At 46.3% G+C, this 144,179-nt stretch overlaps 1 protein-coding gene and 2 long non-coding RNA genes across 4 annotated transcripts; 1 reads left to right on the top strand and 2 right to left on the bottom strand.

Annotated features, from left to right (window-relative positions):
• Positions 1 to 3,201: 3,201 nt before the first annotated feature.
• luzp2 (leucine zipper protein 2) lies at positions 3,202 to 114,364 on the top strand. 2 transcript variants are annotated; one of them, XM_030377869.1, is made up of 12 exons: positions 3,204 to 3,516; positions 52,935 to 53,052; positions 59,923 to 59,993; positions 62,394 to 62,475; positions 65,581 to 65,643; positions 84,429 to 84,491; positions 91,282 to 91,344; positions 97,099 to 97,173; positions 97,877 to 98,047; positions 103,483 to 103,587; positions 107,975 to 108,049; positions 113,461 to 114,364. In XM_030377869.1, exons 1-12 carry the CDS (start codon positions 3,452 to 3,454, stop codon positions 113,557 to 113,559), a joined length of 1,050 nt encoding a protein of 349 aa, XP_030233729.1. In that variant the 5' UTR covers positions 3,204 to 3,451; the 3' UTR covers positions 113,560 to 114,364. The 2 variants fall into 2 exon arrangements, with proteins under 2 accessions (XP_030233730.1, XP_030233729.1); XM_030377870.1 differs by lacking the exon at positions 107,975 to 108,049 and having other exon boundaries at positions 3,202 to 3,516.
• A 5,449-nt stretch (positions 114,365 to 119,813) lies between these two features.
• On the bottom strand, positions 119,814 to 121,037 carry LOC115559094 (uncharacterized). The gene is made up of 3 exons (XR_003979418.1): positions 120,959 to 121,037; positions 120,423 to 120,518; positions 119,814 to 120,190 (listed from the first exon to the last, which is right to left on the bottom strand). It is a non-coding gene; the product is annotated as an uncharacterized LOC115559094 (long non-coding RNA).
• Positions 121,038 to 121,456: 419 nt separating this feature from the next.
• Positions 121,457 to 126,149, bottom strand: LOC115558933 (uncharacterized). Its single transcript, XR_003979386.1, has 3 exons — positions 125,989 to 126,149; positions 125,442 to 125,511; positions 121,457 to 122,339 (listed from the first exon to the last, which is right to left on the bottom strand). It is a non-coding gene; the product is annotated as an uncharacterized LOC115558933 (long non-coding RNA).
• Positions 126,150 to 144,179: the final 18,030 nt, after the last annotated feature.

A 144,179-nucleotide genomic window follows, 5' to 3' on the forward strand; every position in this document is an offset into this window, starting at 1 on the left:
ACACACACACACACACACACACACACACGCACACGCACACGCACACACGGGCCAAGCCCTCCTCATGGCCACGCCATCCTGCTGCTGCTATAGGCCACGCCCTCATCATGGCCACGCCCTCCTTCTCCTGAAGATCATCCATTCACCTCCGTTCCATTCATGCTCACCGTTCAGCTGCCTGTTGAATCTTTTTACGATAATAACGTTTATGTTGTTTCTACAGTTACTCTGTGTTACGCTATGGTCAAATCATTAGGCACATGAAATACCATTTAATACCATTAAATACCATTTATATTAAAAGTAAGATGTGTTCAAAATCCAGGTGTGCAGTTGTTGAGGTGTTTACCGAAGCCCCGTCCCCTCTACCTCCTTCTAAGATTGATTGATTGATTGATTTATTGATTGATTGAATGATTAATACTTTAATAATCCCACGAACTCCAGATATACATACACAAATATTAAGAATAAAATATACTATAAAATATAAAATATAATATATATTATTATTATATATATATAAAATATAAATATATATAAAAGATAAAAGATACAAACCTAAGAAATACAAATATACAAACAACATAAATTTAAGGACAATTTAAATATATCTACATATATATAACACTATATACATATATATATATACACACACACACATATATATAGGACACGCAGGGCGAGTTCCAATTGATACACGCAATGAAGAATTTCATTATGAAGCGCTTTGTCAGGTTATATAGATGCCAGGCGTTCATTTATACGCACTGGCTTTTTTCCTGTGTATCTGCATAATTTATATGTATTTTACATACCACATTCAGAATGGTGTTCTGCCTTTGCTTTCATTTATATGCATTTGCTGAATGGTATGAAAATGTGATTGCATGCCACTACTGCATGTCATCATCCCCAGCAGTGGGGGTGTTTCTCTGAACACTTCCAGTTCGTCCTCCTGATGCATAAAGTGTGTGGAGAAAGTGGGGCTTTAGAGCCTTAGAGAAGCAGGTTGTTCGCTATAAAGGTTTACAGATCCCTCTCTGAGACTGGATCGGCTCCTGCTTTACTACAGCAAGACTTTAAATAAATGTATGTAAGGTACTGTAATAACCTTCCTGCTTAAGAAACCTTATGCTGATGAAGGCGCCTCAGTGTTTACATTCGGTCTGTTAAGATTTTAATTCTTAATTCTAGAATATGAAGATAGACTGAGGCGGACGTGGTTTTGCTCTCTGCAGAGACGGCTGAACTACTGAGGAGCATCCAGGAAACAAACAGGCAGCATTTTAATCCTAATTAACTGGTGTTTGACAGAGCCTTCTCACAGATCGCTCTCTGGGCCAACAACTTACTCACAAAAATGTTATTTTTAAACACACACACACACACAAACATACATACATACATACATACATACATACATACATACATACATACATACATACATACATACATACATACATATATATATATATATATATATATATATATATATATATATATATATATATATTAGATGTATAAATTAGGTAGTGAGCTAAGAGTGTAAAATGAAAGGGATGTGTTGAATGCGAAGTGGATGTGAAGAGGTTGGCAGATTAGCAGCAGCAGCCTGCCATCAGAGATAATACCTGAGAGCTAACACAACATGAACAACACTCTCTGCTCCCAGCTGAGTTCACCTGATCCGCAGTCCCTGAAGAGACGCTTTCTCCTACAGATACTGAGATATCCAGTGGACCCAAGTGTTCATTCATTGATAACATGGAAGATAACCTAACTGAATTGAAGCCATTTTCTGTGTACACTGATGTGAGGTCTGTCATTATTGATAGCACAACATTATAGAAACAAATTTTAGTTAAATCAATGATGTGATCAGATCCTACCAAATCCACATGTATGTGAATAAAAGGTGCAGGCCGGTATCTACTAAGACAGCGTTGTGCTCAGTGATGAACACAGGGTCTAGTCGCCTATTCATCAGGAACAAGTGCTTTCTGATTTGGAGCATCTTTAAACGGAGAACGTGTCCAGAAAACAGAGGTCGGAAGGAGCCAAAGCAACGCGGCAGTGATCAAACCCTGGAGCCAGAGGGGCCAGGGGGTCCCGGCAGTGATCAAACCCTGGAGCCAGAGGGGCGTGGGGGGCTGGGGCGACCCGGCAGTGATCAAACCCTGGAGCCAGAGGGGCCAGGGGGCTGGGGCGACCCGGCAGTGATCAGGCCCTGAAGCCAGAGGGGCCAGGGGGGCTGGGGCGTCCCGGCAGTGATCAGGCCCTGGAGCCAGAGGGGCCAGGGGGTGGGGCGACCCGGCAGTGATCAGGCCCTGGAGCCAGAGGGGTGTTGGTGGGCTGGGGCGACCCGGCAGTGATCAGGCCCTGGAGCCAGAGGGGCCAGGGGGTGGGGCGACCCGGCTGTCGGCAGCCTGCTGGTGGACTGATGATTCTTTAACCTGTGGCCCACTGCCAGCCATCATGAAGATGAGGGGGAATGTGATGGAGGCCGCTGGGATTAATGGGGATTAGAGCAGGCTCTGTCCTCAGGACGCGGTCCGGGGGACAGACGGGCCGACTCATTACCCACGGGTCGGCAGCCACCATGTGACTGGACTGGCTGAATCCCGAATGAATCCAGCGTTCAGTGGCAACAACATTATCCGTACAATAATACTGTACTATTACAGATGAGCTTTGAATGTATACCCATACAATCTGCGTCTCAAGCCCCCAGACAGACCATTCAAAATAATTCCACACAAACCTGAAATAACAACGCATTTTATAGGTGGAAGTCGACTTGTCTCCTTCAGCCTCTCTGCGGCCCTCGGATCAGACTCCATACGTCCTGTTTGGGTTTCAGGGGCTGAAGCCGAACTGTTATCAATAACACAGAAGGTTAGTAAGGCATCATGTTTCAGCCTCTACTGCGCTATAATGGACGACCCGGGAGGCTCCCTCCCCGCCTCTAGTCGAGGCTGTGTTCCCCGCCTCTAGTCGAGGCTGTGTTCCCCGCCTCGAGACTTCCTCCCTGCCTCCTGAGTCCTGACCCGCCCCTCCGGATCTCACCCCCCCTCTTTGGACCCGCCCCTCTCCTCCGGACCCGCCCCACCCATCCGGACCCGACCCTCCAGACCCTCCGGCCCCGCCCCTCCCTCTCCTCAGCATCAGCGAGTCGCGCGCGTTCCTGTTATTTAAAGCCGAGCTCCACCCGCTCGCGCCTCCACTCAGGGCTGCGTCTGTCTGCACGAGGACCTAGCGCGGGAGCGAGGACACTAAAACAGAGCTAGAAGACAGCAAGGGAGCGAGAGAGAGAGAGAGCGAGAGAGAGAGAGAGAGAGAGAGAGAGAGAGAGAGAGTGAGAGAGAGAGAGAGAGAGAGGGGAGGAAAAGGAAGGCGCGCGCGGAGGAAGCAGCCAGTGCCACGGGAGGAGGACCGCGAGAGGACCGATATGAGATTCATCATCCAGGCGATCTCCCTGCTGCTCCTCTGTCCGGGTCCGAGCTCCAGCGCGAGGTGAGTCCGTCACTCAGCGGGAGGCTATCCGTCACTCGGGGAGAGTCGGTCTGAACCGGCCGGTGCGGAGGGAGGAGGTTCAATGCGGTCATTGATCTGAACCACTTCTCTCTATCCGGTGAATGAAAGGTCCTGATTTGTGTTCTAGAGATAGAGAGTGTGTTTGGGGTTGGCGGCAGACTGAGGAGACCTTTATGTGGAGGTCCTGAGTTACGAGAGAGCTGAGGAACGGGTCCTCTGTGAGGAGGCTGGTGGACCGCAGCGTCCTGACGCACGGAGGGCTCGTCCGTAGAGTTTGGTGTCTGAGAGGAACAAGTTGAAGAGAGGGAGAAGAGAGAAGGCTGAGGTGACATGTCGTGATAAAGAAGCAGAAGTGGTGAAGATCTCCGGTGAGACAGACAGATGGACAGAGGAGGGACGGACGGCTGGACGGGAGTAGAGGAGGTTCTGACGGCTCGGTATTGATTCGGTTATCCGGCTGCGTCTGCTCCCCTCGCTGCGTTTGCGCCATAGTCTTCATCTCAGTCTGAGGAAGATGTACGGACACTTGGACCCGGTATGAGCGGGCGGTGTGCACTCGTTCAGTGACAGCTCTGCGTCCTGAGTCCTAGTCCATGCCCAGGTCCTAGTCCAGGTCCTGGTCCTGGTCCAGGTCCCTGTTCTAGTCCTCCTGCTGTCTGGCGGGTGAACCACCTCTCCTCACGACGCAAAGCTTCATTTAGAAACAATGCATCATAGGCTGAGGATATAAAGTAGTTTCTGTGGATGCCAACAGAAGCACACAACATGCTGTAGTGCCGTAGCCTACATAGAACAGACGTGTGCACTGTTGCAGTATGGATGAATCTGTCTCTGTTGTTGTTTACTTCTGACCCCTCTTCCAGATGACATTGTAGTATGCATCATGCCATTAGGGGCACCTTGATGTGCTAACCACAGTTGTCTTCTCCCTCCTAGCCTACAGGCCTACCGTCGTAATCAAGTCTCTCTGAGGTTATTGTTCTATTAATAAGCCATTAATATGTCTGTGCATAGATAATGAACTGTGTGATGTAAATGTCTCAGTGATCATTCGTTATTTGATCTCTTGGTTGAGGTTCAATTCGCTCCATCCTTGGCACACTTTCTGCGTGACCTTTTGGAAGCTAATGAGGGAGAGTAAAGTTATGTGTTATCTGGGAACTCAGAAGATATTGTGTGTGGAGTTACGAAATGGTGTGACATGTATTTCTGATGACAATATAGACTATTTATATAGACTACTAATTACTCAATCCTTAAAGATGACATACTTTAAAAGCCCTAAACTAGATAATATTAACAGAACAGTGTTTTATTTACTGTGCTTAGCGGCACATTTACACTCACATCTATTCCATAAATACATTAGCATGGATAGCCTTACTAGTATCGGTATCTTTTCATCACGCCATATTGCACAAAGTACATAACATACTATTATTAGTGTATTATGTATTGGATAAGTATTTTATTGGAAAAGCTTTGATGAGTTTACTCTTAACATATTAGTAACAACTCATTAGAACCTGATTAAAGGAGAATCTCAGGAACCAAATTGTACAAGAAAGATATGTCATTAATTGATTAGCAGATTCCAGGCTGCGTGCAGCCATGGCTGGCCCCTTCTCTGCCAGATCAATTGGTACTTGGCTGGAACAAAAGTGATCATTGACAAGCATCCCTTGGGAGAGGAGGTTCGCTAATGGCCGAGAGCTATGCTGGTGAGACTCTCTCCTGAGTGGGCCTAAATATTCACAACCCAAACTGCTCCTTCTTCCCTCAGCTCTCAGAAATTCCCTTTAAGTGAATTTCTTGAAATTTCATTCCTGACACGTACTTTGATGTTTTGTTTTTTTCTCCCCGGTAGACTCCTGTAAGAACAGGGGAGTCTTGTGGGTTCTCAGCCACATTAAATATTAAGGTGTGAGTTGGATGGCAATTAAACCCTACAGAGACGTGGGGATGATGCTGCTGGTACCAGGAGCGGCCAGAGGCAGCTGAACTGTAATGCTGAACCTCTGCTGTGTGGATTAGCACCTCGCAGCTTAAGGACACTCTCTGCTTGGTGACACTGAGGAAGGTATTTCATCAGACGCACTAATTAACAGCAGAGCTGCTGTGCGGTCATTAGAACAGAAACAGCATATTATTAGCCAAGTGTGATGGGTATCTCACTGAGCTTTTGTTAAAAAAAATGCCTATGAACAGTGTACGATTCCTTTGTTTTCATACGAGGAGATAACTTGTGCAGATAAGAACAAAGTGTTTTATAACCATGATGAAACCTCCCTGTCCTCTGGTGGCTGCTCTGTAAACACGCCTTCCATAATTATTTACATCCAATCAATATTCTCTTACACCAGGCGATCCGTTAATTCAGTTGAGATGCACATCTCTAGGGAACTGTTGTACTCCAACACACAGTACTAACTTAAGATAGATGTGTGCAGACCTCATGCCAAAGCCTGCACTGTATAGTCGATGAATGGACGTTCAGATGTCTTTAAAGAACGTTGAGGGCATAGATTACAGTGGGGGAGGGTGAGTGGCGCCCCGCGGCCCGGTAGGGGGGGCCTTTATGTATTGATAGAGGGAGGGGGAGCCGGGGTGGGGGGGGGGGGGGGGGTCTATCGACTACATGAAAGCAATCTGCCTCTTTTGGTAGATTTGTTTGGATAGCCATTTTAAGAAGTATTGCTTACCTAAGTACATTTGAAGTTTACTGCTTGCTTGGATTCCGTTTTTTTTCTTCTTCTGGAAGGTAGAGAGTGGAAGGCTGCCAGAGAGCCTTGCCCCCCCTGGCCTATTGACGGAGGGGCTCTCATTGTCTCGTGAAGCCATCATTTAGATGGGAAGCGTTGCAGCAGTGTGGCATCATGCTGCCATCGCTGATCTGACTGGAAGGATGGAGATGATTTGAATCATTTTGAAGCATTGGACTGTCGTGGCTCACCTTACCCAACCCCCCCCCCCCCACCAGAGGGCATTTATTTAAAGACGATGGCCTTCTGCACATCACCATGCCGCCCATCAACACCCCCTGCAGAGATAGTATCAGAGACCCCAATGGGAGGCGGGGCTTGTGCCCTGTTTGAGAGAAAATGTCAATCATGCTTCTGGCGGCTGTCCTCCGAGCGAACCAGACGGTGGACTTTAATTGGACGGCAGAGGACTCGTGTAATGGGCGTGCCCCTGGCCGCAGCAGGCAGGGTGACAGTAATAGAGTGGGCTCCACCAACACGACCTCAGCCCCAGCACAAGTAATTAAGAGGAAGCCCCCCTCTGCGCCAACCGAACGGGGGGGCGGTCCGAGGCCGCGTGTGGAGGGGCCGTGTTCAACACCCAGAGTCTCCTCGTCAGAGAGATAGCCATGGCCTGGTCCCAGCCACCTCCGGGCGTACCGATATTCATTAATGCTATGATATCCAGGTGTTATATCTGTGTGGGATTAAACGCCGTAAAGCTTGTTCCTAGAAAGACTACCAGGAATACCATATATATACATATATATATATATATATATATATATATATATATATATATATATATATATATATATTTCCCTTTACCCTCCTTCCTCAGCCGGCACTGTGTTCCTCCTCTATGAACACGGCTACCAACTGCCAAGCTTTAAAAGCACGCCATTATGTCATTGGTGTTAAAAATACTAACCACTTCAGGTACTATAGCATCTGTGTGGGATTACACACCTAAAAGCTTGTTCTTAGCAACAAAGAGAACACCAAGTCGTTATGTCTTCTGCAACATCCAATTATACATACCGGTATGTATAAAAATATTTGTATGTATATGTGTATGTTCCTCACAGTGCCAGGTGAGGAAGGAGACACCAGTGAACTGGTGTGAAGGGCAAAGGGGAGGAGAGACGAGCCATTGTGAAAATAGAGGAAGGCTGATTGAGTGCTGAGAACTGGCCTCCACTGAGGCTGTTTGGGGAGCGTCCTCCAGCTCTCTGTGGTCACTGAGGCTGTTTGGGGAGCGTCCTCCAGCTCTCTGTAGTCACTGAGGCTGTTTGGTGAGCGTCCTCCAGCTCTCTGTGGTCACTGAGGCTGTTTGGTGAGCGTCCTCTACCCTCCAGCTCTCTGTAGTCACTGAGGCTGTTTGGGGAGCGTCCTCCAGCTCTCTGTGGTCACTGAGGCTGTTTGGGGAGCGTCCTCCAGCTCTCTGTAGTCACTGAGGCTGTTTGGGGAGCGTCCTCCAGCTCTCTGTGGTCACTGAGGCTGTTTGGGGAGCGTCCTCTACCCTCCAGCTCTCTGTAGTCACTGAGGCTGTTTGGGGAGCGTCCTCCAGCTCTCTGTAGTCACTGAGGCTGTTTGGGGAGCGTCCTCCAGCTCTCTGTAGTCACTGAGGCTGTTTGGGGAGCGTCCTCCAGCTCTCTGTAGTCACTGAGGCTGTTTGGGGAGCGTCCTCCAGCTCTCTGTGGTCACTGAGGCTGTTTGGGGAGCGTCCTCCAGCTCTCTGTGGTCACTGAGGCTGTTTGGGGAGCGTCCTCTACCCTCCAGCTCTCTGTAGTCACTGAGGCTGTTTGGGGAGCGTCCTCCAGCTCTCTGTGGTCACTGAGGCTGTTTGGGGAGCGTCCTCCAGCTCTCTGTGGTCACTGAGGCTGTTTGGGGAGCGTCCTCTACCCTCCAGCTCTCTGTAGTCACTGCATGCAGCGGGCCACTGAACACACTGGACCAGCCTTCCTGGGGGGGGGGGGGGGGGAGTGGGTGTGAAGCGAGATAACGGGCTTTGCAAGGTAACTTTAGGTCTGCCCGGGGCTCAGAGGGCCACGGAGATGTCTGCTGACATCGCCGTAGCGACGGGTTAAAGCTGAGCTGCTGCAGGTAACGTTGAGTCTAACATATTAACACATCTCATTTTACTGAACATAGCCCCATCAATAAACCTTCTTGGAAAACACACTGCGGTTTGGTGTGTGTGTGTTTGTGTGTGCATGCATGCTTGCCCGTGTGTGTGTTGGGTGATATCGTCTTGTGTTTATAACTCATAGATCCAGGGCATAACTAGAGCCCAATTATTAGACTGACTGAAAAAATTAAAGACTGCTGCAAGGAATGTAAAAAATAAAATAAAGTTGTTCATATCAGGTATAGAACTCATAAAAATAGAGAAATGGAAATCCAAGTGGGATGTGCCTTTTTTATGATGAGATTCTACATCACAGAAAGGTCACAGAGCCAGCTGTAAGAGACAAATCGCTGCGTTTTGTTATCATTAATATCGCTAACCCTTTCTCCCCTTTGTTGAATTATGGAAACTATATATTAGCTTTTTTCTCAGAAATAAATACATTTTGTGCACTTGCATATACCAGGGTAAATAGCGTATTGTTGCAAAGTAACGTTTTCTCACATAATTAATCCAAATATCAAACATAGGGAAACGTTTAAACACTTTTTGTTTGTCGTCTCCTGACTCCTTAATTTCTCTGCGGTACCAATCAAACTATTTAACAAACCACGCTCAAAGTGGAATTCAACTTTTCTTCCTGGGACTATTGTCAGTATCAGACCAATAAATATAATTTAGCAGTTTAGCAGTAGGCTCCTATAAATCCTGAAGCAAATATATTGCGTCAAAATATTATTGTAAATTACTATTGACTATTGGATTGTTAGACTTTCTGTCGATTTCTGTCGTGTTCCCTATCGACCAAAAGTTCCTCTATTGATCATAACCGCGTCGTGCTATCAAGGGTTTTCTGACACGCAGCCTTCATGACTACAAGACATATTAGGAGTTTCCTCTGCACAGTCTTTTAGTTTTTCTTTGAAGTACAATCTGATCATTAGAGGGTAAATCTGAACGCCATCCTCATTCTAAGAGTGAAATTACATCAAACCTCTGGTGTTGTTACAGCTAGAATATAACACAGAGAAGTCTAACTTGCTTTGTACAATTAAAACCTTTTCTTTTCAAAGTTTTTCCACCAAATTCTGCAATTATGCAGACAGGGCTGGCGGGCGAAGGCTCACAGCACCGTGATCGAGACGCAAAGGCTGCTTTAGCAGCACATGTTGTTACCGTGGCAACATGGCAGTGCAGCGCCGGGTCCTTCAGCCCCCACTGGCAGGTCTGGGCGCTGAGGACACAGAGCTCGTGTGGAACACAAACATGCAATCATTGGAATCAGATTATAAAATATGTCTCAATACAATTTATACGTATGTATATTTCTACAACAATTTAAACGCTACCAATTATGGCGGCATATGAATTTACTTTTTTTACCGTGTAAAAAATAGAATGGATGTAGGCCTACCTGTTGTTCACACATGTAGACAAGCGGTTCCATGTGTGATTCTCCCTCCAAGAGTCCTCTTTGTGTTGTGGGGACCTAGCCGTTAGCATAGCATGTAGCACGTAGCGTGTGTTAACGGAACATGCTTACGTCACGCAGTTTGATGCTACTGTTGCACCTGCACTTTCACTAATAGATACTAATACTGTATGTCCATCCATGGGTGGTACAATGAGCAGGGCTGGGTAGCACGGGAACTCTTCATGTTCATAGATCGCCACCAAATAAGATATCCAAACCCCAGTACCTTTTTTTGTAATTCTTCCCAACGGCTCATTGATTAGGTTGAATAGTAACTGCCTTGCTCAAAGGTTTTTCCCCAGCAGTCATGAACAGAAGTGACTCCATGTTTGTTCGCTGGTCTCAGCATCTCCAGCGATACTTACTTCTCCTCTATCGGTCGACCACGCTCCCTTCATCTGCTCTTTGTTTGGTCCTCTTTCTGTTAATAATCCATAATTAGACAACTATGGATTGTATCAAAGTGCTCTGGGGCATTATTCCCGAATTATTCCAGAGATCAGACACTGTGGAGGTATCGGTTTAGACATGTAAGAAGAGGATTATCATTAATAATACAAGACGAACCGCTCAGATGAAATAAGTAAGAGGAAAAGGAGATTGAAGATCATCAGGTTAGCTGTCAATCCACTCTGCACCCTCCCTGTGGAAACGGCACTTTGAACAGCCTCATCAACCCCCGGTTGGTTTGGGAGTTATTGACGTTCTTAGTGTTAACACTTCGACCAGGTTGGTTTGGGAGTTATTGACGTTCTTAGTGGTTAACACTTTGACCAGGTTGGTCAGTCCTCAGAGACTGAAGCAGCAGCCAGTGGCCTCATCTGGAAACATCTGAATGAATGATCACCAACACAACGCTTTATCAACTACTTTATTGTAGTTTAACGACTTCCATAATAAGAGTTATATCTATTGTTGGCTGGATGTATAATGCTGACTTGTTTACTAGTCAAACACAGTATTGGTGATGGCCTTTTTTTATTACTTAAAAATACCAAAGACATAAAATAGTACTCTGTAAAACACAGCCCATATAGTAAATGAGTTGTGGGCTGCATCCTTATCTTACTAATTCAACTTTATTGGTTCCTTTGTTTCATATGAACTGGGTTTGAATCTAGTTTGTCAAGTTCTATTCTTCCCATTACGTTGGAATGTGGGAGTTGTTGACAGTGCGTGTTTGAGGGATACAGTAAGAGGGGTCTTGCCATTTCTAACAACACCATTGTAGCACAGAGATGTACAATTCATTTATATTCAAGATGTTAACATTAGATTTGTAAATGTCAAACTCTGAATTGTGGCAATAAGAAACGTGCATACAAAACAACCAGCATTGGTTTCATGAAAGAGACGGAATATGAAAAATGTGAAATTGGGGTCAAAAGATCTTGAAAAGATATGAAAAACTGATTTCCTTTGCAACATTAACGCCGCCGTTGTTTCTCCACCGTTCCGCTCAGTATGCCCTACATCACACACAAACCTCTGCTGTTTCATTCCTCAAGAAACATAATATCTCCGTCTTTTTCCGAAGGCTACATAAATCTGAATCCTTTATCAGCCGCCAGCACACCTTGTTGGAGACACCCAGCCTGCTTCTGTTATTTTTATCTAATCATTTCCTGAGCAGATTCAGCTGTCAGGAACCATCTCGGCTGACAAGAGCTGGTTCCACCTGAGTGGCTCAGCGTGGCCATGTTGGCGTGTTTAGCCATGACACCTGACTGATAAGTGTGTGGCTCCGTGTGTACGGACGAGGAAATGAAGAATGTTCCCGCTGACATGAACGATATGATGTAAATGTACCATTCAATGCATCGCATCCAGGCTCGTGTTGTGAATGGGCTGAACCTGGCGATGAACCCAGAGATGAAACGTTGAGGTCTGGATCCAACCCGAGGATACAGAACATTGAACCGCCGTGGATTCTGAGGAGGCACACATGCTGTTTGCAACATAATGGGTTACGTTGACTTTGTTACACACCCGACCATGATATCTGCCATTATTGATCCCTAACCAGATCTTTAGCTATACCGATAGATAATTACCATTAGCAGCTTAGTTATTTGGCTATAATTCATCTTGGTCGTTTCTTTTCCATTTCAGCCCTTAAAAATTGGAATCGTCATTCTCAGATTTATCCGCTTCCTGCAGCAAAGACAAAATGAACGGAGGAAATAATTTCTACAGGACATCTCCCCCTTTTACTGTGTGTGGGTGGGTCTGTGTGCACGTGTGGGGCGTGCATGTGGGCAGTGAACCCAGAGCTGGCCGTGGAGCGAGGGTGTTATGTTGCTGAAGTCCACCTCTCCGTTCGCCTGTCTGTCCGACGTCTTGCTTGGCTGAGCTCCACACGGGGACGGTGTTGACAAAGTGACAGGAGGGAGCACACTCCAGTGAATGTCAATTTGGCTGCCGGGGCGCTGCCTCCCGGAGCCAGACACTCCGCATGCTAAACCAGGAGCCGAGCTGGGGGGGAGAAGACAATGCAGGCAATCCACAGCATCGCACGCGCACACACGAACACACACTCACACACACACACACACATGTGCAGCTCCTGACACATTCTGCAGGTAAACAGTGACGTAAACGGCAGATGGTCACATATGCACTAAATACATTACATACACAAACACATAAACACACACACCATACACAGTCAACAGCACAAAACGGTACACACCAGCAGAATGGAAACAGCCTTCCAGTGCCGTCCCCCTATCGCAGGATGACACAGTGTTTACTCCTGGGGCTCGGCCTGCTACCCTCGGCCGACCGTCCTGCGTTGACTCGTGGATCACGGATGCTTTTTAACGTTCCTCTCCTCGTTGAATCGCACAAACGAGGATATCACGTTAGTAATGACGTGATGAACCCATCTCTCTGATCCTCAGATGATAATACTGGAGGATAAATGTATACCAAAAATACAAACAGTAGAAGTGATACAGGAGTTTGTATATGTGTAAGACGTCAGGTTGTTTTATTTAAAGTCACATTTTAAGACAAATGATGTAATTTATCACGCCCTTTGAACCCTTTCATTGTGAGTTTTAATGAAATTCCTAAACCTAATAGTCGACACCTAACAGTCATTTTTCGTACTCATGGTATGACCAGTAATAAAGTTTAGTGAACAACCGAACACAAACATAGACCAGCCGATGCTCACGCTGCGGTACTGAGTCGCGTTTCCCGGCGGCAGGCTCCCAATAGGTCCTCATTCCCTGGCTCAGGAGGAAAGACCTGGATGTGTTTGGAGAGCGACAGCATGCTTGGAGCAGTCAATAAGCAACACATTTATGAAAAGCAGCGCCGTTCTGCGTCTCCGATGGAGCTGCTCTGCGTGTGACCTTGTCAATGCCTCTTTCTCCGCCGACAAAGGCTCTCGGGTGTGTCCGGCACCATGGGGGTACCTTACAGCACCATGGGGTACCTTACAGCACCATGGGGTACCTTACAGCACCATGGGGGTACCTTACAGCACCATCGGAGTCCTTACAGAACCATGGGGGTACCTTACAGCACCATCGGGGTACTGTACACTCCATGGGGTACTTCACAATTTCATGAAAGACTTTCCGATGCCTTTGAAGACATCATGAAAAGGGCTGTGCCGATTTATTTAATAAATTAGATATTTTACGAAAACAGATACTAACCGAGTCTGACTGATTACTATATGTAAAAGTAGGATGTCTTTCTCCCAGTCTAGAGCAAGCCATCTGAATTAATTTTACACATTTATGGAGGAAATTAATCTATAAGATTAAACGATAAAATTATTCTAAAAATAATTGAATAAAGAATCATTATAATAAAGTTAATCAATCAAAAAAATATCCTCAGTGGCAGCCGTAGTTTTAAGTTGCTGCAGCAGCGCTATCACCGATAGCGCGCCAATCGCTTAAAGCTCACGATGCTAATATGAACTCCTCCATCGTTATGGCTAACGTTCTTCAGGTGTTGTTCTTATCCTACGGCTCCAAGCCGCCTGCCGCGGTGATCGGCTCAGCACACTGCAGCCCAGTGAACTCCAAGTGTCAAACAATCATGGATGGCTTCCAATGGAAACCCAACCTGTAAAGGTAGTTAGAGCTTTCTCTACACGTCTTTCCACACGGCTTCCCTCCCTCTTCCTGTCCAACACATGTTCAGTAGCTTCTGATTTCCACATGTCTCTGAGAAGGACCAGGGTTCAGAGGTGAAGGTTCTTCCTACATGAGCGTCTGGGATCGGTCAGGATGGTACGTGTTGGAGATGTTGGGTCTTGTTCTGTGTTTAACTGAACGGGAGGCTTGGAACAGGAGGTGTGGAGCCGTGCTGGAGGTCAGAGCACCGTGCGCGGGTTAATCACGGTCTCCACATGCGTCCGTCTGAGACCCCCTTAACACGCTAACGCTCTCTGCAGATCTTTAAGTCTCTCCTCAATGTTTCTCAACAAGTTAAAATGTATGTCCAAGTCACGCATTTCTCACAGGAAAAACAAATTGAGTCCTTTGCTTCCAATCATGGCGTTTATTCTAGCTGTATTAGTCATCTTGGGTCTAATCCGTGGCTCAACATAGATGTTTCTGCTGTAGATCAAAGCTCTAATGAACTGCTGTTGTGTGACCTGTACTCAGCAATCAGCCACGGCACAGACCTCTTCCAGACACAATAATTGTTTTTAATTAGCTGAACATTTCCGAGGTTAGAATGCAATTTTTGTTACTGAGACTCCATTGATTGAAATTTAATTTTGTGCAATCATTTCCTTCTGTGTTTTCTTGTATTCAGTGAGCTTGATTGTTTGTTTACTTGGACTGTGGCCCACGAACACCAACCAGACATCTTCCCTTTCAGCTGATTGACAGCCAGACCTCTTGGCCTTGTGTACGCAGGATCCTCGTTTGACTTTGCAGTGTCTCAAGTTTTCACGTTCAGTCGATCTTTGAGTTTCAATCAATCAACTTGATTAGTTGATTTGAATATCTGTCAGGCACGGTGTACAAAAGGCATTAGTCTCGCTGAGAGGATATGCATTGTAGCGTATTACAGCATCTATCTCATTTCCATACACAGTCCCACTGTTTAGTAATGATGGAAGCACTCTCAAGTGCTGCTCTGTTACTGCCAAGTTAAATTCCTTTGTGCCAAGTCTAGCACCTCACACTTTTGGTCTTGGAAGTGTTACTTTCTTCACTGGAGAACTCTCCTTTTAGACGCAGGACTCTGCGTTACACCCTCACAGGCAGCAGCAACAGTGAGCCTGGTCACTTGTGCCACTGAGGACAAAGATATCGTTGGTTCTCGGATGAACAATCATAAATAAATGTCATTTATTGAATCCATTTTTATTTGTGTGATTGTGTCGTATCAACATCTTTCTACCCCCTTGTGTATGCTACTGGAGTGACCTACACATTCACCCATTCAACTCTCCACTTACTCTAGCTAGAGGCAGACCTCATGATCTCTTCTGCGCTCATGGAGATAATTTCTGCTTCCACGACATCCCCTGCAGGACAATTTAAATTTTAAGTTCAACTGATATCTTTTTGTGAATAAACCGAGACTGGAAGACCATCGACTTATGGTGGCTGCTTATTCTATGCTATCAAAATACCAGACCCGTCGTATCTGTAATGTGCTCACAACGGTGTTATTCATTTATCCTGGCAAAGCCATTTTATCTGCCTTTATCTAATAGACCATTCTTCTCACTAGGTTTCTGGTTCCACCCGGTACTAGAAGAACCGTGGTTCCCTTTAAATAACGCAGAGACATTGGGAGCTCCGCGCCTGATGATTCATTCCCCTTTCTCGCCTTCCTCTCTTGATTTCAGAGATTTTGAGATTGTGCATAGTTTTCTATTTTGGTGATGCATCCTCCATAAAGCTCCAAACATGTCCCTTTCCTCTGCATCTGTAATACTGGCTCTAGCAAACTCATTTGCTGCATTATTTTGACTTGTATTGAAAATGCAATAATTTTCATCTCTCAGATAGACAGTGTGACATACTGCTAATTTATCACGATTTCAGGTTTTGTTGTCATGGAAAATTTGGTATGCTGGGAGTTCAGGGTTTTCTCAAAACTAAAGCGCCTGTACCACTTATATATATTCTCATGATATTATTTTATACCCATACTACTACTAAATATAATATACCTTACCTGATACATTCTTGACTTTATTCACAAGATATCACGAGATTCCAAAATGTTTTGGTCTTTCAGCGAATCTCTATTCTATCTGATCATTCTCAATGCCATTCATTTCCAATACTGCGTTTTAATGGTCCCTTTTCACGGATTCCGATGCTTTAATCCAATCGAGTTAAACATTCCTCTGAGGCACTTTATTGTTCTGGGAGTAATACATAAATTATACGTTCAAATGGGCACTAAGGAGCTACGTCTAGAGTTTATTGTGTCTGAGATAAAGTGTACATAATGGAGTTATGAATATGGTGACAATCTATTTTTTGTATATTGGCGTTCTTCATATGGCCTTTAGAATGAGTTATCAAAATAAATATAACAAATTACATTCTAGGATTTTTCAATATATAAACAATCATAAACAATTTAATACTAAACGATGATTTTTTTTCTCTGCAGTCTATTCAATTACTCTCCTTGATGAAAATGGTACAGAGTGTTCTGCAAAAATTGTGCAGCAAAAGGAATTATGCATAATATATATAATGTGTTTTAGTACTTTCATTAAATCCGCCATCTCTTACTCTGGGCTGACAACAGATCATGAATATAGTGCATGGCTGCATTGCAAGCAGAATCCCATTACCTAAATGGAAAGTACTAATAATAAAACATTGCTTCGGACCTAAACGGATTAACAATGATCCGGGACTCTGGGGACTTTCTACATAAATGCTTTATATGTACAAAGCCTTTAAGTGAGTTTGTTTCACTTCTGCTTCATTGTGCCCACAGAGGGAAGGTTGTTCATACATGGCCGACAAGCAAGGTGAATCCACATTACGGCCCTTAAACGTCTTTCAACGTAATGTTTTATCCTAAATCACTGGGGGTGAATTATTACCCACTGCTTGTGGCACCCTGGGAACTCCTACATAATGACATCTTGAAAAGGAAACAGGTTTGATGCAGGTGACGTTATATATAGAGATATGAGGTTTGATAATCCTGCCGTACATGAATGTAAATGCATATGAGGATTTATATATGAGGTTTTATTCTACCCAGGCCATCAATATTGAGAGAGAGGCACATTGTCACATCTGTAGCTGGTTTTCCATGTGGAAGTTAGGGATTTCTGGATATGGCTCTGTGAAACTGCTCAAGAAGCTGTTTTGGCCCACATCTCTGAAAGATATGGTTAGAGACCAGAACTAGTTGGAGACCTGCAAAGTATTGATTCTATGTGTGTAAAACCCACTCATGATTAACCACACAGAGTCAACCCATCATACTCCCATGCCATATGAGTACTGCGACCACATTACTTACTTCTCCCAGTGTAATTTTAAATTGGTTGGGTGTATTGTTTTGTTAATGTAATACCATTCATCATCTGCTGAGCACGCTGCTTTCCCCCAAGCCGCCCAGTCAGCTTTCCCATCAGGCTTTGTTGTTTCGGATGAAGTGTGGGAACTTTGCTACAGAAGGCTTTAAGGCTGAATTGATGGCTGAGTTTGCAGCGGGTGCATTTCCCTGCAGTCAGAGTGCGCCCTGCCTTAGTGACCGTATGGAGGGGGGGTGGTGAGAAGCCCTGATCTACAGTAAAGCCTTTGTTGGTGTCATGGGTCTAATTCAATATTGCCACATCTATCAGCCAAAGTGGCCACTTGATGACCCGTGTGATAGGAAAGGCCCGCCGAACAACGGCTCTGCCTGGAGAGCGAAGGCTGTCCTCGCATGTTTGACACCTGCTGAACGGCTCTGTTACAGCCGACCCTTTAAGAGGGAGGGAACAGCTCTGTTACAGCAGACCCTTTAAGAGGGAGGGAACAGCTCTGTTACAGAGACCCTTAAAGAGGGAGGGAACAGCTCTGTTACAGCAGACCCTTTAAGAGGGAGGAACAGCTCTGTTACAGCAGACCCTTTAAGAGGGAGGAACAGCTCTGTTACAGCAGACCCTTAAAGAGGGAGGAACAGCTCTGTTACAGAGACCCTTTAAGAGGGAGGAACAGCTCTGTTACAGAGACCCTTTAAGAGGGAGGAACAGCTCTGTTACAGCAGACCCTTAAAGAGGGAGGAACAGCTCTGTTACAGCAGACCCTTTAAGAGGGAGGAACAGCTCTGTTACAGCAGACCCTTTAAGAGGGAGGAACAGCTCTGTTACAGAGACCCTTTAAGAGGGAGGAACAGCTCTGTTACAGCAGACCCTTTAAGAGGGAGGAACAGCTCTGTTACAGCAGACCCTTTAAGAGGGAGGAACAGCTCTGTTACAGAGACCCTTTAAGAGGGAGGAACAGCTCTGTTACAGCAGACCCTTTAAGAGGGAGGAACAGCTCTGTTACAGAGACCCTTTAAGAGGGAGGAACAGCTCTGTTACAGCAGACCCTTTAAGAGGGAGGAACAGCTCTGTTACAGAGACCCTTTAAGAGGGAGGAACAGCTCTGTTACAGCAGACCCTTTAAGAGGGAGGAACAGCTCTGTTACAGCAGACCCTTTAGGAGGGAGGAACAGCTCTGTTACAGAGACCCTTTAAGAGGGTGGAACAGCTCTGTTACAGCAGACCCTTTAAGAGGGAGGAACAGCTCTGTTACAGCAGACCCTTTAAGAGGGAGGAACAGCTCTGTTACAGCAGACCCTTTAAGAGGGAGGAACAGCTCTGTTACAGCAGACCCTTTAAGAGGGAGGAACAGCTCTGTTACAGAGACCCTTTAAGAGGGAGGAACAGCTCTGTTACAGCAGACCCTTTAAGAGGGAGGAACAGCTCTGTTACAGAGACCCTTTAAGAGGGAGGAACAGCTCTGTTACAGCAGACCCTTTAAGAGGGAGGAACAGCTCTGTTACAGCAGACCCTTTAAGAGGGAGGAACAGCTCTGTTACAGCAGACCCTTTAAGTGGGAGGAACAGCTCTGTTACAGAGACCCTTTAAGAGGGAGGAACAGCTCTGTTACAGCAGACCCTTTAAGAGGGAGGAACAGCTCTGTTACAGCAGAGATCCTTTTTGGAGGGAGGATGGTTGCTCATCTCCTCCATCGAAAGATTTAATTTAAGCTAATTTCGACCTCGATTTTTCTGCTGTCTTTTTTCTGCTGTTACCTGTACATGTTTACCCCCAAGCATCCATAAAGTGATTTTGGTGTTGAATAGATGCCTGGAGATCTAGTATGGACGTTTTAAGATGATCTATGTGTAAATAACTTGAAGTGAATTCATTTCCACCGTCATTATTGACGTAACCTCGTCCTTCAGACTGTGAGGCAGGAAGGCGTTTCCCAGGCCTCACTGCCCCCGCACCTCTCTGCTCTGTTGACTCTGCTCGGAGAACTGTGGATTCTGTTCGGAACAGAAGAAGCGATTAGCTAACCGCTTTACCAATATCCTTAGTGATCACATATATGTCTCATATTACCTATTAGGAACAAAAGTGTTTCCAGTATAGATGGGACACTATATATAGTCTATGGGCCCTATCTTGCATCCAGCGCAATTGACTTTCTACACTGACGCATGTGTCGTTGTTAGTAGCGGAGCGTTCTTTTCCCTTCACCGCCACGCGTCGGTTAATAAGGGAATGATCCTGCGCCTCAAGGGGCAGGTCGGCGAAAGGAGGAGGCTTGTTCTGGCGCAAACGTTCCCTGGTGCTATTTTGCAATTTCAGAAAACAATTCTGCCGCAAACCAGGAAATGGCTGGTTTAAAGTCAGTGGCGCGTTGTTCAGATGCTATTTTAAGGGCGCATGCATAATGTTGCTTGTGCACCTCGGGCATACACTTTGCTTCTCTCATCTACCTAGCCACACATTCTTGGTAAATTATAAAGAACAGCTGATACAGCGGTAATAAGTTGTACTTTTAAATCAATGTATCTGCAAACACTGTACAGCAAACACATATTTTCTTGACGCAGACATCGTGTACAAGCCCATAACTTTAGGATTGATGAGTATTTGATTGTGAGAAAACATTGTTTTACCGCGAGTGAGTGTTAAAAAAAAAAGAATGAATGTGGGCGCTTAAAATAATTAATGAATGCGGGCGCACATGTGTGCGTCCATCTGTTTAAATAGACGCAAATTAAACACGTGACGCGTAATACAGTCCATGGCAATGCATTACCGGGGGGGCACATGCAAATTAGGAAAAAGTCAATAACGATAATGCATACAATACTGGTAAGAAACTATGTTTGTTAATGTATTGCGTATATCATTAAATAGAACAACAGTTACCGCATATCATATGTGTTAAGTTTTCTTTGCCGAAATTTAATTGAGGACTCAGTATTTCTGAAGTTGTGGAAGGAAACGCTGTTCAATGTGTGAATTATGTCATATTATTTGGCCATAAACTGAGCCATTTGAAGTTTGAAATTCAAGTGGTCATGCATCTGTCTCATCGGAGACTGCAAACGCGCTGTCAAAACATCAACTCGTCAGATTCAAATGCGCTCATGGCTCTTAAAGGGGATGGGAGATGGCACTTTCATTGGTTTATTGCACATTATGCCCAAAACACACCTACGGGTAATTAGGTTACTTCAGACCAACCCTTTTTAGATTTTCGCCGGGCGCAAGAGTCATTTAACCGTAAAATAGCAACATCGCAATAGAACCGCCAGAAATCTACTTGCGTTTGGCGCTTCTCACTTGCATTTCACACTGTTAAAATAGGGCCTTATATATCACACTTCTCATTGTTCTTTACACTCACACACAACAGCCTGTGGCTTGAAGCATGTCTACTGCTGTGAATGATTTGTACTGATTAGTAAAACGCTGGTCAAGAACTGTGCTCCAAAGTTTATAGGCATGCTGGCCGAATAAGGCATAATAATAATGACTCTCTTGGGCAGTAGACTGCTGGGTGTTTACCGTTTGAACAGTCTGTGTGAACAACAGCTGGTCCATCACGGTGCAGTGGTTTGGATCGTCCAACGCTTTATTGATCTGATCCAGCAGATGCTTAGTGTGACGCCAGAACGAGAGCTCTGTTCAAACCTAGGCCTCGTTTTCTTACCATCTAACCTAAAATGAAGAGCGCTTGCTCACCTCCTGAGACCATCCTGACCATCCTCAAGTTGTGTTTCTCCCTGGAGAACGCCTTGGCACTCGGCCCCGTTTCCTCAAACCCTCGAACCCCAGAGCCCTCGTTCATCACGAGCTCCAACAGAAAGTTGTTAATCCTGTCGTACGCTTGCGTTTATAATGTTGGTCATGTGAAAAAATGGGGCTTAATCAAGCGTTCTTATGCTTACGAGCATGATTAATGGTTGTTCTAAATCATAATGCTCCCCATAACTCATTACCATACATTTACCATGTTCTACATTCATACATTTACATTTCAATTATTTAAAAAATGACCCGTTAAATGCCACGGGTAAAGTGTGACTGAATTGGATGTAAGTGTAATGAAAGTAGAGGCAGTCCTCTGTTTACTCTGCCTTGTTCTCCTCTGAACTAAAGGATGTAGCGTAGGAGTGTGAGCGGTTTGGTGTCCCTGTACACCACACTGTGGGCCCTACCCCTCACAGTATGCTCTCTTATGCTCCATCAAGAATGAATAGTGACGCACATGTATTGGAGTTACCTGTTTGACGTCACTGGCCCTTTAAGGGGAACAGAGTCTCCTTCTCTGCTGATTGTACGGTCCATCTATGGCGGGTTGTTGACTTCTACGTTACTTTCAGGCGGGTAAGTTGTACAGATGTTTACAGATGTAAGCATTATGTAGGTTTGTGTTTGCTTCTGCTACCTACCCTGGTGACCGTTTATGTGAATCCGTTCCAGTCATTGTTTCTCTGCTAGTGAGATTTGTTAAATATGACGCTATGTTCACGTATTAAAAAAAAACCGAATAGTGCTACATAACCAACTTTAGTCTGTTAATCTGTTTTTATTTGAATGGGAAAAAGTTTAACTTTCCCAATTAAAAAATGTGGTTTTGACCCTTGTGTATAATTGGTTTTTCTGACCCTCCCTAATCAGAGGTCATGAGTATCTTGACCTCAAACCAACGCTTTAAATGAGCCCACATTAGCCTGACCCTGGGGGGGCTGAGTCCTCAGAGATGTGCATCGCCAGCACATCGGCGCGTGGATCCCCTTTCTGTTCAGGGGAGTGGCTTTATCGTGGGATGGCGATTGCAGGCTGCCACTCAGCTTTATCTCCTAACTCACGGAATGTGGCAGTAGCCTTTAGCCTGAGGGTGGAGAGGGCTGGACGGCGGCAGAAGGTTTAGAAGCGCTCTGGAAGCACGCCCCCTCCTTCTTATTCAGCCCACACAGCCCCCCCTAACGAGGCTGAGTCTAATTAACACGCACCCCCCTTGTGAGGCGTCTGCATAAAACCGGTGGGAGCCGGACCTCGTTCTCCAGCGAGTGGGGCCCGGGTTCGGGGCGACGATGAGGCGGACGCTGGTCGTTTCCTCCCAGACCTTTGTCTGCGTCGTGTGGTCGTTAATATCAGCCTCCTCAGTTCTTCCTGTCTGCTATTTCTTGTATTCCATCCTAATTATTTTTTCAATTTCAGCATTGCAAATAATTCAATTCCATTTATATCCTGCGTGATTCTTTTCGGCTTCTTGTTTTTATCCTTGTTAGATATACTACTTTATTTACATTACATGCACATTGTGTTCTCATAAATTCAGGAATCATATGTATATTTTGTTATAGCCTGGGTCTACTTCTATTGAATTTGTTATACATGTTGACATACAATTGCCTCTTTATTTTGCCGTTGTAATATTTAAGAGATCTATCTTTTCTGTTCAATAATGTTTTGCCTATATAAGGACAGCCTCTTTTTGCTGTAAATTCATGCATTGACTGCATCTTGTCGTTGGGTTCACGTTCAAATGCATTCCCTATAAGAGGCTGCACTCACACACTGAAGAGATTGGCAACAAGTCAGGAAAATTCTTACTCAGAGTATATCAAATCTTGTCCTTCATATAAAACCAAATAATTCATAATAAAGCAGTTCTTCTCAGCAGCACAAAGAGTGGTGCACAATAAGAAATGGGCACGGAGTAAAAGCATGTTGGAACCAGACGTAAGTGTAACGTTCTTCTGTTTACAGACGGCAGTTTAAGGGCGGAGGAAATACCTTGACCTCTTTCCCTCTACTATCTTGTTATTGAAGTATATCAACTAAAGGCAGGCCAATGGATAGAGATAATGTTTAATTTTAAGGCTACTTTTCGTGGCACCTAGAGATGGGTTGTATTTTGAAACTAACTGAATAACCCCCCCATCTCATCCTTTCAACCACGAAGAAGAAGCTACGATGTCATTTCAAAAAAAAGACTGACTACAACAGCATCGATTAGTGTTTAGTGAGGTTTCTTGTAAATTATTTAGTTATTGAGTCGGCAAAATTATATGTCATAGCTTAGAGATAAAATAGCAAATAAATATTAATATATTATTAAATAAAAACGGTAAAATATTATAGCAGAAGAACCCTGTGGAATTCCCAATCAGCTGCTTTATAATTCAAAAATAATTGCTCCTGTTAGAGACGTCATTAGAGCCGCCCTTCGGGGTTCTTGATGCTGCATATACATTATATATATATAGATAGATAGATATGTAGAATATACAGTATATCTCAAAAGCTTTCAATCTCACCTTTAGTATTGGATGTGATGGCTGATCGGCCATACTAGTCCTGTGTTCTGGTGAACAGAGGCAGGAGAACACAGAGGCAACGCAGCAGAGCGGGCCGATGGTAATGAGACGTTGTGGAGCCGGGACGCAATTAAATCATAAAGGAAACCCACAGACCTCAAAGAGGATCCTCAAACCACACCTGGTGTTGCTTCATTACAGTGACCAGGTGACCCCCCACTGGGTATCATCCACGCACACAGACGAAGCACCTGGCCTTCATCTGCACCCAGACTGGCTTTGGAGTGCGCCCCAGGCTCACTCCTGCTCGCTCTGCTCACTCCTGCTCGCTCTTCTCTGCTCACTCATATTAATCTCCATCGGGGCATGTAGACCTCGTGGTGGATTAAGCTTATTTGGGTTCATCGAACAATGTGGCATTAAATGAAAGACCTTGACATTGCCACTAATTTAATTTTAAACGGTTTACATGAAGCCAGAGCAGCCTGAGCTTCACAAAGAACAGAACCGTGCAGAACTTGGTGCTGAGATGCTTCGTTAACAGGAAGGGCGTCTGTAATTAATGCATCTCTACAAGGCTTCCCCCGCCGCGCTCCACAGGACGGCTCACGCCCGCATCACAGGCTCAAGGCGTTAAACCAAAATTAGATTTCACCTTAATATTGATGGTGGAGCTGAAAGCAAGACACGGATCTGGCATTATGACGTTTGTACTTTAGATTTACAATTATAGAGTTATGTTAGCAATGGAAGAGGAATCAGAGCGTTTTATCATCCTGTTGCATAGATGCTAATAACCACAGCTGAACCGACAACTAGAAGGTGTCGTTGTTAAAGAACGCAGCAGTAGCTTGAGCATTAGCCACGCAGCGCACTGACGCAGGACTGGGGCCGCAGGCGCCAGGCGACCCGGCGGACCAGGCAGACATACGCTCCCCCAGGGAGGCGCCAGCCCTTCCCTTCGGAGCCAGGTTCCTCGCCACCAGAGTCCAACCCCTCCAGAGTGTCTCAGAGCTGCAGGACGGAGCGGCCTGCCAGCTGGAGAAGGAGTAGCGCTGAACCCAGCATCCCGCGGCCCGGTCTGATGAGCACGCTGCTGCAGGGGGCCGCTCCTTCCTTCCGCTGTGTCTCGGCGGGCCCATATGGCGCCGTGGTGCCGGCCTGCTCGGCGCTGCACGCCATCGTTTCATTGGCCGCTGCTCTGAGGCACTTGTTCTAGGGGCACAGGGCCAACCCCCCCCGCCCCCCCCCTCACTGGGCGGGGCCTTTGTTTAACGGACGCCCCGCCCCGCCCCGCCCCGCCCCGCCCCGCCCCGCCCCGTGAGACGCTGGGCCCCCTGCAGCCGACCAGCTCGCTCCCTGATCAACGGCTAAGGAACCGCGTTCTCTAAGGAACCGCGTTCTCTAAAGAACCGCGCTCTCTAAGGAACCGCGCTCTCTAAGGAACCGCGTTCTCTAAGGAACCGCGTTCTCTAAGGAACCGCGTTCTCTAAAGAACCGCGTTCTCTAAAGAACCGCGCTCTCTAAGGAACCGCGTTCTCTAAGGAACCGCGTTCTCTAAGGAACCGCGTTCTCTAAAGAACCGTGCTCTCTAAGGAACCGCGTTCTCTAAGGAACCGCGTTCTCTAAAGAACCGCGCTCTCTAAGGAACCGCGTTCTCTAAGGAACCGCGTTCTCTAAGGAACCGCGTTCCCTGATCAGCGGCTAAGGGACCGTGCAAAATGGGATTCTTCAGTTGTTAACGGCTCGTTTGGGGCTCAGTAGTGTAGGTTAATGTATTGTATTTCGTACGGGGGATGTTTTCTATTGGCTCGTCGTTTTCTATTGGCTGCTTATCCTGGCTGTAGAGAGTGGGACGTGTGTTTGGAACATTCTGATCAAAGTCACTGAAAGGCAGCAGGTCCTTCTTAACGGCGTGGTCTCATCTTTAAGGTGACCCTGTTCTGCAGACCGATCTAGACCAATGCTCGCCGTGGCACCTCCTCCTCGTAGATGGAAGGAGGAGCGTCGGGGTCGACTTCCCCCCCCCCTTAATTCCGTCCCCCTCAATGGGCGTCGCCCCCCCCTCGGTCCCTCCCCTCAGTGGGGGTCGCCCCCCCTCGGTCCATCCCCCTCGGCTCCTCCCCTCAGTGGGCGTCGCCCCCCCTCGGTCCCTCCCCTCAGTGGGCGTCGCCCCCCCTCGGTCCCTCCCCTCAGTGGGGGTCGCCCCCCCTCGGTCCATCCCCCTCGGCTCCTCCCCTCAGTGGGCGTCGCCCCCCCTCGGTCCCTCCCCTCAGTGGGCTTCACCCCCCTTAAGTCCATCCCCCTCGGCCCCTCCCCTCAGTGGGCTTCACCCCCCCTAAGTCCATCCCCTCAGTGGGCGTCGCCCACTCACGGGGGGACAGAGAGACAGTCTCCACGGGGGGACAGACAGAGAGACAGTCTCCACGGGACAGACAGACAGAGAGACAGTCTCCACGGGGGGACAGACAGAGAGACAGTCTCCACGGGGGGGACAGACAGAGAGACAGTCTCCACGGGGGGACAGACAGAGAGACAGTCTCCACGGGGGGGACAGACAGAGAGACAGTCTCCACGGGGGGGACAGACAGAGAGACAGTCTCCACGGGACAGACAGACAGAGAGACAGTCTCCACGGGGGGACAGAGAGACAGTCTCCACGGGGGGGACAGAAAGAGAGACAGTCTCCACGGGGGGACAGACAGAGAGACAGTCTCCACGGGGGGGGGGGACAGAGGGACAGTCTCCACGGGGGGACAGACAGACAGACAGACAGTCTCCACGGGGGGGGGGGACAGACAGACGGGGACGACGGCAGCATCACCTTCATCATCAGAAGAATGAATAATATATTTACTTTGTATCTCACTATTGTAGCAGCTCTGAGGGCCCCCCATGGTGATGAAATGACCCCCGCAATCAATTATATTAGCATAATGAGATCTCCAATGTCAAACCCTCGTCAAAGACAGCAGCTCCAGGATCACCTTCAGCAGGCCTGGATCGTAGTCCTGCTGCTGCATCGTTTCACTGCGAGCCAACGTCCGTCCCCGTGGGTTAATTGGTTTTCTTTGTAGTTCGGTGTTCTTAACCACGGACATTCTGTTCAAATTTGGATTGCTTTTAGTAGATCAAATCACGTATCTCTGGCCATTTAGTGCCAGATATCACACATTAATTTATGCACATCCCCTTTACCAACATACATTCTTTGATTGATCCATTATGCATCACAGTAGTGGATAAAGCCACAGAACCTGAAGCGAACATTTATTCTGTTGGCCCAATGTAGAGCAGTTCATTCTATTCATATTTTTGTAACAAACAAAGTGAATACAGATGAATTCAACCTTCCCGCTGATCTACTAATGTATGCTCAAAACGGTGACGTTAACAATTATTTTTGCCGCCAGCTAATTGTCCCGGTGACATTTGGCAGTACTGTACGACGGCGTGGCTCACGACGTGACCTTTAGAGCTTCCTTTAGCTCAGCGCTTCAGGGGGGAAAGGTCACGGCTCGGACTGATGTGAGATCAGGACGCACCATCCACGCTTCAGCTGATACGCCGTAAAAATGATTGTCGAAAGAAAAATGGTTGGCCAAACAAGCAAAGGAAAAAAACACTGTGGCTGTAAAATCCAAAGCAGGAATTAATATTTTGTCCTTGTAAGTAGGCAAATTATTGAAATTTGCGGATAATCCATTTGTTGGCGTGGTAAATAAAGCTGCCACTAAAACCGCTTGGAATGTCGTGGTGAAGCATACCGGATATAAAAGGTAACACCATGTACGATGAATTACTTTATACACACACACACACACACGCACACACACACACACACACACACACACACACACACACACACACACACACACACACACACACACACACACACACACACACAGCGGAGGGGTTGTAGCGGGCGTCTGTACCAGCAGGCTGACGGCTACGGCCGCTGGGTGCGGGGAACATCCGGCCTCTTTAACCCCGACACTCTGGGAGAGCGGGAGGGCAGAGCGAAGCGCGTCTGTGGTTTCATCATGTCTGTTTGTGGGGCTCGGAAGGAGATGAAGAGGCCTTTTGATGGTTCTGCAGTGTGGGTTTAATGTATGCGCCATTGTGTTCGTATGGTAGGATGAGTGAAGTGGGCGCCAACACAAGTTGACTTAGATTCTACTGAGATGACTGAACGTGTTCTTGGTTTCGTGGGTGATGTTGGTATATGGTAGTCTGGGAGAGTGGGATAGATAATCACCTCTTTCTAGTATCACATGGGTAATTCAACGTGGATAATACACAGTTTTGGCGCTTTCTGTTAGCAGAACAATGTGGAAGGATGCTGTGGTTGAAGTACAGTGATACATAATTATTAATTATGCACATCAATGAACAGGCTCTATGCCTGTATGTTGCAGCATTTCTTTCTACAAATGGACGAGGTTAGGGTATATTTGGATCTGGTTTGTTGATGATCTGCTAATTGTTGTACTTCCCCAGATGGCTTCTCCAAGGCCTCGTCCTAATCAAACATTCAACGTTGTTTAGGCCCATTTTGTTACGATTCAGTTGCTTAAAATAAGCAGAAGGCTGATAGTCAAATATTGACCCAGATCCTGGGTGTGTTTGATGGGTTATCATGCTGTGTTCTCCAGTGATGTCTAGTTCGTACCCTGTTGATATCTGCAGGCGTGTACGGACTGAAGCATCGTCTAATTCATCTCATTATATTTGTACAAAAAAAACACGCCTAAACATGTTTCATGTTTTTGTCCGTTCTAGGACATAAACATAAAAACACATATTTCAGAAGTGTTGTGGTTATTGACTACTTGGTCTACCCTTCAAAATCCAGGAATGTTTTCTATTTGCTACTAGGTGTGCATCGAACAGCTTTTTAATGTTTGTGAAATGTATTGACAATTGCTTTCCGTTTGCCGTGGACGACCCCTAGTCAACTTTCACACATTCACGTTAACATGAATGTATATACAATCTGTGTATCAACTAGCATATATATAAGCATATATTGTCAATAATCTCGTACAATTTGTTTATGTTGGCACAACAATACAATGATTCCTTTCAGCAGTGGTTTACTAGCTTCCTAACAGAAAACAGTTTAAAATCCTCCTGAAAGACGTGCTAAAGTGAGACTAAGAGGAGGTTGTGTGCGGGACCGGCCCGTAGTCTCTCCACGAGGTCCAGATGGACCGCAGGGTGTTGGTTGGTGGCGTGAGCCGCCAGTCTTAAACCTGTTTCAGTGCATTGTGTAAAGGTTCTGTTATATAAAAACAATCACAGATGGGGCTGGCCTAGTCTGAATGGCTGTTTGGTCTTTGTAGGTTTTGGAGGCAGAATGTAAGAATAGCATTACATAAGAGGCAGATCATTAATTAAAACGACTCACTGATCTATGGATATTGTAACCATGAAAACATGAACTGTGCAAATTGTCTGTAATGTATCTACATAACTGCTGCAGGGTGTGCAACATAAACAGCGGTGAAATACACAGTATTCACAAAGAACAGCGGAGAACAGATTTTAAAATGTACATTCATTACCAGAACCATTTCCCCATGCAAGATGTTTTGTCAGTTGAATGCATGTTTAGCACAAGGGCTTCAGCTCTGTCAGCTGCGTCAGAGTTGAGCCTTAGATCATCCTCATTATATTTATTCTATTCTCTCTTTGCATGTGCCCATGATAGGAATGCCTGCTGTGGTTGTGGAGAATGATTTTCTGCAATAGGGGGGCACGCTTTGATGGATTCAAATACACATGTCTACGTAAAGGTCCTGATTGGTAGATTTACGATTCTTTAAATCCTTTAATAGGCCACATGGAGAGGTATACAGACATTGAAACCAAACCAGTGATTTGATTTGAAAACGTATCACTGTTAGGAAGCACGCAGACGCCTTTCAATCAGAGGTGCTGATGAAGATGTGTGTACTGTGTCCCGGCTGGGGGCAGGGGAGATTGTTCAGTGCTGCGTTCAATTCTTTAAGTCTGGATGAAAAAAAGGGACTTCAAGTGATGGAAGGTGTGAATCCTCTGGGTAATGCAGGGATGTCCACGAGTCACCATCTCACCCTCTCACCTGGTACCATAGGTCCTCCTGGCGTCCCTCACCCTCAGCTGTCCGTGAGTCACGCTCTCACCCTCTCACCTGGTACCATAGGGCCTCCTGGCGTCTCTCACCCTCAGAGGTCCATCGTCCCCTGAGCCATAGGGAGGGAGCTGCAGCAGACTCTACGGTATAACACGCTCTTATTTTGAAGTGCGAGGGGTTAAGTGAGAACAACACAGCCGGAGTGAGACCACACTCCCTTCAAAGTGCGGCACACTTTAATCTATGAAATGTGCCAACGCACACACGCACACTTACTGCCAGCAGGACATTTTGGCTCTTAAACTGATGACACTTTTAATTGGCGGGATAACGCTGATTATCAAGGTTTTAAGGCCGGCTTTTCTTTCACACCCTTTTATTTTCAATGTTTGATGGTCGACTCAGAACTTCCAGAAAATTCCATGAGCACATGAGCATGACTCCAAGGTCGCTTTTTAAATAAAGGAGTGAGTGAACAGTGGCACACAGTGGAGGGCCTGTTTCTATTGGTCCCTGACATTGACGTGTGTGTGTGTGTGTGTGTGCGTGTGCGTGTGTGCGTGTGCGTGCGTGCGTGCGTGCGTGCGTGCGTGCGTGCGTGCGTGCGTGCGTGCGTGCGTGCGTGCGTGCGCGCGCGCGCGTCAACACGACGGTCGGCTCTTTGGACAATGATGAGCTGATGAACGCTGCACAGAGTTCAGTGTGGCAGCTGGCAGGAGAGTTTGGGAAGAGTTTCCATGCCAACCGGTGTCTGAGCACATCATTTGATTTGGATTTTACATTGACAAAGGCTCGAGCCAAAACCCCTACACACACACACACACACACACAAACACACACACACACACACACACACACACACACACACACACACACACACACACACACACACACACACACACACACACACACACACACACACAGAGCTTTGGCCATGGCCGCATGCTATGATTAATGGATGTAAAAGCAGAAATCGATTTTCACCCCAAAAAAAATACCGGGAAAAGGAAAAAGGCAGCAGTAATAATTCTGGGCGGAGTCTCCTGCTGAGCCTATCAGAGGCAGCGTGTGACTGAGGCTGGGCCTATCAGAGGCAGCGTGTGACTGAGGCTGGGCCTATCAGAGGCAGCGTGTGACTGAGGCTGGGCCTATCAGAGGCCCCGTGTGATTGAGGCTGGGCCTATCAGAGGCAGCGTGTGACTGAGGCTGGGCCAATCAGAGGCCCCGTGTGACTGAGGCTGGCCGCTCTGGGCTCTGGAGGCTGGTAAAGTGACAGGCTGTCACCTGACCCAGGCCGCGGGCTGTTAGGGCGACGGAGCGGGCCTTGAGCGGCCGCTGAGGTATCGACTTCCCATCGGCCCTTGGCAGGACTCGGCCCTCAGCGGCGGGGCTGGCTGCTGATTGGCCGAGTCTTAGTGGTAGTGCTCGCTGACAGGACGCGTCGACGCCATCGGACGGTTTGTTTCCACGGGTCTGAGGCGACTCACCACTCTTAATGACATTATGGGATGTGTTTTATGAACAGAGCGCCTCGCCCCCTGAGTGGGCGGGCTGAAACCAGACATTAAAGTGAGAAGTATTCATTAAATGTTTTACAGAAATAGGCTGTAAACAATAGGCTGTAAACAATTTTTACATTATTTTTGGTTTGAATATGTTCTATTTGAACATATTGTGTAATTTATAGACAGAAATGTCCAATATCCCAGTTACAAAGTGTTTTTTGGAGAGAAATGCGGAATAAATGCATCATGTTTTCATACTCCAAAATAAGCATTTGAATAATCGTGATTTCAAAACTGACAAATAATTGTGATTATACTTTTATCCATAATCGAGCAGCCCTATCCCAGCCTGTCATTGGTTGGTTGGTGTCAGTCTGCAGTTTCCCAGCCTGTCATTGGTTGTTTGGTGTCAGTGTGCAGTATCCAGGCCTGTCATTGGTTGTTGGTGTCTGTAAAGGTCTCCCTGTTATGCAGCCTCCTCTCCCCCACCCCCACCGACTCTAATGCCGGGATATTTATCCTGTCCCGGGTGTAATCTCAGGGGGAGGGCTTTGTCCTAATTGGAAAGCAGAGTTAATTATCCCCTCGCCTGTACTTGGCACATCACCCGGCCCTCCCCAGAGACGCCGTTCCACCAGCCCTGTAATCCTGGACCCAGAGCAGAAGGCCGCTCTGAGGGGCTCACTGCAGCTGAATGGTAATTCATCGGGTTAGTCGCATGTGGCTCTTGAAGAAACCGCTCGCTTTGTTTATTTTATTGAGTCTATTTTTTTTATCTCATGGTTAAAACTGCGTATTAACTCCAATTGTAGACGGTATTTGTGTTGGTCAGTTTAACCGGTGTAGCAATGAGAGGTCTCAGACGATGAGAGGCTGGACTAATGAACGCCGTTCACTGAGGGGTCGTCAAAGGACAGCCAGGCGTCCTCATCCCCTCATCATGGCGGGCTGTCTTCTCCCAGGGCCGGGGCTGGTCCTGTCTACCCTGGTTCCCTCTACTATGTGCCTTGGTACCTAAGAGTAGCAGAGTCATGCTAAGGGCTGTCCTGTGTTGGTCCCTTGATGAATCCATGATAAGAGCCTGTAAGAGCCCTGCCTCTATAAGCCTGTATCTGTCCACCTGTATCTGTCAGCCTGTATCTGTCAGCCTGTATCTGACAGCCTGTATCTGTGAGCCTGTATCTGTGAGCCTGTATCTGACAGCCTGTATCTGTGAGCGTGTATCTGACAGCCTGTAACTGACAGCCTGTATCTGTGAGCGTGTATCTGTGAGCCTGTATCTGACAGCCTGTATCTGAGGGCCTGTATCTGCTGTGTGAGAAGCCTGATGAAACTGCGTCAGACATGACACGGAACCAAATCTTAATCTCAAGCCAATTCCAATCTGCTTTATCTTTGAACGACTGTTTTTGTTATTCAACCAACCCCAGTTTTCTCTCAGCAACAAAATACGTTTAAATTGTACAAAAGTCAAAATGGTTAAGGAAGATCCAACGTTCTTCAATCTCTGTGGAATGAGCCATACGCTTTGTGGTACGATGTGATTGTGTTATTGTTGCTGGGTTTGTGTTACGATGTGATTGTGTTTTCGTGGCTGGGTTTGTTACGATGTGATTGTGTAATAGTGGCTGGGTTTGTGTTACGACGTGATTGTGTTATCCTGTCTGGGTTTATTACGATGTGATTGTGTTGTCGTGGCTGGGTTTGTTACGATGTGATTGTGTTGTCGTGGCTGGGTTTGTGTAACGACTCGTGTTGCTTTGTAAAGATCTGTGAGATCTTCGGCTTTGTGGACCGTCCAATATGAACGACCAAACCTTATTTGTTGTAAACCTCCCCCCTCATTTGTGACAGAGAACACAGCATGAAACACCAGCTAGATGTTTCTAAAGATCAATGGTGCATTGTGTACATATTCCATTATTCTACTGGCGATGTACAGTAAGTGCCTTTTTAAACCAGGAACAGCCGTTAACCACAGGAGGAAGCACAACCAGAAACTCCCAGTGTGGGGGATTTAATTGAAATCTAAATCTCTGGCTGTAGGCTAAAGATGGCCAACTCGATTCTGGGCTACTATTACGGATAACCTCTGAACACGCAGTCCGATTGACCAGTTCTTCAGTGAGAACACTTTGCCCACTGATTCACCCTGGACTCAGAGACTCCAGGCCCATTCTGTGTGGGGATGGTCTAAAAGGCCTTAATAGAGCGATAGCCTTAAGAAAGTGAGCAGATCAGCACTCTGAATGCAGTCCAGGCACTAAGTCAAGCCCCCCCCCCGGTCTTTTATCATCAGCCAAAGATCTGGCGTTAGAGCCGCATGGACCAGGTGGTTCTTCCTCCTGCCTGCTATCAGCACACATCACATGTCAGTTAAAGCACCAGAGAAACGACCTCAGGGCCGAGGTGGAAGGCGCTCACCACATGTGGATCAACACCTCTTATCCACGGGTCCGCTGGCGGCAGAGTGCAGGGGAGAGGTGGAGGTGAGGAACAGGGAGCCCTGGTTGATCCCAGTGGTGGAAGACTTTGTTCATCTCGGTTGTCTTTGCAGTGATCATCGCTCAAACCAGAGATCACCAGATGACATGCGTAAAGGTGACCACAAAACAGATCATGGCACCATTTCATCTTTGTGCAAATGGTTTGTGCTATCTGCTAAATAGTGTTTATTAAATCAAGAAACTAATTGAACAACACCGAGATTGAACAACACCGAACCATTCACTATGTTGGCATGAAACTGTCCTTATTTTCCCGATAATGAAGGGCGTTCTATACATTATCCCTTACCTATATGTATCGCATATAGAAGTTCAACACACATGTATTGTATAGACCTATATGTGTACCGCACATAGAAGCTCAAAACACAAGTATTATAAAGACCTATATGTGTCACGCCTAGAAGCTCAACACACGGGTATTGTATAGACCTATATAGGTGTATACTGTGAGAGGGGTATGTTAGCGCCTAGCATTTTACAGTTAATGGTCACTTCATTATTTGGTCATTATTCATAATTTTATTCATAAGTGTTCACGGATGACTGGAAGTGGCGAGCTGCATACGTTCAGGCTACGTGTCCGCAGTTTGTGACAGAATTTAGGTGATGGTTGGTAGCCTAGCCTAGCCTAGCCTTAGCTATATTGCAACCTATAATTCAATGCCCAGAATCTGTGGGAATAACTGTTAAAATGATATTCTGTAGTACATTTGTTTAATTCGGTTAGGTTTGACTGTAAAGGAAAGGGGCTGGGCAGCACGTGAACTATGACCTGAGTCGCAGAGTAACTCGGTGTCGTTGAATCACCTGCTGCCGCTCTCAGACCTGGAGGACGGCAGCCAGGGACGAGTTGTTCCTGAATTGATCGTTCCTCATCATTAGTGACTCCCAACGTCCGAGGGGCCCGGTGTTGGCCTAATGCAGATGCATAGCACAAACACTTTGTGCCGCACAATTAATCAAATCAAACTCTGAACTCGTTCTACAGTTCCACCGTGATTTCCCCGCTGCTGCCTTCTGACATCATTTGGTTGTGCGGCCTGGTTGACATCGTCTGATTAGATTATTCCATTGATTCTGCCCGGGCCTTGAAGGTCACACTATTCATAGGACTTGGCTCAGTGGCTGACCTTCAGAAATACTCAGACTCTGCCAGCCATTTGAGGCTGTGCTTTTGTTTGGATATAACTTTTGAAAGGTGTGTTAAGGTGTCACACTGTGTTTAACGTCTGCTGAGATTTGAACACATCCTGCTACAGAAGTGATAGAGATCTGGTTGCTATGCAATACGATAATGTTACATCTAGATTTATCTCCTTCCCAACGTGTCTGATTAAGATATCGATTATTGAGCCTCAACAGTTAATGCAATAATGAAAGTCCTATCAACCTTAATTAATACCACATGTTTTAATTACGTTAGTGGCCAACATTATAATTGATTTGCCTCTTTTTGTTTTCTTTCTTCATTATCGTGACGTCCATCGACCCTGGCCTCTCGCTCCTGGTATAATGCAGAATACACTAAATTTAGGGGATTATTTGGTTAATCAACAAAATATGTTTTGCAACTAAATGAATGACCTACGGTTTGGCGCAAAATAAGTCAGTTGTACTAATTGTCTTAGTAAGCAGCCTGTTATAATTGACCTTTAATTGTCAATTGAATGGATTAATGTAAATGTCGATATATGTTATTAAATCATTCACAGGTTTGAGAAGTGAATAAAATAGATGATTGTAACACGACTGGCAACATGGTATTTCAGTTAAATGTTAGACTTCTGCATCAAGTTCTCCTCATCGAGCTGAAATATGGGCTTGAATATCGGAATCACTTGAGCAGTTTCATTTCTGTGTGGATGTGTTTGGAGAACAAAGTACCTGAGAGCAATAATCCATTTGCCTCAAACTATTAATCCATTATCTTAGACAGAGACATTGATGTTTCAGTTTCAAGAGTTCAAACAACAACACTTAACTCGATGTATTCTGCCTCACACTACTGTGAGCGCAGCACAGTGAGCCAGTCATGACTCAAGGTTAATGGCATCCCATAATGAGGGCTGGGGCGGGCGAGGGGACGGCAGACAATGTCATCCTGGTTCTTCAGGAAGATTACTGTCAGGAGACAACAAGCAATCATGCCGTGCTGCAGAACGCTGCTCCGGCCTGAGGTGATCTTCCACCCTCTAGCACTTATTAAAGGTTTGAATCACGTCAAAGCGGAAGGTGGAGGGAGCTGGGTAACACATCCCCATACAGCATCATATATACATCACACCATGATGATAGAGAAGCGCTGCACTCCTCTTCTAGTATCTTGTTGTGTAACGTCACAGGAGGAGGTGTGTTGTGGTCCACACTGCCCTCAGCACACAGAGCTGTGGCTGGTGCAATATGTGTGTCCTTGGATCAAAAGATCGATTGTTCTTTGAACGTTTTGAACAGAGACACAGTTGTGGCTTTGCGATTACCAGCCTCATGCATTAATTAAACGGGAATAATGAGTAACAATGGCTAAATTAAGATCATCTAACAGATTCACCTGGCATCATTTCAACTTCATTTTAGCCCCAGGTTTAGACGGCCATGACATCATGTTCCTCTGCTCCTGCTATGCCTGCAAGGCAGGAGACACACACACACACACACACACACACACACACACACACACACACACACACACACACACACACACACACACACACACACACACACACACACACACACACACACACACACACACACACTGGGTTTAGAACCCCAGTGAGGTCCTTTTTATAAACCATTCCTTGTAATCCTGTTGGTGATTGTTTGCACAAAGCGTTCTGGGAACAGGGAATAGCAGGCAGGTTTAACATTGGGTTGTGTTTCTTTTCTCTTTTCTTTATTGAGAATAGATATTCAAGCTAGGTACTATGGAGGGATCAAGCTAGGTACTATGGAGGGATCAAGCTAGGTACTATGGAGGGATCAAGCTAGGTACTATGGAGGGATCAAGCTAGGTACTATGGAGGGATCAAGCTAGGTACTATGGAGGGATCAAGCTAGGTACTATGGAGGGATCAAGCTAGGTACTATGGAGGGATCAAGCTAGGTACTATGGAGGGATCAAGCTAGGTACTATGGAGGGATCAAGCTAGGTACTATGGAGGGATCAAGCTAGGTACTATGGAGGGATCAAGCTAGGTGCTATGGAGGGATCAAGCTTCAATTCTAGGCACAATTTTTTTCATTAATTAGAAAACTATTTGGGGTTCCGGATTAAAAAAAGCCAACTATGAAAACATAGCCTGCTCAACTGTATCGCACCAAGCACCAATATGCTCCTTTATGGAAATCTAGAGAAATATTGCACATAACCTACATGCTATAATCAACCTGCAATACACCTGATCAATACCACAAGGTGTGTGTGTGTGTGTGTGTGTGTGTGTGTGTGTGTGTGTGTGTGTGTGTGTGTGTGTGTGTGTGTGTGTGTGTGTGTGTGTGTGTGTGTGTGTGTGTGTGTGTGTGTGTGTGTGTCACCACGTAAAACAACCTTTTTAAGAATAGTTCTGTTTCCTATCCTCTGAACATGTGTGAGTGCTGACAGCCGCTACGGTCCACATCCTCAAGGTCAAAGGTTGATTTGAATCCTCAGCGTCCTGTGTGCCCTGAAGAGTTTCCCTGGTGAAGCCATATGCTCTGTGAGGAACTCACCGAGATGCGGAGAACACCTCAAGCGAACAGAAAATACAAATCAAATATTTAAATGAAAAAATAAAAATGTGGGCCATCTGTAGCATCTTCACACACATATCTACACACACACATCTGCACACATCTTCACACATCCACAGCGGCAGAGAGGGTCTTCAGCAGCTGAGGAGGACAGAGTGTCCTGTTCTACATGCAGTGTGTTTGTCACTGGAGCCACTGGAGGGACACTGGAGCCATTAGACGGTCACTGGAGGCACTAGAGGGTCACTGGACCCACTGGAGGGACACTGGAGCCACTGGAGGGACACTGGATCAACTGGGGCACGCGGTGACAGCCTGCCCGTCTCCCGGCGGTTGTGTTGAGAGTTTCTCCCCTGTGCCAGAGTGAATTAGAAAAGCCAGAAAAAAGGTTCTGCAGTAGGACGTGCGTCATGGCCGTTCAGAAGGTTAAAAATGTCTGTTAGATAAAATCCCAGAAGCATGGCCCATTTCTGGTAGGCCATGAATTATGGAAGGTGTCGCGCCTCCACATGCTGCAGCGGCCGCTGTATCCCTCAGAGTCTGAGCATTGTGCTCCTCGCTCCCAGGAACTCTGTCTGTCCCCTCCTCTCATCCTCCTCTCCTCTCCTCTCCCCTCCCTCCTCCTCTCCTCTCACCTCCCTCCTCCTCTCCTCTCCTCTCATCCTCCTCTCCTCTCCTCTCCTCTCATCCTCTCCTCTCCCCTCCCTCCTCCTCTCCTCTCCTCTCCTCTCATCCTCTCCTCTCCCCTCCCTCCTCCTCTCCTCTCCTCTCCTCTCATCCTCTCCCCTCCCTCCCTCCTCCTCTCCTCTCCTCTCCTCTCCTCTCCTCTCCTCTCATCCTCTCCTCTCCTCTCCTCTCATCCTCTCCTCTCCCCTCCCTCCTCCTCTCCTCTCCTCTCCTCTCCTCTCATCCTCTCCTCTCCCCTCCCTCCTCCTCTCCTCTCCTCTCCTCTCCTCTCCTCTCCTCTCCTCTCCTCTCCTCTCCTCTCATCCTCCTCTCCTCTCATCCTCTCATCCTCTCCTCTCCCCTCCCTCCTCCTCTCCTCCCCTCTCCTCTCATCTCCTCTCCTCTCATCTCCCCTCCTCTCATCCTCCTCCTCCTCTCCTCTCCTCTCCTCTCCTCTCCTCTCCTCTCCCCTCCTCCCCTTATCCCCTCTTCTCCTCTCCTCTCCTCTCCCCTCCTCTCCTCTCCTCTCCTCTCCTCTCCTCTCCTCTCCTCTCCTCTCCTCTCCTCCCCAGACTCAGATTCTCTCCCTGCCCTCACCAGGACTGCATCCTGAATAGTCTCGTCGGTACATTGCGTTTGATGTGAAAACAAACCCATTGTGAGATTTATTCTCCAGCGGGTGTTTGTTCAAATCATTGTTACTGAATAACTGGAAGGGTGACATTTATTTGAGAATGAAGCAGAACTATTTGGCTTTTACTGTCAAAAATACAAATGGCTTCAGTTCTTAATGTTTATTGTTAAGCCCTAAATATCATGATTTAGTGCAGCTCAATTATGGCTCAATAAGAGGCAGGTTCACAATGACAGGTCAGACGTTTGGTCGTCCTGCTAACACAAGTGTAGGCTGTTGTACGGATGGGAAAAGCGTCCACCAAACAGACCAAACATCCCGTCTCTCTGCTGCTGCTCCTGCTGTATGACTCACCAACGTCTGGTAAGCTTCGCTGTTATAAAGGTTAATTAGTTAACATTACAGCTTCTATTCTATAGCGTGGAACCATGGCGGGCCAAGACGAGATTCAGTGCCTTCCTCGAGGATTGTTCTGCGGCCCCCCCTCGCCCCCCCCTTCCTTCATCATCACCAGCAGTATTTGATGGACAAGCGGGCTGTGAGTGACAGTGTGGGCCCGGGAACGGGAGGTCCTCTGTTTGATTCATTCAGAGCTTGAAGGGTGGGCTGGGGCTCTGTGGCTATAGCTGAGAGAGACGTCACGCGTGATGTGTGATGGCCTGAGAACGTGGAGCGTGCAGCTCGCTGCCGCCGGGATATTCCCCCGAAATGAATGGTCGGCCTCGCAGGGCTCTGTGTGTTAACTCCCATTTCAGACTCACTTCGGCTCAGAACCGAGAAGGTCCAAATGACGCCCAGAAGCGTGTCAACAATGCGATGGGGTTCTCTTGCCAGGTCGAAGAAATTATAACACGATTGCCAGCAGTCATCCTATGAGATTAGCTGTGGAATGAATTGGTTTAGAGTTTCCCCTCGGTGATCACCAAACGACTGCTGGGGACTAGAGGCCCTGAACTGATAACGGCAGCAATGCAGAGAGTCCACATTGTTGTTGTAGTAAATGGATCATGAGAAACGTCTCATCTACATAGTGCCCTCCTGAGAACGTTTCTGCACGGTCTGTCCCTCACTGCAGGCCATCGTATGTAAAACACACACATATATTACACACACACACACACACGCCAATTACTATCCAGTAGATATCATTCTGCCTCAACCAGGCACTGAAGTATAACTCCATCATATAGATTAATATTCCAGTATGGGGGATAAGGCGTGATTCTTCCCCAAGAGTCACATGACTCTTCTGTTCCAGAGAATTGAAACGCGGGTGTCAGTGTTCATTAAGATTCAGCCCCTGAGTCTTCTACATTGTCGCCCTCTTACTGCCTTTAGCTATTAAATCCACCCGCCGACATATTTAAATATGATTCCGTAGCAAATTTAAGACTGAAGATTAACAGCTCCAGCCGCCCTGCACCTAACCGTCTCTCATTACGATCTTTTTCAATCTTTCACAATGCTTCAGAAGCATTACACCTAATCCTCTTCTCCTCTCATATCGGATGATAAGCACATTTCACCAAATGGCATTCCAGAAACGCTCGGAATAAAAGGCCATTTAGTCCCGTGATCTAGAGAGGATATACAGGCTAATGCTAGTGTGTGTGTGTGTGTGTGTGTGTGTGTGTGTGTGTGTGTGTGTGTGTGTGTGTGTGTGTGTGTGTGTGTGTGTGTGTGTGTGTGTGTGTGTGTGTGCCCGTGTCCTAGACCTAGTCACTGGCCGTCACCCCTTCTCTCAGAGCTCTGGGGCCCCCGGCCCTTCTGCTCTGCCCCCCAGAGCCAGAGTCCTTCTGGGGCCAGCTTGAAGCGTCAAGCCTCTGGAGGGTGGAGACCTCTCCCTGGTGTCCTCCTGACCGATGGGGGGGGGTTCCCCCTGGCCTCCTCTAGACCAATGGGGGGGTGGGGGGGGTTCTCCCTGGGGGGGGGGTTCTCCCTGGCCTCCTCTAGACCGATGGGGGGGGGGGGGTTCTCCCTGGGGGGGGTTCCCCCTGGCCTCCTCTAGACCAATGGGGGGGGGGGGGGGGTTCTCCCTGGGGGGGGGTTCTCCCTGGCCTCCTCTAGACCGATCGAAGAGGGTTCTCCAGTAGTAGAGCTGCCCCCCCCCCCCCCCCCCCCCCCCCCCTGCAGGAGGTGGAGGAGTGTTAGGCGTCTCTCAGACAGCTGTTGACGGCTGGGCCCAGGCCGGTCAGACGGTGAGCGCGGTCGCTTTCCTCCGTGATGTATTATTCGATGGACCGCCGCTCGGTGGCTCTTCCGGCTGAGCGCGTTAATTACCGTCTGCGTATTACACTTGGTAAGCACAGTTCAGACCAGCAAAACGATGTTTGTGTGTTCATACGCACGTGTCTAAAAGCGTTTGTGTTAAATGTATGTGTTAATGAGTCTGAGTAATTAGTTACTGGCACCTTAAATGGGGCTTTTGAGCTCGGGGTTGTTAATTATTTATTTGTGATCCGACTTGATGCTATTAATAATCGTGAGCTTTAGTTTGTTTTGCGTTCGCCTTTTTCGAAGCCTGCATTCAACATCACATTATGTGCTGTATTTTTCTTTAATGACACTTGCCTTAGAAGTTGTTTACAACGACAAACAAACAATGCATAATTAAATCCCAGAGGTTAAAGTTTTAGTTTAGTTGCTTTATGACTTTTCCTTTCTTTCCTTACTTTTCTAACCTTAATTGACTTCCTTCATTTCTCTTCATTTCTTCATAATGACTTCCTTTACTTCAGTAATTAACTTATTATTTATTATGTTTAAATGACATGGGGAGCCTTTGTTATCTGAAGCTTTTTTGGTGCCAATATTTGTCATCAGCAATCCAACCAGTTTGAAACTATTACAAATACACACTCAACGGGTTTCAAACAAAGATACTCAATATGAAGTGAATTGCAAAGCAGATTGAGACTCAATTTAATTGATTTCTTAAATTCTCAGAGAAAAAAAGAAATATGTGTCGATAGACATATTCTATTGCTGTGTGCTTCACTGTTATCTGTTTTATACTTCTAATAGATCTGCTAATATGGCGCTATTGCTGGGCACAAAGGCATGCATAAAATCAGCATAACATCGGCAATAGAAGCCGAAGAAGCAGATGAGGCAGAAAAAGGCCTTATCTGGAGAATGAGAGGAAGACATCATCATAATGAAGACACTGCTGGGATCAGCTGTCATGTGACCAACTCAAGAAGAGAAGGCGCTTCATTATAGATGCTCTCATCAAGATTATGCCCTCTTCCAAGAACATTTAACAAATTGCATTAGCACATATTATAGGATAGTTAGCATTTATGAATAGGGTGGCGGAGTATAAAACGTGATTATTATGTATTTTTCACTTTTATTTTAATAATAACCAATAATTCTCTAAGACTCTGATGGAGCAGGCCTGGGCCTCCTTCGTCTTCCTAAACAGATGTGGATTTGGTTTGTGTGAGTCTCGTCTTCCTCCAGGCCTCTTCGTCCTGTTCTTAAGTCTTTCTGCACCCTTTCCTAGTACTGCACGCCTACGTTCCTACAACAGATTCATGTGCACACCGACGTGGTCGCTGTGGTCGTTGTTTCACATCCCGCCCACCGTCGCAGAGCTCCTCCAAGACCAATAAAGAAAACACAAGCCCAGCGCAGGGGCAGGGGCAGGGGCAGGGGCAGGGGCAGGGGCAGGGGCAGGGGCAGGGGCAGGGGCAGGGGCAGGGGCAGGGGCAGGGGCAGGGGCAGGGGCAGGGGCAGGGCAGGGGTGCAGCGTGGCCCGTGGGTGGTGTAAAGGTCAGGAGGCGATGGGGACGCGGGCTCCAAGGGGAAAGGAGGAGGAGGAAGGCGCGGGCCGCGCTCCAGCTTTGATGGCTACATCAACAGACAGTGGAGGAGGTTGTGATGTGGACTTCGAGAGGAAAAAGCCTCTTCGTATCGCCTTGGTTACCAGCTGCAAGGATGAGAAGCTACAGTGAACACAGCGTCACCCTGAGTGAAATGGATCATATATATTACAGAGAAATAGCTGTACATATATTAGAGAAGGATGAACAAGGCGTAATGCACTGACATTGGGCCAGGGTACCACAGCAGAAGCTATCCACGTCTATACGGCGGCCATGTTTAATGTTCAGACCTGACCCACCGGGGGGCAGGGGGGGGGCTAGTCCTGAACCCCTGGGGAGGGGGGCGGCTGGGCAGCCACTACTGTAGCGGTAGCTCTAAATGGTTCATGACTGCATAATAGTGGCCAGACCACAACAACCTGAGCTCCCCATCTGGCAGCCCGTCTCTGAGGCCCCCAGCTGCATGTAAGAATCTGCATCACCCACATTACCATAATGTTTATTGAATTCAGGTAATTAGAATAAATATTTCAGTAATGACCAGATAATTAAAACTGGGGCGGTGGGCGGGGGTCAGAAGAGGACGTTTGCCATATTTTCTTGCATTCTTTATTTATTTCGGACAGCCTGGTCGTGGGGCTATTTTTGGTCTGGACTCAAATTAAAATATGCAGATGAGGTGACATTTATGAGTGGTGCAATTGTGGCCAACTTGCAGTTTGTCCTTCAGCTGTTCAATTTAGGAAGAGGAATCGGGCTCATCAAGCATATGTCAGGTGGATTACTACAGAGAGGGGCACTGTAGCGTCCCAGACTCCCAGTAGACGTGTAACAGCCCATTACCGTGACTGGTGCCGCTGGTTGGTATTGGGGATGCGACGTGCTGACTGGCCAGGGGCACTGGTGGAGTCACTGGTATTGATCAGGGAGATCCCTCCTCAGCCTCCTCCTAGGGCCGCGGTGATGGGCTGATCGACCGAAAACAATGTTTAATAATGTTCCATTAATATGAAGAAAACATTTCTGTAGATACAAATCTATTGTCTATCCTACAATGTATGATGTCATGATTTTGTACAGTATCAATTAATTAAATGCTTATCAATATACTTAATTTGATCAATGACATCAATGAGACTTTTACCTGGTTAAATAACGGCTTAATAAATTGCTGGCAGGCACAGGAACAAACGTTTTGCTCCTCTGTGATACCGCCCTATAACCTTTTATCTGAACAACTCAATGCAGACTTACAATGAGCCCTGTGCAAAGACAACGACAACATCAATTCAAATGGCAAGATTCACTTCAAAACAAGTACAGTCTACAGTAGGTAGGTGATTTGGTTAGATTTTGAATCCCAAAGGAATCAACTTGTCAGTTGGATTATAATGGTTCATCCACACCTCTGTGATTATACAGTGTAATGTCCTTAATGTCCGTACTAAGCTACTGGTCTGATGGGCAAGGTGGTGGATTAGGTGAATGAATGAATGTTTCTACAGAGACAGTAGCTGGACCAGCCTCTAGAAGCTGTTCTGCAGTCTGGTGTCTTCATGGCGCCCATACGGTGGCTCCAGCCTCGTTGGTATTCAGAGACCAACTGGACTTGATACACAGTGCCGCCGTTACCATGGCATTACACTCAAAAGGCTCGTCTGCAAAAACTGTCCAAGGGGGCGACGGTCAGTGGGGTGGTGGTACCAGGTTCACCCACTTTATTCATAGCGGCTCGTAGTACTGAAGAAATGACCCTATATAAAACCTTGTACATTTACACTCTTAACAGAAAGTCACCAATGAAACCTTCAGATCTGTGAGCGTAACACTTTGGTTTGAGATGGTTGGGATAGTAGTAGCATCTTGTTATTGATACTGGGCTCTGCCGCTGCCCTCCTAACTCCTAGCTCCTCCCTCCTAGCTGCTCCTCCTAGCTCCTCCCTCCTAGCTCCTCCCTCCTAGCTCCTATCATGGCCCCTATGGTGCAGAGCCTTTTCTCGTTTCCGTTCAGTCAGGATCACTCCACCTTCCATGGCTCGTGTTCTCTGCATATGTTTCTTCTTTACATTAAGTGTCTCCAGAACGGCACCTCTCAGTGACGCCCCGATGCGCTGATAAAGGATGATACGTGCTGTTACACGCTGTAACACGCTGTTACACGCTGATACGTGCTGATACACGCTGATACAGGCTGATACATGCTGTAACACGCTGTAACACGCTGTTACACGCTGATGCCTGCTGATACACGCTGATACGTGCTGATCCATCGCTGATGAGTGATACACACTGCATGCAGTGTGTATGCTGTATGTAAGGTCACTGATACACACTGACCTGACTCTGTGTGTGAGGTCACTGATACACACTGCATGCAGTGTGTATCAGTGACCTCACACACAGCGTCAGGTCAGTGTGTATCAGTGACTTCACACACAGCGTCAGGTCAGTGTGTATCAGTGACCTCACACACAGCGTCAGGTCAGTGTGTATCAGCGACCTGACGCTGTGTGTGAGGGCCTGAGGCCATGATACTTGAACATGGCTTATTGAGTGTTGTGAGGAACAATTCAGATATACAACGTTTGTCGAGTAAGAAATGGATAACAAAAAAGTGTTTTCTTTTATGATTGGAGACACATCCTGGAGAGACGCAGTGTGTTATCAAAAATGGTATGGCACTTTGAAAGCAGTTTGGAAAGTGTTTTTAAAATGTGTTGTGATGATGGATCAGATCAAAAAGACATCCACTTGAGTACATCACCATTAGAGTAGATAGGAAAAGGAGGGCGATTTGCTCTTGATTTTAGTTCAAGGTTTGAAAAACAGAATCTTGAATACTTCCCTTTGAGTGCGTTTCAGATGCAGTTCATATATATAATTTACACTTATGGACCGGACCCAGACAAACGCTTATTGAAATGAATATTGCAGGTACGATGTGAGAACAAGTTTTTGCAGGGTCATGATAGTGCAATAGGAAATTATAGTCCATGAGTGACACTTTGACTCAACAAATGCAGTCCAAACTAGAGGAAATAGAAACTACAGCTAGATATACAGTTTAATGCTAGTGTGTGTGTGTGTGTGTGTGTGTGTGTGTGTGTGTGTGTGTGTGTGTGTGTGTGTGTGTGACTTTGTAACAGCTAGAAATGCACAAAAACAGATTTATTTCAATTTCTCACGGTGCTCTCAGTCCTTACAGGAATAAATATAGATTTAGAATAAAATGCCTGTTCGGCTACAATTTTAAATTATTTTAGATCATTAATATTCACCAATAACTAGTCTATGTGGAATGAATGCATGATGAGCTGACATCGAATCGTCCTCCAAGAGCTGAAGCAGAAGTTCATCGAATGAACGTTTTTGCATTTTAGATCACTGGGCAATTTCAAAGAGTTTTAAAGCGGATGTGAGCGTTGCGTTGGTGGGGAGGCTGCAGCATGCAGCCCTGACTGAAGTCTTCTGATTCAGAGGAGCGTTCTCTACGCTGTCATAGCTGGACTACTCAGACAGGGCAACGTGGTTGATGAAGAATCGCTATTCCATCCTTAGATATGGACATTGATCTATATTGAACTGTAATGTAATGAAATATGTGTTAGGGTTAGAACAGGAAATCATTTGAATACAGTTTGTGTTTGGTATGGTAACAGTCAATATGTAGAGCGTTCTGAGAGATCAAGGAGCAGGTGAAGAGGCAGATCGGGATCGGTAAACACACGACAAGCGACCCCTGGCCCCGGTCCAGGCACTGGGCCCCAACTGTCCTCTCGACTGGTCTGGAACCATAGGTCTAAACAGGCTCTGGCCAGCTCCAAATTGACAATCTGGCTGCCAGTGGTTTATTCGGTGAAATGCGAGTGGTACACCAGCAGCGAGCCTAGTTCCCATCCGTCATCCTATCAGAAACGCTCCCCCTCGCTCCCTTCACCCCCCCCCCCCCCCCCCCCCCCCGCCCGGCCCCAGTGCTGGTCCTGCCCTCAGGGCCGCTCAACACTGGTCAGCTGAGCAGGCCTGATGTGGACGGCGCCGTCTACCTGCTTATTGCCAATTTCAGACCTCTTAGTTAGCAGTGAAGGGCTGGGGGGCGGGGCCTGACCCCCGGAGAGAGGACCCCCAGCGGAGAGGGGGGCTACACGCCTCAGCCCTGTGCTACAGACTCTTCATAGTACAGAGGGCATTCAATAAGAGCATCAAAGCTCTCTCTCTACCTCCTTCTCCTCTTCCACTGAAAACAAATGGAGAAGTTATTACCATTCTGCGTCTACCTATGACTATGAACCTGTAGTCGTGGAAAAGTAGAAAACATTCTTTCTCTTTGAATGATAGAATGTTTGATATGCTGGTGTTTATCCCGTCCTACTAGCGAGCCACATGACGTCAGAGTGCATGCCCCCCCCCCCCTCACCATCCCGTCCTCTCTGCAGTGAATGGATGCTCCAAACACACATCATCTTTTATTTCGCCACCTCAAATTGAAATTGTCTTTTTTGATGTGTCCTTGGCCGCTCCATGTTGTCTTTCATCACCGCAATCTCCTCTTTTTATATAGGTCCGCGTATAGCAGGCCCACTATCCAGGCTGTATACTGTTCTCACGCTGCTAGCCTGTTCTGAGTCCACCACACTGCAATAACAAACCGCAGGACAAACCAGCGCTCCTATAAAAGCAGAGGATTTATGGCTGCGCTGGTTTGTTTTGCAACGTGACATCGGTGGCGAAAGTGGATGAGATGTCGCCAGGAAAAGCTTTCAGCGGCGGGGATGAGCATCTGGAGCACAGAGAGCGGCTCTGTGCTGCGTACAAACGTCCGTCGGCCTGAGCAGCGTGGGCTCTTTGAAAGGAAAGAGACAAAAAGAGGCCAATGATTTACCCGCACAGCCCTCTGCAGCTCTGACAGCAGAGATGGGCGGAATGGCATTAGATCCTCACTTCATCCCGGGCCTAATTGGATCTGGCAGCGGCAGCAGATTCCCCAGATGGGTTCTTTAAGGCAGAATCTGTGTGATATACGTCCGCATATTAAGATAAACAGAATAGAGGAGTCACTGGGCGCCACGGGAGACACAAAGGCTTCCCTAGAAAGATGGTTTGTTTGATTGTTTCCATTGTCAGTGATGTTTTCAGACGATATAGGGAAAAGAAAGTATGTATGAAAATAAACACAGGAAATAGGAAAGACTCTTTAAATAAATGATTTGTGCCTTGGGCTTTCTTCATGAGTCAAATGTTGTTCACAACCATGACCCCAGCACTTTAAAATATCTATATACCTATCTTATATCTATCTATCGCTCTATATATGTGTTTCCATCTGCTTATCCATCTACATTTATCTTTTTATCCGTTAAAGAAGGAAGAAATATATTCACAGAATCTATCTGAAATCGGGAAGGAGCGTAGAATGTTGAGTGAAAATAATTCACAAACTACTTATGCATGAAAAAGCCTTTAAGTTTGTATTGAATAATTCATCTAATATGCTAAGTATTTCTATTTCAATGCCTTAAACATCCTTGGTGGGGAATTACATAATTTAAGCGATGAGTAAATTACAGGGGCTCAGTGAGCACGGCGTGTGAAAGCGGGAGGATTGTGATTTCATAGAATCTATCACTAAGACGGACCAATTATGAGTTTAGTCGCGACGCAAGGAAACTATTCATCTTCCTCTACCTTCATCGTCTGTTTATTGCACCAATCCATGATTCCTCTTTTTCCTATATCTAAATATGTGTTTTTATATCAATGAATGAACCTAATACATATAATGTTTATATTTGATGTCACAATCGACTGAACATGCACCTTGTAAATACTTCCTAACACGTATAACAGCATCGTTTGAAGGAGTATCAGCATGGGAATGTTCTGGAGTTCTGGACGTCCCCTAGCTGGGGGACATGCATGCCTTCATGACCTGCGTCTGACGAACGAGCCGACTCATGGCCCTCTCTCTCATCAGGCCCCCCTCAGAACCATCAAGGGGATCTGGGGTCACTTATCAGATTGACACGCGGGCAATTATTTTTCCTGGGGCGTCTGATGTTTGTACAAGACAGCACTTTGTAAACATGACGGATTGATTTTCATAGCAGGTGTCCGTGGTGGTCATGCTCTGTGAGAGGAATATATTAATTTCTGACAAGCCTTGGGCCTTCCGCCTTATTAAAACAATTTGAACCCTCCTAATGGCATAATTAATTAACCCTGAAATTGGAAATGCCACATAAACCAATATCTGATCGTAATATATACAATGGCTGATACACACGTTTTCACGCTTCAGTCTGCTGGTAGGGTATGCACAAATGACTTCATTTTTGTTTAATAATATCCAGTGATAAAGGCCCACCTACAGTCAGGAACATGATAACTTTATGACCAGTAGGGATGCGAGAAATCCTAAAAGAGTATAATCAAACACACTTTATTATCATCTGTATTATCTATTCTAGTGTCATGTGTGTTGCACCACTCTGCAGCCTTCCACCTGCTCTTTACTGCTGCACCAGCAGGGGATGCTTCTTAACACAGATTCTAATGTTACATCATGGGAACATGACTTATTCTGTTGAATTACATCTGAGCGAGGCTGTTGTTTAGTGCAGGACAGGGTGCTTTGTTGTTCGCCGATTGTGTATAAGTATTGACAAAATGATGGCTCTTTAGAGAGGAGTGAAAAGAGATTCACACTGCATAAGCTGCACATTACCATGTTTTTGTTGGAAAATGTTGTTTTTACAAACAAGTACAAACTAATTGTTCAGCCTTTCTGCCAAATGCTGATTCTATAACGGAGAATGTCTCGGTATTTACTGTGTTGTTGCAGCCTTGGGATTGTACAAAGGTTATCACTTAGTTTCCACTTACTCGTGTCGTGTTGTAGCAAAAAACTGTTGGAGGGAAGTAAAAATAAAAACACTTAATGACGTAAATGTTCATTCTCTACATTGCTTTAGATACTGGGTCTAATAAATGATCCAACTGATAAATGTCCTGACCTCCCACATGGAGGGAAGTGACCGCACATTACCTGCCATTCTTACACCACCAGTCCCACTGGTTCTGGTGGTGAGGTCGCCATCACCAGACTATCTGCATCAGTCCCACTGGTTCTTGTGGGTAGGTAGTTAACACCAGACGATCTGCACCAGTTCTAGTTCAGTTCACCACTCCACTTCCTCCAGAACAGCCCTTCCAACAGTGAATCAGAGGTTCTGGCAGCTCTCGACGAGAAGAGAGGCAGAGTGCCATAGCCTCACCTTCGCTTACATTTCTTAGTGGATGGCTTTGATGCTCCCCAACCTCCCCAGCCCCACCAGCCCCACCACCACCTCCACCCTCTACTACTTTGCCTCAGCTCTTCTCTATTACTCTGTGGTCTGTTTTATAGAGCTCAGAGGGCCAATATAACTCCAAGGCCAGAGGCGTGTTTGTCCCCAGGATTCAGATCCATAAATGACGTCTTGCTCCGGGGCTAAAGAGGCACAGAGGCCTTTCTATTAATAACTAATAAACGCCCGCTGACACCTCCCATTATCTGATCACTGCTGGTTACGGTCTGTGTGTTTGTGGTGGTGGTGGAGCTGGGACCACTTCAACAGAGACATGCTTCAAAGAGCCAGCGAGACCATAACATCTATACCAAGGTTTTACTGTAGCTAAAATAAAACCCTCAGTTGGAAAACAACTGATGTCAAATGTTTTCCCTCCGCCCAATCCTTCTGGGAACCTTCTCCTCCGCTCCGAACTATGACTGGTGGAACCCTGGATGTGTGTCCCCCTCCTTCCTAGAACACTCATCCCAGTTCATTCTTTTTAGTTTAGTTTTAGTTGAAATTCAAGCTGAAACACAAGATTCACTTTTAAGTACAAACCAAACCATCTTTATGTGTCCAAGTCCCTTGATGAAGCTGTTTTCGTGTCAGTGGGCCATGAATTCTAAAGCTAATTCAGGCCCGCCTAGAGAAAGGTCTGTAACGTTGACTAATGCATGAACCCACGGAGTACGCCGTACCTCCCTCGGCCTCCATGTGTGATCCTCCATGTCTCTCCAGCGCCATATGGCCTGTGTCCTCAATATGCTGTTTTATGTGTTATTCATTCAATCCCTAGTGCTGGTTTTTGGTGCTGATTTATTTGTTGCAGTGCTGATCCGTGCCGCGATGTGCAGACTGTGAAGGATGCAGAGTCCAGGTTGTGGCTCACAGATTTACAATCTATGGAAAGAGAACATTTGTTTGTTTGACAGAGAGAATCAGGCAGGCTGAACCCAACATAGCGAAGGCTCTTCCTCACTCAATTTCCTTCTGATTTGAATTGTAGCAGAGGACGTACTTTAGGGCAAATTCTGGATCAAATTAATAGCTTGACCCAAAAAAAGAAATATGATCACATTGATTATGAGGAGCAAAGCACAGCAGGGGGATTCCTTCAACTCTTCTGATAGGACGAGTCTATTTTGGAAACCAGAATGCAAGATAATTTAGTGTCGGCCCTGACGCAGACGGGGGCTTTGGGCTGAGGTTGGATGCAGAAAGTGAGTCTGATATCAAAATTGAGTGACTGATTTTGTTTTGGGATTATTTTCAATGAAACTATTCCTAATTAGCTGTGGGGAAACAAAGTCTGTTTTGGTTTTTAACAAGCCCCCCCACCGAGCACAGAGGCTTATTCATTGTTATCATTTCCTCATCCATACTTTTTTTAAGATGTATTTCTGCCTTCGATTGCCTCTTGATCATTACTGGCATGTTTACTCCGCAGCATCAAAGCCAGGTGCATCCTGGGAGCCACATGGCTCCCGCCGCACGCGTCTCAGAGCTTCAAGTGGAACGCGAGACGGAGAGGTGCCTTTGTTTGGGATGTGATTTGAGTCATAGTGGGAATGCTGGAACCAGATTCATTCTTCCTGTTGGAATCTAATGGGGTCCCTTGGAAGTTGATCTCAGAGAGAGCATCATATAGGGAACAGTGCAGGGATAATGAACCGGGTCGGGCCTCACTGTCTCTTTCTTAGGAGATAAATCTGACACAGTGATAGTGTGGGACGCTCCAGCGCTCTATAAGGTCAGTCATTCCCTGTCGGCCGTGCAGAGCTCTGGCTCTGTGTTAATAATTATGCGTTAACCACAGGTTTCTGAACCTCGTTTCCTGGTGTTCTCTCTCACAACGGAACAACCGGAACAGTGTTCTGCAAATGAGCGTTACTGGAGGAGAGAGGCTGAGAGTTAGAGTAGAGGAAATACTATAGGGAACCACTCTTTTGGCTCATGTCGAATCTGGTTGTAAGGGAAGCAAACACATATTCTCTTAGAAAAGCTTTCTTTGCAGATCTCTGTAATCTTTCTACGCAGTTATTCAGTCTATTTAGAAGATGACTACAGTGCTACACGATGGTGCTGCCATCGCTTGTTTTAATAAGACGACGATGCTCCTGGTTCGTCATGAACCTACACCCCAGCCCGCACTGATCGGATCGCTGCAGAGAGAAGGGAAATGTGAACTGGTGAGATGGTTTGAGGAGAGGTGGAGCTAGTGGCCATCAGAGCAGCTACAGCATCTTACACACACACACACACACACACACAACTCAAAACTCACCTGTTCAAACTCGCACACAACGTCTAACGTGATTGTTTGTTTGTTTTGTTTTGTCTTGTTTTTGTTTTATTTATTTTTATTTTTTATTTATCATGTTTATTTATTTATTTATTTTTTTCCACAATTTCTTGTTTTTTTTTAAGTGATGTATGATGACTATATACTCTGTAAGGTGACCTTGGGTGTCTTGAAAGGCGCCTCTAAATTAAATGTATTATTATTATTATTATTATTATCTTCAGAAGAACATTGGAAATACTCCAACTAAAGCTTTCAAATAAAAATACTAGAGCGTAATATATTCTCACCTTCTATTGACGGGTCAAAATGCAATAATGGCATAATTGAGTGGTATGAATATTCAAGTGAAAGGGTCGCAGCAGTCCTTGGTTCCAGAGTACCTCATCTCTGCAGCCTTTTGATTGGCCCATTTAAGGGCGATGCAGGTGTTTAATCTTTCAACTCAAGGACTGTGTTTAGCAGATATTCATTTTCCTCCATCCTCGTCCCTCGAGCCCCCACAACTCCACCTTTTAATCCATTTTAACAAACCTCATTCTGCCAAGGTGCCAATAAAGAGTGATTTCTCTCCTGGACACTGGGCTGACGTTGGATTGGTCTCTAAATCTCCCGTAACTCTCCCCCCCTGTCTCTGTTCCCAGACAAGGCTATGAGGGGCTGCAGAAGAAGCTGAAGGAGGTGTTCAGTGAACGGAGCGGCATCCTGCAGCAGCTCTCGAAGACATCAAAGGAGCTCGACAGCATAAAAGGCAACCTGCAGGTCGGTGACTCTTTACTTTACTTTCTTTTTCCTTTTTCTTTTTCTCAAACACTCCAACCAGGCTCAAAAGAAGGAACAGCCAGTGGGCTGAGGGCAGATCCTTTACACCAGAGAATCCCCAGAAGTTCATCCCATCATTGTTGTCTACATTTCTGTCTTGCTCTACACCTCACCTGCAGCACTTCAGATCCTCATTATAACTCATGAATATGCAGAGGCCCGCTGGCAGCCCCTCCCCGTATCAGAGATGTGAGGGTGCATCGAGGGGTGGACGGACCCCAGGGAGAGGAGGCATCACCGTGACAACAGACCAACCCCAGCTCGGCCCTTGTTTAAAACCGCATCAGTCGTTACAGCTCCGATCACATGCAGAATAACTCAAATGGATTCCATCTTGGTTAGCAGGCACTCTGGGAGCCAGGTTGGGGTACACACTCAGGCACTCTGAGTCTGAGGGGAATGCAGAGCAGTGGAGCAGGGCCGCTCTGTAAGCCCTTCTCCTGCTCTTTGCTCCTCTGGCTTCAGCTCAATGCATCACATCTGAGAGATCTGGAAGAACAAAAAGCCCTGTCTGTTACAATAACATACACATTGTGTTTAGCGCAACTGTGAAATAAATAAATATATGAGTAAAGAAAGGCATCTCTGTCCTTCACAAGATGCCTTTTATTAAACAAAGTATAGGCCGATATTCAATCTACTCAGTTTTTGATTGTGTTATGCTCTCTATGCTCTGAATGTTTTCTACTGGATTATAAAGAAGTCTATTTAAATTTAACGACAACAGGGTTTCCCGCGGAAAATATATTGGTTTGTCATCAGACGGGGGGGGGGGGGGGGGGGGGGGGGGTGGACCATTTCTGCTTCTCTTCATGCAGGCTGTCATACGGTTGTCCTGGAGCCTGATCTATACACAGAGAGCATAAAGTTTAGGCTATTTTAAAGCTGATGGGTGCTACTTGCACCCATCAGCAAGCAGCACCCTCTTCCCCTCCTCCCCTCCCCCCTCCTCCCCCCTCCTCCCCCCCCCTCCCTCTCCATCTCCTCCCAGGCTGTCTTTGTAGTCTCTCCCCTCCAGGGCTCCATGCCCCCCCCCCCCCCCCCCCTCCAGGCTTTGTGTGTTCCACCTGTGTTTGTTCCACCTGTGTGTATGTGTTCCACGTGTGTGTCTTCCACGTGTTTGTGTTCTACGCTTGTTGTTCTACGAGTGTGTACTCTATGTGTGTGTGTGTTCCACGTGTGTGTTCCACGCGTGTGTTCTTTACGTGTGTGTGTGTTCCACGTGTGTGTGCTGTACGTGTGTGTGTTCTACGTGTGTGTGTGTGTGTGTTCTATGTGTGTGTGTGTTCTACCTGTGTGTGTGTTCTACGTGTGTGCGTTCTATGTGTGTGTGTGTTCTACACCCTTCTAGATGCCCAATCCGTTTTCTTTCCAGGGGTGCAACATCTTTGTTATAACAAATCAACATTGATGCGCTACATCAATATAGGGGAAAAAAACAGATATGCAGATATAGAAAAATTCTGGATAATGTTAAGATGGAGTCTGTGAGGGACGGGTGGGTGAGGTGAGCTGCTCTCTCTGCAGTTAGGAGGCCATATGCTGAAGCCCTTATCCTGCCGAGTCACATTCTGTTTGTGGTCGGTGGTCGGGGAACAGCTATGTTTTGGCTTTGCATCTCAGGGTTGTTTTGCATCTATTCTGAGCTGCTATAAAAGTGCATTGTGTGAAATGTAGTCTCTTGGGATGGTAGTGTGAGGAACAACAATACTCCAACTGTACTGAGATAACCCCCCCCACCCCCTCCTCTCTTTCTTCCACATCAGCATTTCCCTTACAGTTAGTTTATACCCTTCGGCCATAAAACATTTCACTCCGTACATAGTTGAATAGCACGGGGGCGACCGAGTACTGAAATATAAATCACATACACTTAAAGTGCACTGCGGATTCATACATCAAAAACCTCTATGTACAATAGGATACACTGCCGTTACTTTGTGTGAGCGGTTGTAGTAGTGATTGAATCTATAAACGCGTGGCATTAGATGATTTTTTCTAGTCACTATATATGACCTCCGCCGGGAAAGTTGGGCCAGTCAGCGACCGTGGAACGCGTCCTGTTATGTGACCAAGGTTTAATATTGAAAAAACATTTCTACATAACAAACCGTTTTCTGATCACTAAAAACGTACAATCTGTTTGCAACATGAGATGATTTTAGTATGTTGTCGAGTGGTTTAGGGCACAGTGTGATGGATGAGCAACGTTGGCTACACTGACTACTGCTCAGGTTCTGCTATGGTGACCCCGTTCTAAATGAGTAAGCTACAGGAGAGTAAGACTTCAATGTCCACATGGTACAGTTTGGACTTAAGATGGTCAGATATGAACCATTTGTCAAAAATACAGACAGAAAAACAAGAAAAGATTTTCAGGGATTTCACTGTCCTTCCGTTGTCAACCGGTTCAACCAACCAGCCAGTTCCCAGTTGGTTCAATAAGCCTGCTGGTGTGAAGGACCTCCAATAGAAAAGTAAAACAGGGTCCTCAAAAGGATTTCCTATAAAATATAAAATTGTGCTTTATCATTCAAGAGTGCATATCTATAGATGGAGGCCATTGAGCCAATTAAACAACTCTATTGTGTCCATTATTCTCATACACTAGCTTTTGACCAATATAACTTCATTATGATTATGATTGTGATACTTGAAGTCAATCTATCATGAATCATTCACCTCCTGAATCATTTTTCCGTCCTTCGGAGGAGACGTAAAACCGAGGTCCTGACTCACTGAGGTCATAAAAGATCCCAGGGCACTTATCGCAAAGAGTAGGGGTTCCCCCGGTGTCCTGGCCCAACCAGGCTCATTCAATCTGGCCCCCTAATCATCCCCCTGTATAATTGTATAATTGGCTGACTCCTTAATTCCCTCACCCTCCACCTCGAGCTGGTGTGTGGTGAGCGTTCTGGCGCAGATTGGCTGCCGTGCATCACCCCTAGTGGGTGCTACACACTGGTGGTGGTGAGTGAGGTCCCCCCCTTCAATGTAAAAGCGTCTTTGAGTGTCTAGGAAAAAGCGCTATATAAATTCAATGCATTACCTCACTCAAGTCTCCATGACTGTGAAGATGTGAATGGAATCTTCACAGAGTAAATCCATGTTTTAAAAGATGCACATATGCCTGTCTGGCTGTTAGCCGTAGTAGTCTGCAGCTGTGGCTCATAGGCTAATTGAGCCACACTCATTCTGGTGCTCCTTAAGAGGTGAAGAATTCTAGACTGGAGGGAGGCTTGAGTGGTGCAATTGACTCGACGGTTGGGCCGTTTTTTTTTTTATTGTTTGTTTTAAGTAAAAATATGCTTTTTACCAAAAACATTGTGCGTCAAGGAAACTCTTTTTCACAATGACCATGTCTTTGAGTTGCTCTATTTGGCTTATCCGACAGCAGGCCAGGTGGCGACAGTGGTGAGTTGGATAAATATAGGAGTCATTCAATATTGTCAAGTGACACTAAGACCAAAGTAGGTAAATTGAGAAAAATATGACAACAGTAATATTGAGTTGGATTTTATTGAAAACAGCAATGGGACAACCTAATGCGCCATTTGTCATCAGGTTCTAGCAAACAAAGCCGTGAGCCAGCCAAGCCATAGTGGCATCTGATTACAAAGGACCCGTGATGTAAAGGCAACACTCACTTATTGAAAGAGAGAGGAATACGCCCGCCAGAAAACACTGAAGGTGAACCTCGCCACAACTCCAGAGAAAGGAAAGAAGATTGTTTTTTGGTGTCTCAAAGGCACATTAAACTAAAACGCCATGCTCTATTGCACAATAAGTCATGTTTCTAGACAGAGGGAGCTACTAAAGTGAAAGCAGGACCATTCTCAAGCGGCAGCGTGATGAGGAAAGGCTCAGGTGATTGTTTTGGTTCGCTCTCCGTGGGAGGGGACCTTTTGGAGGACTTTCTGTTCTGATGGAGGCAGCTGACAGGACAGAGGGTTAGGAAATATCAGACTGCTGGATTCTTTCCTGACGAATGCCGGAATGAACTGGGAGAGATGTGTGGTCCTTGACACGAATGACCCGCGGTGATGACGGGCCGAGGGCAGGGGGTTATGGACGGGTACCGGGGTCAACCCAAAGGGAACGGCTCGTACCGCATGCTGCATCGGCAGGTGCTCACGTCCAAAGGCAAGGTCCCTGCCCTCTGTTTCAGCACAGCTGGGGTCGCAGTTCATTCTGTAAAGTCAAGGGCACTGCCGTCGTTTGTTGGGACTATTTTGTCGGGAGAGGAAGGCTAGGCGTGACACGCTGCTATATCACACTGAAGTGGGATGGCTCTCTCGTGGTCACGTTCTGCAGCGGCTGTTTGAGCCACGCAGTGAGATGTCAGATCTGATCTGAGAAGACATTTTTCCAACCGAGTGTGTAGCCAAATAAGCAGATCTTGCAGACGTATTCAACCGCCTAAACAACCTCAACAGCCTCTAACCAAGGACGATGCAGCCATCCTGAAAGTCAGCGACAAATACACTGCCTCCAGGAAGAAAACAGAGCTATGGAGAAGGACACAATGCAGAGTCATGGACATGCTCCCCCAGCTCAGATCCTCGTCAAACAGTGGCTGTGGGTTCCTTGCCCCAGTTGCAGCAAGTGGCCTGAATGGTGAGGCAGAGAGGACCTGTGAGAGGACTTTGAAGGGCCTTCAGCCGGGTTAGGGGCGGTTAGGGACTTCAGGCACCACCTCTCACGTGAGTTTTCTGAACCTAACTGCAGAGGCCATTCCAACATGGTTTCCCTTTCATACCACTGACCCCTGTGAGTCTTCATTCTCCACCGCAATAAGGACTAAGAGCAGGGCTCGGTCGCATTTGGAGAAGGATCTTAGAGTATGCTCATCATCCATCACTCCATGGAGTGAAGGAAGGATGGATGGAGTTACAACAAAGTGGACTTTGTAATAAGAGACACACACATCCTATTCAGGGTGAGCGCATCAAGTAATGTATTGTGAATTTTGTGAACAAATGTTACTACTGCTGATGATAAAATGCTGTCAAGTTATGTCCAATAAAATATTAAATCTTTTAAATAGTGTACATAGGTGGTATTAACATGATTGAAAAACAATCCAGTTAATATTTATGGCTGTTTAATGGGTTTAATTTAAGTAAGTATTTAGGTCTAAATTATGTATCCCGCGTCTATAGGACATCATATAGCCGCTGGTATCAAGGGAGTCCTATGGACTATTCAGGAATGGATTTTAATAATCTGATAAATTTTCTTCATCAGAATTGTTGACTGATTTTGATGCCTAGGTCAATCTCAAAGAACGTCGACCTCTGTACCCTGACATCTCCTTTTGGCTACGCAAAAATGATTTGGGTGGCAAATCATCCAATTATCTTTTGGATCAAAATGTTGATCTCCAAAAGGCATAAGTGGGACAGTGGCTGGTATTGGGACCATGGACAGGGGGTCTCTGAAGCCTGACCTAATGCTCCATCCAGCCCCCAACATCAAAACAGTTTGGAATTGGTAACGTTGGAGAAACTGCAATTGCAAACCAAAGGTTGTCACCCATATCCCATAACTGCTGATAACCGCTGTTTGTATTTGAAACCAAAACAAGTTGCACTACACAGTTGAGCTGCCGACAGAGAGAGACGATGCAGGTCAAACTGTGATCAAGATGTGATGTCCGGTAAAATCCAATTCCCAAACTGGGGATGGGTTCCACAGTGGGATATGTCAAGAGCCCTTATTATGAGCGATATAGGGACTGACAGAGCCTGTCTTATTTTATTATAGGACTTTTCTAGGTCACTGCATGATAAAGAAGCATTAATTTAAAGGAACTTACTAATTGTTTGTGAACATGTAGAGGAAGTTCCCCAAGAGACCTTTGCATATTCAGCACAGATGGATTAAAAGAAGCATCAAAGTGATCATTCTTTATTTTTGTCGTCAGGTTTTCGTAGAAGATTTTCCTTTGAGGGCAATTTTACACCAGAGGGGGTAACATCTGCAGTTCATATTATTGGTTTGTGTGTTGTTGAAAGATATTTCCTTTAGCACTGAATATGTGGGTTAATTTGTTAATCTTTGGTGCAGAATCGTTTGATGTTTTCAATGTTGCTGATATTACTATTTCACAAACTTTGTAGGAAGAAGTCCTCCATTGTACATTGAATCTGAGCAGAATAGGATTTACTTATGACCTAACTTTGTCTGACTCAATCTGCAGTCAGCACTTTTAGCACGCCCCACTTTGTTCTGATTCAGTTGTGTTGTGATTGAGTTTCATGGCTCTCATACGTCTGCTGACGGCTAGCCATCGCTACGGGGACGACTGTATGAGAACCTCGAGACTCAATCAGAGCACACTTTATCAAAGCAAAGGATGGTCTGCAAAAGAACAGATCAGAGCAGCTTTAATCCTTCATGCAGTGTTCTCATCACCACGTGTTCTTCTGGTATGAACCTCTAAAGAACGTCCTCCTCTGTTCACCACGTGTTCTTCTGGTATCAACCTCTAAAGAACCTCCTCCTCTGTTCACCACGTGTTCTTCTGGTATGAACCTCTAAAGAACCTCCTCCTCTGTTCACCACGTGTTCTTCTGGTATAAACCTCTAAAGAACGTCCTCCTCTGTTCACCACGTGTTCTTCTGGTATGAACCTCTAAAGAACCTCCTCCTCTGTTCACCACGTGTTCTTCTGGTATGAACCTCTAAAGAACCTCCTCCTCTGTTCACCACGTGTTCTTCTGGTGTCAACCTCTAAAGAACCTCCTCCTCTGTTCACCACGTGTTCTTCTGGTGTCAACCTCTAAAGAACCTCCTCCTCTGTTCCAGGTCCTGAAAGGCGAGGACCCGGTGGCCAAGCAGGCGATCCAGCGTGTTCTGGAGCTCAGCAGCAAGCAGCGGTATGACTACTGACCCCCCACTGCTACCAAACCCCTATCAATCACTAACCGTGTAACTCACTAACCCCTGTCACTCACTAACCCCTGTCACTCACTAACCCCTGTCACTCATTAACCCCTGTCACTCACTAACCCCTGTCACTCACTAACCCCTGTCACTCACTAACCCTGTAACTCACTAACCCTGTAACTCACTAACCCTGTAACTCACTAACCGTGTAACTCACTAACCCTGTAACTCACTAACCGTGTAACTCACTAACCCTGTAACTCACTAACCCCTGTCACTCACTAACCCCTGTCACTCACTAACCCCTGTCACTCACTAACCCCTGTCACTCACTAACCCCTGTCACTCACTAACCCCTGTCACTCACTAACCCCTGTCACCTTTAACTCACTTACGCCCCTTTAACTCACTAACGCAGCGCAGTAGAGCAGTGTGGATTTTAGCCCCTTGCCTAACGTTCCTGAACGTTCCTTAACGTTCTTGAATGTTCCTGAACGCTCCTGAATGTTCCTCAGCGTTCCTTAACGTTCCTGAACGTTCCTGAACGACGCCGAGGGGACGTTAGCGGCGTTCACGCCGTCTGAACGTTGCCCCTCGTGGTCACCATCTTTTAAAACGAATCAATAGCCCATCAAAAGCGGGCGACAGGTCTGACGCGTCAGGCCCAGAAACATGGGAAGGCTGCAGAATGGTGCCGAGCCATCACTACCTGCACTGGAATACAGCAATCTATTGTGTTATTAATACGGCCCCACCTCGCTGCTGTCGGCTGTAATTAGGCTGCTCCTTCATCATAGGAAACGTGATTCATTGTGAAAAGTTCTTTTTAGACAACTGTAATTCCATAACCCTCTAAAAATGAGTTTGCTCCAAACTTTGTTATTTAGCGTGTAGTATGTGCTGAGGACGTGCAGCAGTCAGAGACATTTCAGCACGGCTTTATCCTACTGACGTCTGGACCATTCCCTCCACACACGAACCTCATACCCAGCAGTGACTGGCATAACGCTAAAATAGGAATATTTGCCTTTGGATTTCACCTTCTGCGCCCTGTTTTCCTTTGTTTGGGTGGTTTTAACCTTTCTAAAAAATGGATTCACTTCTTTTTCCGTGGCGGAGCAGAATATAAAGTGAGTGTGGGGGGTGGAGTGGTGCAGCGGAGGTCGCTGGGCTGCTTCCAGGGGACAGGTCTCTGGCATGTAGAACATTGAAGTGCATGACCACACTCTAGTCAAATCCCACCCTGAGCCACCCAGTGTGGCTGCATTGATTCATGACATCAGCCTGACTGCACAGTCGGCTGGGCAGGACACGGCCGATGTGCTCGCGCTGCTCCGAGCTCTGTGGTCACGGTACCCCCGACGGGGCCGTGGTCACGGTACCCCCGACGGGGCCGTGGGATGATTGAAATGGGAAGAGCTCACTGTTTCAGTAATCAAACTGCGATTTGGTTGATCATTCATGGGACACTACGGACTCTGGTTTACATGTAGGTTTCAGTGCTAACGGGGGAAATAGCACGCTACCTACTAGCCATCACATCACATGCATACATTACCTCCTAAAGTATTCGGCCTGTAGGTTCATCAGTGAGTGTGTTGTTCACACGCGTACGCCAGCGCCTTAATAAGAGCTGCAGCACCCCTACGACCCCCGTGTGTGTGTGTGTGTGTGTGTGTGTGTGTGTGTGTGTGTGTGTGTGTGTGTGTGTGTGTGTGTGTGTGTGTGTGTGTGTGTGTGTGTGTGTGTGTGTGTGTGTGTGTGGTTTTGCCGTATGTCAGAACATCAACACACTTTCAAGCCGCTTTAGAATGACATTCCATTGTTCAGTATAAACAACGTTTCATTCTAAGCTCAGCTACATCACAGCTACCAGTTCACCCCTCAAACACCTCCCAGTTCACAAATCAAACACAGACCAGTTCACCCATCAAACACCTCCCAGTTCACCCATCAAACACAACACAAACACAAATCACATTTGACAGACATTCAGTCTACTTTCTGCCAACGACGAGGACAAGGAGCTCCTGCTGGGTTTAAACCTTGTCTCCTCTCCTCCTCCCCCTCCTCCCCTCCCTTCCTCCCCCTCCCTCCCTCCCTCCCTCCTCCTCCTCCCCCTCCCTCCTCCTCTCCCTCCTCCCCTTCCCTCCTCCCCCTCCTCTACCTCCCCCCTCCTCTCCCTCCCTCCCTTCCTCCGTCCTCTCCCTCCTCCCTCCCCCCTCCTCCCCCTCCTCCCCCTCCCTCCCCTCCCTCCTCCCCCTCTCCCTCCTCCCCCTCCCTCCTCCTCCTCCCTCCTCCCCCTCCTCCCCCTCCTCCCTCTCCCTCCCTCCTCCTCCTCCCTCCTCCCCCTCCTCCCCCTCCCCCTCCCCCCTCTCTGGGCCGTGCAGGAAGGAGATGAAGAGCCTCCAGGCCGCGCTGCAGAAGCAGCTGGAGGAGGCGCGGGAGCGGGAGGAGAAGCAGCAGGCCACGGTGAGACGCCGCTGACCTCCCAGCGTCTGCTCAGCGCTAAGCAGCTCTGTCACCTGTCAGCGGCCGCCGCTCATTACCTAGCGAGCTCCTCCCGGGCGCTGTTCTGCGCCACTTAATTAAAACGCCCTGAGAGGAGGCAGTGCCGGAGAGAGAATCCCTCGCACTGAACACACACACACAGTGCAAAACACACACACAAACACACACACACACACACTGAACACAATACAGTGCAAAACACACACACAAACACACACGCACAAACACTGAACACAATACAGTGTAACACACAGGAACACATGCACACGTACACACACGCACAGGGAACACAATGTAACAGACACACACACACACACACACACACACACACACACACACACACACACACACACACACACACACACACACACACACACACACACACACACACACACACACAGAGCCTGGTTAAGTCTTTGCTTTGTTACATTCTTCCCCTTTGAACAGACCAAACACAGTCCATGTTCATGCTTTTGGGGTTAAAATGGTTATGGGTTAGAAAGTGGTGGTGGCGTCAATGTTTAAAACCCAAAATCTATTCCAATTCATATTTTGTCAATGGATTACCTTGAAACTCTTATTTCTCCCATCAACACAGCATTAGTGTTTCCCTGCAGTGCAGAGTGCTGTTCAGCAGTCAGACATTCAGCCCAAATGAAGCATTTATTCATAGGACTCTTAATCGGTTCAGTGGTAAGGGGCCTTTGAGTTGCAGTGCTTATGTACTATCTATACATATATATGTATGTATTATATATACTCCCTGTACTCTGTGAACGCGGTGACTTTTGTCCCCTGACGATGTGAGCGAAGGTTTCTTGTTCTGCCATGAAACTCATTACCACCCCTCAGCACGAGGTCTCGTTAGCTCAGAGACAGCTGGCCAGAGCTCTTCTGGGATCCTCCAAACATTTGCTCCTTTTAATTAGAACATTTACGTTTGAAGGACATGACTGGTTGACCCAACCGGTCTCCCTGTTTCTCCTTATGTAAAAGATGTGAGACCAAATTCTCTTCGAGGTGCCGAATCGGCTCGGAGGACGTTGTGTGTTCGTGCCACGAATGTAAACAATAGAAATATAGCACTTTGGTTGTTGTGATTGGAAATGTTGTATTGCACTTGTATTGCGATTCACAGTTATGTTGTCCACAAACTCTACCCTGACTGACGCACATTGATTCCGAGAGTGCTATGTTGCCTTAGTTCACATTCCTGGCAGGTGGTACAGGGAACTATTTTTGACAGATTTTATTTGTAACCAATGTTTTAGTGCAGCTAGGCGAGGCAGCAACGTTGGTTTGATCACCGTATTGTCCTTTAACGTCCAGCCTGACATTAGCATCAACATCAGTTTGTCAAACACGATGTAAGGAGCAGAAAACAAAGAAACATCACTCCAACATCCGTAGCCTTTCATGAGGAAAGACAATTCTCACAGGAAGGTGTGATCAGTTAGACTTGACATTTATCTTCCTACAAACAACACTTATTGATTCATTTGGAATATTGTTCAAAAGGCTCCCACAGCGACATACGAATCAGAACAATGAGGAAAAATACTCTGAACTTTATTTAATTCATATATTCATATTTTCTTTCAACGGTTAAAATGATAAACGCCTTTTTGTTTTTTAAAAGGTTTGACATTATTCGTTCTCATTTAGCTTACATTAGCTGACAAATGCCTCATTCGATTCAGGTAACAAATGACGACTAAGTAGGTCGTTAGAAGTCACAATCTAATTCTAACAAGGCTTCATCATTAATTCAAGAGCCCACTTTCACCTTCCAGCACCTGACACCCCACTTTATCCATTTCTATAATGGCTTGGGCTTTTTATTCATGTTCCACAGTTAATATAACACATGGATAGTTCTTTTTTCTCTCTATCAGAGATGCAGTCTGGGGCTCAGAACACATTTACATTTGATCTCAAACCTAAGTTTGAGCAGACAGTTTCCATCTTCTCTCGGTCGTTTTCTACTTTCTGTATTATGTACTCCCTGGGCTCAGCTCTGAAAAGTACGATCACCGGTGCTGGGAGATGTTCCCAGGCGTGCCCGTGGGCCGTGACAGTGACGGAAAGCCTCCAACATGAACTGTGATGTTATCACACACTGCTGGGCGATGTGAGTCAATGGCTGAGGTCTAGTTTACCGTCTCCCTCCCTGAGGCCGTTACGGTGTCAGGGCTGGAGCCTCCTGCACGAGGGCCGATAGAGACGGAGGACGACCTCTCTGAAGGACACCTTCAGTCCGGCTGAGGTCTCTTTATTCCCGGTGGAAGACAGGAGGGACCAGGCTTTAGTCTGCTCTCCTCACCTCACTAGAGCACTGAGCCAGAGGCAACAGTATGGGGTTTATTTCTCTTTCTTAATTTGCGGCCCTGACAGGCGGCTAAACACAAACCATAATGGATGCCGTCACTTAGAACTTGAGCAGGAAAAGGGGAGGCAGGGAGGGAGGCTTTTAAAAAGGCAAATGCAAATGGTACTTCAGAAGGACAGAACAAAGTAAACAGTGTTCAATCAGTCACACAGTGGAGACCTGTCTGAGAGCTGGCTCCATGCTGTGCCGGATTCCAAGCAGTGTATGCCTCAAATTGTTTCAGACATCCTATGAAGAAATGATAGGATGGAAGTCAACTCCTACCTAACTGCTTCCTAAACCCTCAGAACCAGACTTTAAAGATATAGGAGGAGCCTTGCTCGGCTTGAAATGATGAAGGAATACAGGTCATTTGTTTATTGTTTAGCTAAGTCACTATTGATTTAGTGAGTTGTATCGTGGTTCATCAAATATCATCATGAAAATATTTGCTAGCAGTTAAACTGCACTTTATAAACGGCACAATATTCTCAATTTGCAGTGTCAATTAGCACAGTATATGCAATGTTAAGTATGGAATCCAATATCATGAACATATTCTCTAGCAGTATAATAGTCACTTTATTGCCACTTCTCACAAGTTATTTGTATAATCTAATCTTTTCCCAGTTTAACCTTCCTTCCATTGGTTTAACAGTTTTCTCTTTGTTTTCTGGTTGCTGTTCCTCTTCGTTTAGATCAAGTACCTCAAGACCGAGATGGAGAAAAAGACCAAAGTCATTAAAGATCTCCAGCAAGAGGTAAGTGCCTCTGTTAATGTGGCTCCCCTCTCCACCGTGGTGCAGTAGTGGCTGCTCCCCAGGTAAAGGCTGGGAGACGTGTTTATGAATCCTCTGAAATACTGGGGGACCAAAACTGTTTTGTCAGCATGATATTATTGGAGAGAAGTAGCAGTAAAGTAAAATGGTAATATTTTACCATAAGCCTTCATGTGCCCCGGTGCACTGAGACCTCTTACCTGAGCCTGTAGATCCAAAGGATCCCACCTTCTCTGAGACTCGACTCAGAGAAGGTGGTGTTCCACGACTACCTCACAAAGGGGGATCTGTCCTGAAGGACTTTTTCCACACGTTTCCTTTTTAAACAAACATTTGAAACCTACAAGTAGAGGCAGGTGGTTGTCATGTGACACCACGGTGTTCTTGTGTATTTCTGATGCTGCTTGCTAGCCTCGTTACCAACGTGAGGACTCGAAACGTATTCCTCCTGGTTAGCATCAAACCTCCTTCCCAAACGATTCCAGAGACGTTTGCATTCACTCTTGAGCGGGAAACCCTTGGACCTCCTGAGGGAGTAAATAATGAACCTGATGCTGAATGCTGTTCCCAGATCCAAGGTGACGTCATAAAGATAAGGAGGAACAGCAGAGTAAAATGAGTTGCTAAATGTAGCTGTTGATATGCTCTTACTATGAGTCTGATATCTCCTGGATTCTGTCCCTCCTCTTCCTCGTGCGACTGGCAGCTCGGCCTCATCGGGCGACGGTTCACCCTGTGGTGGACACTGTGTCATGCCCCCCACACACTCTTATGTAGAGCTTCTGCTGCAACGCATTATATAAACCCAACGGATATTAAAAATATATATATGAGTCAATAATCTAGTAGCACCTCATGCAACATGACTAACAATGTCAATGGGTTGGTGTGTGTGTGTGTGTGTGTGTGTGTGTGTGTGTGTGTGTGTGTGTGTGTGTGTGTGTGTGTGTGTGTGTGTGTGTGTGTGTGTGTGTGTGTGTGTGTGTGCCAAGAGATGCACATCAAGGCTGTCATTTCTAACATAACTTTTGCTCTGAAACCCTTTATCCGACTCTCATCTATGCTTTTAGAGTAAACATCGGTGTTTGCTAGTTTACACACAAACAAGAAACATGATTATGTTATTATTGGTAATTTTGCTCTGCCCGTTATTCTAAAATCAGATCGCGGTACAGAAATGCTGTCATCACATCTCCCAGCGTTCCAGATCTGAAGCTCTTAGGATGTGAACTCTCGTAGGAGACATCAGAGACTAAGAGGCTGCTGTCATTACCGTGACAGTTTATCTGTCAGTGTTTTAGGAGCGGGACGTAGAAGCAGATGGAAACAGAAACAAAGAGCTTCCTAAACGGCTCTCTGCTTCAACAGGCTTGAGCCTCCTCAAGGGAAACGGACTGAACCTCAAAGTCTTCGTGATCAGATGATCAGAATCCCATCGTGGTTCTGTATGTTATGAAGGAACGGCCATCAGTAACACACAGTACTGATACTAACTACAAAAAGGGTTTATTAATGAGTATGAATGAGTCTCTCAGTTAGAATAATAATAATAATATTGATATAAGAATAATTAGAATAAAAAATCATTGATAGAACAACCCCCCACCACGCTACGTTCTCAGCGTTTATGGGGAGAAATGATTTGAACCGTTCAATAACAGCGTGACCTCGGGTGGCTATCGCTTCCACCGTTCTACAAACGCTTCTCATTAGTAAACAGTAATAAGCAACCACAGATTATTATTCGCTTGTTTCTTTTATCATGTATTTGGCTCCGCCAGCACATGAAGTTCTGCCGCTGGCCTGTTGCCAAGCAACCCGTGAACGGAGTCCGGCCCACTGGCGCGCTGCTCGCTGTTCGCCGCGCCGTCCCGCAGGCCTCCACTACATCATGTACATTCAGCTCTCTGTTTCCACTCGCCGTGCGACCCGTTGGATCAGAGTCTGCGGACGCTTGTGGTTCCCGAGGGTCGTCAGCTGGCCGTCGTTACTCAGGGCTGCTTCAGGGCGGCTGGAGACACCGAGCTGAGTGATGCATGCAGAGCTGGAGGTTTCATTTAAATTGAGGGCGCTTAGCAGTCGCTTTTATCCAAAGCCACTTTCAATAAGTACATTTGTCAGAAGAGAAACAACAATATATCTCTGACGGGACAGTAAGGATGTTCATAGAACCAAGCACTAACAATCACTAGGTTAGCCCATTCCCCGTATACAGCAAAGATAGCTAGGATAAGAGGATACACATCTAAGAACTTTCCTTTGAGTGCCAGGACGCACAACATAAAATAGGTGCGTCGGAAGGGTGGAAGGGCGTGGCTAATCGGAGTGAACAATGTTCAGTATGTACAGTACAGTCCTAGCTGCACTCTGTACCAGCACTCATGGGATTCTCCTCCCCCAAACAGAGATCACGTCAGGCCTCAGTGTTGTGTCACACACAGACCATGGAACCTGTGCCCTCGTAGATAAACACAGACCCTTAATGGTTTGATTGACACCTGTGTTTGTCCGATGGTGACACCTCTGTGAAATGGGGTCTATTCTCCGAGACAATCCGATTGATGCAAACAAAACCCCTGTGAGAAGAGAAGAGCCTTCACCAGCTGGGTTGACAGAAGGACTGTGAATGCTCTTTAGCACATTCAGATTCTTACTAAACTGAGCCCTTAGATTATCCCTCACTTAGTTAAGCATCAAAGCAGAATTATTATCTGGCGTTTCCATGCCATCTGCTTCTATATGGAGCATAACCATCCAGTTAAACATTGTAACTCATCCCCCAGACTAAACATATCCATATTTCTAAACTATTTCACAAACATGGTATTATTTTGGACACCCCACCGTTGCTGGCCTCGTTAAACCATCCTGAACTCTCGAGTTCCCGTTTTGTTCCTCTGTAGCACGATCTGGTGTCGGCAGCTCATGTGTGGTCACTGTTTCCTTCATACATTATGAAACTTAGAATAAAGCAGGAGACCTTTAATCATCGACTGCTTCATAATGCAAGTGGCTGAGACAAAGAGAGAGGAATTGGCATATATATAAAAGTAAAATGACGTAACCCCAAATTAATGAAAAATATAATTTAGAATTGGATAAAGAATAATGAGAAATGTAAAACTAACTACCATGTGTGAACGGTTTGCACACTAACTCCAGTCACTTTAATCTTTCATAATATTTGAACGCCGTTCAATATTTGTCATCTAGAGAGCCTGGAATGCCAAATCAAACGATGACTAAGTCATGAGGAGAAGGCTACAATCAAAGGAAAGCTGTTATTTGTTTTGTGTCGTCACAATGCAAGCACAGCAAAACGTCCCGTCAGAGTCCAGGTCCCAGCTGCAGTCGGGCCGATATCAAACGATTCGCCCCCGTATGCTGCCGTCTGTCTGGTTCAGGGCAGCGCACTCTGTTTACATATTGAGGATTATTGTCAGCCCGTCGGTGGAGGTAGAGGTACTGCAGGGTGGAGCCACACTGTCTATAGAGGTACTGCAGGGTGGAGCCACACTGTCTATAGAGGTACTGGAGGGTGGAGCCACACTGTCTATAGAGGTACTGGAGGGTGGAGCCACACTGTCTATAGAGGTACTGCAGGGTGGAGCCACACTGTCTATAGAGGTACTGCAGGGTGGAGCCACACTGTCTATAGAGGTACTGCAGGGTGGAGCCACACTGTCTATAGAGGTACTGCAGGGTGGAGCCACACTGTCTATAGAGGTACTGCAGGGTGGAGCCACACTGTCTATAGAGGTACTGGAGGGTGGAGCCACACTGTCTATAGAGGTACTGGAGGGTGGAGCCACACTGTCTATAGAGGTACTGGAGGGTGGAGCCACACTGTCTATAGAGGTACTGGAGGGTGGAGCCACACTGTCTATAGAGGTACTGCAGGGTGGAGCCACAAGGAACCTCTGTGAGCACAGAAAGGTAACGGAAAATGAATTGGAAAATACCCGGAGGGTGATATGCCGACCAGAGTGGAACCCTGACTCCAATTAGAGGAGGAGGTGTTTCTGCCTCACATTGTACCCCCTGATACGGCCAAGAGAGCCAGCGTCACTTAGTTATGGATTCTGATTGGCTGGAGCTTTTTTGAGCAACGTAAGGTCATGCCCATATTTGGAAATCAATTGCCGCCCTGCGAGGCCGATGCTGATATCCATTGGGGATTGAAACCCATTTCTGGACGGTCACACAGGACTATAGCAGTGTTAGTTCTGTTTGATTTGATTCCCATAGCACATGGCAACGTTTGTAACATGGAAGTAGAGCTGATTTGAGCCCCCCCCCCCCCCCCGGGACCAGCCCACCTCATCTGTAATTTAAGCGCGGTGGCATTGTGACATTTTAAGATTGGGCTTTTCCTCTGTTCCAGATCAGTCTTGGGGGAGGGGGGGGGGGGGGGGGGGACGACGGTCCGACTGGGTCCGCAGAACTGTGTGAACTTTACGTACTCTGGTGCTGGCATTCAGGATGTGGCTCCCAGAGCACTCTGATGTGATCACATGAGAGACCAGAGGATTAAAGGCCAAACGCAGGTCGCCCCAGTCAAGCTTTTTGTTTATGGGGAGTAATATAAAAAGTTATCATTTTATCGACATAACCTTTGTCCAACTCTAGAACCTAACTGAAGTTTAATAACAATATGTAGAATACCGTTGTACATGATGAATTATGATTCATTTATAATAAATATTGCACTATTTATAACAATGAATGACATATTATTAATGCTTACATTTTTTCCAAGATCCATCTGAAAAGGCGGCGAAAGTCTTGACAACTTCCTGAGTCACCAGAGCAAGAAAGGGAGTGAGGGAGTGAGAGAGAGTGAACAAACCAGCAAACATCAAATCACTCCAAATAAATCTGACAACAGACACAAAAAACACTTAGGAAGTATCACAGCAGAATGTCACGAGTCCTCCCACTATCCAAGGGTTCCCTGGCATGGCGCTCACTGTCTCTGCGGTCTACTGGGCTCTGCGGGCTGTCAGGTCCCAACGGCGTTTCATTACGTTGATCGTCCTTCATCATCCTCACTGTAAATCACAAACACGGAGGAGTGAGTTTGAGGACGCAGGCTGTAAGTGGGACGGTGTGTTTGAAACACCCCGTGAGCCCCAGTGCCTAGTAAGAGTGATTCACTAAGACAAACACAAGGTCATTTAATGCAGATCATTGTCCCTCCAGTCATTGGAGTGGGGTTGAATGATGCTCCCAGTACTGATCCAGTCATTGTAGTGGGGTTGAATAATGCTCCCAGTACTGATCCAGTCATTGTAGTGGGGTTGATTGATGCTCCCAGTACTGATCCAGTCATTGTAGTGGGGTTGATTGATGTTCCCAGTACTGATCCAGTCATTGTAGTGGGTTGATTGATGCTCCCAGTACTGATCCAGTCATTGTAGTGGGGTTGAATGATGCTCCCAGTACTGATCCAGTCATTGTAGTGGGGTTGATTGATGCTCCCAGTACTGATCCAGTCATTGTAGTGGGTTGATTGATGCTCCCAGTACTGATCCAGTCATTGTAGTGGGGTTGATTGATGCTCCCAGTACTGATCCAGTCATTGTAGTGGGGTTGAATGATGCTCCCAGTACTGATCCAGTCATTGTAGTGGGGTTGAATGATGCTCCCAGTACTGATCTACACAGAGAGCCTCTAATGATCGCACGACTGGGAGAGATGGGGGTTGCTTCTCTTCAAACCATTACCGCACGCATATTCATTTTGTGTCAACATTTAACAATAACAGTTATGTCATAATCATTTCTTCATGGTGTTGACTCGTGGAAACATTTAGGATTCATAATATGCTAATATAATATAACTAGTATAAACATAATATGCATCCATCCATCAGGGATTACTGCTGTTTTGTCTATAGTTCTGTGGTCTAACACATTATGTTGTGTATTGTGGTTTGCTGTCCCACACAACACATGAAGACTTTCTTTTTTAACACTCGATCACTCCATCATGATTGTGCCGACACGTTTAAAAGCCGTTGTGGATGTATGACTGTCTAAATGTTTTTCTGCGATACTTGATTGACCTTGAGGGACGGCAAACCTCACTCCATTCTGTAGATTCTTATCCTGGCTATCTTTGTTGTATTCGGGGAATGGGTTAACCTAGTGATTGTTAGTGCTTGGCTCTTGGTTCTATGCACTTGGTTCTTGTAAGTGGCTCTGGATCAAAGTGTCTGCTAAATGCCCTGAAGGTAAATGTGAATGAATAGTCTAACCCGCGGTGTGTGGAGGTTCTGGTGTTTAGAGATCGTTCTGGACGTTTTCACGATGATGTCCTTGTGAGGGATAAAGTTGTTGGACACTAGTCATATAACACCTCGGAGTGTGGCACATTTCATACGCAACATCAGTCTTCATAACGCTCAAACAAAACAACGGTACTTAGAAAGCATCGCAGAGGTGCCGTGGGGCAACACACAGCCCAAAGTATATTCTTTGAAATCCCAGTTTTTAGCTCATCTGAAACAGTAGCTTTACTGCTCCTAAATAAGAACCAGATTCCCACAGGGTGCTCACCTTGGCGCCTACATACCTACCCATCAATACATCAGAAGACCTAAGAGAAAGAGACGACATAATGTGCGGAACGTTGACCTTACATTTGCATTTACATTGGAAAAGGGGACATTTTCCCAGAGATAACGGAAGGCAACATGCTATCATCCACGCGTCGCGGCCTCTGGTGTGTCGGTGTGCTTTGATGCACCTGAGGCGAGGAACGTCTTAAAGCACTGCCCCAGCTTACCCTCGCCGCCCGTTCCATTACCGATAACCTCCCACTGCGCATCCTCACAGAGGGCATACCGCAGCGAGAGAGGTGCTTCGGGCCGCTCCTCACCGGAAAGTCACAATCAATGACCGTCTTTCAGAGCATTCTCCATGATTGCCCATTATGAGTGTTTTGAGTGAAATGATATACAGATTGACTCGGCCCTGCTGGGATTCATCAGGCTGTCGGAGGATCGTAATAGACACCGGCGCCGTCTCCCCGCTGATGTGTTTAGTCACAAATGGTTTCCTGTCATTGTCTTCTTTTCTTCTCCCGTCACTCCTCGATATATGTTGCATTGCGTTGAAAGAGATAAACAAACAGAGAGCAGGGGGAGGAATCAAGAGCCTCATGATGAACACATAAACAGTCTGGAGTCGCCATCACCCCTGGACGTTATTACAATACATTCTATCTGTTTAAAAAACGTAATGCTCTTTTAAACAAGAGGAAGGAAAAGGCCAAGAATGCTTCTAATGCAGAACCTTTGCGTACTACGTTATGTACGATTGAGTTGAAGGACGTTGCCAGTGTGTGGCTGGAGCCCAGCGTGGGGAGGCAGAGGACTATTGACCAGATAGTGAGGTAACTCTGGAAGGGAGCTGTGTATGATAGAATATTACAGCAGGGGAGAAATGGGCGATATTATGGGAAACACACCTCAGCTATGTAATGGACATTCTCTTGCATTGTGTTTTGAATGTTGGAAGGTTTGAAGGACCCGTCAAATGAATTCAACATTGAACTGCTGTATCTGTTCTATGAACATAATAAAGGCATATTTAAGACAATAAAAAACTTGCATTGGATGAGTAGTATATGGAATTATGTCAGCACGGCATGTAGACCTAGGACGATGCCACTAGAATAAAGCCACTGTTGAGGTGAGGACCCCCCAGTGAGCGTTAAATTGTTCGCTTTGAAAGATGCGACCAAACGATCAAAAGCATTCCCCTCGGTTCTCCAGCCTTGGCATTGAGTCTATACTTGTGGAAACTCTAATCACAGACTCAGAAACAATGTTCCACAAACTGTCTGACTGCAGCGGCCATTTTGTCTGTTACAAATGAGCGTCCCGTAGGGCAGGGGATGATAATGGGAGGGAGGGAGGGAAATGGGGGTGGGAGAGAGAGAGAGGGAGGGAGGGAGGGAGAGAGATGGGGGAGGGAGAGAGAGAGGGAGGGAAGGAGGGGAAGAGATGGGGGAGGGAGAGAGAGAGGGAGGGAGGGAGGGGGAGAGACGGGGGAGGGAGAGAGAGAGGGAGGGAGGGAGAGAGATGGGGGAGGGAGAGAGGGAGGGAGAGAGATGGGGGAGGGAGAGAGAGAGAGAGAGAGAGAGGGAGAGAGATGGAGGGAGGGAGGGAGAGAGATGGGGGAGGGAGAGAGAGGGAGGGAGGGAGAGTGAACGGGGAGGAAGAGAGAGAGGGGGAGGTAGAGAGAGAGGGGGAGGGAGAGAGAGATGGGGGAGGGAGAGAGAGAGGGGGAGGGAGAGAGAGAGGGGGGAGGGAGAGAGAGAGGGAGGGAGGGAGAGAGATGGGGGAGGGAGAGAGATGGGGGAGGGAGAGAGAGAGAGGGAGGGAGGGAGGGAGGGAGGGAGAGAGAGAGATGAGGGAGGGAGAGAGGGAGGGAGAGAGAGGGGGGATGGATGGAGAGCGAGATGGGGGAGGGAAAGAGAGAGGGAGGTAGGGAGGGAGAGAGATGGGTTAGGGAGAGAGAGAGGGGGAGGGAGGGAGAGTGATGGTGGACAGAGAGAGAGGGGGAGGGAGGGAGAGTGATGGTGGACAGAGAGAGGTAGATAGAGAGAAATAATGGAGTGAGTGCGAAAGAGAGGGAGGGAGGGAGACGACGACCTCATGTTTACTTTTTACTCATAATTTTTACTGTCCACGGATCAAATCATAATACAAACAATATAAAAAATGAATGAGTTCTTAATTGTAATCATATACAGATATTTCTGCCATGAGCGAAAGTTATCTTAACATTGTCATTTATCCGAAAATTCTGTTGTGTCTTCTTCAATAGGAAAGCATATAGAAAGTTGATCTGCGGTATTATTACTCAGAATGCACTCGCTCACCTTGTTAGCCGAGTCAGGAATGGGCCCACCCATTTAAAGTGCTGCTGTTACTCACGAGCATCGCTTGGGTCTCACAGGCTGCCGTTTGTATTGATCATTGATTCCTGTTGGTGGCTCTGGATCCAGCGTTCTATGCCGTTTGTATTGATCATTGATTCCTGTTGGTGGCTCTGGATCCAGCGTTCTATGCCGTTTGTATTGATCATTGATTCCTGTTGGTGGCTCTGGATCCAGCGTTCTGTTGCCGTTTGTATTGATCATTGATTCCTGTTGGTGGCTCTGGATCCAGCGTTCTGTTGCCGTTTGTATTGATCATTGATTCCTGTTGGTGGCTCTGGATCCAGCGTTCTGTTGCCGTTTGTATTGATCATTGATTCCTGTTGGTGGCTCTGGATCCAGCGTTCTGTTGCCGTTTGTATTGATCATTGATTCCTGTTGGTGGCTCTGGATCCAGCGTTCTGCTGTCGTTTGTATTGATCATTGATTCCTGTTGGTGGCTCTGGATCCAGCGTTCTGTTGCCGTTTGTATTGATCATTGATTCCTGTTGGTGGCTCTGGATCCAGCGTTCTGCTGTCGTTTGTATTGATCATTGATCCTGTTGGTGGCTCTGGATCCAGCGTTCTGCTGTCTCACAGCCACGCTCACTTTACCGCTCTGCTCTCCCCCAGAGAACGTTTACCTCCACCAGGGGGTTGTGTTTCAGCCGCTTGTGTCCGTCTGTAGAACAGGATCTCAGAATGTAATCCTCAGGTTTGCCAAGGAACCACGGATTCACTTTGCACGCCAATTGACCAAAAATATTTAAAATATTAAACACAAATCTAACTTGCATTCAAACACCAGTGTAGACTTGAAGATGTCACACCGATGTATAAACTGTGAAAACTCCCACAATATTTAGACTTCTTACACACATTATACACCTCACTGTTGGGCTTAAACTGTTTATTGCTCGTCTCAATTGATTATCTAAGTACAAGAACATGCTAGCCTCTTAGGACCATAGCATGCAGGCGTATTAGCATGCTTACATTAGCATGTAAGTACACATTTGAATGTAGGGTCTGCAACAGCTAGTGCTATCATGTTAGCATTGTAGAGTTTGGGGGGTTAACACCGCCTGTTTGGAAAAAAAGAGAAATGATTGCGCACATAAAATGAAGCACCACGCGGCCGACACCCACAAGCGCACAGTCACTGTCTTTGCTCTCGCTCAGATATGTTTTCTGCCGTTATCTTTTAGGGAATATGTGGGTGTAGATATTGTCCATCTGCCATTGTGTCCCTAAACCTGATGTGTTGCTCTCAACGATCATATCTAGACGTCGATTTCAGAGAGATATCCGTGGAAGCTCCTCATGTGGGGCTTTCACATTTGTCTGTTGAGTTATTACTGTGAAATATAAAGACAGATATGCAAGCGTAGCGACGCGCTGATTTATTAGACTTCATTAGGCGATCGCTGCCTCATCATTCCGATAAATAACGACGTTACACTTGCTACAGGGGATGGCAGTATTTTCTCCCTGATCAGCTTTATGTACGGAATATAGACGTTTATATTTCCTGGTGTGTTGATATTCTATACACTTACGTACTGCTAATCTCCGAGGCTGGCTATGGCTCAGTGCGTCTGATGATCCTGCTCTATTCATGACCAGCATGGTAATAAGTTATGTTACCCGAAAGCAGTCTGAGGCGCAGAACTGGCTTTATTGTTCCCCAAAGCATGCTCAGAGCTTGAGTAGGCTCTTTTAAATGTTGAATTTGAGCTTGCTTGATGTTACTCAAGAACTCACTTTAAGGTGAGTAGGTGTTTGGAGCGCCAACATTTAACCAATTAAACTCAGAGAGGAACCGGTCATGGCTGGTGCCGCTCACTTAGTACCAAAGAGAAAAGCAAGAATCCTTGCCTGGCCACTGGAGAAGAAGATCAGAGCCAGCACGAAGACACCGTCTGAGCAGTAGATGCAGCATCCGTGGCACTGGGGATTGAGTCGGTGCTGCCTCACTTTATGTGTGTGCTCAATGAATGATCTTCTCCTCACAGCCTTTATTATTGCCCTCTACAGCGTGTGAGGGCATGTAAAGTGATGCAATAATAGTTCTTTGTGCACGTGCGTGTGGGTTGTGCATGTGCTCACAGCAATGGAGGTAGACCTCGCCAGGCCACTGCCCCAGAGGAATCGGTCTCCAAAGGGCTTCGGTCTCCAAAGGGCTTCGGTCTCCAAAGGGCTTCAGTCTCTAAAGGGCTTGGCCTCCAAAGGGCTTGGCCTCCAAAGGGCTTCGGTCTCCAAAGGGCTTCGGTCTTCAAAGGGCTTGGCCTCCAAAGGGCTTGGCCTCCAAAGGGCTTGGCCTCCAAAGGGCTTCGGTCTCCAAAGGGCTCGGCCTCCAAAGGGCTCGGCCTCCAAAGGGCTTGGCCTCCAAAGGGCTTTGGGTTGCTGGCCCCTGTTCTACTGAGCAGAGTAAAGGTTGTCCAGTATCCTAAGGTGTATAATGATTCTTATCATGATACCTCATAGCTCAGTTATGATAAATTAATATGATTATAATGACGATGTTACTGCTGTTATCATTCATACATAGACGAGTAACATGCTACGAACATGTAGAAATGCTTTGCTTTTCCCGTGGGCAGAATTTAGATCAATGTCCACACATCATGTGCTCCCCTGGATTGCGATGATATTTTCATGGTACTTAAGATATGTGTTGACATCTGCCACATTTTAAAAATAAGAGTACTCCGTTTCCTCTGAGCCCGGATGCCTTCATCGCTGTTTGCAGCTATATTTGTGCAGGATATTTGTTGTGGCAGAAACAAAAAGACGGCAGCTTTCCTATAACAGCCGGAAGACAATAACTTATACGTTTCAATCAAAAAGCTATTGCAGCAGTAATATGACTGACGCCTGGCTGTTTTCCGTCAGTTTCACAAGTAAGCCCATATCCCTGAAGCCAAGACATCACATCACTCCTACAGTGGTTTGGTGTGTAAACCTTATTTGCTCCACACAAACAGATTGTTTGATCTCCTCTGAAACTCTAGAGATACGCTGACACAACATCTTGTGAACAGGGAGGGGTGATGGAGATCAGAGCAATAATTAGTCTGATATGTAGAGTATGGATATCGCATCTCAAGACATAGCCAGACACTACACTAGTTTGTTCTTTTGTATTTAATTTGAGCTGTTGCTGGCATTAGATTTGCACTTTGTTTCATCATCTCGTAAGGATGTAGTCTCTTTTGTTATCTTTGTGAGGGTAGAAGATCTTAACTAGCTATTCTAGGTAATCTAGTTAAAGAAATGTAGCAGGAGGTGCCCGGCGGGGATCTGCTGAGCAGACTAGTGGGAAATCTCAGACCCAGTCTGATTATAGGAGAGAAGAGATGGAGTGTCCTGCTCAGAACCAAGGTCACCGAGATGATGGGAACCGAATGATGGACTGGACAGACAGACTGAGGCCATCTGTCTGAGGACGGACAGACAGAGGCCGAGTCTCGGGGGACAGACAGATCCTCGTTTCAGGAGGATCTGGTCTGTGGACGTGTGCAGCAGGCGGCTGCAGAAGTTCTAACAGTCTGTCACATTGTGCGCTAGGAGCTGGATAGCAAGCTATCCTCGTGGTCGTTTCTGTAACGCTGAATCTTGAATCAGCTGATATCATCCATGGACCCCCCTGATCAATACAGTTAGGGTTAGTGAGGGGTTTGACCAGCTCAGAGTCAGGGCCCTGCCTAGGGTGGAAGCTGGTGGGATGGGCAGGCTCCCCCAGCGGGGCCAGTCCTTCCAGGAACCTAGGGGCCAGGGAACGCGTCCCGACCCCCAGGACCCTCCAGAGGCTGGCTCAGGCCCGCAGGACCCCCTGAGGGCAGGTCCGCGTCCCGTCTGGAGAGGGGCCCCCCTCCCATGGAGCCCGGCCCTGGGGGTCTGGAGAGGGGCCCCTCTCTCATGGAGCCCGGCCCTGGTGGTCTGGAGAGGGGCCCCTCTCTCATGGAGCCCGGCCCTGGGGGTCTGGGGAGGGGCCCCTCTCTCATGGAGCCCGGCCCTGGTGGTCTGGAGAGGGGCCCCTCTCTCAGGGAGCCCGGCCCTGTGGGTCTGGGGAGGGGCCCCTCTCTCATGGAGCCCGGCCCTGGGGTCAGGAGAGGGGCCCCTCTCTCATGGAGCCCGGCCCTGGTGGTCTGGAGAGGGGCCCCTCTCTCATGGAGCCCGGCCCTGGGGGTCTGGGGAGGGGCCCGACCCTGGGGGTCTGGGGGCCCTCGGGGTCTGGGGAGGGGCCCCTCTCTCGTGGAGCCCGGCCCTGGGGTCTGGGGAGGGGCCCCTCTCTCAGGGAGCCCGGCCCTGTGGGTCTGGGGAGGGGTTCTCAGAGGCTGAGAGACCTCAGTCCGTCCGTCAGAGCCGAGGCCGATGGGGTAGCAGAGCCCAGAGTCCCCATAGAGCCTCATATGACAAAGGGCTGAGGCACCTGGGGTCAGGGGTCACCTGGGGTCAGGGGTCACCTGGGGTCAGGGGTCACCAGGGGTCACTGTTCACACACTCATGCACCCTGCATGTACTATGAGGATGAATGTTCAGAAGTCACGTGAGAAAACGTGGATTCTTTATTTAACATAAGATAGAATGAAGAGATAAAATATGTATTCATGATTTATTTATCCTCCCTGATGTACTTTTTGTTTAATCAGTTTTGACACATGAAGAGAGCAGCGATTTCTCTCCACGACATGCAATATACATCTCTCAATATCATGGACGCCACTTCCCCATGTGGGATAAAAAATTTAGATATACTCTGCCTAATTACCCGGAAAGAAAACCGCTCTTTGCTAGAGTTTCGATCTACATACAGCTCCCAAATCAGGATTTGAATCTCTATCCAAAATGGGTTGTGTGTGTGTGTGTGTGTGTGTGTGTGTGTGTGTGTGTGTGTGTGTGTGTGTGTGTGTGTGTATGTGTGTGTGTGTGTGTGTGTGTGTGTGTGTGTGTGTAATAATGATAAACCACGTGGGTGTGAGTGTAGGTCTAAACTGCGTGCTGGGCAGTCTGAGGACTGCACCAGCAGCCGCTGTGCTGTAAGAGTCAGCAGAACGACAGCGAGCCAGATGCTACATTACTGATTGAACATCCAATTGCCTGTAATGACTGAAACAACTGGAAACGCTTATCAGTGAAATAGACCATTTAAAGATGTTTAAGATTCCCTAATACAACATTTCTTTGTTTTATTGAGTTATTGAATCAGCTTGTAATATTTGTATCAATCGTACCCTAACATTTATCCCAATATGAAGTTTGAAACATTAAGATGGGCCTATTCTTCAATGTTGCAATATAAAACAATTGCCAAAGATTTCAATGTAAAGAAACGACATCTGGAAGGAAGATGATCCATTCAAAGTAAAGAATAGACGAGGCGAGAGTGAAGGAGTCTGATCGTTCTCTGATCCGCATCACAGACATTTAGCAGATTTTGTTTGATCTGCGTTTTTCTGTGTTACTCTAATCTTGCAAATCTCATGTTATTTTCTCGCTAGTTAAAAAGTTGTTGAATATGAATGTGAATGAATTTGAATATTTATTGGTGCCTCGAACTATTTAGTGTTCCTCTTCCACACCGACCCTTCCGTCTCAGCAAATGCCTTTTTTAGAAAAGTACTAATACTATTACCTAACTACTTTTCTTTATTAACTACATTAACTACATTAACTACACTTTTTCAATAATTCCTCATAACAGAGTTGTGATTTTCGGTGCTGTATATTTATTTGTAACCCACCTCCACTGAGAAATGTAGATCTATTTTTTTAAGGTTGGTTGCTGGTTTGTTTTTATATAAAGGTTAAACACGTCTTGCTTTAGAAACAGATGTGATGACCAAAAGCATTAGATCATTTGAGCCTTATTAATTATAATTAAAAATGTAAAAACAGCGAGTAAAGGCACCATTTCTATGAATGATCACTGGATCAACATTTTTGGAGGATTTCAAAGACATTTGGATTACAATGTTTAACACATTGTGAACTGGCCGACCCAAAGGTAATGCATTGTACCTCAGAGAGAGTCTGAAGACTGCAGACTGTAAACACCATTTGCTTTGTGTAACTTATAATTAGTGCATTATGTGAAAATAGAAATGAGGTAATTATGCATTGCTGCTTACAACCCTGTGTTAATATGTGTAAGGTCAAATATATTAATTATGGCAAATGTTTGGGCAGAGAGACAATAATGTAGTAGTAAGAACCCAAACTCCCACCATTGTGTGAGAATAAAATGAATTAATAGTAATATGTAAATACGTTTGATTCTTGAATTGAAAGATGGCGTCCAGCCTGGCTGTTCTTGTTATACACTTGCTATGTGGTTGAACATATATACTCAAAATAACAGAGGCTAACAATGTCATTCCAGTTGTGGCCCGCCCAACGGACACAACCCGACCCACTCATCGACGAGCCACGTTTAGAAATGGGAACGCAGCCCTACATCAGAATGCCACAGAACGTCTTAGCTCCCTAAGCTACCCGGTGAAAGCCTTCTGCGGGTAATACATTCTGACATATGGGCTGGCTCTATCTCATTTAGCATAATGCACTCTGACACACAGCCACGCCGGGATCTCATTTACACTGGGCGGTGTTGTCAGGGTAAAGCCGGTCGTTTGTGACAGATTCTTCTTTATGTCCCAGAGTCAGGGTGGGGGGGTCACTCTTCTTTAGAGGTGAGAGGAGGGGCCAGTGTTGGAAATTGATAACTGCTCAGCCAATGTTGCTTCGCCGCATCCCAAAACATCAGCTCATTACTCCTGTGTGTGTGTGTGTGTGTGTGTGTGTGTGTGTGTGTGTGTGTGTGTGTGTGTGTGTGTGTGTGTGTGTGTGTGTGTGTGTGTGTGTGTGTGTGTGTGTGTGTGTGTGTGTGAAAGGTAATGTTTGGTGTGGCATTGACCTTAGTGTATGCTAGGCTTGTGGTCGTTTAAAATGATTATCTCCTATAACTGAAAAGTTAAACTGCTGACCAAATTAATAGGACACTTGAATTATGTTTTTTACTGGGAAAGAATAACTAATTCATAATGTATGAAGCCAGTATTTTATGAAAGGCGGTTCTTTATTGTACAATATGTGTCTCCAAAAGGACGGTCTTTAAAATCAGTGAATTATGACCCTGGAGGCGAGCCAAACGGAGTACGATTTTATTTATGAGGAGTATGAAGCCAATGATAATATTGTCACTGGCTGCTGTGTTTCATTACATTGACAGTCGTCTTGATGACTGTCACTATCCCTCAGTGACACAACTTTATTGATTCATTTGAATTGGTCAATATGTTTCATCGACTCGGGCCGGTTAGGATAAGCAGGTTTGTCAGAAGTGATCATCAGCCTTCTTGATCAGTTCTACCTCGACAAGCAGCTTCAGTTCAGTTAAAAGACCTGTTTTAGGAGGAAGCAGGCATGACAACATTTATAATGTCTTGGACAGATGATATAAATAGACTCAAACACTAAAGATAGTAGACTCTTTTAGAGCGTCTGTAAGTAGGATCTGAGAGTTGTAAAGAGAGAGGGCAGAAGAGAGCAGGAAAATAACCAACTTAACCGTCCCTCCTCCCTGCTCTCCGCCTCCCTCGGTTTCTCCTCCATTGAGGAGTGTTGCACTCCTGCAACTGTGATTGACAGGCACAATAGATTCCCCTGAACCAATCAGGGAAGAGATGGCCTGATTGGCCCTAAATAATCGGGGAGCACTCTAAACTCTAAATGTGGTTGTATAGAGGCCCAGTCAACCTGAAACACATCTTCTCACAGAGAATTTGACTCAGTAAGAGCTGACTCGCGGTGCTGCCATTTCTTACAAATTACCCTCAAACCATGGCTCTTAAATCTTACCTGCAGCCTCGGCCGTCTTCTAATGGGAGACCAATCACAACAGCCGCAGCGGAAGCGGTGTAATTTTAGAGTGCTTGTTGGCACTGATAGGGCAGCGCGGCGGTAAAGCGCGGTCCTCTTAGGTTAGCGTGTGAGCGCCGTGCAGTCGGCGCGACCCTTCGGCAGCAGGGTTCTGTCGATGAGCTGACCCCCTGGCCCCCCACGCCCCAATGTTTTACCGCTCAGTATTCCAGCCCCCTCGGCCTCAGCGCTTCAAGGGAACCCCCGGCACGCGCCACATTAAACCCATTAGGAGATTGAGTCTTAGCAGCTGACCTCCCTGAGGGGCGGCTGGGCCTGGGGTCTGAGGGCAGTGCTGAGCGCCATAGATCCTCCTCACTGGGCTGACTGCAAAGGACAACACAGGGGCTGCTCACAACACTTACTTACTGCCGTTCTGGTTTACAATCAAATGAATTCCCCCAGTTGTGTCTGTAGTTCAATTTATGAAGGCCAGCAGGCCAGGCGTGGAAAACATGGCTGGAGTACATAAACGATGGCTCTATTTACTTCCATTTATTACGAAGTCATAACTGGTAAACAATAGGAAACCGCGGAGTGGGCCAGTTTGCCCTTTCATATTTGGTGTTTATTTAATTCCCCACGACTCCCCGCGTCTATACAGCGGGTTCAGATTTCATCGCTACGCTAAACAGGATCATTTAGCATCCCACTGGACGCTAGGTGGGAGAAGCCCTAGCTCTAGCCCTAGCAGGATGCTATCGCTAGGAGGGAGAAGCTCTAGCACTAGGATGCTATCGCTAGGAGGGAGAAGCCCTAGCAGGATGCTATCGCTAGGAGGGAGAAGCTCTAGCACTAGCTCTAGGCTGCTATCGCTAGGAGGGAGAAGCCCTAGCACTAGCTCTAGGATGCTATCGCTAGGAGGGAGAAGCTCTAGCACTAGCTCTAGGATGCTATCGCTAGGAGGGAGAAGCTCTAGCACTAGCTCTAGGATGCTATCGCTAGGAGGGAGAAGCCCTAGCACTAGCTCTAGGATGCTATCGCTAGGAGGGAGAAGCTCTAGCACTAGCTCTAGGATGCTATCGCTAGGAGAGAGAAGCTCTAGCTCTAGGATGCTATCGCTAGGAGGGAGAAGCTCTAGCAATAGCTCTAGGATGCTATCGCTAGGAAGAAGAAGCTCTAGCGCTTGCTCTAGCTCTAGCATGCTATCGCTCCCACCCCCAGCTCAGCGTCCTTAAAGAGCAGCTTGAGGCTACGGGATGTCCGTCAGTCAATGCTTCAGTGAGCTCCACCTGTGGGTCTGATGTCCTCCAGACGTACAGACCTTATAGACATTTTGATGTTTCTTTTTATGTTTTTATTTGTATTTGTAAGTTTATTATTTAGTACACATCATTCTATTGGCAATAGTGGGTCAGGTTCACACAAAGCATTCCCCTTTAATCCAACATGGAGTAACTTCTGTAGACTGTGATGAAAGGCTAGGCCCCTCTGTCCAGCATAGAGGCCAAAAGACCGAACTGACATTGAGTGGATCCGTAGGAAATACCAGCAATGACACAGAAACATTTAGAAAAAAAGTAATACAATTACATTTTAATTGAATATTCTTTAGTATTACATTAGTTTCCTTTCGTACAATCATGTACTTCCGAACGACTTTTTGAGAATATGTTATAGGTCATGGAGGATGCCCTGTGTACTGCTTTACTTGCTTGTCACATCAAAGAGGACCTTTTGTGCCCGTAATGTAAATAACCTGTAGGCCAGGAGCATGAGGCTCCAGTGGAGGCCGCTGGCTGCATTTCTCCCAGGTATTTCTCCTGCCAGATCCTTCTCTTCTCTCGTCAGTAAACCTCTGGACACTGCTCTGGTCCACTGTCTGACGTTACTGGTCAGTGATGAGGCAGTCTAGACGGAGACGAGACAAATCCAATTCATCGAGTACTATTCTTCTTGTCTTTTTCTCCTTTTAGAACAAGAGCCTGAAAAACAAACTTCTGTCAGGCAACAAGCTGTGTGACGTCCATACGGAGGAGGTAAGGGCCCATCCACTTCCATATTTCTGTAACAGCTTCTGTCAAAACCAACCTGCTCAACAACATGTTTCAGACCACTTTTGAACACTGAGCAGAAAAAGGTCAAAGTCATTTAGGTTTTCTTTTTGCACAACAGGTTTCTATGTCTGATTTCTTATTTTACCATTCATGGTCTCTCGTAAGGCTAACACGTTTTATTGTTCGGGGGCCGGTCACACAGAACAGCGTTTTAAAACATGGTTACCTACTCTGCCTTTTCTTTCTTTGGCTGAGACCTTTATCTACAGTTTCATCAGCGCAGGTTACAGCTCGAATACGTCTAAACGCAGAGCAGAGCCTCTTATCAACCAAAGAGAGAGCAGGACTGAAGGCCCGACCCCAACCAGCTGACCCACTTAGTGTCGGGATGAAGGCTGGATCAGAGCCATTCTCAGAGCTGTCCGGTCCACTTCAGCACCTCTCCGTGGTCATTGTCTCTGAATGAGTGCTCCTCCTCTCAGAGCTAGATGTTATCCATGACCACGGGCCACGGTATAATGAGGCCCACTGACCTCTGTGAGAGCCCCCATCATAAGGCTGGCAGGTGGAGTCATGATGGACGGATGAACAGAGTCAGAACAGAGTCTCTCTCTCTCTCTCTCTCTCTCTCTCTCTCTCTCTCTCTCTCTCTCTCTCTCTCCCCCCCTCCTTCCCTCCCTCTCTCTCACGGTTGCTTGGAAACTATTGATGTCGGTGAAGGACACCGTCAGAGATGATAGCTGATCGAGGGGGCATCGTTGAGCTAGCGTTCTGTTCTCCTCCAACCTGTTTGGACCGGAACCGGCCAGTCTAAAGAAGAGCCTTTGAGCTAGGGGGGATACTGGCGGTAAACCAGAAACCACTAATCCCAGTTATAACAATTGTTAACCTGTAATCTTCTGTAGAGGAGCTCACTCTTCTCTCCAGGCCTTCCTCGTGGTCTGGCTGTAAACAGGCTGCGTCGGGGGCTGTAGGGGTCTTATGATTACCCCCTCCTCTCTGAGTGCTCACCCCCCCCCCCCCAGAGACCGGGACAATAAGCTCTGATGGGCGGGGGGCTGCGCCTTAGAGCACCGTCTCTCAGTAGTACAGGAGTAGTTGTTTCAATACATCCGTTCAGAGGAGGTGGCTCTGTGAGGTCTGCAGTCACTGGAGTGGCTACTACACATGATAGTGGCTACTAAGGCTGAATAAGGGCCTGCTAAAGTGTTTACAACGGAGCTTGTTTCAACACCACCTGTGAATAGACATAAAAGGTAGTTGATTCTATTCAAGGGTTTTCTGAATGACTGAATAGGCTCAGGCAGTGAAGGCCGTCTGTTATGCTGTCTTCTCTTGTATCGCTGCTGCTTTGTTATCATGGGATTGTCTTCGGTTGGTTTTCCATCCATGCAGTCCTTCTTCACGCTGACGTTGATCTGAGGTTCATCCTGAGATGAGGCACGTCCTGCAGTTCTCTTCTGTTCCTCTGTCTGTTCACAGAAGGACAGACGGGATGGAGCAGGTGGGGGTCTCCACGAGACCCCGCCTGAGGTTAGCCCCACAGCATCACTAAATACATTAAAGAAGTAGAGAATCCATATCAACACTTCTGAGTTCCTCTTGAATCTAGAAGCTAGAAAGAGCCAGAAAATGCTAATGTGGTCCACACACCCACTCACACACCCACTCACCCACGCACGCACGCACGCACGCACGCACGCACGCACGCACGCACGCACGCACGCACGCACCCACGCACCCACGCACGCACGCGCACGGCGCACGCACACGCCCGGTCCCAGGGCTGTGTGTCCCATCACTCCCAGCAGCCTCAACTCCTCACAGTCCCGGCCCTCCTAGCGATGGCTCCGGCTCCTGGGGGGGGCAAAGACATGCTGTACATCGTCCACGTCTCTCGCTCTCGCTCTCTATCTCGCTCTTATCTTTCTCTCGTTTTCTCTCTCTCCCTCTGTCTATCTCCCTTTCATCAAGCGCATGAATGACCTGCTTATACAATGCCCCCCCCCGTCCCTCCAGGGATCAGGTGAGAGGGGGGAGGGGGGGGGGGGGGCAGATGATTGTGTGAACATGAGGTCAGGGGGAAAGGGGGAGGGCAGAGACTCTCTTACATCCAATAACCGTCTTACCGCTGTGCTGACAAAGAAGTTTCAGTTAATTGACATTAGCTCTCCTCTGATGTAGAGGCAGCGGTTGAATATGTTAAGGGGAGGACAACACGGCTCATGTGCTGACGCTAGCTTAGAACCACAAAGGAATGCATTCAAAGCAGAACCAAGGCTGCATGGTAGGGCTGCTCTGGGGCTGAGCAGGGCGGCTTCCGGTGAGCCATTTGCTGAGCGTTCTGGTGAGCGTTCTGGTGAGCGTTCTGTTTCTAGTGAGCGTCCTGTTTCTGTTGAGTGTTCTGGTGCGTTCTGTTGAGCGTTCTGTTTCTGGTGAGCGTTCTGTTTCTAGTGAGCGTCCTGTTTCTGGTGAGTGTTCTGGTGCGTTCTGTTGAGCGTTCTGTTTCTGGTGAGCGATCTGGTGAGCGTTCTGCTGAGCGTACTGGTGAACATTCTCTTTCTGGTGAGCGTTCTGCTGAGCGTTCTGGTGAGCATTCTGTTTCTGGTGAGCGTTCTGGTGAGCATTCTGTTTCTGGTGAGCGTTCTGGTGAGCATTCTGTTTCTGGTGAGCGTTCTGCTGAGCGTTCTGTTTCTGGTGAGCGTTCTGGTGAGCGTTCTGTTGAGCGTTCTGGTGAGTGTTCTGTTTCTGGTGAGCGTTCTGGTGAGCGTTCTGGTGAGCGTTCTGTTTCTGGTGAGCGTTCTGGTGAGCGTTCTGGTGAGCGTTCTGTTTCTGGTGAGCGTTCTGGTGAGCGTTCTGGTGCGTTCTGGTGAGCGTTCTGTTACTGTTGAGCGTTCTGGTGAGCGTTCTGTTTCTGGTGATCGTTCTGGTGAGCGTTCTGTTTCTGGCGAGCGTTCTGTTTCTGGTGAGCGTTCTGTTTCTGGTGAGTGTCCTGTTTCTAGTGAGCGTTCTGGTGCATTCTGGTGAGTGTTCTGCTGAGCGTTCTGTTTCTGGTGAGCGTTCTGTTTCTGGCGAGCGTTCTGTTTCTGGTGAGCGTTCTGGTGAGCGTTCTGTTTCTGGTAAGTGTTCTGTTTCTGGTAAGCGTTCTGTTTCTGGTGAGCGTTGTGTTTCTGGTGAGCGTTCCGGTGAGCGTTCTGTTTCTGGTGAGCGTTGTGTTTCTGGTGAGCGTTCTGGTGAGCGTTCTGTTTCTGGTGAGCGTTCTGTTTCTGGTGAGCGTTCTGTTTCTGGTGAGCGTTCTGTTTGTAGTTAGCGTTCTGCTGTGTTCTGCTGAGCGTTCTTTTCTGGTGAGGGTTCTATTTGTAGTGAGCGTTCTGGTGTGTTCTGGTGAGCGTTCTGTTTCTGGTGAGCGTTCTGTTTGTAGTGAGCGTTCTGTTTCTGGTGAGCGTTCTGTTTGTAGTGAGCGTTCTGTTTCTGGTGAGCGTTCTGTTACTGCTGAGCGTTGTAGGCTGTGGGTGCTGTATTGTTGCACCTGTGGGTGCTGTTTTGTGGCACCCTGTGGGTGGTGCACCCTGTAGGTGCTGTATTGTTGCACCTGTGGGTGGTGCAACCTGTAGGTGCTGTTTTGTTGCACCCTGTGGGTGGCGCACCCTGTAGGTGCTGTTTTGTCCCACCCTGTGGGTGGGTGAGGTGTCACATATACTCACTGTTCAGTGCTTTGGGTACCTTAAAAAGCATTATATAAATGCAATGAATTATTGACTATAATAATTATCATTACTACTTTACATTACTGCAGTGTTGAATCTGCGATATGAATATGAGGCCACCATAAGGTATAGCCCCGTGCGTCCCGGCTCCCAGAGCTGGCAGTGAGGAGCTCAGTCCTTCAGCCTCTCAGAGCTGCTGAGCTTCAGGTGTTCAAACAGCGGTACCCAAAAGCACGACGTCGACAAAACAAATAAATATCTCAGAGGCTTCAGCCTCCTCCACCCCTCCCTCCAGAAGAGCCTTACATTAGGCTAATGGAAATGCGCAATGTGTATAACTATATATATATGTGTATATATATGTGTATATACATACACATATATATATCTGAGCCTTAATCACTTCTAGCGCAGCCCAAACCTCTCCTCCTCAACACTAGAATCGGTTCTCCGTATCCAAATGCATTCCAGTGGAGGAACAGGTCGGTGTAACGAGGGAGAGGACTCGTGTATCAAACGGAGAACATTGTAGCGCAGACAACCACCAATCAGGGCTCAGCGCGTTGCCGGGATATCGGCCGCACGCAGCCAACAGCTGCTCTACCTGTAGTTAGCTGTCATGTAGTATTGTCTCCAACACCTGATCTATGGAGCTCAGGCCTCCTGCCTCCTGCTGACACACTTCATCCCGCTCCCAGGAGGAGCGGAGGAGAGGTGCTGCACGCTTTACTATTTATTTCTCCTTTTTTTACTTTTGGTTATCTTTTCGTTTAGTGCTGTTCCTGGCTGCGGCGGCGGCGCTATCATTTATGAGGCTGGTAGTTCTGTGGGCAGACGGTAAAAAGGCGGTAAAACCCAGCAGGTCCCCTAAACAAAAATCAAATCCATAAACCAGAAACGTTATGAAGAAACACAAATGAACGGCTGTGGTGCACAGCGCGTTGTCCAGACGAGAAGAGAGCGTCTCCGGGCCAGGAGGTGAGGGGGCTGGGGAAGGGTTAATTATACCAGGGTTGTACGAGCTTTAACGGGGAAACACTGCTCCATTTAGAAACGTGGTACGTCAGACTCACTGACTGATTGGTCGGGAGGGTCTTACATAACGCGGGGGTGCGTTCAGGTTCCCTGACGTAAAGGCTGGGAAACGTATGTCGACAAGAGTCAAGCAAGCATCAAGCCAGCTCGTCAGCTCAGATAGCAGGTGAGGGAAGGTTACTGTGGGGATTTAGTATAATAGTATATAGTTAGAGACAAAGGCATTTTGCTGTGGAATGCATTCCCTAGCATCACCGATGGTCGTAACTGCAGAGTGTGTTATCGACAATAGATGGAATTTAGTGTTTTTTGTTTACACAAAATGCACAATGACTCTGCATGTTATTTGCCTTTAATAAAGGTTTCTGAGAATGCATGTATTTATTGGAATATAGCGAGTTTCATCAATTTTTCTGTGATGAATTGCTATGAAGAACAGATCTGCCAAAGCAACAATTGCAGGCTTTTATTAAAAATGGCCTTTCGTTAATTTATTGACTAAAGAAGTAAAATAAACAAAATGTAGATGTCAGTAAGGTCACTCTAATTATTTTGTGCAAGAGCTTTACCCCTCGTTAATAGTGAAGATGAGAGCTATTGACGATATACCTATGACGCATGCATTATCCAACCGTGTCTCCAAATGGAACATGATGTTACCCTGGAGGGGAGAAGCTACCAGTCCTGTTCCTCGCTGCTCCGGGAGATTGAGTCACAGTGAGAATGAAAAGGCTCTTCAAAGCTCTTCATCTTGTTCTCTCACAGAGCATTTACTGTCTCCCTCGCCCAGTATTTAAATCAACAGTATTATTTTGTTATTTTGTGTATTTATTTTATTTCAGACATAAGAGCAAAAAGCACAAGTTAATGAAACAATTTCTCATTGTGTATTTGCTGGAGAGGGCATGGTTACCAGGACATTATGATGCCATGTTTTATTCAGGGTGATATTTGTTAAACAGGGACTTTTAGATAGAGCCTAATTTCCTTCCATCCACTCCTGAATCACTCTCTCAGTACCGTCCTTACGGCCGCACTCACCTCTTCTCTTTTATTAATGTATGTTTATTTCTTCACACATTCTGCTCACCTCGTGGTTGAATCCTCCGAGCGCGGCTCCTTCCTCCGCGGCGGGCGGGGGTCTGCTCCTCGTTCTAAATGTAATTCTGTGTAGTCTGCGGCTGGCGCTGCATCAGCCAGCGGTGATGCAGCGCCAGAACCACGTCAAGGAGAACCCCTGGATGTGCTCTTGCACATTGTGCGCTGTGCCTCATCGCTACATGTGTGGGGTGAGGGTGTGTGCATGTGTTTGGGAGTGTGCGTGTATGTGTTTTTGCGTGTGTGGGAGTGTGCGTGTATGTGTTTTCACGTGCGTGTGAGGGTGCGTGCGTGTGCGTATACATGTAGTTGAGTGTGCGTGTATTTGTTTGCGTGTGAGGATGCGTGTATGTGTTTGTGCGTGCTAGTTTGTGTGTGTGCGTGCGTGTGAGTGTGCGTGTGTGTATGTGTTTGTGCGTGCTAGTTTGTGTGTGTGCGTGCGTGTGAGTGTGCGTGTGTTTGTGCGTGTTTGTAAAATGTGCGTGTGTATCTGTTTGTGCGTGTGTGTGTACGTGTTTGTGCGTGCGTGTGAGTGTGCGTGTGTATCTGTTTGTGCGTGTGTGTAACATGTGCGTGTGTGTACGTGTTTGTGCGTGTGTGTAACATGTGCGTGTGTGTACGTGTTTGTGCGTGTGTGTAACATGTGCGTGTGTGTACGTGTTTGTGCGTGCGTGTGAGTGTGCGTGTGGCGCACACAGAGGTGGGACTGCGGAGAGAGGACAGTGGGCAGACGGCCGGCCCATGACTGCTTCATTGTGTGGGCTTTGCAGTTTAGTGAAGGGGAGATTTGATATTTTCTCTCCCTTACGAGGACCTGGAGAACTCACACAAAGGAGGCTCCCGCCACAGCCCGCTGAATCCCACACTGTGATCTAAAACCAATTCCACCATTTGAATAAGCTAACACTTATTTCCTTATCTTTCCTTTGCAGTCCAAAAAAATCCAGGCTCAACTGAAGGAACTCCGGTACGGGAAAAAGGATTTAATTTTTAAGGTAAGCTTGACTCGACGGCTGTGTGGTGGCGGACCAACAGGTTGTGCCGGTCACCTTGAGACCGCCGCCCCGCAGAAAGGCCAATTAATTCAATTTGCAATTCCAGAGTCCCCTCCAGTCAGGCTACAGCGGTGCAGGGAGCAAGCGCTCCTAATGTCAAACGCTATATTCTCCTCTCCTCTCCCCGTCACTCTGCAGCCCAATAACAAGCGCTGGTGTTGACAGCATATAATCATGCAGATAGGAAAGTATGCATTAGCCGTTGGAAAATTCACCCGGGATGAATTGCAAATGACGTTATGTATCGCAACCGTTCAATACAGAGGACATTTATTATGAACATCAGCACAAATTGCCACTTACCAAACTGTGGATTTATGTCTCGGTGACGATGGGGAACGACCGCGGATATATTAGCATCGGAACGCGACGTCTGCGGCGTTCCGGCCTCACTGGGCCCCGGCGTTCCCGTGTTCCTGCAACCTCCCGGCTTATTTATTGACAATTTCTCTTCCGACGTCTGACCTTTCCGAGCGTGTTTGTCGAGTTAAGTTCCCGAAGATGCACGTTGACATTTCGCCACTTTTAAAATGTATAATACGCCCTCCCTGACCCCTCCTTTATGAGGCCACTTCGGAATGGCTAAAAATAGAGGCGTGTCTGCCTCGGCCTTCAGCCAGATGCCGGCGGCCGCGGCGGCTGGCTGAGGGAAGCGTCGCCCTCGGCCACCGGTCCTTTGTCTAGACGCTGGATGAGTGATCCATGGAATGTTTTGCCGGTATCACCGACCGTAAATCGTTGGTACTAAATTGCATCCTTCGCTCGGCCCAAAACAACCCTATTCATCAGTGTCACTCGGCTCTCATTGAGCCCTAAAGGTAATGGGCTCAGGTGATTTGCTCGCGCCGTGGAGGAGCTAATTTGACGTCGCTCTTTGACTTGTCAAACATCGCACCGCAAACAATGCGCCGCGCCCCACGTACAGGAAGTGACCCGCGGCCTCTGGTCGGCCCAGACCGCCAGAGAGACGGGGCGCGTGGTTTCCCCTCCGGCGAAGACTCAGAATGCGTCCGCTCTGTCCGGCCTGGGGTCACCACCAGGGGGTCAAGGGTCAGGGGTCACCGGGCTGGGGTCACCACCAGGGGGTCAAGGGTCAGGAGCCACCGGGCTGGGGTCAACACCAGGGGGTCAAGGGTCAGGAGCCACCGGGCTGGGGTCAACACCAGGGAGTCAGGGGTCAGGAGCCACCGGGCTGGGGTCAACACCAGGGGGTCAAGGGTCAGGGGTCAACACCAGGGGGGTCAGGGGTCAACACCAGGGGAGTAAGGGGTCAACACCAGGGGGGTCAGGGGTCAACACAAGGGGGGTCAGGGGTCAACACCAGGGGGGTCAACACCAGGGGGTCAGGGGTCAACACCAGGGGGGTCAACACCAGGGGGTCAGGGGTAAGGGGTCAACACCAGGGGGGTCAGGGGTCAAAACCAGGGGGGTCAGGGGTCAACACCAGGGGGGTCAACACCAGGGGGTCAGGGGTAAGGGGTCAACACCAGGGGGTCAGGGGTCAACACCAGGGGGGTCAGGGGTCAACACCAGGGGGGTCAGGGGTCAGGCACATTGAGGCAACAGGCCGGCTCTGAGGGTCAGATCAAACACCTTCTACTGTGACTCACCTGCACAATCACTGAAAGAATAATAAGAGGTTATTTTTATAGACAATATTCAAACTTTTACTTTGGAGGAATTTAATTAAAGGTGCTGTCGGAAGGATTATTTTTGTGAAAAGAGAGCAGAAAATTTTAAAACAATATGCTGCATAGAAAGGTTCACAGTCCTGAGACGCATTAGGATGAAATGAAAATTATTCTATTACTTCTTCAGAAATATTCAAATCCACTGGTGGTGTGTCGCCCAAACAACACGTCATCAAACACAACCCAGTCATCATCAATCACACCATCACACACACCCCAGTCCATCATCAAACACACCCCAATCCATCATCAAACACATCATCCAACACACCATCAAACACACCTCAGTCCATTATAAAACACACCTCCGTCCATGATCAAACACACCCCAGTATCAAACGCACCTCTGTCCATGATCAAACACACCCCAGTATCAAACGCACCTCTGTCCATGATCAAACACACCCCAGTATCAAACACACCTCCGTCCATGGTCAAACACACCCCAGTATCAAACGCACCTCTGTCCATGATCAAACACACCCCAGTATCAAACACACCTCCGTCCATGATCAAACACACCCCAGTATCAAACACACCTCTGTCCATGATCAAACACACCCCAGTATCAAACACACCTCCGTCCATGGTCAAACACACCCCAGTATCAAACGCACCTCTGTCCATGATCAAACACACCCCAGTATCAAACACACCCAGTCTGTCATAGCGGTTCACTCTTACAGACGTCGATTCGGTTCCGTCACAAACAGATGTCTGCCAGATCTGTCAGTTTCAGACGTAACGCGAGCGAGAGTAAGGCCCCCCCCCTGCTGGGGAGAGCTCTGATGAACCCTGGGTGGCTCCAGGGACAGCTCAGTCTGACAGAGAGTGAAGGAGTCTGGATGGAAGGGTCTCATGCTGAGGCAGCCGGCCACAACGGAGATCCTCACCAGGCATTTCATTGCTAATCGCTGACGGATGGCTTTGGCATTTGGAACAAATTACACTTAAATTACAGCTCTAAAACCTTACCTACAGTAGCTTTTAAGTGGAGCAGAAATGAATCAAAACTTTTTCCTCAATTATAGATAATTTCTCTTTCTCAGTTTCCCTTATTTATTCAACCATAATCTTCTAGAATGTGTTCCTGAGAGGTCATGGAATAAGCTTTTTAATGCACGAAATGCAATTTCCATAATAGAATAAACACAATCGTGTGCTGAGTAGAATTTGAAGCAGGAGTGATCCCGGGATAACTAGAGATGGAGACACTGAACCCATCACCTCATCACAGACACAAGGCTGTTCAGTGATGGTTTCTATTATCTCGGGCCAATCAGGAGCTCTGTTGATGGACTAAAGTTTGTAGAAGAACTAAAACTCCTCCAGAGCGAGCAGCCCTGAGCCGACAGGACGTCTCCTCCTCTGAAGCTGTCACGACACGAGAGCACAGACACGCCATCAACCGCGGCCCAGACACAGCTCTCTCTCTCTCTCTCTCTCTCTCTCTCTCTCTCTCTCTCTCTCTCTCTCTCTCTCTCTGTGTCAGTGATAGGAGTTGGCAGTTTGGTGGGCGTGAGCGTGTCCCTCTGAGTGACTCCTGTGGTGCCCCACTGACCCACCCACAACCTCCTCCTCCTCCTCCTCCTCCTCCTCCTCCCCCTCCTCCCCCTCCTCCTCCTCCTCCTCCCCCTCCTCCTCCTCCTCCTCCTCCTCCCCCCTCCTCCCCTCCTCCTCCTCCTCCCCCTCCTCCCCCTCCTCCTCCTCCTCCTCCTCTCCTCCTCCCCCTCCTCCTCCTCTTCCTCCTCCCCCCCTCCTCCTCCTCCTCCTCCCCCCCTCCTCCTCCTCCTCCTCCTCCCCCCTCCTCCTCCTCCTCCTCCTCCTCCTCCCTCCTCCTCCTCCTCACCCTCCTCCTCCTCCTCCCACTCCTCCTCCTCCTCCTCCTCCTCTCCTCCTCCTCCTCTCCTCCTCCTCCTCCTCCTCCTCCTCTCCTCACCCTCCTCCTCTTCCTCCTCCTCCTCCTCCTCCTCCTCCTGTAATGGGGTCCCTGTTCTGGTTCTGGTTCAGCGCTCGCAGCCCTCAGTGCAGAACAACGGGGGGGGGGGGGGTGAGCCTCTCATCTTCAGGGAATCAAAACAGACCCACTGAACACACACACACACACACACACACACAGACCCCCCCCCCCCCCCCACACACACACACACACAGACCCCCCCCCCCCCCCCCCCCTTCACACACACAGGAAAACACACACAACTGAACACATTCACCCAAACACATATCAACACATACAATTATTAACACCCACCCAAAGACATATGAAAACACATATGAAAACATATGGGACACGTATGAAAACACATTGCGCATTTCAAAATACAGCGGGAACACAGAGCGTTCAACACATTATTGTGTGAACTCGATAGCCATCTTTGGAAGAAATGTCGGTGTTTCTATAATATGGTATTTTCATCTCAGCTCTTTAATCTCCCTGGAGAACACAGAGACCTCCGTATCAATGTTCTGATGCGACCAGTTAACAAAGAGTGGGTCTCAGATCGCCGTGCCATCGTCCGCTCTGGCCTGACCTGCCGGTCTCCACCAGCCGCGCGTGCCAAACACTTGCTCTGGATAAGATTGTTTCAACGCGCCGCTTTCTTACATTTACCGATGACTTAAATTTGACAGCGACGGATTGCCGCTATACTCCGAGAAACAATCGTTGTCTCCCTTCTCGCTAGAGACGCTGGCCTCCCTGAAAACAAAGTGTTGTCTTAACCTTTTTGGGGATTTGGCATTGCATTAAAACCAGATCCCATCAGGCCATAGAAACCCTCCGAAAGCGGGCTGTTGCTGACGTCCTTTAATTGAGCTCGGCGAAAGATTCCCTCACCTCAGTGCATGCGGAGAGAGAGATGAGCTACGGCCCCATCACATCCAGAACATATAAACGCGGAGAACTTTCATCCAGCCATCAATCAGAGTGCCACCCCCCGGAGGCTCCCTGAGGCTGGTCCTGGGATCCCCGCCTGCTGCCTCCTAGGCCGTCTGACCTTGGCTTCTCCAGGGGGAGCTCTGCTCTATATCATTGTTAGAGGCCACTAAAAGATCCAACATAAAATCTCACATTGTTAAGTTCATCCCAAAGCCGGTGATGACTGCCGTGGTGGCGAAAAAACGATGTCCTTCTGTAATAAATATCATACCCATTCTTGCTGATGAATTAATCCATACATGTAATTGGAGACCTTTCACAGACCTCCGTCGGTTTTATTATAAGATCTCATGGGTGAGGGCGACTGAAGGCCTTTTCCGTGTGTGTGCTTGGTTTCATGGATTAAAGTGAGGCTGTAACAAACTCTCACCTTCCTTGGCCCTCTCCCAGAGTCTGGTAATATGACAAATGAAGAGTTCTTCTCAAGGCACCAACGCGCACTCCCTACTTAGTGGAAATAAGTCTTGTTCTTAGTCCCACGCAGTGAACAGTAAATGTGCCGCAGCTGGTTTCTCCAAAGCCTTTTTCTAGTTGAGCAGAGTGATCACAAGTCCTTGTAATACACTCCCCACATAAAGGGGCTTAGGTGATGTTGTGTTGCGGGGGGTGTGCGTCTCCTGAACAGTGTACCTTGTGTTGCGGGGGGTGTGCGTCTCCTGAACCTTGTACTTTGTGTTGCGGGGGTTGTGTGTCTCGTGAACCGTGTACTTTCTAAGCTTCTGAACCAGATGGTTACACATTTGCCACACGATGTAAAAGTCGTTACCTGGGGAAAGGATTAAATAATTTTTCCGCTGGATATTCTAAAAGACTAAAGGACATGTATTGATCGATGGGTTAAATGATCCCGACCATTACCAGAGAAAGAACAGTAGCCTGCACACAGTATTATCGGAAAATGTATTCATAAAGGACCCCTAAAGTGTCGGACCAAGGCAATTCAACAAAATATTCACAAAAAGTAATATTGTGTTTGTTATTCTGCGTGTTTGGTCTGATGGTGGAGGTGAGAAGGGTTAACAAGGTGAGTAAAGCTGTTTATAATAAACTGTGTTCTCTCAGGGGCAGCAGCTCATGGATCTGGAGCACAGGTTAACAATAGCCAAGGAGCAGCTGGAGAAGACCGCGCTGGACAAGGTGAATGGAACCCTAACCACCATCCCTCTCCCTCTATATCCCTCTTCGCTCTCAGCTCTGCCCCTCTCTCTCTCCCCCCCTCTCCCTCTCTCCCCCTGTCTCAATATGCAGACTAGCCTTCTGAAACTGATGCTGTTCCTCATATTTTCTTGGGGTGTGGGTAGGATAAAAACATTGAATAAAATAAATATAACTATTGTATTCCGACCAGTAGCAGGCATCGCTATAAAAATGTGTTTTTCTTTGCTTGTTTTTATTCAAGATTCGGATTGATGTGCAAACAAAGACATCAGACCTCGATCGATACACATAAAATATGCAATGGCCAAATACTGTATATATAGAGAATTGTTTACACTCAATTATCTTGGGACGCTCACAGTACCTTCCATGGCCCGTATCACTGTACAGGTCTCTAGGTTGTTTACCATTTTATAATGGGTCACCTAGGCCCGGCTGCCACCTCTTGTCATTGCCTGCACCAGCTAAATTAGCCATCACAGAAACAAAACGAATCGCACTGATTCTATGCTTCTCTTTGGAGAGAATAGGTTGGCCTGAAAAGTAAACCTCTTCTACAGAGACTCTCTGTAAAAGAGGTTTACTATCTTCCTCTCTGAGAGGAAGAGTAAGCGAAAGTGAAAATTAAAGTGAATATAAAGAGGCAGGTTCCTGAGCGGTATGTCCTGTTCTTCCCCACCAGGAGTCTCAGCTCAAGGCCCTGAAGGACACGGTCCACATCTGCTTCTCGGCCGTCCTGCAGAACCAGCACAACGGCGGCAGCCATCGTTTCCCTGCCAGCTCGGCCCAGCTGTTCAGATACTCTCCGCTCATCAACAGCTCCAGAGTCACCTACCAGCAGCCCCACGCCAAGGTACCCGCGACACTGAAATGATTCACCTTGTTACTCACATCAAGCTTCTTCTTTTTCTTTACCACTTTGGGCCAAAGATCTGCATCTTAAAGTCTGATGAGAAGTGTTGTGCCATCCAGCCTTGTGCTAATTGGTTTTGTTTCTTTCATATTACGGAACCACACAGATATGATTTGGTTTGTCAATTGTACGACTACCACTAAGCAACTGCAGACCAAATATTGTTATCTTTGCCAGTACCTGACATGTTCCTCATTGCTGTTTTTATAGGAAGCCAAACCATGGTACATAACTCTCTGACAAGCACAAGCCATTATATGATAGTGTTTCATTACAAATGTTTTGCATACTCTGTGCCTTAGCCCAAAGAATGTCTGGTTTTCTTCTCCTGTAGCCTGTCAGTTTCTGACGAAACCAATTACCTATTTCATTACAGCAGTGTGAGGCAGAAACATGAGCATCGCCAAGCATAGCATGAGAGAGAAGGTCTACAACAGGCCAGGCTTTGGGATGCTTTGGTACGACCGCATGACCGGCACAATGAGATCCACGTCCCAGTGACGTCTGACGAGTGAAGCGACCCATCAGACTGACTTCACGTCAGACTCTGTAATGTGTCCCCTGTTCATGGTTACGGAACTTTTTGATTAGATTCGTTATGAATTGTAAGTCCCAGCACGGTGTAATGGAGGCTGATACCATGCCAGAGAGTTCACCTCGCTGCACATCAGAGCTCCCATAATACCCTTTCTGCAATATCAATGAAGCACTCGGCGTCATTAACTTCAATTTAAGTGACTATTTGTCAACCAGATGTCCTGGATATCATCCTTCAGAGAGACATCGCCATGGAAACAATGACTAGATATAACAATGGGGCAAAGACAGTCAAAGAACTCGCCGGAAACATGGACATGTCCTGGACCAAGCGGCGGTCTTTTAGCGCCGTCCGTCTCCTTGGCAATGGAGTCTGAAGCTCTCAGCCTGGTGGAAACACTGGGGCCATCAGCTGCTCTTAATAAGGTGTTCCTCACACCTACAGCAAACATCTACAGCACCCAAATGCTCTAGGGAAGCACCCAAATGCCTTCCCTAGAGCAGTCAAAGGATGCTTTATTCTAAGGAACAGGTTTTATGCAAAACCCTTTCACATTGGATTTAGGTTTCCCGCAAAAAAGTTTATTTCGGTCATTTATTTCAAAGACCATTTACTTCACTACAGATCACTGTTAACAGCCCTCAGTGGAACGTCGTGAAATCCGCTGTCCCTCAGAGCTCTGGTCACCTCTTGTTTCTCTGAATCCTCTCTACTCCCATCTACTCCTGATCCTGGTGAGAAATTCTCTTTAAGAGGCTTTTCTCTCATCAGTGCAACTATCACCCCCCCCCCCCTCCCCCCGCCCGTGGGGGCCAGCAAGAGGTTTCTTCTCCTCTTTACATCTCTGTCTGATCATCATCGTTTCGTCGTACCGCTGTCACCAATCAGTGTCGCCCCACAGCCGCAATGTAGCCTCACAAAGCAGCCTCACAATGCAGCCTCCACTAAGCCCTGAACCGTTACGCCTCTCAGCCTCCATACTGACGCATCTCAGCCTCAGTACTGACGCCTCTCAGCCTACATTCCAGGGGGGAGAAAAACGCAGAAGGAGACGAGTTCATTCCAGACGATCTCTCTCTCTCATCGTCAGCCTGAGCCAAACCGACACAAGCAGCCAGTTAGGATCGCTTCCCACCACAATTACACACTGCGGCATCGATAGCGCGCTAATTAAGTTATTGTCTGCCAACGCTCATGATGTACGCTGACAAACGTTACAGAGACATGCAGACCTCGAGTCAGCCGCCCTCTATTGATGACGGCGTTACAGAGACATGGCTGGCTGTTCTGGAGTCAGCCGCCTTCTGGCCACATGTAGAGGACGCGCTCGGCGTAATTGCCCTGATGCTGGAGACTGGTCCCTTGTGATTTATTCAGGGGAGCCTGCTGTAGTAAGGTGACTCCCAGCCCTTGCTGCGATGCGTGGGATCGGAGGGGGGGTGAAGGTGTTGTTGTCGGGGGGTGAGGGTTGTGGGGGGGTGCAGGGAAGGGGGAGCAATTCATTTAAATCACTGCCAAAAAATAATAATCCAGCGATATTAACGAGTACAAAGACGACCCGGACGGTGCGGGCAGAATAAGGCTCATTGTAGAGTTTGGACTCGCAGGAAAGCAAATGTCATGCCCTCAGCTCTTTGAAGAAGTACGCTGTGCTTTATTATTCTGCCAAACAGCAGGAGTGTGCTCAGCTTGCTTCAGAACATAATTAAATCGGTTATCCTTGCTTCTGCTGCGTATTCATCCATCTATCAAGAGTTTAATACTTCTGAAAAGTAGCTGAGTGCATGACTTATCACGTGTGTTTTTTTCTGGTGGTAATCAAAAGGCAATTATTTAGTTGATAGTCAATCATAAAAGCACACTGCTGGATGAGCAGAGAAACCTTCAACTCTTAAGTATTTCTCCCAAGATGATTATTCTAAAGTGGGACCCAGCGGAAAGTGGGTTTGCTTTCTCTGGATAATAATAATAATACAAGTTGTACCATCAAACTCAAATCTTTTCCCATAGTTTGATTTGTGTTGTTTTTTGGGAATCCCAAAGTGGATAAGGGTAGATCTATTTTTTCCAGAGCATACCGCCGCCCTCTTTCAGCCTAATGTCTGAAGTGTGAGTTACTGTAATGGCCTTTAAGCTCTGGTAAATACAACACTACAGATAAGCAGAGCATTTACCAAAGCCTTACCTTATACACTCACACACTCACGCACACCAACGTGCTGTCGAGAGATTCATTAGAGCGAGCTGCAGAGATCAGCAGGACGGCTGCAGAGGCTGCTTCATGTTTAACGGCCTTGGCGAGAGGCCGTCCTCCTGGTCTGATAAAGCGCCGTTTTCCATCTCCGTAACGAGAGATGATGGCTCTCGAAGCCTGCGGAGATACCGTGTGCTCGCCCTCCCCGCCGCCCTCTCCTGATGGTCTCCTTGTCTCAGGAAATATAAGCGTTGCAGACATCTCAGCCACGGACTGGGTGTTGTGGGGGGGGGGGGGTTAGGGTATCAGGGGGGTTGTGGGGGTGTTCATGGGCCAGGAGCTGATGCTGTATGTTGTGGAACTTCAAGATCGATTTTAATAATCTTTGCTTTGATCATCGTGTGAACATAGGACTGGTGGGAGCCTCCCTCGTTGTTAGTGTTACAAGTTAACCAGCTAACTTTCTGACCGGCGGGTCATTGTTTGCATGGTTATAAAACGGATGGTTCCAGTCCTGGATTTCTGATCTTGATTCTGATGGCTCGAAGGTAGTTTTAAAATACCCCAACAATAATGCTTCAAATAACTAATCAAATTCGCAATCTAACTTGTAAGCCATGACCCCTTGTGTTACAGACTCCATCGCGTCTAGTCAGTCTCTATCGAGGGTCCTCATCACTTGACACTTGGCTACTCGATGCTTTTGCACAGGACAATATATGTGTGGAAGTACCGTGCACCATACAGGCCACCGTAGCATCTCTGTTGTTGGAGAGGGAGGGGTTAGGTGGTGGGTGTGTTCAGTTGGACGCAACCGCAACCTCATCTCTAGACGTCGATAATCCTACAAACTGCACCTTAAAAGCATCTCTGGTTTGTTTTGCTGCATGAGGAGCTATATTTTTGGTGGAAGAAGCATTTAAAATTTGCATTTTTTTTAAAAACGTACTTCGTAGACTATAGTAGTAACTGTTTCATGTTGATTTCTGCTGCTATGTCGTTTAACCAACCGATTTATTAAACTGTTATATACTCTGCTTTGCGAGGTGCTGAAGAACCTCCCCTAGCCGTTCTAAACCTCAGCCTCTCGAGGTGCATCGCTTGGTTTTAAACTCCGGAGTCGGATTCTGTTTATTCAGGGCGGGAGCTTTTAAAGCTAAGTAATAATGGATGATCCTCTGAAGCCCCAAAATGGCCACTTTCTCAAGTGCTTCCTAGTTCAGTGAATATTCTGGAAGATATGTCGTCAGCTGACAAAACGAGAGCGGTGTTGACAGTGACGGTTTGAGGCGCTCTCGCCTCATGTTGCCACTATATCACTTAAGTTCTCAGGAGGCCATTTTTGACCCAGTTAAGGATTGTGTGTGGAATAAAAGGATTCAGAAAGAAGGGGCTGCAATGGCAGAGTTGCTTTGAGAGAAAAGCCAAGTCGACTCTTCTGCCGCGGATCCTCTGATGTGGAGGAGAAGGGAGAGGAAGCTGCAAACACTGAGAGACATCAGCGCAAACCTCGTGTTCAAATGACACGGCCAATCAGCCTTGTTTACCCACACCACTCAAAGACGATTCACAGGGGGTGGAAACTTGCAGGGTCTGTGGGATGTGCTGTTGTTGGTATGAAAGGTGGGCGAGGTGTAAAAGAACATCCTTTGTAGAAACGTAATGATCTGCTTGGTAATACCGTAGCACTGGATTCCCCCAATAACTATATTGATATTTAATTTCGGAAGGATAGGATTGTTTAACCCACTGGCCTATTTGTAGTAACACAATATGTTGTTATTGTATAATTCAGTACGTTGGCCATCAGCCATCAGGATTCCAGTCTCAAGGCCAAACAAACACCAGTTGAAGTGACGGGTGTTCAGCCCACGAGGACCCACTCATATGGGCTGTGCATTGATCAGTCGAACACAAACGGCAGAAACGGAAGCTGGGGGGGGGAAGAGACCCACTTCACTGTCTGCTAACTCTTTACCAGGGCTCCACTGTCTGCTAACTCTTTACCAGGGCTCCACTGTCTGCTAACTCTTTACCAGGGCTCCACTGTCTGCTAACTCTTTACCAGGGCTCCACTGTCTGCTAACTCTTTACCAGGGCTCCACTGTCTGCTAACTCTTTACCAGGGCTCCACTGTCTGCTAACTCTTTACCAGGGGTCCACTGTCTGCTAACTCTTTACCAGGGGTCCACTGTCTGCTAACTCTTTACCAGGGCTCCACTGTCTGCTAACTCTTTACCAGGGCTCCACTGTCTGCTAACTCTTTACCAGGGCTCCACTGTCTGCTAACTCTTTACCAGGGGTGCACTGTCTGCTAACGCTACGCTTCACATTTGATATGTTTGAGGTCATGAGCCGACCTCTCTCTGTCGTGTTAAAAGTCCCAGTGTCATCAATCAATGCTCTTTCCCCTTGATCACATCGAAAACAAGATGTTATCTCTTTTTAAAAATAATTTGTAATGTATTCAGATATTATTCTGCCACAATGTAAATTATAATTCGACATAATTACATTTTGTGTTTTTGATTTCTTTGATAACCAAATCCCAGATGAAAGTATAATTAAGCAGCAAAGACGACATCATGCCGCTTAACCTCAAAGAGTAACTGTTTGTTGTCTTTGTTTCTCGACGTGTTTCAGGATATCTCCAAAGTGCGGAGGCTGGTGAAGCCCAGCCAGGCGCCCGGGGACACGGGCGTAACGAGGAGAGAGAACGGCAGCCTCCCGGCCTGCCAGATGGAGAAGGTGAGCCCTCGGAGTAATTAAACTGTAATGACCGGGTCCAGAGCCAATCAGCTTCATCTGTTCGTTGGATTTCTCTTCGGGCTCCAAACAGCCCGTTTCTACTGCTGGTTTCCTCCGTTCAGTTTCAGAACGCAAACATTTAGCTGTTTCCATGGCTTCGGTGATAATTTGGGTTTTGTAATCTGAACAACGGTTATAAAACACATGTGGACCTCCTAGTGCAGTGTAGAGATGGAGAGCTGGCTGCGGCTCGCTCACATCGTGTAGAATCACCCACGCACTTCCCTCAAAGCAGCAGTGTCATTGAAGAGGGAGAAGGAGTCTGTGTGTAGACACACCAGACACACAAACCCTATTTCCCAATCCCACTGGAGCATGGTGAGCAGTTCTGTTGCTCTGGGACTCATGAATAGTGGCTGAAACAAACGGCCATCATCGTGCCCAACTCAACAGATTATCCTATTCAGAAGCAGCCATTGAATTGCGTTTCCATTCAGCGTAGAACCGCATTCTACCTTAGACCAGGGATGCTGAGCTTGCCAAACGCGTGATTGGTTGCATGGCTCCAAGAGGGTTTAATGATTTTAAGCGGATGGGAGGGATGCAAACTGAAGACAGAAAGACTGAATGGGTTTCCTCCAACTTGTTTATCAATAACCCGTCCTGGGTCCGTCGGTGAAGCTCAGAAGATGGGATGTGTGGAGGCGCATGCCATCTCCGGAGGAAATTACTCTTTGCGGAAGAGCCGTCAAAGAGGTTGTTCCGTAATGAAATCTTGCCAAAAACAATGTTCGCTGGTGTACTATAATTGATGACATCTTTCTGGCAAGCTGGTAAAAAGGGAAAATCCTTCTCGGAGAGGGAGAGGCTTTTTGATTGAGATAAGAAGGGACACATTGGAGGCAGGAGACGCAGATATTGTACTTTCCTCATGACCACATCTCCCCTTTTCTTCCTGCTGGCTCAGAGGAAGTAGAGAGAGATAAATCCTAAGAGCCAGAATCATTTTCTCAATATAAATTTAAAAATGAAAGATAATAATCTGTAATTTGAGACGACTTTGCTGTTATCGACGGCCCAAATTTCTTTGGTCAAATATCAGTTTTTAATATATTCTGGAAAAAACCAGAGCCATCATGTGATTTCACAATAGGATGGCTCAAAGCTACAGAATATAACTATAACAAATTATATCACAAATTAAGAAATGAACAGATTGTTCACAGACTTTAAAGGGCTTCTAAACACACTGCTGTACAGTGCTGCAGCTTGCCCCAAGCAGGGAGAATATGCATATTAATGCCTCATCCTGGGTGAGATAAGGCCAATAACAATGATGAATGAATACGGTCTCTGGGGGCCCTGTCGCGTGTGCACTGGCCCGTTTCTAGAGCTCCCAGAGGAACAGAACTTATTTATTAGGCCATGGCAATGCTGTTATTTACCAGAGAGGCCAATGTCAAGGTAAAGTTAGGCTAGTAGAACACTTGTTGGGTGTCTAGAGAGCGAGTCTAGATATGCTAATCAACATATGGATGGTTGGTCCTGGGTAATTATAATCAGATTTGTGTTGGCGTCAAAAGGCGGCGTCCTGCCGAGCGCTGGTCCGGGGGTAGCCCTGCGCCGAGCGGCGGAGCGGTTAGCGGCGGAGCGGTTAGCGGCGGAGCCCTGCTAACACCCGTCGGGGACCGGCATGGGCCCTGGAACGTACACGGGACCAGTGGCAGGAAACCTGGAGAACGCATTAAGTCCTAGGCGTATCAACACGCTCCGAGTTCAGAAACAAATATTTGACTCTCCCCGGTTGTAATTGGAAGGCGTTTATTTGTTGTGTGCTGTTCTCTTCGAGCGAGGACCGCGGATCTTCAGCAAATAAAAATGGAACCCAGAAGCAGAATGGCGGCGTGCCTACCAGCTGGGAGCAGAGGCTGGAAAAGGCCTTCCTCCTCCTAGGGTAACACCAGGCCTTCCTCCCTCCTAGGGTAACACCAGGCCTTCCTCCTAGGGTAACACCAGGCCTTCCTCCCTCCTAGGGTAACACCAGGCCTTCCTCCTTCCTAGGGTAACACCAGGCCTTCCTCCCTCCTAGGGTAACACCAGGCCTTCCTCCTAGGGTAACACCAGGCCTTCCTCCTTCCTAGGGTAACACCAGACCTTCCTCCTTCCTAGGGTAACACCAGGCCTTCCTCCTAGGGTAACACCAGGCCTTCCTCCTAGGGTAACACCAGGCCTTCCTCCTTCCTAGGGTAACACCAGACCTTCCTCCTTCCTAGGGTAACACCAGGCCTTCCTCCTCCTAGGGTAACACCAGACCTTCCTCCTTCCTAGGGTAACACCAGGCCTTCCTCCCTCCTAGGGTAACACCAGGCCTTCCTCCCTCCTAGGGTAACACCAGGCCTTCCTCCCTCCTAGGGTAACACCAGGTCTTCCTCCCTCCTTCCTAGGGTAACACCAGGCCTTCCTCCCTCCTAGGGTAACACCAGGTCTTCCTCCCTCCTTCCTAGGGTAACACCAGGCCTTCCTCCTAGGGTAACACCAGGCCTTCCTCCTTCCTAGGGTAACACCAGACCTTCCTCCTAGGGTAACACCAGGCCTTCCTCCCTCCTAGGGTAACACCAGGCCTTCCTCCCTCCTAGGGTAACACCAGGCCTTCCTCCCTCCTAGGGTAACACCAGGCCTTCCTCCCTCCTAGGGTAACACCAGGCCTTCCTCCTAGGGTAACACCAGGCCTTCCTCCTAGGGTAACACCAGGCCTTCCTCCTTCCTAGGGTAACACCAGGCCTTCCTCCCTCCTAGGGTAACACCAGGCCTTCCTCCCTCCTAGGGTAACACCAGGCCTTCCTCCTAGGGTAACACCAGGCCTTCCTCCCTCCTAGGGTAACACCAGGCCTTCCTCCTTCCTAGGGTAACACCAGGCCTTCCTCCCTCCTAGGGTAACACCAGGCCTTCCTCCTAGGGTAACACCAGGCCTCCCTCCTTCCTAGGGTAACACCAGGCCTTCCTCCCTCCTAGGGTAACACCAGGCCTTCCTCCTAGGGTAACACCAGGCCTTCCTCCTTCCTAGGGTAACACCAGGCCTTCCTCCCTCCTAGGGTAACACCAGGCCTCCCTCCTTCCTAGGGTAACACCAGGCCTTCCTCCTAGGGTAACACCAGGCCTTCCTCCTTCCTAGGGTAACACCAGGCCTTCCTCCTAGGGTAACACCAGGCCTTCCTCCTTCCTAGGGTAACACCAGGCCTTCCTCCTAGGGTAACACCAGGCCTTCCTCCTAGGGTAACACCAGGCCTTCCTCCTTCCTAGGGTAACACCAGACCTTCCTCCTTCCTAGGGTAACACCAGGCCTTCCTCCCTCCTAGGGTAACACCAGGCCTCCCTCCTAGGGTAACACCAGGCCTTCCTCCCTCCTAGGGTAACACCAGGCATTCCTCCTAGGGTAACACCAGGCCTTCCTCCTAGGGTAACACCAGGCCTTCCTCCTTCCTAGGGTAACACCAGACCTTCCTCCTTCCTAGGGTAACACCAGGCCTTCCTCCCTCCTAGGGTAACACCAGGCCTTCCTCCTTCCTAGGGTAACACCAGACCTTCCTCCTTCCTAGGGTAACACCAGGCCTTCCTCCTTCCTAGGGTAACACCAGGTCTTCCTCGCTCGGCTTCCCCCTCCTAACTCTACTATTCCAGGAAAGCAAGCTCTATCAGTCCCGTCGAACCACAAATGTCCCGTTGCGTACAGGGTGAGGAGCTGTTAATAGATACCAGCCTCTCACCGATTACCATCGCTGCCGCCTCTCCGCGTTCAGAAGATCCAGCGAATCCTCCCCCCCACAAGCACTTCAACACAGGATGGAGGCACAACAGCAGCTTTTCGAGCTAATGCTCTAATGGAGTGTTTTGTTTACTGGTGGACTTTATTGGGACTGTGGGCTTTTAATGTTCGCCTGTTAGTCTTTTAATTGCACCATGATGTACTTTGGTGAAAATGAAATGTCATTGTCAATATGGATGCTTGAGTCAATAATCCTGATCCTGATCCCAAATACACCACATTTTTCACATTTGAGGCACAAGCCATCGGGTTGGTATTCCCTCGTGCCGTTATCAGGAAGTATGTGTGATATGTGCTATGACATTGGCGCTGAGAGTGTGCCGTTCTATTAGATGCACATAAGCATCCAAAGGGAAACCTGCCTGCATGTCTGATGCAGAGGGTAAAATAAATGGACTTTCCAAATCATTTTTCTATGTTGGCATTTTGCACCAGGAAACGGAAACGGCATCAAGAGACCACTTGAGGCCACATTCCGAAAACCAAAACGCTCACCTTCCAGGATATTTAATCCGTGACGCGTGTACAGAGTGTAACACTGAACCTCCTCTTCTGCCCCTGTAGACGGGCCGCGACGGTTTCCCAAATCAAACCAAGGAGGCGATCCTGGAGAGCAGGACGCTGCCTGAGAGTCATCAGGTAAATTAGGCTTCATTTAATCCAGACAAAGGATGCTTCTGTTGGCGGCTTAATCAAGAGCAAATTAAAGATGTGTGGATGATGTGCTGACAGATATATTATCCATGGTCCAGGGGCGCCTCTGGAGACTGAAGCTCTAGGAAGGTGCATGAGAACATCGTGGTGCCGCTTTACACGTTTGCTCGCTCACATGCGGAGGTTTCAGGCTTTAGGTCGGCCGGGGGAAGGGCTGACGCAATCACTTTCTGTTAGCACTCATTACTTAGTGTTGGAAATAAGCAAGGCAGCAGATGCATAGGCAGGAAAACAAACACAAACCATATATCAGGGTTTAGCAATACTGGGGTACTGAGCATCCACTGAGTATATACTGGGGTATTGCATTCAATAAAGCAACCTTTGAAATATGAGTGCGTAGAAAGAAGGAAATAAAGTTTTTTTAGAAACCGCCACTTATACGCACACATTCTTAATTATTCTGTGCATTTCCTTTCAACACATGGAGCACACATCCTGTTGAAATCCATCCTCCATGATGTATTTACCATGTAGGACAGTGGATGCCCTAGAACACAGTAATATCCGCATTGATTTGCATGGGTCCCTGTAGGCTGAGCTGTACCAGTGTTGTCAGTACTCTGTCATCGTTACGCCACGGGGCTGAAGTGGGGCTCTGTGGCCCGCCTCCCGGGCCGCCACCCGCCCGCTATTAATACACACGTCGCTCTCTGATAAGAGAGGAGCCAGGTCGGAGTAGGTTGGTTATGATTGGGGTTTCTGTAGGAGGTTCTCCCTACCTGGGCAGGGTCCCCTGCTCTGCTAGACCACACAAGTTGCATCCGAAAAGACGACTATAGGATCAACACTGAGCAAGATAATCATAAACGTCTTGGTTAAATGTCGTCTTTTATGATCTGTTTAGCAATCTCCATTGTAGCTTTTGATGGTTTATATTTCACAAATCGAAACATAAGTAGGCCTATTGTGTGTTTATTTTATTAGCTAATCAAGGACAATCCAACAACAATGATGATGCTGAGGTATCAATTGACACTTTTATCATTAAAGTCAGCCGCGAGCGATGGCACTCAGCTATACAAGCTGTGGTAATTGCAAAACACAAAATGGTTCATGTTAGCAAGACAGAGTCCCACCTTTGTCATTACACCCAGAGTTGTTTGACTAAAGTGAGGTTTATGGTTCTGTTAGTTTCCTCCGTGGAGAATGGTGCGTACGGACGTGGATGCCTGCATCCTCCGTTACATCTCAGGTTGTTGATAGTGTCTCCCCTAATGCCCTCGGCCACCCCTGCACCTCGCACAAAGTGGCTCGGCCCGCTACTCCCAGTTCTTCTCCATGACCCATCGGGGCGGGATGGACTAAGCGAGAGGTTTCTGAGTTCATCCTCCAGTGGTCCGTCTCCGCGGCGTACCGGTGGTCCCAGGACCACGATGCTTCACCCCTCCTTATCTCTGGAGAATCGGGAATTCATTCACTAGCTCGGATGTAGGAGTTGCTTTGGATAGTGGCGTCAGTTAAATCACTCAATGGTACATCCAAAGGTTACCTTCTTTAAAGTGCACGCTTGTGCTCATTTAATTGTATTTAGCATTGCTGATGTTCTACTTCCCATAAGCTGTGACCTTTGAGGCTGTACTGGCTTAATGGTTTAGCTAAAGAATCATCTCCTTGCTAATGGAGCCAATTAACCAGGAGGACCGTCTCTCCTCAAGCGGCTGAATAGAAATGAAGAGTAAAGGCCAAAGTGTGGCTTTTTTAAAATGAGTTAACCTCCACAATCTATGAGTCTGACCATCAGGTAGTGAGAACCTCCTAAAGGAAACCCAATCATAACCAACCTACTCCGACCTGGCTTCTTTCTTATTAAAGGGAACAAGCCTTCGAGGGACTTTGCCCTCAAACAGAAGGGACCTCTTAGGAAAGCCGCATTGAGCCCACAGTGAGTAATGTGCAGCACACACACCTAACAGCAGATGTGTGTGTGCGCATTGAGGAGCACTCCGCAAACTGAACTCGCCGTGACTTTTAATCCATCAGAGACGCCCTCACCATGGGACACAACATTGTATGACATGCTAGTGTGCTAATGTCCTCAATACCATACACCCCCCCCCCCCCCCTCCCCCGGCCAACGAACAACACAGCAGGGGTATTATCTGCAGCCCCACATGCCTGTGAACTCTCTTTATCTTCCTCCTCAACAGGGGGGAGGGAAAGCTTTGGCCCGAGGTGGACTCCATATTTCATTGCACCATTTAGGTCAAGATCCACTCGCCCTCTTGCTTCCACTAGGGGGCGACAAACCAGGCACTGATGATACGTAGCCATATCGTTAGTGTGATTACGACATGGAGGGTAAAAATAATAAATTACATTTGCAGAACTTTTAGAGTGGGTGTTATTGTCATGTTGTGTGAGCAACCGCCACCAAAACCCTTTTAATCTATTTTTTTCGGTCCAAATAACTGCCTTTGGTGCTGATGGGAATTATATTGTCGTTGTGGTTAGATGAAAAAATATGACCGCATTCCAAAACGATGGAGAAGTCTTGTTGATGCGCAGGATTCCATGAACGAACAATACAACTGAAAAACGTTTGGATTTCAGAGTTGCGTTCTGCGTAACCACGAGGTAAGTGCAGAAGCAGAAGGCAGCGTGTGTTTCACCCCTAATAAACGGTGGGGCGGCAGCGACCTGCCTGCATGGGAAGGTGCTGTTAATGTTGATGAGATACTTTCCACCCGGGCTGCAGACACAATGGGTCGCAGGCAGTTGGAGGCTAGTGGCATAGGACTGCACAAGTGAGATGTGCTTCATCGAGTAAATACTGTTTTTATCATAACGTTGTGGCCCACTGACTTATCTTCTACCAGGGTTAGGGCTAGCCCATCTGCTCTTTTTTTCTGAACTAATTTCAATTCATAACTAAGAAATACTTGTGTGTCCTTAAGAAAGCCTTAACCCAGCCCCGTGGGCCGGTCCCCGTAGCTGGTCAGCGTAGACGGGCCTGGAGCTAAAGCGGATCCACATGACCCGGTCTCTCAGACCTCCTCCGCTCATAAGACCGATGGACGCTAAACAATTATTCTTGGATTGGTCGCTTGGATTTATTAAGTGTTGTACACACGCAGACACATGATTTGTGTCAAAGCAAGCGGAACAAGTGTTGGTTTCGAGTGGCGGCAGGCGCGCTGTAGGCCAGGCGACCTGCTCCGTTCCTTCTGCCTCCTCCATGTGGGAGACGGTGGTTCTCCGTCAGATGGAGACGCTGTAGGCCAGGCGACCTGCTCCGTTCCTTCTGCCTCCTCCATGTGGGAGATGGTGGTTCTCCGTCAGATGGAGACGCTGTAGGCCAGGCGACCTGCTCCGTTCCTTCTGCCTCCTCCATGTGGGAGATGGTGGTTCTCTGTCAGATGGAGACGCTGTAGGCCAGGCGACCTGCTCCGTTCCTTCTGCCTCCTCCATGTGGGAGATGGTGGTTCTCCGTCAGATGGAGACGCTGTAGGCCAGGCGACCTGCTCCGTTCCTTCTGCCTCCTCCATGTGGGAGATGGTGGTTCTCCGTCAGATGGAGACGCTGTAGGCCAGGCGACCTGCTCCGTTCCTTCTGCCTCCTCCATGTGGGAGATGGTGGTTCTCCGTCAGATGGAGACGCTGTAGGCCAGGCGACCTGCTCCGTTCCTTCTGCCTCCTCCATGTGGGAGATGGTGGTTCTCCGTCAGATGGAGACGCTGTAGGCCAGGCGACCTGCTCCATTCCTTCTGCCTCCTCCATGTGGGAGATGGTGGTTCTCCGTCAGATGGAGACGCTGTAGGCCAGGCGACCTGCTCCGTTCCTTCTGCCTCCTCCATGTGGGAGACGGTGGTTTTCCGTCAGATGGAGACGCTAGGCCCCAGAGGTCACCCAATACCAACGCACTGCAGGTGCTGGCTTTCTTCTGATGTACATTTGGGATCTGTTGTTAGTGACACCAGACCAGGATCAACCAAGTATTTACACAGATGGAGAATCTAATTGTATCGTACTTTGCTATTTGTACAAATATCTTGTGTGGTAATGTTACGTGTAAAAATAGAGAAACTGCGTTTAGTTGTACAAAGTACTGCTACCAATTGAAAGTCAAACAAAGTCTTCTCATAATAGTATTTCATAGTGTAATTAATCAATATTATTATACAAAAAGAAATCCTACAGCAGTCAATCATGCCAATGTAACTGAGGGGTTTCTGCGTGGTGTCTTTTACATTGAGTGAGGCACACACAGGAGTCGAGTTAGGCGGGTTTACTCCTTTTTAAGAGACAAAGAACACGGGCGTCCGAAAACATCCACAGAATCTCTCTCCACTCAGCTCTGAGCGTCAGTGCTCACTGAATCTAGCTTAATATATTCTTTAACTAATAATGAAAACATGCGGAAGATAAATTATAAAAATGTAGCAAAGCATAAAACGGTCTCAAAGAAATTAATTAAATAAAAAGACAGTATACAAGATATATAAACCAAGATATATAAAAATAGAATCAAAAAAGTTTTTTTACACAGTGCATCAATTGTCTTTTTCCTCAACTCATTTTGCGTTTTATACAATAAGCAATGTCAAAAACACATGGCAACAAGCATACCTTTTTTAAGAGGAGACAAAAAACATTGGCGTCACACACAATCCACAGAATCTCTCTCCACTGTACAAAATAAAGGAAACAAATATTTGACTACACATATTAAATCTTAGAGCTGCATTCAAAATGTCAACACAGACATGCAGCTAAATTTTTCCCATGCTAAATCTCAAGCGTCCGGGAAACCAGGTGGTAGACTGCCGGTAGCTTAAGCCAGTTCACCAAACATTGAACACAATTAAAAGTCAGTTTTTACAAAATTGTAATGACTGAAGTCATTCAGTCATTAAGTTGCCTGCACGCCGGGAATTTCTCCCGCATGCCCAAAAGCACGTCACAAAGCAGTGTGAATTACTATAATTGTTTAAGGACAACAAACAAAAAGTTTATAAAAAAATCAAAGGGAGAGAGATATAAACATTACTTACCAGCTACGAGCATCAGCGCTCACTGAAGCTGGAGACACGATGCCAAATGACTCCCTGGAGATACTAAAAGGTTTGCTATGGAAAATGACATTGTGGAACCAATTTACATAGGGAACAATTTTGGGGGAGTTCACATTAGAAAAAGGTGTGAATAATGACCAAAAATAAAATAAAATAAAATAGAATTTAGCTTGGCTGAACCAACATGTCTGATCATTAAGGTGCAATTCCTTTTTCCCCAGCTGATGGATCACAGAATGCTTCCTGAGTGTAAAACTATAATTGTGTTATACTTGTGTTGCCATCTCGCTCACAGCGAGTCCTTCTCCTTCTGTTCTCACAGCAGAGGAGCCCGACGCAGATTGGACACATAACCACGGCTCTCCCAGACGACAGGAAGGAGGTAGATGAGGACGGCACCAAAAAAGACACAGCAACATGAATCCCCCCCCACCACAACCACAGACCACTGAGTGGACAGCTTGTCCATGGAAATCCGAACCCTAGCATTATCTGGAAGATGTTTAAAGAGCACACGCTTAAGCACGCACACACAACGCACACACAGACATGGAGAAACATGACATGAGTGCACACAAACCTGCATATACATACCTTGTTTGCGACCGCAGGGACACTAAAACTGTCCATGATTTGATCAAGCCCTTTGTTTTGACCACCTGTTTGGAAACCCCATAGTAAACGGCATGCATTCTAGAGTTCTTTTGAGGTAGTAATGGCACTGGTAACGTTCATGATTGTTCATCTGTTGTTTACTAAATAGATTTTAGTTGTGTTTTGTTTTGAGCGAGGACACTGCTTTCTTAATGTGTGAACTTTCTAGTAAAATCCCTTTGCACTGGTGAGGTCTGACACTGTATATTGTGGTAAGAACACAATTTTACAAAAAAATACAAAAAATACAAAAAAAGTATTAATACTTAACTTTGACTATCATTTGTCATTCATTGTAGCAAGGTTAATTTACTCCACATTTTTGAAATATATAGCCTCAAGTTGGCTGGCCAACTGTTGAACATTTAATATTTCAGAGCTCTCTATGCCTTTAACACACGGGGGCTAGGGGCCGAGACTCACACTGAGTCGTTTCCATGAGAACGTGCCATGCACTGAGTAGTTATTCCTAGCTACATTTATCTGTGTTATCTGACCTTTCTGTGCCCTTTCAATAAACCGTAATTTTCAGTAAATGTGTGATGAATAAATGGTTATTTGTTGGAAATAAATTAGGGGTTTTGTCATTTATACCTGAGGAGGAATAAGAGACGGAAAGTTGGCGCTGAATGTGAGAGAAAACAGCGCTACAAGCAGAGAGAGGCGAGCGGACAATCGTTAGTTTAGATCATGAAAGGAAAAGGTTAGTCATAGATTAGGCAGAATTTGTAATTATCTCATGGGAATTACCCGACACAGCACCTGATTGGTCAACAAGACCTTTAGAACGTGATCAAATCAGAATGGCACACCTAGACTGATCAAATGAAAATGGCCTAATATCTAATATTACCCCTTCGTTGATTGGACCATTACACGGTGCTACTAGCTTAGAAAATACATATTCATGTAGGGAAATATTTTATTGAAGCAAATATCACGACAAGAATTTGTGCTCACCTTTCCTGTAAACACGTTGGAAGCTGCAGGCAGTTCAATAAATTACAGCTCCCATTGATTGAAGCAGCTGTCGCCGTATTCTTCTCATGTAGCATCTGTTGCACCTGATAAACATAGAAAGGTACCTTTGCTGAAAGGTTTTCCCCCAGATCTCTTCCGGCCTGAAGCCTGGATGACGATCCTCCTGCGACGGAGTCAGCGCTGCCGTGAAACGAGAACCCTAACCCAGCCTCGCCATGCAGAATGTGTGTGTGGTACAGTTTCTACTAATGTGTGAAATAAATCTCATGTGGTGCTATTTCACTGTTTTGTAAGAATGGAAAACACATGTTAATTTGATTGGATCCAGAGTAAAATTTTTATTTTTTTACTTTAATTGAAATTCACAAAGTACCCCCAATTAATCTGAAAAGTATACAGCAGCAAGCTTTCCTCCTTACAATAAAAACGGCTGCGTGGCTGGGTTTGCACACATCAAAGGTCAGCTATAGCTCCTCGGTACACAAGGCAGAGCTAATTAAACACTCACCGTAATTACTCTGCCTTCGTCTCCGTCTCCATCGGCTCCTCTACGGGGCACCGTGAACGTGAACGACTGCAGAGCCTTCACTGCGTGATCACAGCGCGTCGGATCAGACACTCGCTCACTGCTCCATCACTCCTGAAGTTCAGCTTATTGATGCTCCCGCAGAATTAATCAACATAATAGGGTTCCATATTGGTTGTTGGTGCTGGTGGGTGGTGTGTGTGTGTGTGTGTGTGTGTGTGTGTGTGTGTGTGTGTGTGTGTGTGTGTGTGTGTGTGTGTGTGTGTGTGTGTGTGGAGGCCCTTACATATCCCTATCTTCTCTTCCTACCTTGGGCAATACCTGGAAATGCCTATGGTCTATATTCCAAGTATTGCCAATTGATTATTCAGACCAGGCGTATAATGGCGTGTTTTTGCACTTCACTAATAGAGGAAGGTGTCTTCACACCATAGTTCTGGTCTGTCTTCCTCTCATAAATTCCGCCCCAGTGATCTGAACTTCTTTCTGTTTCCTCTTCTCCATTAGCGTCCGTTTCATGATTCGGTAGCACCAGCCCAGTCTGGTTCCCACTTCCTTTAAGTCCCGTCTGCCCAAATTCGTTTTTAATCTGAAGTGCTAATTATCTCATTCAGCAGATGTTTTCTTTAACTGTAGTTGTTTTTATTACCCCGACCGCCGCTAATGAACCCAACACAGGCCTTCGCTGAGCGCACACATGTTGGCAAACAACAGGAACACCAACGGCAGCCGGAACACATCCGTGGGTTCAGGCAGCGACTCTGGAACGCCTTTCAGCAGCAGATCCCGGCGGGCCGAGGTCCGGCACTCCTGGTGGTCCTCCTCCCCTCAGTCTGCTCCTCTCTCCTCCTCCTCCTCTCTCCTCCTCCCCTCAGTCTGCTCCTCTCTCCTCCTCCTCCTCCTCCTCCTCTCTCCTCCTCCTCCCCTCAGTCTGCTCCTCTCTTCTCTCTCCTCCTCCTCCTCTCCTCCTCCTCCTCCTCCTCATGGTCCTCCTCCTCCTCCTCAGTCTGGTGCCTTCTCCTCCTTCTCCTCCTTCTCCTCCTCCTCTCCTCTCTCCTCCTCCTCCTCTCCTCCTCCTCATGGTCCTCCTCCTCCTCCTCAGTCTGGTGCCTTCTCCTCCTTCTCCTCCTGGTCCTCCTGGTCCTCCTCATGGTCCTCCTGGTCCTCCTCATGGTCCTCCTGGTCCTCCTCATGGTCCTCCTGGTCCTCCTGGTCCTCCTCATGGTCCTCCTGGTCCTCCTCATGGTCCTCATGGTCCTCCTCCTCCTCCTCAGTCTGGTGCCTTCTCCTCCTTCTCCTCCTGGTCCTCCTGGTCCTCCTCCTGGTCCTCCTGGTCCTCCTGGTCCTCCTGGTCCTCAGGTGAACATAGCTGTCTGAGGGGGCGGGCCCCACGGGCGTCTGGCCCCGCGGGCGTCTGGCCCCCTGTTCTGCTCCGTCTCGCCCCCGACAGCCCCCAGAGGGAAGGGGCCCCCCCTGACCCCAGAGGGATGTCCCCTGGGTCCCCCCTGACCCCAGAGGGAAGGGGCCCCCCCTGACCCCAGAGGGAAGGGGCCCCCCCTGACCCCAGAGGGATGTCCCCTGGGTCCCCCCTGACCCCAGAGGGAAGGGGCCCCCCCTGACCCCAGAGGGAAGGGGCCCCCCCTGACCCCAGAGGGATGTCCCCTGGGTCCCCCCTGACCCCAGAGGGATGCCCCCTGGGTCCCCCCTGACCCCAGACAAACGCACGGCAGACACGACGGGAGGATCGATGGGAGAGCAGATAGTCATTTCCATGCTGTCCTGATCTTCATCTCAGAAACAACCCTGAGCGCGTTAAGGCAGTGAACGGGATGCACAGGGAGGGGTTCTGCTCCAGGGAAGAGGAGGTGGATCCCAGTACGCAGGCTGGTGTGTGTGCAGTGTGGAGGCTGAGTAAGAGCTCTATAAAACATTAACGCTGTGCCCTGAGGAACTCCCTGTGCGTGAGCGATATCACGGACCTGAACATTCATCTGTCGTTTGGGGATCTGTGCAGAGTCTTTCTAAGTGCTGTGATTAGTGGCCATGCCTGGGTTCTGGATGCTGTAATCCAAAAAGACAGAACAATCAGATTTAATTCAGTCCATTAGGAGAGACTGCATGGTTCACATTGTGTAGGAAGCTAATCATTCATTTATTGCAGACTTAATCTCTTTATCTCCTTAATATGGATTTGGTTCACCTCAGACTCAAGCTATAATTAGAGGAATTATATTCACCCTCCTTTAACATTAATGTTACATTTAGATTATTTGTTTCATGAATTCATAATGCATCGCAGCTTTTCATTGCGTAGTGATGTCTCTGGATATAGAGTGCGCTGAATGAATGACAGAGGCAACATTTCAAACAATCTGTTTATTTGCGTGAACTTTTTTTTTAGGAATATATGAAACTAGAAAATGGATTTCCTGCAGAAAACCGGGCGGGGGCTGGAGGGCAAAGTGAGGTTTAAACATGTTTTAGTAAGGCCACATAGTCTAAGACGTGAGGAAAGGGTGAATGGCTTAAATCTAGTAAAAATAGGCCTATTTGAAGTTCTAAATGGAGCGAATATTGTAAAAATGCACCCCATTTAAAACACGTCCAATGGTTGGACACAATTGCACAATGCTGAACAGTCACTCTCCAATCTGCGAATCATTTTAGCGCCACTGATACAAGAAATGCCGTAACGGTTTAAGGTGTGTGAGTGTGGGGGGGGGGGGGGGGGGGGGGTATATTAACATGTGACTGCATACAAATGTGTCCACAGACATGGCGACGGACTAATGTATGATAGTAAGCATTATTGGTCCTTAACACTGATATTCAGAAACAACACTCTCAAAAGGCTATTGGCTTAAGCAACACCAGTAGAGGCATATACTTTTCCCTGAACTTTTAAACGTTGCAAACATGCAAAAACATAATTATATATTTATGTGGAATTCAGTCCAATGCTTAAAAAATATCTGTGGCATTCAGTAGGCCAGTGCAGTGGTAAAGTATGACCAAGTGTTTCTTTCTGTTCAATCGATAGAACTTTATCAATCCCCTGTAGGAGAAATTTGTTAATGTTTGTCCCTATAAAACAATGATGATGAAAAGAAAAAAAATACAAAACATGACGGTGACTAAGTAGGTTAAACCGTCCAATCTGAAGGCTCTACCTAACCACTCCCCCTACTCACTTCCACCAATGCAAAGCGAACAGAACTTATTAGGGGAGGGCGTAGCCTAACTAATTTGTGATGTGAATTGTGAACGACCCAGAGAAACGCAACGCAAGTTCAATGTGAACATTAATGAGGCTTTAATAAAATCCCGGACGATTTTGAAATTCCGCCACACACCCTAACCCTTTTTAAAGTGTCTCAAAAATAGGTTACCCTACGTACGGGAAACCCATTTGATTCCTACACTGTAAAACCGAACAAGTTCAGAGTACTCAAAATATTTGTCGTAACTGATTACCCAAAAATGTTTGAGTAGTGGTAATATTTATTTTAAGTAACATATTAAGTAAATAAAATACTTACGCTGAACTTAATGCATTTATTTATAAACATAATAATTTAAATTCCACATAACTTAAATACTTTATTTATATTTATAATATGTTTAATTAATGCAAACTTAATTAAATTGATTTAATTAGTCATGATGAACTCAAAAAAGTTATTGAGAACAACTTATAATCTTTGGAGAAATCTACTCAAAAGATAAAAGTGTGCTAAACTCAAACACCAACGGAAATCCACTCAACAGAATTACAATTAGTCAACTTACTATTTTAAGTACAACTACTTAAAATGTTTGTCGTAACTGATAACCCAAAAATGTTTGAGTAGCGGTAATATTTATTTTAAGTAACATATTAAGTAAATAAAATACTTAAAAAAATGTCAAAACAACTTCATTGTAACAATTCAAGTTTTGTTTTATTTAGAGATAAACATTAATGTCCTTACAATTGGACAAACTTTCTGAAATACTTGCACTGTATTTGTAAGTTAGCCCTTTATAAGCAAAAAAACAAATTGTAAATAAAATAAAGTGCTTTCAAAGGTGCAAATAAAAATACATACTAAAATTCCCCTAAAATAATCAAAATTAACATCCTCCACTGGGATTGTTTAAAAAAAGCAATCTCAAACAGTGCAAATTGTGAGCTGAGGTACTCATTGGAACAATAAAACTGAGCATTTGCTAAATGGATCCATATATTTGAACATGAACCTGGATGCTTCACATGCAGCGCATGGATGTTAATACTTGGCTTACTCTCTGGTTCTCTTTGGTTCTACAAAGTATTGACTCAGGGGGGCTGAATACATTTGCACCCAACTGTAAATAAAATAAAGTGCTTTGAAAATTCTCCTAAAATGATCAAAGTAAATCAAGATCCCCCACTGGGATTGTTTAAAAAAGCAATCTCTAACAGTGCAAATTGTGAGCTGAGGTAATCAATGGAACAATACAAACAATAAAACTGAGCATTTGCTAAATGGATCCATCTATTTTAACATGACCCTGGATGCTTCACATGCTTCACAGAGACATGTGGATGTTAATGCTTGGCTTACTCTCTCAGCAAGTCATTTTTCAAAGTCAGTAGGCACGGTTTCAGTGGTTTGTTGTCATCGAGAAACATCAGTATCTTCTGAATGAAGGTGAATGTGTGAATAAGCTTCTTTGGATAGTCTAAATGCAATGCATAGATCAACCCAAACAACAGTACAAATGCATCAGTCATCTTTGGAAGATCACTCACAACAACGTCATCTTCTACTACAACACAAATGCTGTTTGGGCTGAAGATGTCGTGACCAGTAGTGCCCACAGTGAGGAGAGCCAGCAGGGTGTCGGCAATATCTGGCTCATCTTCCCCCTGAAAAACACAAACAATCCAATTATAAAAAGGACAGTTCCAGCAGCAAGGTCAGACAGACAGACAGACAGACAGACAGACAGACACACACACACGTTTCTATGTTCTAAGTCTGTCTTGTTATATGTTGAAAGTTACTAGTGGTTATAATGACTGCCTCCTTCAATATGGGCTCTATAATCCCTTCCTAATGTGACTCCACATTTCTGTTAATGCTTGTGTGAGTACTTACATTGCAAGTCTTGAAGAACTCACTGTCATCCTCGCGCAAGTACACTGGGAGTGCATGGAGGGCCAGGGTTCGTCTCATGTGGACATCACGTTGTTCCTGGATTGGCAATCAAAAAATAATAATACAAATAGTTTACCAGCACATGAAGCCAAGATTCCTCAAATCTATGCATACTCAGTGACAGAAAATGGGTTTACTTGCAGATGTTCATTTAACATCTAATTAGAAACATCTGTCCATCATGTGCTTGTGCTACTAGTGAACGCCCTCAAAATATACTATAGAAAAAAAGTGAAGGTCTTTGTTTTGTATTATTTGTTCAGTGCAGCCTAAATAAACATTTTAAATTATAGAGCTTGTAAATGGCATTTTAAAGTAGTAATGTATGGGAACATTTGAACAGGTGAGAAAACAATTAGTAAAAATCACAAATTGCAATTGTAATTAGATAGCAGTATCAACCTAGACATTACAACACAATTACAAACTCAAATGTGGTTTATGTTGTCCCCATGGCCAAGTTCATCTTAACTCACCTGGAGATCATAAATCCCTAGGATCCGCCGCAGAGTCTCTGCCGTCTTGCCAGACCGTGAGGCCTTCTGCCTGTACAAGATGATCAATTTTGGTGTGTACCGATCCAGCTCACAGTAGAATTGGTTTTGTAGGTTCACATTTGTGATGCGATGGAACTCGGCAAACACCTGCAGACATACAAATACACACAAACATGGAAACATTAATGAAGAGCTTTTAACTTGGGTTTAAACAGCAAATGTGAGGAATCAATCACTAGTTTTAAGCTATAAAGCTATATGAGAAAGTTTAAAATATTTGTAGTGACAATGATACTTTGCCTGTGTAAATGGATAAAGGGTGGTGGGGGATGGCAACAATTATTATGCAGAAAAAAAGAGGAATAGTTTTTACCTGTGACTTCATGCGCAGAGCTGGCCAGCTCTCCAAAAAGTCCCGCACAGATGTATCACCCTTAACAATATCTTGCCGACGAAGGGCAAAGGTTATGTGCATTAGCTGGTCTACCAATGTCTGATTTATCTCGGTCTTTTCAACCTCTTTCTGGATTTGAAGTTTCAGTTGTTCCAGAGTGGCCTCGTTCTCTCCTCTTGGAAAGTTGGGTAGGAAGTTTACTTCAGCCCGCCTGGCTCTCCTTATGTTTGAATGGGGATGTTCTCTGTCCGGGTTGTTTACGCTCCTCCTGCCTGCGTTAACTGACACCTCAGCGCACCCAGCTCTGGCAAGCTTGGTACGGTAGTTCCCCATCTTGAACTTCAAGCAGACCTTCCATCCATACCATCCACTTTTGCTGCCATACTCTGTGAGACACGGGTGAGCTTTAATCAGAGCTTCAGCAGCCTTACCCACTTCACTGTCATTTGGATATGGTTTGAAGCTGTGCATGGTTTCAGCCATGCTTTCCAGGATGTTGTGCTTTTGGGACCTTGTCAAATTCACATTCTTTCTGGATCTCTCAAAAACACCATTTCCTTCTTCGAGTACATGCTGCACTTCATATGAAAAAGTAGGCAGAGGGAAACAATCCGGCCAGTTCTTCTGACGCTGTGTTAAAGGTACATGTGGGAGTATGTCTGTATCGGAACTTCCGGTTGAGGTGGCATCACTTTCAGATCTCAGTATTCTCAATGTGCCCTTCTCAGGCAACTCCTGAATATCCGCAAGAACAGTAAGTTGACCGCCGAAGTCAGGATCCTCATATTGCAAGGTAAAGTCACCATCCAGTCTTGGCCTGAACTTCTCTTTCATTACGTCCATAAGCTCTTCTACAGAGGTTGGTCGCTCCGTTAGAGTAAGTTTCATGGCAACATCTGTTGCAACATATACACGTAGCACAAATCTCTGGGGAGTAGCCATCTTCTGTGTTGATTTCTCACAGACCTGATTTACACACACAAACGAGTAAAATAAGTTAGTTTGATTGCACTATTTTGGAAAAACTAGTAGTACTACATCACCAAACCATACACTCAACAATGTTTAAAATTTGGGCTGAACTAGGCACAGGAAGAACTACTTTTCAGTCTAATAATATGAACCTTTTAGGTGTTAAGAGCAGTCTTCCTTCTATGTTGTATGCACAGAGAGGTGATTTGTCATTAAGCTCTGATACAGTGTTAACAGCCAAATTCCCTGCCGAAAGTTCATAGGAACGCAAGTGTTCGATGTAGTATGACTTGTGTTCTTGGCAAAGAAAGACAACATGGTGGTTAACAAGGAGAATCTGTTCAATTTTGTTAAACTGTGGCAGTGCTCCCTCCTGCCCCACAGACACAAACATTTCCTTGTCATAATTAGTCCCATCAATGTTGATATTTGATGTGCTGTAAATCATGTTGCTGTCCGTTATTTGTTCAATGTATGCCCTTGCAACATCAGGAAGCACTGATACCATCACAGAAGAAACATTTGATGTCTGCTGATGAGGTTTAAAGAATGATGGGGAACTAAGATAGTATGCAACCATGTGCTGATGCCTGTTTGCCAGTGTTTTTAACACATTCTTAAAGTTCTGTGTGTCATGTACAACACGCTTGAAAAAGCGGTGTTTGCCCTCAAATCTCATCGTCCACAAGTGGACAAGAGGCCCAAAGCAGCGTATGAGGTCGGGGTAATGTTCGATGTAGTGATGTTTAGGTCAGAGTTTGAAATCGGGAAAAGTCTCCTGCAGCATGCGTCTATGGTCTTGTATTTTTGTCTGCAAGTACTGGAGGGATTCTTCTGTAAATGTGGGAGAAAGCACTATCTCAACTACATCTTTCAAATCCATCAGTACAGTCCATGCCACATCTCCTTCAGGAACTATATTACCAATAATCAAAGGGAAGAGTCTTATTAAAGTAGCATTTTCATGGCCATTGCCGCCAATAGTTCTCTTTACTTTGAAGGTCTTTGGAATAGGCTGGGGTCTGTCTACCTTATCTGTGCGCTGGTATGGAAATGATGCTATTTTCCTGTTTAAATACTCAAGGGTGAAATATTTGCAACGGATCATTTCTCCAATACACAAGGCCAACTCTACAGGCACGATGCCCTCAAAGAGATCGTGGAGGACATCAGGTGGGAAACCAGTGACTGTATGGAAATACTCTAGCTGGCTCAAAGTACAGTCTCCCTGTACACCAAACTGACTCTGAAAATCCCCATGCATTACAGCATGCACATCACTGTCATGGCTGGCTTTAGTCCTCAGACTAAATTCTCTACCCCCAACATCACAAGACTGAAGTTTGTCTTGAGTAGCTGTGCAGAATCTGCAAAAGTATTCAGCTCTGAAACACTTTGTAAAGCCTGCTAATGCATGGGCTGCAAGATTATCAGACACCACACACATGACTGTTCCCCGAACTGCCTTACCAATGGACTCAATAAATACACCATCTCGTTCAAGGGTTTGGATGTCTCGTAAAAGAGGACCAAGGGCTCTTTCGTAACCAAACTTCTGAACGTCTGTTACTTTACACAATGCTGCTAGCTGAATCACATGCAAGGCTGATCTGTATGTACTGGGTAAATCAGCAAGTATCCAGTACACTGAACAGAGTTTGTGGATTTTCCGTGATGTGCCAAGTGGATTTGCAATTTCAAGATCATCGATGTACAAAAGAAGTGGTAGCTTTAGCTCATCTGAAGAAGATAATAAGTCATTCCCTTTATAGTATAAGCCATCTTGGTGGCTCTCATAATGATCATTTTGAGCCGTCTTTGTTTCCTGAATTTTTTCCAAAATGTCAGTATGTCTGAAAATGTTTTGGATCATTTCAAGAATGGGAACATGCACTGCTGTGTGCCCCGGCTCTAGTACATACTCTACAGGTGGTACCACCGGGTAATTTCTCTCAACATAGGTTTTCCTTCTTTTGGTTGAAGATAACTCCTTACCTCTAGCTGTGGCACTAACAAGAATGTTACTATCCATAACAGCACTCACTACCTCATCAAGAGTAGTTTCGCTAGCAGAGATATCGTGACTTTCCAAGACTTCTAGAATGGATTTTTTAAGAAGAGGTTGGGACAAGGTAAATATCTGAGTTAAATGTTCCACTATTTCCTGAGATGCCATGTCAGATACATGAAGAATAGTTCGCATCTTTAGGAATAACGATGCCAAGTTATGCTGCAACTGTGCTCTTAAACTGTCAGTGTCACATTGACTCTCATCCTCAGAAAGATCAAATGTGTCTGTGCTCTCACACTGAGCAGGGGCGTCACCAACAGATTCAGCAGTAGTTGTGACTGGGACACTGTCATTTTCTTCTAATATAACATTATCATCAAAGTCTGAACTACCTACATGTTTTCTACTTTTGTGTGCATTAAATGAAGAATACACATTGGTGCTGTAATTGCAGTTCTTGAATGGGCATGGTACCATTTCATGGCTTCTTAAATGACTCCTCAAATGACCAAATAGTGTTTCCTCAGAAAAGGGATGCTTAAAGTTACACAAGGGACATGTAAAAAGGGCATGACCTGTGTATGCTCCTCCAGGTGCAGCTATTCTGGGTGTGTCATTATGAACCCGTGACAAATGAGCTTTCATTGCATTAAATGACTGAAAAGTACAAATGCAGTCGCCATACAGACATGGCAGAGGGCAGACTCTTGAAAAATGGCCATGCTGCAAACGATAGTGCCTAAATAACTTTGCCCGGGTGTCTGCAGATACTGAACACAACTTGCACTTCCACTCCATTGAATCACCCTGTAATTTCACAAAACACTTGTTTTAGTCTGTAGTGAAAACTCTACACAGTTAATACTTAATCATTCGAAAACTAAAGCACACTACTCCTGAAGTAGAAATATGCTTATTGAAAGCATACCTTGGATTGATGTTCGAACGGCAGTCGCTGTATACTCAGGTTAATCCTGCGGTAACAGATTTTACAAATTATATAAATTAATTGCTATTATTCCAGTCCAACAAGATTGCCATCATGAAATGCGTTTATTTATTTATTTAAGATTTGTCCGACTCACCGAAAAAATAGCAGCTTTTTGATGACTGATCTTGAAAATGCTGCAGTGTCCGGAGCAGCACTCTGTAGTCCTACATGCACATAATATTTGAAAATACACTTTTGATTAGTTTGTAAAATAAGGGACACGTTTTATATTCAACCTCAAATATACACTTAGTTGGCAGTTTATTAGGCTCCCTGGCTCTCTCTCTCTCACACACACACACACACACACACACACACACACACACACACACACACACACACACACACACACACACACACACACACACACACACACACCATCCCAAAATAGTTTGTGTTATTTGTGAATTAATGAATGTGTGTCTCCAGAACATACTAAAATAATGTATTGATTTTTCCTAAATGGTTATGATTTACTAAACGGTTACACCCCTATCTACAATATATCAATTGGTCATAATATAAAGTTCAAACTGCTTTAAGGAGGAGTAGATTCAACTGATGTTCTTTGTGTTTAATTGGATTGCATTACAGTGTTATATCAAGGTGGCCAGTTTGTACAACGCAATTCCTTTACTTACCGATGTCTTTAAGCTCAAGGAAGAACAGCAGCATTCGCCTTCCACTTGAGCCTACAAAGAAAGAGCAATAATAACAGATGTAAATTCAAGTGAAATGTATGAAGTACTTGTAAATGTTCACATTATACAGTACAGTTTAAGTCAAGCTAATTATATCTTTAAGCAGCATCACATTTATTTTTAACTTTTGAAACTCTACATTGGATGTTAAAACAAATCAAATGTCTGAAATATTATAGATGTAAAATAATTAGTGGTATTTATTCAAGTTCTCCTCACATATCATTTGGGATACTTGTATTCTTAGTTTCATACGTTGCCTCATTATATCTTTCTGCTGATTAAAGTAAGATATTCTTCATTGTATAAATTCATAAACTGAGTAGCGAGAACCAGGCTTTAGGCGCTTTCGCACCGGCAGTACCTTTTGTAGTTCCTGGAACTAAACGTTCCTAGTACCTTTTTGTTTGCGTTCGCACCAGACGATTGGGGGATTTTTGGGGGATTTTTTCTCCCCCGAAACAGTAGTTCCTGGAACTATTTTAGCTCCTACTTCGAGGCAGGGACTTTTTGGTTCTCCCTTTCTCCCCCGTTTCGAGGTCTGCGTTGATTGGCCCACATAATAAGTCCCGCCCACTGCCGACCGCTGGCCCCGCCTTCCCAAGCAGCGCGACATGTTTTAAAGCCCTGCTGGGTAGCGTAGCCTCACAGAGCGAGCTATACATTTAACATTCAATATTTAAGAGGCGAAGAAGAAGACGACGACACGTCGTCTCTTTTGCCTGTTGCGCTCTGCTACTCCCTCGTCCACAAAATGAGAGATTATCATATTAAGCAGAATCCTTCGTCTCCTGCGTCTCGCTGCTACGTAATCTGGCCAATTTTGTAAACGCCGCTGTTCGAAATGTCAGATCATCATCCCGGCAAGCCACAACAAAAACAACCTCCCGTTGATCTCCTCCATGCTGGTTTGTTATGTGACGCTAAAGTCGAGTGACAATTTAAACCTGGTCGCCGCGCCTACGTTGCTCCTTGACCGCTCCCACAAGTTCCCCCTGGCCAGCGCCGGTGCGAATGCAAACGTGAAAACAGTTTGGGGGAGATTTAGGGGAAGAATAGTCCCGGTACTATTTGGGTACTAATGGTTCCTATTGTTTAGTTCCTGGAACTATTCGGTGCGAAAGCGGCTTTTAGGCTTTTCGCACCGAATAATTCACCGAATAATTCATTGTCATAACTAAAATCTAATAAAAAATATACTATGTATTCTAATATTTTATTACCTTGTGTTTAGTAAGGCAGAGCTCGGCCTTCTTCTGAGAATACAGCAAACAGCACAACGTTATGTGTCTGCATTAGCCGGCTAATTAACACTAGCCATATTGCCACTGCACCCGACAAGATTACAAAAAATGTATGAGGTTTTTACTCACCAGATAAGAGCGCTTAGCAGAAGAATAAACTGTACCATCAGAAGCATCAGCACCACACTTGAAAAAATGACCGTTGAATCGGCGTCGGCTGCTGGCATTGCGTGTACGTGACGTTAGCTCTTAGCTAACGTTACTCTTAGCTAACGTCAACGCGCCAAAATGCAAAACCGCGTCGACAAAATGATAGGCTTTTCCATAAAAAGAAATAAACGTATAAAGTGTATACAAGACAAGGACAGTCAAAAAACAAACTAGTCTGTGTAAAAATAGCTAAGTAATCGCTAGTTTTGCTCGTTTACATGCAGTGCTTTCTCTCTCGCGAACGGGTAGCCACCTTGAACTCTCGAGAAAATGAAAAGACGGAGCCTGAGCGTCGTGACGTCAATGACGTCAGACGTTGCGTCCCCCTGTACACTCAAAAGTTATAAACTAGAGATAATCCTTCACTCATAAACTTTGATGAATACAAAATTAAAACAACCTCAGTAATAAAGAGAACTTAATGGTTTTATTTTCACCTGACTTAGTGGCTGGTTTTGATTTCTGTACCCTAAATGTTATGAGTTAGTAGTACTGTTCGGGTTTACAGTGTACCTGTTCCACTGTTAAATAGCGGCCCAAATTGGTGGTCGCTATCCTTGTAATTTCTCTGCGTGAGAAATACGAAGTGTGGCGTGTGAGCGTGTGCATGGGTTGAATTGCGTGACTTGAGAGCCTTGAGGTTGACATTGTGTTTCTAGTTTAAATATTGACGTTGTTAGGCTCTGCGATGTCCACAAGGCTTAGCTTTTGTTATAGTCTCCTTGGGCTAAAGCTTAAATGTTTGAACGAAGTTTAACGGTTAAAAACGTACCAAGTTGCAAAGTCGCAGAGAAGAACGACTTCCATTATGATGACTATATGCTCTGTCAGGTGACCTTGGGTGTCTTGAAAGGCGCCTCTAAATTAAATGTATTATTATTATTATTATTATAAAATCCTACATTTTGAAATTTGATTAGTAGTAGTGTTCAATTCGAAGCTAATAGACATTTTAAAAGTGGATGCATTGTAATAATAATAATAATAATACATTTCATTTCGAGGCGCCTTTCAAGACACCCAAGGTCACCTTCATTGTGGAAGGAGTAGGGTCCCAAAGTTTGTAGAGAATAAGAAAGAAAAAGAATGCAGCCTTCAATGACCACGCTATGAGCAATAGTTGAGCGCTGCATGCAGCACTCACCAAGTGACATAACCAAACACTTATCATATGTTAGCACGACTTGAGCTGTCAATGTATATTCTGCCGTCCCTTCGAAGAGAGAAAGCAATTCTCACTCTCCACAAGGTGTTGAAAACCTGTCTGCAGAACCACTCAGCCTGGCTGAATGGCAGCCTGCTTCATCTCACGGCGTCGGGCTAGACGCTGGTTTCAGCACGTCAGCAACTGTGCCACTTGACACAGGTGAACAAGTGTGTGTGGGGGGGGAAGAGAGAGAGAGAGAGAGAGAGAGAGAGAGAGAGAGAGAGAGAGAGAGAGAGAGAGAGGGAGAGAGGTGAATCCGCGGGCAGCTTGGTGCTTTGCCATATGTTTCCCCTCATCTATTCGTCTCAAGAACCTGCAGAAACCCTGCACATGTTCACACTATACATTATGAATAATGTTTTTTTATTTGAATTGACACAAAGAAAGAGGTTCGGTTAGTACACACCATGTTTGCGCTACGTTGTATACATCTGAACAGAGCATGGACGTGATACTGCATACAGGGACCTGCTAACACCTGGGGCGAGACATACTTCTGGTGTATGTGCTGAATATGTGTACTGTAGGAATGTATGTGTGAGTGTGAGTGTGAGTGTGTCTGATGTGTTCTTGTTTGTGATTGCATGTTCCTGTGTGTGTTCTCGTGTGTATGTGTTCTTGTGTGCGTGCGTGCGTGCGTGCGTGCGTGCGTGCGTGCGTGCGACAGACCAGAGGAGAGTTTGTGTGTGGTCTCAGGAAGTATACCTCTCTGATAAGGGCCTGCAGGTGTGGGGCTGGGCCAGCTGCTATCAATTAACCAATCAGGAGCGAGAACAAAAGGAAGGCTGGGAAGTCACATGGAGATGATAGAAGGAGGAGACGTTAGTGAGGAAACAAAGAGAAGTTACACTGGAGCTGAGTGGGGAATGAACTCTGTAGTATTGAGAAGGACAAAAGATCAAAGATTAGCACAGCAGATAGAGGGAATGTGAAGTTGACATTGGGTTATAATAAACGAGTATGGAGAGTGGGTCCTGTTTAGAGGTCACTTCCTCTGGGGGTTAAAGTATGTTTAGAGGTCACTGCCTCTAGGGGTTAGCAGTCTGTTCCTGTTTAGAGGTCACTGCCTCTAGGGGTTAAAGTATGTTTAGAGGTCACTGCCTCTAGGGGTTAGCAGTCTGTTCCTGTTTAGAGGTCACTGCCTCTGGGGGCTAGCAGTCTGTTCCTGTTTAGAGGTCACTGCCTCTAGGGGATAAAGTATGTTTAGAGGTCACTGCCTCTGGGGGTTAGCAGTCTGTTCCTGTTTAGAGGTCACTGCCTCTAGGGGTTAGCAGTCTGTTCCTGTTTAGAGGTCACTGCCTCTAGGGGTTAAAGTATGTTTAGAGGTCACTGCCTCTGGGGGTTAGCAGTCTGTTCCTGTTTAGAGGTCACTGCCTCTGGGGGTTAGCAGTCTGTTCCTGTTTAGAGGTCGCTGCCTCTGGGGGTTAGCAGTCTGTTCCTGTTTAGAGGTCACTGCCTCTAGGGGTTAGCAGTCTGTTCCTGTTTAGAGGTCACTGCCTCTGGGGGTTAGCAGTCTGTTCCTGTTTAGAGGTCACTGCCTCTAGGGGTTAGCAGTGTTCCTGTTTAGAGGTCACTGCCTCTGGGGGTTAGCAGTCTGTTCCTGTTTAGAGGTCGCTGCCTCTGGGGGTTAGCAGTCTGTTCCTGTTTAGAGGTCACTGCCTCTAGGGGTTAAAGTATGTTTAGAGGTCACTGCCTCTGGGGGTTAGCAGTCTGTTCCTGTTTAGAGGTCACTGCCTCTGGGGGTTAGCAGTCTGTTCCTGTTTAGAGGTCGCTGCCTCTGGGGGTTAGCAGTCTGTTCCTGTTTAGAGGTCACTGCCTCTAGGGGTTAGCAGTCTGTTCCTGTTTAGAGGAGGATGCAGTTATAGGACTGCAGTCTGCATTTCTTTATATTGATTTACATACTACTTTCTGTGCTAGTAGTTTTAGTCCACCCAAACACGACTTGAACTGCAGCCTGGTCTGTTGCAGAAACCACTAATGCTGTTGGTTCTGTCTCTCAGGGTCTTCAGTCCCCTTTGTCAAGTCGAGCCCCTTGTCCATGTTTAGTCCAGCTGACAGAGCTGAGAGGCTGGCCGCGGTTCCAGTCGTTACGTTAACGTATGTGCAATCCCTTTTAGGCTCTGCCATTAAGACAGTTGGGGTGTTAGGGGCACAAAAGTAACTACCTTAGCAGAACATGGAGTTAGCATTTATTGCTAATAAGTAGCTAGCTCACTATAGGATACAACGATGTTGCCTCCAAACGAGTTTAAATTCCAACTATCCTTGTTTGTTCAAAGTTGGCTTCACACCAATGGGATATGTCACCTTTAGTGTTCTTTTTGTGCATACTATGGACTTAAGTCACAAAAACACTTGCCATCAACAGTCCTCTCCAGGTGTGTGTTTCCCAAAACAGTCAGGACGTTAGCATTTTGCCGACTTATTACCAAGCCTAGTTGTACTATGCAGCAGCCGAAGTACAAGTGTTCCCCAAAAATCTCCAGCTAACATAGCATTACGTAGCTGGCCTCTTCGTTGATTAGCTGTGCACTTATCAGCTAATACAGAGTGAACAGAGGTTTTCTGAAGGCGGAGTTCAGAGTTGCTCCGAGGCGTTCAATCATGAACAGTGGGGTGTTCCACAAAGCCGGTTTTATCACATAACCGGGTAAGTTAACCCAGGGTTTTCGGTAACCCTAGGTTTTCCGTTCCAAAAGGATCACGGTATGTTAGTTGATATAGCAACATATGCTCTGAATCAAACCTGGTCGGACCAGGTTTTGCGCAGGTTAAGTTTGAAACATAACCCGGTTTTGGGTATTTCAACCGGCGTTCACCGCAGATTTGTGTGTTCACAATGGCATGCCCTTTTGATGAGAGAACTGCTGATATCAGAGCGCAAATTATACGTGCAATCCACCGGGAGCGATTGATAAGACCACGGCTCGACATCTTGGCATATTGGATGACTTTTTGCTGGAGTGGAGAGATATAGATTCTCGCGCAAATCTTTAATATATTTAAATAGCCTTACATAGCCAACACTACCAATCGAGGACCTGGCCTCAGTTCACGCCAGACTATTTGCGTAGCCCTCCGTTTTTTTCAAATGGTAGTTTTATAGGCTATAATGCTGGAGATGCTGAGCACATCACAGTCGTTTCAGATGACCCATCCAAGATTTGTATCGGCCTCCTATCATACAAAGAGCAATATTGTCTGAGTACTATGCCGAGAGGCATTTACAACATAAAGTATAAAATAGTCCTAACGGACTTGCATCCACTGGAGAATGTTCGATCGTAGCCGGCGGCTTCATTACAAGCACTGGTCCATCTTGATCTGTGAAGTTGATGAATTGTCACTTTTAGGTTGTCTACCCAGTTACCAAAAAAAGAAACATTTGGAATAGTATGCGCTGTGGCAAGCACACGGTTTGCATGTGTTACTTCGAAGGCAAAAAAAATCGAAAATACAAGAATACACAAACCTACATTCAACCAGTGTGGGGTATGGCCCATGACTCTCTGAGGTGGTAGGTACCTCCAGGTAGGCCTACCCCCTCCATGCCAGGGCGCCCTGAATTTATGTTTATTAACAGCTCCTCCACCGGGGTTAAGACAATTTGAGGGCCAGATCCAGTCTGCAGACTGTCGGCCTTTTCACGATTGGCTTAAAAAAAATGGCTTATTTAAATTTATACCAATACGATGGTGGGAAAAGCTTACCAGTTTGTATGTTTTTTATACTTCATTTTTATACTTGATCCTCTGACCGCTTGGAAGCAATCGGAGTACATATTGTTTTAGAAGAAAGGGGTTATGGGGTAGGATCTTTAAGAATGCTTAACTGGGATATCTATATATTCATGGCTCAAATATTAAGGATCATGCTTTTGACGTGTAACTAACGCATTTACGCGGTCAGCGATCCGCTGCCAGGCTTTGGTTCTCCGGGTTCCAGAGGTTTTAGCGTTCCCTTTTCTTGTGATAATGTCCTTCTCCTCGTCATAGCTCTCCAGGAGAACCTGGAGCTCCATTTCATTGAAATAAGCGGCCCGTTTCGCCATATCGATCAGGGTTTCCATGATCCATACATCACGTCTTTTTAAGTTTGGCGTGGACGCGCACAACCCTGTGTTAACCAACCCCGAGTTGATTGAACTAATGCATAACCGCTGCTGTGGAATCAAACTCTGGGTTGGTCGGCACAGGGTCAGTCAACCTAGAGTTCAGCGTTAACTCAGTGTTTGTTAAACCTCCGTTCGTGGAACACCCCTCAGGTGGAAGCCTCAAACTTTGATGTTTACACTACATGCTTGTTATACACTTGTGGTTAATATTCGCTAACTTGATTGTGTATAGCCTACCTATCCTTTGTATTAACATTAGAAACAATTTTGGAAATAATTCTTTGTTTGGAAAAAACGTAACACACATTTTTAATGACGCTAGCGTATTCGTCAGCATAGGCACTATCTATGAATTCAATATGGTTGCTGCAAACGGGTGACACGTTTATGGAAAAAAGATAATTCAAACAATGAATTTGGTGAGAAATTTGCATTGTCTAAATGATTCTCTATGATATGGATAAATGAATGAATTACATTTCTCCCTGATTCTGTGCAAATGGCTGAGTGGTTAGAGCACTTGATCTGAGATTTACACGTTGTTTTTTGCCACCGCTTCATGCCCTGCCAGATGTGTCTAGTTTCCTCAGTTCTAATGATGGATTTTTTATTTTTGAAGTCTGGCAAGACAGACTGAATTCGGTCATGAGACCATGAATATCCGGGAAGCATGTTGCCTAATACGGACATACAACAGCCCTAGAGCTGTTGTAAATAATTTGCCTTTTTACCATGTGGGTATTAAGGACGCAGCCAGCCTATGCTGTTGGGAAACAGTCAGGAAGCCTTACCTTGCTAGTACTATGGAGTTTAATAACTTCCTCCATACTATGAGCTTACTATGTAGGTGAAATGCTTTTGGGGGAACACTTTCCTCTTAACTGTTGAGTCCCTAAGATGTAGGTTGCTAAGGAAGTTAACAACTATGCTTTTGGGAAACAAACCCCAGTTGTGGGGTCGGCTTGCGGCGAGCTGTTTGTGCCAGAGTGACCAACACTCAGTAGGCTGTTTGGCATTGGCAGAGAAGATTTGGCACATTTTTCTTGGGCGCAACCTACCTACTCAAAGCTCTGCTGCTCATTCCAAAAAATGCATGTTCCTTACACAAGTGGTACCATTTAAAAGGGGAGGCCTCAGGCTTTCCAACGGTATAAAATGTTTTGCAAAAAAGCATTATGACAAAAAAATCTACAAAACACAAATTTCCTTACTTTTTGTGCCTAGTTTAGAATCTATCGAAGAAAGGGTTCTTAAAATCATAAGACATCCTCACCGAACAAAATACCCAACACCATCTGGTTCTGAGGGACCAAACAGACTTTGAGTACCTAAACCAGACTGCCGTCTGGTTTGGGCTTGTTCGGCATCTTGGTCTGTTTCTTCTTTTTGCTTTTCCTTAAACACAGGAGACTGCAGGAAGGTAGTATCTGTGTTTATTGTCTCCGCATCAATTTGCTGTAAGATCCCAATATTTTATTAGTGCAATTACATTTTGACTGCAATCTGAGAGGTTTTCCACCAGTGTTACGTAGGTGTGGTCCTTACCACGTTAGGCCGGCCTCCTTATAGTTTACGGACGCCTTTGGTCTTCTGGTTCGACTACCGACATCTCCACTGTTTGCGTTTGGAATGACCGTTAAACCTCTTCTTGCTAAAATAACAGATTTGATTTTTTCATCGTTGTAACAATGCTTCTTGGCAATAAATCATATACCGTTGGAAAGCATGAAGCCTCCCCTTTTAAATGGTACCACATGTGTAAGGAATATGCATTTGTGGGATGAGCAGCAGAACTGAGTATGTTGGTTGCCACCAAGAAAAAATTACCAAATCCTCTCTGCCAATGCCAAACTGCTTATTTTGAGCTTCTGGTACTTCCAGGTGATGCCAATAGGGAACTAGATTGGCAGCACACGTGAGCATGGGCCCTGCGTCTCAATTCAGGGGACGCATCCTTCATAGGACGCGGTCGATGAAGGTGTGGCCTTTGTTGATCGTGAAGGCCGGACCAAAGGCCGACCAAACGTTTTTAAATGAGGCTGTCTGGCCTACGGAGCACTTCAAGTTTGTAACAAGCCGTTAACACCCTTTACATTGCGTGACGACGCGCCGCTCCTGTCACCTAGCAACCCTGACAGCGGCGGTTCTAACCGGACGGCGGAGGAGAAATATGGAATATAACATTAATTAGTTTAACGTTATATGGCTCGTGTTAAGGTCATTGAACTTTGACAATAAAGTTGCAAATTTAAAAAAGTCCCTTTAACTTTACTTTAATATAAAAAAATGTTTTTGTCATTAAATATGTAATTTGCTGCAACTGCCGCTTCTGCTCTCTCCGACGCCATTTCTGAAAAAACCAACGCGCAATGAATCTTGGGATACGTTGGGCTGTGAAGGAACCAGCCGGTGGACCCTTCAAATCCGGGAGAAGAAGGCTGCATTTCTCGGCGGCATTTGAAGGAGCCTTTGAAATGGGACAGCCTTGACGCCCCTCGGTGACACAAGCGGTCCTCAAATCCAGCCTTCAAAGGATGCATCCCCTGAATTGAGACTCAGCCTTGGTGTCTGCCCAAAGAATCGGCATGCCACGTTTGACTGATCTGGATAGGGCTCGTGTGATAGGGCAACTTCAAGCTAGTCTTCTGCAAATCCAAGTTGCGGCATTATTTGGAGTGAGCTCTGGTAACATCTCCAAAGGGAAGGCCAAGTTCCATATCGCGGGGGATGTCAGACAGGACACGAAGTGGGCGTCCCAAGAAGACGACACCCCAAGAAGATGGTTTCCTCACAGTGTCAGCACTACAGGTATGCTGCCCAGACAATTCGGAACAGACTGCACGCAGCCGATCCCCACATAGGGCTGTCAGGAGGCCTGCTATGACTGCCCTTCACGGTGAGGCCTGGTGAATGGCAGTCTTTGGTGTCGGCAACACGTGCACTGGAACCTGAACATGTGAAGGAACGCTATGTTCAGTGATGAGTCGAGATTGTGCCTACGGCATTTGGATCGTAGGGTCAATGTGTGGAGAAGACGCAGTGAACGCTATGCTGGTTGCTGCTCTGATAGAGTAACATCTTTTGGTGGGGCGGCATCTCCTTCACTGGAAATATGAGGCTTGTCAATATTGGAGGCAATCTCAATGCAGAGAGATATCGAGATGAGATTCTGCAACCAGTGGCATTCCCATATCTCCACAGTCTGGGCCCATCTCTACCCTCCAGGAGGACCAGGCTCGACCTCCATATAGAGGGGTTTATCAGAGGCTACCTCCAGAATGTGGGAGTGGAGAGGATGGAATGGCCTGCCTGCAGTCCTGACCTCAACCCCATTGAACAGTGGTGGGATCAGCTTGGGGTGACCAACAAAACCAGGTTGGCTGACTTGACAAATGCTGCTTGAAGAATGGGATGCCATCCGATGTGACCGGCATGAGGAGGGGGTGCCAGGCTGTTTCAATCTATATGGTTATTCCAAACACTACTGAGGCTCCCGTTTCTTAAATTAATAAATTGTTAAATTGCCTATACGTCTTGTTTCTTCAAACTTCATTCATCCAATCCACCAAACAAGAGTAAATCGCAGAGTAGGCTGTTTGGCATTGGCAGAGAAGATTTGGCCAATTTCTTGGGCCAACCTACACACTCGGCTCTGCTGCTCATCCCACAAATGCATGTTCCTTACACATGTGGTACCATTTAGAAGGGGAGGCTTCAGCCATTCAAACAGTAAGATTTATTGCCAAAAAGCACTGTTACAACTAAATAATCGACCAAACACAAATTTACTTACTTTTTGTGCCTAGTTTATATATATTTTTTAATGTTTCAAAACAAAGGTGATATATAAAGGATAATAACAGGAAAGGAATACCAGTAAAGGGGAGAGATCAATGCATATGGGGAAAAATAAATAAAAATGCAAATCAATGATGATTCATTAATTAAAAGCGCCTTGGGCACCATCAACACATGTCATCCCCTCTCGACACCCATCTCCAGTTTTCACATTATAATGTATCATGAATTAAAACTGAATAAACTTCAGTGCCTGCTCCCTCTTGGTGAGCGCTGAAGGAGAGGGACTCGGTGTCACCGGGATGAGGGAGACCGAGTCAACCTTTAGAGTAATATGCCGTTTCTTCTTCTGTCAACAGAGGAATGGGTTGATCCCACGTTATCCTTCTTTTAGACATTTAGCTATTTGTGTTCAGATAAGAGAACATTTCAGAATGCTCCAATAAGAATCCTGCGTATTAACTCCCCCGAGAGACGGCTCAACTCAGCGGCTCTTGAGTTGTGTTTCAACGTTCCCCATGATGGGAGGGGACAGGAAGTGACCCGTCATTAGGGGCGGGAACAGGAAGTGACCCGTCGTGTACCTCAGCACCTTTAAACCCTTTCCCGATCTGACTGCAAAGTCAAAATTCTTTGAATTTCCTATTATGCAATATTAATTAAAGAATTATCATTGCACAAACAGTGTGTTGTTAAAGAGTATATATTTACATATATGCAAATATCCAGTAGCAGACATACCTTGATCATCTGAAGTTCATAAATCTGTTCTAAGTGACATGTTTACATGGGTTTATTATGGTATAGAAAAATGGCCCACACACACACACACACACACCCCTGTCTAAGTCACTATCAAACAAAATTTTAAGTATCAATAAACATCATGCCAATAATACATGGAATAATATGTAGGAAAATACAACGCCTGAAGCCTATAAATAATCATCATAAACAAGAGTGCGGGATTAGGCTCATATTTAGGAGAATAAGGTTTGGTGCCCATCGCATTTAAGCCACGAAAATATGATCAGGATTAGTTGAATTTTAACATCTAAACCATGCCAAATCTAAATCATGGGTGCACATCACACATGAAGGGATAGGTTCAGTACTTTTTATTGAACTTCAATGTAACGCCAAAACACTGAAATGTTAACGATGGCTGTTACACGTACAGACATTGTACCCACAGATACACGTCATTTAATCCTGATAAGTCTCAATTCCGTTCCTCATGTTCTCTAAAGGCACAATCAGCCTCGTGTTTGGTTAGGGTAATGAAACCTGATGGAATATCGATGCTTTATTGAGGGCAATGAATTTAGCACATGGTCATTAGTATTCCACAACCACATACCTTTATTGAATTAGGTGCAACTCATTTCAACAAGTGTCATTCATGGGTTTCATTTAAAGTATTATTTCTTTATGAAATAAAGGGAGTAGAGATAGAGAGGCTGCTGCTACTGTTCATCCTAAGAACTGAGCAGTGCTTAGAGGAGAGACGCGTGGAAACCACTTCAAACACGATTCTGTTGCTGAAGATTAGCAAGGCAATCACAGCTCAATAATTACTGAAGGGTGTATTAATGTAACAGAGCTTCTAATTACACTGTAGACAATTAACAAAGCTGATGTTCACTGAGTTGCAGGCTGAACATATGGCTACGTCAGAGCTAAAGGTACAATGTTTCTCAACAAACATTCGCGAGTAATTGTGTCTGAAGAACATGATTTTTGTATTAATTATGATTATTAGACATTAGGATGTCTTTGTATTAGAAAATGTTAATGACTAAAAAGGAAAATTTTAGAATAAACATTAACTTGTCAAGTTTATTTCTTTCTAGGTTTGTGGCTCAGATTTTAAGTCTAACTATTTATGCCAGTCCATGCTGACTTTGGACCTCTGGCCTTCTCAATAAAACTGTTTTCATTCCTCTGAACAGCGGGAATCCTGCGCTCCTTCGGGGGAAGGATCTAATTCAAAGTGCCAACATCCAGCCACTGCATGCTGAAACAAGATTAGACGTACATCGCCTTCAGAATGATGCATTCATAGACCTCAGACTGGAGCAAAATGATGGAGCCAGACGTTTACTTTAAAAATTTACAAATTAACAATAGCTTTACACACACACACACACACACACACACACACACACACACACACACACACACACACACACACACACACACACACACACACACACACACACACACACACACACACACACACACACACACACATTTTTCTTATGATAGTTGACTCAAATTAAGTAAAATCCAAGGTCTGCATCTGCCACACCATCGTCTGTATGGTGAAGATCCATACATGCTAATTGGCTGCACTGTTTACAGCTCCCACTGTGTTCCGAACGGATAGATCTCTTCTCTTCCCCTGACCACCACCAGATGAAGGACACATCTTTCATGTGACACTTGAAAGAATGTCTCATGGGAGGCAAATTGTAGTAATGGATTTACATGTTAGACAGAGAGAGAGAGAGAATATTACCAAATTATTTCTGAGGAAATGTCTTCAACAGAAATCTCCTTCAATTGGAAATACATTTTCAACACCTCAAGCACCATTTAAAAAATGGGATGATCTCATCTCCTTGAAATCCGGATCAATCAAAAATCACCTGAAAAACATCATACCCAAAACATTACAAATGTTTGAGTTGTTATCCCCAGGGTAATTCGTGATATTATTCGTCCTTATGGGTAGACATGCGATTAAACATGCAAGACGTTTCAAAACAAAGTATTCATAAGCCTAGGTCACAGTATATTCATCATCTTGCAGAACTACAACTCTCTCAATGGCGGTGAATAACCTACAAAACATCCCATGATGTATTCTGATATACAGTAGGCCTACAAGGCCGCCACCATAATTTCACAGACCACACAGTTCAATACAGACCGACAAAAATAGAACAGCAATACTGCCTGATGAAAGTGTTTCTGGAGCGCATTGCATTTCTGACTCTCGTTGTCTCCTTGGAGCCTATTCTATGCCCTTATTACTTTACCCAAGTTTAGTTTATTAAAATGTAATCCTTGTTAATTATTAAAGCTTGTTATTGTTATAGTGCACTTGAAACCAACTTTAAACGTTTACGTTTAAGCGGTTCATTTAACCAGTGCCTTTTAAAATAGAAGAAATTGTTTTTATTATACACTCAACAAACTCAACCTCTGTAAAGTATGGAGACCCTGTCATTTCCCTTTTCTTTTTTGAATTGTTCCAAAAGAGTGATCAAATCAGACTTGCTGCTCTCTTCAAGATGTAAAAGCCATTCAATTGTTTGTTTCCCTGGGCCGGTTAGTTCCCTGGTCTCTCTCATGTTATAGCCCTTCTCCACCGACAGTACCAGCTGAACTCGCCTCAACTTAGCCGCTTTTTTTGTGTTTCGATCACCAAAATTAGGTACCTGGTACTTTTTTAGTCTCACCTCAGTCAAGGTTCCAAGAGAGCTGATCTGATACTTTTGAGTGACGTAAACAGGCTGCTGGCCACTGATTGGCCAGAGAGTGATGCCACTGAGCGCGAACGAGTCATGATGAGCGCGACGTCCGAGCCTGACACCCGACATCTTTAAATAATAACATCAGCGTTCAACAATAGTGATTGGTTATTGAACATGGCAGGATCAGCACGCAAGAACACGCCGTGGACCGTGACACAGGTGGAGACGCTCCTGTGTGTGGTCGGCAACCAGCGCACCCAGAAAGAGCTTGATGGTGTGACTCGAAATGAAAAGGTTTATAAGGAGATCCCGAAGAAACTGGCTGAAGGCGTGTTCCACCGCACGTACCAACAGAAATTTGATCAGAAAGTCTGATTATAGACAAAGGTCAAGAACGGCCGGAGAGGATCGAATCGCCGTAGCTGGAAGTGGTTCGACCAGATGGACCAGATCTACGGCCACCGACCGGCCATCAACACGAGGGATGGTTGCATTGACTCGGCCAATGCTGTTCTGGGGTTCGTTTCCCAAAAGCATAGTTGCTAACTTCCTTAGCAACCTACCTCTTAGGGACTCAACAGTTAATAAGAAAGTGGTCCCCAAAAGCATTTCACCTACATAGTAAGCTCATAGTATGGAGGAAGTTATTAAACTCCATTGTACTAGCAAGGTAAGGCTTCCTGACTGTTTCCCAACAGCATAGTCTGGCTGAATCCGTATTACACACATGGTAAAAAGGCAAATTATTTACAACAACACTAGGGCTGTTGTATGTCTGTATTAGGCCACATGCTTCCTGGATATTCATGGTCACATGACCGAATCCAGTCTTCTTTGTACTTTTTTACGCAATCAGCATTTTGAGTTAGTGCAGCACCGCCTCCAAATGTTAGGGTATGGAACATCACTGGACATTTAATGGCTCATAAATATTTTCTTTGACCACCCTGTTACTTTTACATATGTCTTAAGAAACTGGGCAGTGGGTTTTAGAGAAGGGAATTCATTGATGGCCTAATTTAAAATAAAATACAGCATCAAGAAACATGCAATCACTGCAGCAACAAATGTCGCCCCTCTGTCAATGAATAGGCTATCAAAGTAATTTAGGAGGGAAATATACAGCCTAGGTACTGTTAAGAGATGGACAGACTTCAAACATCAAAAATCCATCATTAGAACTGAGGAAACAAGACACATCTGGCAGGGCTTGAACCGGCGGCAACAAAGAACAACCTGTAAGTCTCAGGTCGAGGGCTCTAACCACTCAGCCATTTAACTCTTGCACAGAAACAGGGAGAAAAGTATTTCATTCAGCAAATTTCTCACCAAATTCATTGTTTAAATTATCCATATTTTCCATAAACGTGTCAACTGTTTGCAGCAACCATAATGAATTTCATAGAAAGTGCATATGCTGATGAATACGCCAGTGTCATTAAAAATTTGTGACGTTTTTTCCACACTTTTTTCCGAAATTCTTTCTAATGTTAATACAAAGGATAGGTAGGCTATACACAATCAAGTTGGCAAATATTAACCACACCTGTTTAACAAACATGTAGTCTAAACTTCAAACTTTGTGAGGCTTCCACCTGTGAATGATTGAATGCCTCAGAGCAACTCTGAACTCCGCCCTTCAGAAAACATCTGAATCAACGAAGAGGCCAGCTACGTAATGCTATGTTAGCTGGAGGTTTTTGGGAAACACTCGTACTTCGGCTGCTGCATAGTACAACTGGGCTTGGTAGTAAGTTGGCAAAAAGCTAACCTCCTGACTGTTTTGGGAAACGCACCACTGTTCAATGGGGTTGAGGTCAGGACTGCAGGCAGGCCATTCCATCCCCTCCACTCCCACATTCTGGAGGTAGTCTCTGATAAACCCCGCCCTGTGGAGGTGAGCGTTGTCATCTTGGAGGATAGAGTTCGGTCCCAGACTGTGGAGATATGGGATTGCCACTGGTTTCAGAATCTCATCTCGATATCTCTCTGCATTGATATTGCCTCCAATGACGACCAGCCTCATTTTTTGGGAGTACCAGTGGGGTATACTACGAACCTCGCTGAACATACCCAGGCTTTCTTGGGAAAACCTGGCTCGACGGAGACGCAACTCGCGATTTGAGTTAAATGGTACTACGAAGTTCACTTAGGATTAGAACAGTCGAGCCAGGTTTTCCGCTTTAGGTTCAATGCGCGTTCACGTGAAAGGGGTGTTTATTGCGTAATTTTAACTGACCTTTACAAACTGGATAGATCAAGCAGCCTATATAAATGTCTTTAAGTGAAACGATTCTGCATATTGTTTATAAAATAACTGTCAAATGCAGAATTGTTCGCCATTAATCCCAATAGAGTGATGAGGAATTCAAAATGGATAAGCAACGTTCAACCTGCGTTATTCTGTAATTTAGGGAATTCACTTCAAATACACCCTATGTAAGAAATGTATAGCATATGTTTTCCATAGCTGAGAGGTAGTGGCGGGAAGTCCCGAATGCCAGCGACCGGGGGTTCAAATATCACCGGTCTATCATCATGCCTTTCACCACATAGATGTGGTGCCAGCACGGCCTTGAGGATATGGGTTCAAGTTTGAAATAATCACAAAAATATAATTCCATAACCTTTAGTGAATAAGTATTCCATATGCATGAGAATTGGGACTTTTTAAGCTTCAGATAAATGCGCGTCACTTGGCAGGTGAACCCCGCACGCAGGACTGACGCGCTACCTCCACTCTACCACACTCACGGAGACAGTGCGCAGCAGTAAGCATTGTCTGCATAAGGTCCAACGAGGACGATCAAATAGCGAATACCCTCTGATGAGAACCTGTATCTCTCATAAAGTATGTTCTCAGGTAATGCCAAGGGATCGGACAAGAAACTTGAGCCTCTGTCGGAGAGACCACTGTACGATACGGGCTCAGAGGTCCACCGGAACACCCAGTAATGGTGACGCCATTGTCAAGGTCAAGGTCAGCATTTTACGGTTGTCAAGCCTAAAGGCCAGGCCATTTAAACCCCTGACGCAGACAATGAAGACCTTTTTTGTTTGCATACGCTTAACAACACTGGAATAGCCTCAGCTCTGATCTGGTCAACGCAAACATATTTTCATGACCTTATGTCAAAAGACTGAGGATTTGTGAGTCTTTAAAGTTTTAATTGATTGCTGTAGCGCCCCCTATCGTATTTTTCTGATGAAATTGAGCCTGGTTAACTTTGACCTTTAAATACTCCAAGTTTGGTGATGATTGACTCAAGTTAACCCCGCCTTTTTTCAGATAACGTTGATTGGGCTAATTTGGACATCCAGCCACCTTTTTGTTACAGGTTCTTGGACAAATGTCTACATGGCTTTCTGCCTGTAGGTGAAAGGGGTCAGAAAATATGTCCGTCCAAAGTGGAGAGGTTGCATTTTCAGTAAAAAAAATTACCGCTCAAAGTTTCTTTTTTTCGACTGTTGCTATAGTGCCAATCAGTGTAATATTTGTTCTCTGTTAATCTTGATTCAGCTTCTACAGCTGTAGTAATTTTCATAAAAAGCGGTTTAGGCTGTGTAAGTCAAACGTTGCGGAATAATAATAATAGAACTAACAATTACAATAGGTTGCCTCGCACTTTGTGCTTGGCACTCTAATAATAATACAGCATATGACAACTATAGTGTGCCATAAATTGATTGTGAACTTAGTAACTCGGTAAACTCAGTAAGACGAGGATCATTGAGGATCTGTCCCAGGATATCAGAACACATGCAGGCATGTAAGTCGGGCCTTAAGGGCTGGGTCAGGATGTTAAGAGGACCTTAAGGGCTGGGTCAGGGTGTTAAGGGGACCTTAAGGGCTGGGTCAGGGTGTTAAGGGGACCTTAAGGGCTGGGTCGGAATGTTAAGGGGACCTTAAGGGCTGGGTCAGGATGTTAAGGGGACCTTAAGGGCTGGGTCGGAATGTTAAGGGGACCTTAAGGGCTGGGTCAGGATGTTAAGGGGACCTAAGGACTGGGTCCGGGGTTTAAGGGGACCTTAAGGGCTGGGTCAGGGTGTTAAGGGGACCTTAAGGGCTGGGTCAG

This window comes from Gadus morhua, chromosome 14, assembly GCF_902167405.1.
Source record: "Gadus morhua chromosome 14, gadMor3.0, whole genome shotgun sequence".
NCBI lineage: Eukaryota > Metazoa > Chordata > Actinopteri > Gadiformes > Gadidae > Gadus > Gadus morhua.

Coding starts and splice junctions, on each gene's coding strand:
- luzp2 (XM_030377869.1), top strand. CDS start 3,452: ATGAGATTCATCATCCAGGCGATCTCCCTGCTGCTCCTCTGTCCGGGT. Junction 3,517..52,934: donor GGTCCGAGCTCCAGCGCGAG/GTGAGTCCGTCA, acceptor CTCTGTTCCCAG/ACAAGGCTATGAGGGGCTGC. Junction 65,644..84,428: donor TTAAAGATCTCCAGCAAGAG/GTAAGTGCCTCT, acceptor TTCTCCTTTTAG/AACAAGAGCCTGAAAAACAA.